Raw genomic sequence first — 121,896 nt, 5'->3', positions numbered from 1 at the left:
AAATAAAGTACATTAATTATAGAAGCTTTGTGGCATAGATATTATTCCTATAACATTCTTATCTGATAGGAAAAAAAAGCTTTAATAAACAACCAAACTGAACTTTATGCAAACATAGAATTGCTCATGGTGTGTGCCTATACAGGTGGCACCTTACTGTATATTTAACATTTTCATATTAGGGCATGTCTTCACTAGCAACAGCAGCAGTGCTTTAACAGGACTGTGTAGTCGCAGCACCAGCACCGGGAGAGAGCTCTCCCAGCACTATAAAAAAACCCACCCCTACAAGGAGCTTAGCTATCAGCGCTGGGAGCACGGCTCCCAGTGTCGGTGCCATGTCTACACTGGTGCTTTACAGCGCTGAAACTTGCAGCGCTCAGGGAGGTGTTTTTTCATGCCTCTGAGTGAGAAAGTTGCAGTGCTGTAAAATGCCAGCATAGACATGCCTTAGTAACCACATAGGGCCTGGTTCTGGTCTCACTTAGGCTTAGGGTGACCAGATGTCCCAATTTTATAGGGACAGTCCCGATTTTAGGCTCTTTTTCTTATATAGGCTCCTATTACCCCCCACCCCCGTCCTGATTTTTCACATTTGCTGTCTGGTCACCCTACTTAGGCTATGTCTACACTACAGACCTTACAGCTGTACCTCTGCAGCTGTAGGATCTCCCACGTAGCCACTCTGCCAACAGGAGAGAGCTCTCTCATCGGCATAATTAAATCACCCCCAACGAGCGGCGGCAGCTATAGCACTGTCCACACTGGTGCTTCTGTCAGTGAAACTTTTGTCATTCAGCCCTATATGTCTACACCAGGGGTCTCCAAAGTGGCGTGTGTGCACCCCAGGAGGTGCGCAAGAGGATCCTTCGGGGTGTGTGGCAGGAGGAGCACCACCGGAACAGCGCCACTTCAGAAGTTTGGGCAGTTTTTTTTTTTGCTTCGGCAGTTCCAGTGGGAGTCCGAGCGGCTTTATTTATGTATGTATGTATTTATTTATTTATTTATTTATTGCTTGCTTGAGGCAGCAAAAATGGTAGAGCTGGCCCTGCAGCACGGCACAGGGTGCATGCTCAAAAAATTTTTATTGATAAGGGTGCACGATCAAAAAAGTTTGGAGACCACTGGTCTACACTACTGCGGTAAGTCGACCTACGCTACGCAACTCCAGGTATGTGAACAATGTAGCTGGAGTCGACGTACCTTAGGTTGAGTTACCGCAGGGTCTACATTGTGGGGGGGGTCAATGGGAGAAACTCTCCCGTCAACTGACCTTACTCGTTGGGGTAGAGTACAGGGGTCGACTAGCATGCGATCTGCTGTCGATTTGGCAGGTCTTCACTAGACCTGCTAAATTGACCGCCGGTGGATTGATCTCAGAGTGTCAATCCTGGCTGTAGTATAGACAGAGCCTGACAAAAGTTTTACCAACAAAAGTGCTAGTGTAAACATAGCCTTACATTGCACTTAATCAAAAGCATCCTTATGTGAGTCAGATCCGAATCCTGTCAGATCAGAATCTTACCCATTGTGTGCAATGGCTTCTTTGCTTTAAGAGATTAGGAGCCAGATTTAGATCTGAGATCCCAATCTAGCTCTGCAAGTGGGTAACAAAGCACCAGCCAGCATGTGCAGATGAATTTCAAATTGCAATGTGAGTAAGAGCACCGGTTTTTATGGTTAAGCTGCTGTCTGTTGTGCCTATAGCAGTTCACAAGATTCATTTCAGCTGATTTACGCAACAAAATCCATTGTTTAATACAACAAAACCAGTACATCCTTTGTGAAGTGATAAGCAGAAAGTGCTACTTGCATCTGCAGAGGGATTTGGCCACATTTTGAGGGTTACATGTGGAACTGCTCTAACTTCCACATGTGCACTTGAGAATATCAGTGAAGAGCCTGGAATGGCTACAGACTCCACCTCTTCTGGATAAACACCCTAGGTCTTTACTGGCAGTTTGAGCAGTTTAGCCATTCTGACAGCACAAAAACAGGAAATTCTGCACCAGCCCTGACTAAGGCTGAAGAGCCCTCAGCATAAAGCATGCATTATTATTTGCTGTTTTTTAAAAAAGCCACACCAATGAGAAGCCTTGGAGAATAAGTCTCTTATCAAGACTCCTTAGTTTTACTTAATCGTTTCCTATTAAATTTGTTGCCTAGTAAACCATTAAAAAGAATCCAAGCTACATGAAAGGAAGCATTAACCATTTGTGTTTAAATCAGTAAAGAACAAAGTCCAAACTTCTTCCTTATCTCACTGCACTGTGTACAGGTAACGCAGCACTGGAGGTATTTGAGATTATCCACTCTTATCTAAGGATTTTTTTTTTAACATGCAGAATTTCCTGAAAGGAGAGAAAAGCACTTTCTGATTATTGCAGTCTGTTGACTGCATGTGGCTTGAGGATAGCAGGGCAGGAAGCAGAACTCTGATGTAAACAAACCCCAGACCTTTGACAAGTTCAGATCAAGATCTGAACATTGCAGATCCACCCCAATTAAACCACTTAGAGAATTTTAAAATAAATTTTAACCCTAATAAATCCTTCATTACAAATGGGGGCAAGGGGATGAATTTGCCAAATTCTCACCAAAATTAATTTAAATTTTTCTCACAGTAAGTTAATTTGTGTCAATTTTTTCCAACCAGCTATAGGGCCAGATCCTCAGCTGGTGTAAGTTAACATCACTGACTTCACAGAAGCACATTGATTTGTACCAGCTGATGATCTGGCCCCTACTAGTTATAGGTCTCAGTCCAAACTTGGGATGAAGAACAAACAGAAAATCATAATTCAGTGACGTTAACTGTGGATGATCCCTGCTTGTAGTGGAGTGATGCTTTCTGTATCCATGATATAGTATGTCCAGCTTAAACAACTGACAGTTATAAAAAAGAGGAATTATGTCTTGAGAGTGCCAGAAGGAAAGCTCTGCTGGCTACTTCACATGACGGGTTCTGCTTGCAGTGCAAAGTTGCTGTATGACTTGGCCTCTCTTTGGATCTGTGTTATAGGGTGCACAGAGCCCAGGCTGTCACAGCTCCTCAGCTGGGGCTGATTGGTAGCCCTGCAAAAGCTGGAGAGAGAAAAAGGCTGCAGGGCAGAAGGGAGAGATGACTACCAAAGAGGCTGAGGAACCCACTGAGAGCAGAGGTCTTCATCAGTGGACAAGTGAGAAGCTGCGCAGATAGTCGGACCTCCAAAAGAAGAGGATCACAGAATGTGAGTATGGGAAACAGCCTACAAGAGACACACAGTGGGAAGCAATAAGAGATGGGGGAAACTGATTCCAAGTGCTTCACACAGGATCCCTGGACTGGAACCCTGGGTTCCTCGGCCAGCGCTAGTCTCTCCCCTCTCAGGGCAGTAAAGCCTGAAGAACAAAGGGATCTGAACCCCCAAAAGCCAGACACTACTGACCCTTCACTACTGGTCTCCTGACCCACAAGACTATTTACTGCCCTGAGAGGGGGTAGACTATTAAACATCTGGCTGGAATCATAGTGAAGTACTACCAGATGTGGGTCTAAATGGAGATTGGGCAAACAAAGGGGAAACTGAGGCAGACTTGTCCTAACACCCTGAACCAAGTTGGGGGGATGCCATTGGCTGAAGAAACCCCAACAGACAGTCCATAGGACACACTAATAGTATACAGAGGCTTCCTTTCGGAAATGCATGCTGAACAAACAATTAAAATAATGATACCTGTGCTGCCTAGAAATCATAGTTGCCCATAGGCTTATGCTACAACCTTATTTAGACTAAATAGTCTTTTAACTATCAGGCAATATCTCTGGGGCCAAACCTACAAATAGTTGATTAGATCATTGGACACATCAATAATGCTGTGTTGCTTGGCCATCTGCGTCCATTTGACCATACAGAAGTTTACACAGTGAGTAGAAATATAAGATAGCAGTGAGTAATATCTGTGGTATCTTCTCTGAATGTTGACACATCCGGCCAAATTCTGCTTTGTTACACCGCTGTAAATCTAGAGAAACCCCAAAGACTTCACCTGTGTTACTTCAGATTTACACCACAGTAATGAGATCAGCATCTGTCCTGCTGTGTTCAGACATGGAATTCATAGGAACCTCTCTCTCTGCAGTTTTGGCTAGTTAACTTTATTTGGGCTAATAAGGAAGAAGAGAGGAACTGCGAATAGGAAAATTTGCATGTAAAATGAAACCTGTCTCAGAAGCAAATTTTTAAACACATCTATTTGCATTGTTGGAAAAAATGTGTGGTTACCATATCACCTGCCTCCACCCGCTGTAGTTACATAACTCTGTGTGGAAGATAGCTAGAAACACACACGTCTGCTCACTGAAGGTGAAATTCTCCCACCCCACCTTGGCTCTGGAAGGCCCAGTTCAAACCAGACCTGCCCTGGTTCTACTGCATCTCATGCAGTAGGGGTGTCCACAAGGGTAGGACATTGCAGGAGCTCTCTCCAAGAGCATGAGGAGTGGTATTATTGAGAGCAGTCTGGAGGAGTGGTGGGGATTTTGCCAGCAGGTCGGTGGCCTGCATGACTGCTGGCCTCAATCTACACCTGGATATGTGGGTGGCATGTAGCAGACCATAATCATTACTACAGTGCAGCAGCCATATTAGCAGCTGCAGCCTATTGGTGCAGATGTCCTGCAACCTGTCTCTATCCATACATTACTGCTCTCCTTCCCAAAGCCCTTTCACTCAGGCTTTCTGCAGGGGACTATAACTTCCCTGTGAGCAAATAGACTTCTGTATATTCTACAATATTTCTTCAGATTATTGGATTATAAGCAGACAGGCACTTGCTTCCACCACCCAGCAACTAATACCAAATCATCTATGAATATACGATGCTTTGCTGATGAGTAATATGCAAATATCCAGGTAAATGAATAGATAGCTTAGATTATATACAGCTAGTCAAACAAAATGATTTCCTCAGGATACACCAGCTAACAAGAAGACCCTAGCTATACTTAAGCTACTTTTAACTACACACATACAAACAACAGAACAAAGACCTTGCCTCACTAGGTAGTTGCATCGGTTTAACTAAACTAGGTTTAAAATTGATCTAGGCAAACCAGTGCAAATCCCTAGAGTAGACACCTAAGTTAAATCTATCTGAGAAAGATTTAAAATGATTTAATTGAGTAATTTAGGCCTTAGAAGAAATGTACTCACTCTTTTTATATATTTATTTAACCTAAATATGCTAGAGGTTGAATAGACACAGAAAATACAAGGTCCCTGACTTAAAAGGGTTTTCAATTTAAATTGGCATTGTGTAGGCATAGAAAGAACATAAGACATTGAACATCAAAGGTATGCAAGGTTCTTCAGACATCCTAGCATACAATTTAAGGCTGAGGGATAGGATGCAACAAAACGCAGATAACCAAGTGCTCATGTGTTAGCACTTAACAGAAATAACAGAACCCGGTGACTATTTTGAAAGTCCCTTCTTTCTTTTACATTTAATTGTACCTGGAATCTCCAAGTCCTGCTTTAAAATTATCACACAATCTCCTGCTGTGAAATATCAGTACAATGGCAGCTTTCACTGATGGTTCACTGGTATGGAGATAGAGAAACAGGCATAGTTCTACAGACTGATTTGAAATTGAGCTCAATATCAATAGCTCAAAGTTGGGTGCCTAAAATTAGGCCTTATCTAAACTAGAAAGTTATAGCACTTTAACTGCATCATTATTGTCGGCTAATGTGGATGCAGTTACATCCGTATTGAAGTGCTTCATATTAGTAAACTATTCTTGTAGGGGAATAAGAAATAACTATAGCAGTATAAGGCACTTTCATGCTGGTATAATGACATACACACAGAAGCTTCTAAACTAAAAACCACATCCCTCACTGAAACAGTTATACCAGTAAAACTTTCAAGTCTACACCAGGCCTTAGCCTCTCCTAAATCTGCATTTAGGCACTAAAAAGCAGGGAGGGGGGCTGATTTTTCAGAAGAGCTGAGCACCTGCAGTTCCCCTTAGAGCCAAAAGAAGTGGCAGGCTCTCATTGCCTCTGAAAAGCAGGCCACTTTTATTTAGGGGTCTAAATATGGATTTAGAAGCCTAATTTTAGGCTCTTATGTTGGAATAACTTACCTCGGTCAACATTTATTTAAAAGTGAACAACAATGCTAAAATGTAACTTGACTCAGGAATACACGAGAGCATACAGCACATATCGCTCCTCCTTGTAAATTCCTGTGTTTGATGCTCAAAAGACATTCCAGAACTGCTCTGCGGCATCACACTGACGGCATTAACACACAGGGTTGCATTGGACATATTGACATCTTTGAAGTTAGAGCGATAAATTCTGGAGTGTCTTTGTCAGAAAGTAGCAGAGGATTTACAAAGGGGTAACGTTTTTTTAAAGAGGAAGTTCAGCTTTCGATGGTGAATGTTCTCTTCAATCTATTTTTTTTTTAAAAGTGGTGCCTTTTAGCACAGATTTCCACCCTTGCCTCATTGTTTATATTAGCACTGCACTTCTCCTTTAACAACAAACACATTAGATGCTGCACACTTCCTTTTAAATGTCTGGCATTCCTAATGTGAATGGCTTTAAAGGGAGTGACAAAAGGGGCCGGAGAAAGAGATGTCTGTTTGAAGCATGTCATTCGGAGTGGTGTGGAAGGGGTTAAGGAAAGTCTCAATGGATTCAGAAGTCTTCATTCTTTCACTGACATGTGACAATCATTATGGCTGACTCAAAGTGAGGGGATATAAAATGGACACCGAAGCACTTAAAGCATATGCTTTTGTCAAGGTGCCATATGGTAAGAGAGAGTTTATTTTACTTTAGCCCTGAATTAAGTGTTCATCCTCATGTCTCCTGCAATGGGCGGTGTGTTAGCTTAGAGAGACTATGAATCTGTTTCAGCTACCAATGGAAGAAGTGAATACACTTTCCTCCATTTCCATCAAGTTTCTGCTTTGTTTTTCCATCTTTAGAAAAAAAAAATCTTAACCACTGTCAGCAGGACAAGCACTGGCATTTACCATTCCTAGTCAATCACACAGGGTAGTTGCTTTTTACTGCTTGGAAATGAGCACCACTACAATTACAACTGACCACTGCCAGAACTACTTGTAAATATCTCTGTTCTAGGATAGAAATAGTTCTTAAAGTTTTGCATACAATATTCCTTAAGCTTTTTTTGTTCACAGATGTCTCTTTACATGCACACAATCTACCAAGATTTTCCGAGCGGACTCTGATTTTGGATGCATAGATTTTGGAGTGCCTAATTTGAGGAACCTTAAAAGGGAGCCAGCTTTCAGAAAATCTTGAGCACCACTCTTTGAAAACCAGGCACCTTTAAAGTTCCTTAAATTGAGCATCCAAATATCCAAAATCAGTAGTCACTTGCAACTATCTTACTCACTGTGGACCCAATCCCAGCTCAGCACTCATTTTGCCAGATTAGCAGAATGCAGGATAGGGTCTTATATGCTTTGGAAAAATACACTATGGACCCAATTTTAATTACACTGCAGTAATTCCAGTGATGTTTTAACCTAGTATAGCTTTGATGGAGTTATTCCAGATGTATACAGGTGTAACTAAGATCAAAGTCTAGCCTTATATTATCAAAGCTGGTGTATTGATGCTTCCTTCCATCCCACAATTTGAGTTGTTTTGCTCCTCCCATTACACTTGTCATGCTCACTTGTTTGGGAGGAGACATACAAGCACATAAACTAATATTAATGAGTGGGATTTTTCAGGAGTGCCTAAGGAAGTTAAGCATCCAACTCTCATTAAAAGTCTGTGGGAACAGGGCACATAAATCTCTTAGACAATTCTGAAAGTCTCACTGAACAGCCTTAAATTAATTCTTGTAACCAATGGCATTAATTCATTATTAACATACACACCAGACCACTCCAGATCTTCTAAATCAGTTCTTTAGATATTACTGTGTAACCAGCAAGAAAATCCTCTACTGGGCTACAATGAAAGATCGGATTTGGCAAGGTAGGGTAATATCTGCTTCCAAAAATGATTTCCCCATTTAGATAATATGATGCTATTCCATTCAGTGCAAATAACTGAAGCAAGTGATAGAAGTAGTACAGTTTCTTTGAACTGAAGTCAAAACGTTGTGATTTGGGAGTTGGTTGGTTTAAAAAAAAAACACCTCTGGAACCCACTGGAAGAGGGGAATTTGTGGTCCAGCCAGATTGTAGCATGTTTATATTCATGGGGTGAGATTTCATAATGCACTTATAGAATCATAGATTATTAGGGTTGGAAGGGACCACAGGAGATCATCTAGTCCAACCCCCTGCTCAAAGCAGGACCAATCCCCAAATCTCTAAATGGCCCCCTCAAGGATTGAACTCATAACCCTGGGTTCTTAGTGCAAAAACCCCAGCCAAGCTGGAGGGGGCAACTAGTGCAACTTTAAGATATCCTTGTGCCCTGCTAACCTGGGCTGCCTGGGAGGCCCCTGGCATAATTTCGACAGTCGTGGGATTCTATCTAAATTACAACAGCTTCCCAGGCCTGCCCTATGGGCTGCAGCCATGGCCTTGATAAACGCTACACCCAGGCTTGTAATGGTGTCCTCCACAGTACCTGCACCAGGAAATCCTTCCTCACTCCGGTGTTAGGTTTTTAGGGACTTCTTGTGTTACTCCACTGGCTTTTACCTGTTACAAAGGGGCCAGAGCAGATATAAGGACCTTGTCCATAATTTGCACCCTAATCCTATGATCTCTCAACTCCATTTACTTTAGTGAAACACTGTTCAATGTCAAATCAAGTCCTTGGTGCTGTTCAGAATGACCTGCCAGGAACATATAAAATGATTTCTATACATGTTTCATCTGTCTATGTATAAGCAGACACTCTCGGCATATATCGTAATCCAGCCCTATTTCCAAAGGACAGTTCCGATAACAATATCCCAGGAACAATATTTCAGGCACATCCAAGTTATGATTCAAATGAAGTGGGTGTTCTGGTTACATGCATCCAGTTAGCCACAGCTTAGTCAAAATAGCTTTTTTCCACCTCAATTTTTCCCCTATTGCATTTTCTAGAAATTCAGCTTTTCAATATTAAAACTAATCTTGGGATGTTTATGGTTTAATATCCGGCATGTGAGAGGCTTATGTATGAGCCAAATAATGAACATGATTTGAAGTCTAGGATTGTTGTGTTCTGTATAAATGATTTCAGCACTAAGTGAGCTCTCATAGCTCAGGCAAGGCTGGGAGTTAAAGGGAGGTGCTGATGGAGAGAGATGGACTGCAAACAAACAACTGCAGAGCCATATGGGCTGACTACTCCCAGCAGTAAATTATTAAAGATGGAGCTGATAAAAGCATCACTGATATTGAAAATAATGTTATTGTGTGTGTTTATATTAAAACCACAATCCTTTTTATGAATGGACAGTGGGAAAAGCTAGATAGAAACATGCGTTTTATTCAGAAAGAGCCAGTCTCTTTAGGGTCAAAAAGCAGATCAAAATTTTAAGCTCTTTAGGGCAAGAATGGTCTCTTAACTCCATATTTGTATAGGTGCCTAGCATAATGGGGCCAGGTTCCTTGATCTAGGCCTTAGAGTGCTGCTGCAATATAAATGACTAAATAAATGTAATAAGTACTAGTCAAAACACAATTCAAGAATCTTTAACTCTGCACAAGGTTTTGATGCTACTCTTTGAAACACGTTACAATTATTTAGAAGGTATGGATTGGTTCTCATCTCAGTTAAATTGACATTAATGGCATTACAGCTGCATAAAATAGGTGTAAGTGAGATTGGAATCAGGCCTCACATACAGCTCCTACAATATCACAACACGGTAATTATCCAGAACCTGTGTCAGAAATGCAGTTCAGTGCCTGAGTCACTACAAGTGGTAAAGCAGAAAGATGAAACGACAACTGCAGAGATGTATAGTCTGTCTGCTTATTTTCCAGTGAGTAATTGCAATACCATCCAGCTTCATAAAGGTTGTACCAGATCATAGTATCTCCCCCCACCACCCCGCAAAGGCAAGACTACAACTTTCCCGAGTAGCTTCCTCATGCTGCAGTTGAACTCCATTCTTAGTCATTAGATGATGATTTGAAGTTGCAGCCCAGTTCTCCCACTTTACTGCTAACTTCCCCAAGGTCTTTGCCTCCCTATAAATGCTTTATGCCTTAGACATGGTCTCTAAACTAAAGCAGAAATAAAAACACCATTTGTGTTTTCTATTATAGAACATGAGAAAGTTTTCCCAGATTTAAAAAAAAAAAAATTATTTTCAGCACTGATACATCTCGTTTTTTCTACTTTTTGCCCCAGTAGATTATTGGAGTTGTTCTGCAGTATTAGTTCAGTTTGTTTCTAACTTTTACTGAGGTGGTGAAGACCCTGAAGGGTATTGCACTCTATACATTCTGTGCGTTCTTATACCTTTATATTACAGAGTATTATAGATGATCTCCCAAGTTTTGTAAACCATGTTACGAACTTACCATCAGCACAGTGACACTACTTTGAGCAATAAAACCTCACAAAGGTGTCTGCTGATCTAACAGGGCTAGGGCAAACTGTACTATCCAGAGAGGCCTGTCTTTTTTTAAACAGATTTTCCATGAACTGCTTTTGTCAGTGCATGTGTGTATGCATACTCTCATCCACACAAACCCCCAGTTTCTAGGGTCTCATGGATTAAGTTCTCTAAAGTACACATGATCTCATTGTTTCCAGGCCTGCCTTCCTGTGGTACTGTTGTGCACAACTGCTTTTCTTAGCTGTAAATACAGACATTAAATACGGAATAATCCCAATTCTTTCTCTCTTCCAAAATGGAACAATTAAAACAAAGCCACAAAGCTCCTGTGTTAAATGTCATCTGAGACAGGAAAAATAATGACTTAAAACAGGTTTCAATTCTATTTTTCCCGAGACAGAAGTTGTTTCTACGTCCTGGCTTGTTATTGTGTTCATACCGGCAATACAGTACTCAGCATGTACTGTACATTATTAATGATTGGCAGGCTTTGTTGTTCGTCCTGCTATCTGAGCAGTTTTCGGGCCCTGCCCATTTTATTAACACAGTTTCCTTCTACTGTTGCTTAATTTCACTTCCCTCTTGTTCTTACTGCCTTTCCCCACCCACGCTATCATTCCAAATGTCTTCCCCCGGTGGCCAGTAGAGGGCAGTTGGATTTAGTTTCTTAGGAGCTGGAGTCACTAAAACTATTCAGACAATTGCACTGTAGTCTTTTTACCTGGTGGTTCTTTCTTGTAGAAACTGAGGCTCAGAAAATAGGTGAACCAAGAAGAATAAATAAAAGATTTTATATCTAGAGCAGCAGAAGAGAGAGAAGGTGGCTTCAGGTCCCTCAGCATCAGATGTGTCTATGATATCACTGCATGCGAAGATAATGGAAGACACCATTTTGGTAAACTCTGTGCTTTCTAGTTTCTCTCGAAGAATCTTCTGCTCACAGAGAAAGGCAGATGAGGGGCTGCTGCACAAATGCATTCAGACCCTCACACATTTTCATAATGAGCAAGACTAGTCCCTATATTATTTCACACAGGTTCTGTACAAGAACAACACTTCCACAGCCACAACAAAATGGTGGCACATCCTAAGATCTGTAACATATTTCCACTCCTATTGAAAGCAGTAGCATATTTCCACTCCTATTTATCCTTCTCTTTGTCATTTGCTTTCCTTTGGTAGAAGGTACAGTTCAACCTCTCTCTTGACCCTGGTAATCACTGCACCATGTACTTGTTGATGGTTGTGCCCACTTCCCTTGTGTGAAGGGAGATAGTATTTATATTAGATAAATATGTATATTTTCTTCTCAGAGTGATCCCTATTCAGCAAAGCACTTGAGTATGTGCATATTCAGGCGAGCCCTTAAGCACATGCTTAATTCTGAAGTCCCATTGACTTAAAGTTAAGCAAGTGCTCCCCTGACTAGGAACGCTTTTCTGAACCAGGGCCTACCAAGTTGGAGAGGGGTGGACAGATAAACGGTGACATTGACAACGAGGGGCAGGGGAAGACACTACAGAAGGGGACAAAAGAGTACGGCAGCTGTCCCCTCCCATTCTCTAAACATCACTTCCACAATCTGTACAGTTGTGAAATCGTTCAAAAATTACCACAATATTCATGTCAAAGTTTGTGTATGCCTAAAAGGGACTTCAGCTAAAGTGAGCAGTATAGAAATGACTGGAATTGTATGAAACAAGGAAAATGTATTTTTCCCCCCCCTTCAAAAAAGCCACTTAAGCTTTTTCAACCCCCTGGCTCCTCCTGTTGCATTACCCCCCCCCCACCACCACCACCAAAAAAAAAAAAAAGTAGGTCTAAAGAACTAGTGATACGATATTAAGCTGCATGGAAACAGGTTTGTGATTAACTTTTTTCTCCCCCTCTTCTTGACTTGCTGGCCCATTTGTGTATATGTAACATTTAAATAAACAAAATTTTAATAATAAAAAATAGGAAAAGGTTTCACTCAAAACAAGAGATGGGGTGAGAGATCGACTGCTGTTTGCAGTGAGCAGGAAACTCAGCTGCAGTGAGCTCATTTACTTACCTGTGTGCTTCACCACATTGCTTTGAAAAATTGCGACATATACTTATCATATCCTTCCTGGAAAACAACTCACATTCTTCTGTATAAGACCTGAGAAATATCTGTTACTGAAAAAACTTTTCTACCTACCAATGGCTTCTAAAGAAGAAAGCAATTCTATTAGCTATAACTAATTGACACTATTAATGCATGCTTGGTGCAAAATGAATAGGGTCGGCGACTCTAAAGATTGTAAGCAGTTAAGCAAAGACCTACACAGTGTGATTTTTCAGAACTACACGTCGGAGGTACACACAATTGCACGACCAGTTGTGTTTGCAGTTATTTGTGATTGCATGTGTAAATCAGGTAAGCGTGTAGATGGCTAGTGAGATGTATAACTAGCTATTTGCATGCGTGGCTAACCAATTTCCAGGTGCAATTGTAGCGATTGCATGTGTAAATTAGGAACACAATTGTACATGTTTGCCTGCATGGTACAACAATCAGACCTTAGCCAGTACTTCAATTACTAGTGAAAAGAAGGCCTTGTCTACACCAGGAAAGCGAACGATCCATAATTTACCATCCATGTAGTTCCCTGGGTTGTAGCAACAGTGAAAGCAGTAGTCTTGACAGAAAACAGGTGTTTTAACCGCTCTGACATCCATACTTTCCCAGAGCATACTCAGCCCCTGCTCGAGCAAGAAGTGACAAATGTGCCTCAATATGCCAATGTTTTCTGTATTATTCTGCAAATGTGTTTGGGTTTTAAAAACACAACTGGGACAACCAGTGTAGAAAATGGTTTTTACCAGTGGAATCCCTTTGTCATAAAGAAATATTTATCTTCATACTTCAGTTGTAAGCTGTTTGGGGTGAGGACTGTCTTTTTATTCTGTGTTTGGACAGCATCTAGCACAATGGGGTACAGATCTATGACAGACTCCTAGGCACTATGGCAGTGTTTCCCAAACTGGGGTCGCCGCTTGTGTAGGGAAAGCCCCTGGCAGGCCGGGCCGGTTTGTTTACCTGCCGCATCCGCAGGTCCAGCTGATCGCAGCTCCCACTGGCTGTGGTTCGCTGCTCCAGGCCAATGGGAGCTGCTGGAAGCGGCACAGGCAGAGGGACATACTGACCGCTGCTTCCAGCAGCTTCCATTGGCCTGCAGCGGTGAACCGCGGCCAGTGGGAGCTGCGATCAGCTGGACCTGCGGATGCGGCAGGTACACAAACCGGCCCGGCCCGCCAGGGGCTTTCCCTGCACTAGCGGCGTCCCAAGTTTGGGAAATACTGCACTATGGTAATGCAAATACTTAACTGAGAAGGGGAGGGAGCTTATTTATGTATAATAAACCCAAACGTTTCTCAGTCAACCCTTACTCATGAAAGGCAAATGCCCAAGCACTTGCATGACTATTATACTTCTAATTAAAGATGAGTCTGAGAGCTATCTGTAAGAGTCTGGACCCCTAGTCATGTCACCCTCCAAAATTCCAGATGTGCAGATTCAGTCTTCTGGTTAGGTCACTACAGAGAGAGACAGAGTCCTGGATCCAGTTCCAAAGCCTGGGTGGGATTGGAAACCATACTTTAGCTTCAGAGACAGATGTATCTGCTGCAGAAGCCCGTGTTCTATTATGCAGAAGCAATTATCACTAAATAAAGGATTCTCTCTTCTGAGTGTTTTGGGCTCAGAATGGTCACTGAACGCCGCAGGTGGGCTCCACTGTTCAAGTTCAATGTTTTGTTGGTTTGGTGAGTATTTCAGGATGCTGGCACTGACCTGGTAGGATACAGTATGCTGGGGGCTCTAGAGTGATACTGACAGATGTATCAATACAGGCCTGTTTTCTGGAGAAATGAGAGCAGTCCTGCGATCTTTACTCACATGGCTAGCAGGGGTGGGTGGAGTAATCAGGGTGTGAACAGGTACTTATGTGAAATGGAAAAAGAAAGCAAACCTGGTGCTGGGTCTTTGTGCTTATTTCATTTTTAAGCCTTGAAGTTTGGTTGGACTCCAAAGCTGTATCTGTAGCTAACTGTCTAATGGAATCACATATCAGAATAGATAACAAAGTGTAAACAGCTCGGGCAATCCTGTCACATTTCCACTCGAGCAGCACTTCTGCCAGTGCAGTTCGTGTACATAGGGTCATGGTCGCAGCAAGGAGGAGGTGGCAGAGAATGGGGAGTGTTGAACAAAGTCTAAGACCACAGCTCTCTAACGTAGCTGCTCTAAGCGGAGGGGAGAGAGGTCTCCCATCGGCTTAACTACTCCAGCCCCTGCAAGCGGCAGTAGCTACATCAGCAGGAGTGTCGCTCAGTGGGTGATTTATTCATCCGCCTGAGGGACATAAATTATGCTGACATAAGCTGTAGGGTAGACATAGCCTCTGCTAGCAGGAATTAAACGCCCCCATCAAACAATGCAAAGAAGGAGAGCCCTCGCCTTGATCGATTAGAGAGTGTAGAGGACAGTCAGAGACTAACTCAAGCATCCACTTTCCAAACAGACTATCGAGGCAGGCGCTGGCCCTCTGGATTGCGCTTACACACATGCCCGCTGACAAAGTGACGAGAGGTTTCAGTGACTCACAGAGTATGTCTATACTTTAGTCATAGCAGGGTAAGGCCACTTTTTAATCAGACAGAGCCAAATTCATCCCTGCCATAACAGAATGCACTATGCTAGCGATTAATTTGGCTGACCAGCTCTAGTCTGTTTTACATCCCCCTAAAAATCCCATGTATCTACTGCTGTAAGACAGAAGAAGCAACAACCTGTTGCCACTACAATCAGTCGGAGGTACAGAAGGGAGTAGAAATGTTGAACATATTTTAAAGACTCGCTCCTCCCTGCTTTAATGAATGAAAACTTGAAGCAGAGTGTAAATAATTTATATTGTGTTCAGATACACAATGTATATGGACAAACGTCTCTGCTTGCCTACCCCAACTACTGAGACTGGAAACACACATACACACCACTGCAGATCTGCCTCTGCCTAACAGAATGCACTGGGCTACTCTGCTTCTAATAAAGATTTCCCAGCTGTTAACGTAGTATCAAAGCCTAAAGATCAAATAAGCATGTAACTTATCTCTCAGGGTCTGAGTGCTGGTTTTATTATTGCACACAATGGCTGCAACATTGTGAGAAGAATGCAAAATGCTACTTCCCACATGTCCCATGCTTCTGAACCTGTTAGTACAGATTTTTTTTAAGCGATACCTGTGTTCTTGAAAAAAGACGGTCTTGGCTCTGAGAACTCTACACTCATTTTAGGTTTGTCAACACAATTCTGCAAGAGGGAAAACATGTTACTCTAGAGTACAACTAAGGATGCAGTCTGCATAGTGCTGAATGATTACTTGCAGGAAATACTCTCAACTCTAAATGAAGTAAATCCAAGTTGAGAAGGGTTAGTACTTTGCAGGGTCAGGCCCTGTTAACAAGAAGCACCAAGCTTTCTTTTTGAAAAGCTTGATAAATAGAGATGGAACCAAATTAAATCTCCCAGTTCTGGAAGCCGCCAAAGCTAGGGAAGTTTGGATCCGGATCCAGTTTCTGTGGGATTAGGCCCTTCTCTACAGATAAAACAGCTAGAAGCCATTAACCATTTTTATGTAACAGCATATATGGTTACACAAAGGGAAGTTGATGTTTTCACTTCTAGGAAATAAAGACTTGGATATTAGCATGTAAGGTTTTATAATCTTTTGGAGGAAGGTGGGTAGCAGTGATAATGTAAGTGAAAATTAACTTTAGGAAAACTAGTTTGCATAAAATGAGAACTAACCTGAATCTGAACTAAAGTTTGAAAAGTTCAGAGCCTTTTCCCCCCTTCTCATCCAAATAATTATTCATTGTTGCTCACTTCACATCTGGGGTGTGCCTGGGACTGCCATTTGTATAAATGGGAAAATTTGGGATAGGTGGATCTGTTGGATAAATAAAAACTTGATAGAATAAGATAATGAGCCACTTTTAGATTTCACTGATTCACAGTAAATGATTTATCCAATTTAGCCTTTTCTTCTGTTCCTAAAGGCTGTTTTTGTTTGTTGTTTTGTTACTCAAAACTATTCAGCAAATGGTTTATGCAAACAAATTTTAGCCTATAGTTTGTTCAGGAACTGGCCCAAAAGAGAATTCATTGTAATTCATTTTTCTTGTCATGTGTTTGGTCACATATTATTTCTGTTTCCTGATTGGATGACTCAAATGAGATATTGCGGGGAGGGTTCCATCTGCAAATTAGCTATTAGGCAAATAATGAAAATGGATTTTCAGAATGGCCACAAGAACACTTCTGGTAGTGAATGCTCTACCAAAATATTTATTTACACTAGGATTCATGCAACTTTTATGTTCACTGAACATAGTTGTGTATAAAAACAGGCTCAGTTGCCAGCAAGCAAATAAATGGGTCAATATCAAGATAGTTAATATCAGTATGTTCTCTCTACAAGTATAGTTAAAAACACCATTTTATTGTGTTGGCCAGCACTAATCTATGAATCTTTGCCCATTTGAGAACCTAAACCAAAACTTTAAATTCTGGAAACATTGGGGCATTTTTGGAGGTGTTAACCTTTCTTCATTTCTCTCTGAGACTCTGCTCCTAGGATTGCTTGCACAGATTGGGTAACTACATGCCAAATGTCTATTAAGACATATCTGTGTGCGTACACAAATTAGAGGTACAATTATGTATGTAGGTGCCACATACAGTTGCATACCTAAGCTATGAAAATCAGACCTTTCAGCTGAAATGAGAATATTGGTAGGAATCAGCACACATCTCAAGCTGTAGTGGCATAGTAGTGAAACAAACCAACAAAAACTTTTAATCCTGTCAGATTAATTTCTTTTAGAATTATTAACTTTCTATAATCCTAGCTTCATGGTTCAATATTAGTTGTGTCAATAATGTACAGTAAGGAAAAAGACATACCGCAAGATCAGATGAGTGAAAAAAGCAAACATTTATCCTATGCGAAGCTACATGTCTCCTAATAAGAGACATTTTGGAGATCTCAACATTTTCAGATTTGGAACAAAGCCAAATTTTAAATCTCAAAATTCTTTGCAAAATAGAACTGTTATCCTCTACACAGCTGTAATAGAAATATTTTCCGATTTTAAATTTCTAATAAAACTCAATTTCAATAAATACCACAAAAGAACATCTATTGAAAAGCACAATGGATTAAACAGATATTCCTAAAGCAGTGTAAATTAACTTCATTGTGTACAAAAATTGCTTTTATACACACGTGTACAAAAATTGCTTTTATACATTTTTAAAAGGGTCAAATTAATCCCTCATGTAACTCCATTGACTTCCATGGAGAAATTTAAAATCTGAATTTGACTTAAGACAATGAGAATGATCACTGTATATTCTTATTACATATTTCCAAGTGGTCGTTCATTCTGGGAGCCTATCCTTTCTACCCCAGTGAAATTACCAATTGGTATGTTCCAGATGTAGCTATTTTAGGCAAAAAACGGGGGACTTCCATTGTTGCAAAGTCAGTTTTAGAAAATTATTTTGTAGCTGGATCCCTGTAATCATGAATGCTTTGTCCCCAGCTCTCACATACTTCATCCTGGGCTTAGCCATCTGCATTTCCCCAGAGCAGCGGTTCATAGCTTGAAATTCAGCCTTCATATAGCTCGGTCTTGCTCCTTATAGTATATTCTCCAGTTCCTCATCCAGTCTGGTTTTAAAATGACTCAAGCCCTCTCCCCGCCACCTTCTCCCCCCTGTTAACAAAATATTCCAGTCTAGAAGATTTCATTGCTATTCAGCCTAATTTTCCCTTTGGTCAATTTCATTCTTAGCCTACACTATTCATTGCACTCCTTGCTGCTTACAACCTTAAATTGTTTGTAGACAATTATCATTCCTCCCTTAGTCACCACTTGACCATGTTTAGTTCTTTTACCCTAAAGCTAGTTACTTTTGTTGCCGCTCTCCAAGTTCTCTTGACATTGTTAATAGACCCCATAAGGATAAGCGAGAGTGAGCGGCTGCTAAAGCATTCTTTGTGAGGGCCCCTTTCGTTTGGAATGCTCCTTGAGCCTGGTCCAAAAACCCCAAACCCAAGTAGCCTTCCACAGGTCTGCTGCAGAATCCACGTGTTTCATTGTTACAGGGCTGTGGTAGTTGGGAGGGGATTTCTGTCTATGGCAGAAAGTGAGTGGGCTAGAGATTTTAGTTAATATGGGCATCTATCAAATGCTGACTACTATTAGAGGTGATTGGGGAGTGGGAATGAAGGAGACATGCTGCTGCATTCACTCAGGCCCTGAATGAACAAAGATACTTAGATATGTGCTTATCTTTATAAGAGACAGGGCTCAATCCTGCCAAGAGGCAAGCATGCTGCTTTGAATCCAACAAAGCACTTGTTTTGACTTTAAGCTTGTGAAGTCTTGTTGACTTCAACTGAGCTACACAAGTTTACTCCAGCTATGAAGAACAGTCAGAATGAAATGCAGGAAAGAATATTCTGTGTGTAACATCCTCGTTGTTTGTACACTGTGAGAGGTAACGTTTGAGTTAGTTTCACTCAAGGTTTCGTAAGTTTGGGTGTGTTCCTCCGACTCAGTATGGTAAAGGCAAAACAAGTCAGGCTCTGTGTATGCAGGCGGGTTTATGAGGATTTGTCCAACCATCTGTTATGAAAGCATGAAACTCAGTCAAAAACAAAACAAAAACTTTCTAGCTACAGTAAAGAAGACTCACCTGGAGTGACAGGTTTGTAAAACCTATTAAAGTTTGGCAAGATATGTATCAGCTTTTGCTTCTCTTCTCGCCCCTTTACCTAACTCCTCTAGGTTTCAGTGTGAAAGATTTTCCATAGCCCTAATCATAACTTCTGAAAGGCTTCACATTTCTTTAGTTATTACCGTCTGCCCTCACTAAACAGAATATCCTTCTGCTCATCAGATATGTATCTTCCATTTGACAACCTATAGTGCCAGAGTATGCATTTGAAGTCAAAAACCTATACGGTACCAGCTCTGAATCTCACTATGATATGCAATATGGGCAAAGGATACTGAATATTAACAGGCCAAATGACCTATCGGGGTCTTCCAAATATATGCCCAGTGCTTCCCAGAGTGATGGACAATTTGGAATACGACAGTGCTTTCTATTGCTGTTCTGTAACCTCCTTCATCTGACCCAAGACAGAGAAAATCCTAAGCCTTCTCAGGGCTGGAAAATATAAACTCATAACACATGCCCAGAGATCTCCCACTGGGATTCATAACAGTACATAAATTGTTTATAACAAAGGAGTTGCCCTGGAATTAGAGCTAGAAAATTGGTGCAGTTTTGAATGGAGTTGAGCCCATTTACACCAGGTTTGGATTTGGCCCTAAATTCCTATTCTGGAGAGCTGTTACAACACAGAGATTGTTTGGCTTCAGTCACAACATTGAATGAAGCTCAGTAACAACGTTTTTGAAAACCCAAACTGGAAAGGTTCCCTATTCCTTGTTCCTCATTATGGGGCATGTCTTGGGTTTGCGACAATGACTCTTAGAGCACAGCTGCCTGCTTGCAAGCAGCATTTGACACCAGCCCAAGCTGCCTTATTTACATACAAAGCAATTGTTATAGTAGCTAGGTGTGAGAGAGAACACCAGCTGTTCTCTCTCTCTTCCTCCTTATTCACTGTGCCAGTTACAAACAAACAGAGTTTGCAACGCCAAGTTGCAAGAGGTTGTGGGGAATCAGTCTTGCTCTTTTCTATTTCCTTGACAGAAAGGTTTTGGGTTAAAACAGGAAACAAGAATGTGCAGCCCATTCCTATCTGAATTTAGCTCCTAGTGGTCTTTTCTTTTCCTTTCAAAACATGAATAAGATCAAAAATAAAGAAGTGTCAGCATGCTAGTGTTTCAGTTTCTAATCAGTTCACAAATGGCAGGAAATTAGCTTGCTTTCCCGAACATCTGTTCCACTTCTGGCTCAGAAGGTTGGAGGCAAATGCTATCTGTCAAATGTAAATGGTGAGCATCAGTAATAAATATACTTTTCAGTTTTCAAACAGATTCCCATAACTGTTGCTCATTCATCATATTACACTACAGCAGAATGCATTGCATTCTCCTCCCGCCATAAGGAATGATATCCTCTGTTAACAAGATGATGAACTGCCTCAGACTGAGGCTCAGGAGACAATATCACAGGCCTGTATACTTGCTGGATACTTGGAAGCTAGTACAGAATAATGCTTAACATTTTTCAGGTAACATTTCCAAAAGCTCCTAAATGGCTTAGTTTCTAAGCCCCATTTCTGAAAGCATCTGAGGTCTGGTCTACACTACAGGGGGGGGGTGTCGAACTAAGGTACACGACTTCAGCTACGCGAATAGCGTAGCTGAAGTCGAACTACCTTAGTTTGATTGACTTACCCGTCCAGACACAGCGGGGTCGAACTCCGCGGCTCCAAGGTCGACTCCGCCACCACCGTTCGCGGTGGTGGAGTTCCGGAGTCGACCGGAGCGCGCGGGGAGTTCGAACTATCGCGTCTTGATTAGACGCGATAGTTCGAACTCGGAGAAGTTGAACTCACCGCGTCAACCCGCGTGGTGAGTATGGACCTGCCCTTAGGCACTTAGGAGTCTAAGGCTTTGTCTACACTACAGAGTTAGGCTGAAGTAAGACAGCTTATGTCGACCTAGCTCTGTAAGTGTCTACACTCCAATGTTGCTCCTGACAATGGAAGTTGCCTAATAACTCCACTTCTGCGAGACACATGGTTCTTAGATCGATATAGTTAGGGCGACACAGTGTCTGTGTAGACACTGCGTTTCTTACATCCCCTGTTGGCTGTCAGCCCTGCCTGGGGCTCACAGCTAGAGCCCCACACCCTGGGGCCAACAGTCCAAGCTGTCAGCCCCCCTCAGGGCTCACAGCGCCCCACAATGCCTACACAGTGAAGTCGTTGGAAGCGCTCCTGGTGAGAATGCGCACCACTGACATAGGGGGTGGAGCATGGACATGAGCCACCGCAGTATTTACCACTGTGGCTTTACATTAACCTAACTTAGGTCAACTTAATTTTGTAGTGTAGACAAAGCCTTAGTCTCATTGAAAGTCAATGGGATCAAGGGCCAGATTTTCAAAAGTGTCTAGGGGGGTTTACAAAAGCACCTAAAGTCTCATTGACTTTCAATGGTCATTAGATGGCAAACCTGCTTAGATACTTTTGAAAATCCCAGGAGGCATGTATCTGCATGCCTAAAGATCTTTGCAAATCTGATCCTGAGTCACTTTTGAAAATGGGACTTAGGAGCCTAAGTCACTTGAGAGCTTTAGAAAATGTTATCCTTCACCCATAAAGCTGCAAAGCTCTTTAAAAAGGTGAATAAGAATCATTATCCTCATTTGGGGAAACTGAGGCAGAGAGGTGACAGCAATTGCCCATGAGCCCACTGACCTCAGTATCGGAACTAGAACTCAGGTCTCCAGATTTAGATGATGGTGTCCTACCCACTTGCCTTCACTGCTGCTTGTAGGACCATTTGAGCCAACACACACCAACGTTGCACATTTAATAAAAAGCAGCACTACCACTGTGTGTAATTATTCTGTGTTTCTAAGAGGTGCATAAAGCTGATCTAATGACAGCGGAAGCAACATTGCCTGCTATTGCCAGCACTGCATGAGCAACTCCTATCAATAAACCTTAACAAAAAGGTAGATGGGCAACCCCCTCACAAAAAAAACCTGCCTCACTGCTACTAAATATTAGAACATTAAAGAAGCCAACATATGCATCATTAACAACAGCTTCATAATTCTTTGTCTCCTAATAAAAGGCACTTCTCTAATGGTTTCATTTCAAATGCAGTACTCTGGTGCCAGATTGAGAACTCTTTATCTGCTCAGTAGGATTAGTCATTGCTCTATCTTTAATCACCTAGAGTTGTACTTTACTTACTTGAGTAGTGGAGCAATAGGAATACTTGTGGAGTAAAGCAACAGTGGGTGAAATGCACTCAGGGGCCAGCACAGGGCACACAGGGCCAGAAGGGAGACTCAATATTGTGTAAGGTTTTCCTATCTCTTCACAGGGTGAATTTCAGTCAGTGGGAGGAAGGGTGGCAGATTCACTATCTTGAGTATCCTGTACAATTAAAACATATGACAGGACTAGATTATGCAAGAATGCCTGATCCTGGGGTAGCTCCATTGAGCTCAATGTCAAAGTGATCAAATGCACGCTAATGTAAATTAAAGATTGCACAATCTAGCCCAGAATTGCAAACGTTGAACTTGCACATATTTGGATTTGCCATTACTTATCGAGATGGAATTTCTCACTCTCTGAAGGTTGGTATATTACGTCATGGGCTCTTTTCACCCACTCTGCCTCTGTTTTCTGAGTCACAGAGGCCTACTCTTCCAATATGCAAGGTAATGACACAGTAATCACATCAGACTAGTAAGCTTCTGTAGATGGGGAAAACCCGACTTATGAAAGTTTGATTTGTTTTTGCTTTGGTCACAGTACAGTATGAAGTAGCTGTGAGTTCTGCCACTAATAGTTCTACCACTGTGAGAAAATACTATAACAAAACTGTAAGATCTTCAAGGCAGGGACCATAGAGCCATTTACATTTGCAACGGTACTTACATAGCTAAAGATACAGACAGATGCCTAGAAGGATTTTTCAGAAGCACTATAGCAGGGTAGGTGCCTAACTTTCATTGCGTGTTAGACAACTAACCTGATTATGCACTTTTAAAAATTCCACTAGGCATAAATCTGCATCTATAGGCATCTAAGTACCTTTGTAAAAACATGGACATATGTTTGCGTAGGTGTTTGTTCAGGGCTCTGCACAATGGAAATCTAGGCCTGGATGGGTCCGTTAAGTGCTACCACAATAAAAATAAATTTTGAAAGAAGCAAACTAACAGCTAGATTTTGATACCTTGAGTCATTTTGCAATCAACTGGAATCAATATGGAGGAAGATGGTACTTTACCTGCAGAGAGGTGGCAATAACTGTCCCTAAATGATCCAGATTATGATTCAATATTATCGAGCAAGGTTCTGCCACCCTTATTCAGGCTGAGTTGTACCTTGCAGGATAAGTAGAGTAGCCCTGTTGAAATCAATGGCACAACTCAATTGAGTGAGAGTGGCCGAATCTGGCTCTTACGAAGCACTTTGTGCTTTTGTTAAACAATCTTACCAACAAAAAGAACAGGAGTACTTGTGGCACCTTAAAGACTAACAAATTTATTTTAGCATGAGCTTTCGTGAGCTACAGCTCACTTCTTCGGATGCATAGAATGGAACACACAGACAGGAGATATTTATACATACAGAGAACATGAAAAGGTGTAAGTATGCATACCAACAGGAAAAGTCTAATCAATTGAGATGAGCTATCATCTTACCAACCAAATTCAAGAAGCACAATTAGAGAACTATAAATGTCACCTATTTATAGCCTTTGAAAAATTCTTATTCGAAGTTATGTTAAGTCAGAGTTTGAAAAAAAAAATACACATTTGTCTGTCTCTGTGTGTGTGTGTGTTTTTAATGAGAGTCTAGATATTTTGCCTGTGTGTGTTTAATGGGGGTATATACAGTGTATACCATTCTACTGTAGATCTGTTTCCCCATCTCACACACATTTATTTTGCATAATATTAACACTAACCTTTGAGTCACCCACATCCTGGTATGCATCACCACATTTTTCTTATGAAACAGAAGAGAATCTTCGCATATTCTCTGACACACACAGTGATAAATTGCATTTTTTTTCTCCTCTGTTTCTTTGTGAAAAGAGGACTGTGTGGGAAAATTCTGACACCAACTCCTACTTACTCTTCGGAGGTATTGTCTATAGAACAGAAATTGATATGCCCTTCAAACGCCATTTTTCTCTTTATGGTATGCAATTTACAATGCCTGCTAAAAAAAAAAAAAGACTGAACATTGTCCCAGTTTTGTCTGTTTCTCACTCACTGTAAATTATATAGAAATCATCTTCAGAACTCTGTGGCCTTGTCTACACCTGGAAAATGACCAGATGTAGACAGTGCTATGTTACTTTTCCCCTTCTGCACCAGGATTGTAAATAGTTTGCAGTGTTGACAACTCACATGATTGTATCGTGAGTATTTCCATATTTGAAACTAGTATTTATTTGGTGTATTTCTTAAAGACTTAGCTGCTGGAGTCAAGAGATTACAAGAGAATGTCCGCTTCCATTAGTGCAACATTCCCTGTGATACAATAACAACATCAACACACTAGGCCTGAGAGGAAGGAAGGTCCAGTGGTAGGGCCTTAGTCAGGGACTTCAAAAACCTGGGTTCAATTGCCTGCTCCACCACAGACTTCCTGTGTGACCTTGGCCATGTCACTTAGTGCCAGAATTTTAAAGTGCATAAAGATGCAGATAGGATTTTCAAAAGTACCTAGATGCCTTTATTGACTCAACAGGAGTTAGGCACCGAGGTGGTTTGAAAAATCTTGTCTTTATGCATACCTTTAAAAATCTGGCCCTTAGACTGTCAGTGGGACGTAGGTGCCTAAATACCTTTGAGGAGCCAGGCCTCAGTTTCCCAGATATAAAATGGGGGATAACAGCATTTACCTTACATAAACTCCTCCTTCTTCCTTTAGCCTAGCTATCACCTTGAGTAGGTTGATTACTTGTATCAACAGAAAAACCCTTTCCATCAATGTCGGAAATGTCTATATTATAGTGCGACAGCTGCCACTGTTCCCAAAGTATTGTAGGTATACCCTCAGATGGGGGGCATAAAAGTACCTGGACAGACAGACAGAGCAAATTTCCCTAATCTAGATAAACTCTCTGAGACTGAATTGGTTAATCTTGAAATTCCTACTCAGGAAAAACTCTCGTGAAATTTGTTTTCAGGCACTGTATTCCAGACAAACATCTCTAATGACATATGTGAAAAAGCATGAAGGAAATTTCCTTTATCTTCATGTTCCAAGTATTCCTTACCTTTTCTAGTAAACAAATAGGATTAAAACCCAGTCCCCCCCACCCCACAAGTATACATGGCCTATGTATAATAACTTTAATCGTGAAAAAGCCTGTATTGTAGCCCATTGATGTTTTGATAAAAGGAAGCTACAGCCATTTTATTTATTTATTTTTTTATTTACTAAATCCTATGTGTCTGGCTCCAAAATGGATACTGTAATGATCTGAATCAGCAACAAACATCCCTTAAAAAACGCAATGAAGATAGTCAAATGAAGCCACAGTGCAAGGATTCGGAAGAAGAAATCAATTGGCTGTTAAAAAAAAACTTTTTCAAGCACCCTGAAGCTTATTGCCAGTAATTCAGTACATACCTGACCAAAAAAAGTTGTCTAACTGGTTTTGTTGTTTCAGCTGTACTGAAGTAGGAGAAGCAAACAAAGACTTAGCATTTCAATTAAGTCTAACTCTGACATTATTTTCAAGTAAATATTTATAATCATTGATGATGTCCCATCATCTCAGAGAGAGGCTGGGATACCAGAGTTTTCTGTCTAACAAGTTAATCATTGCAGTTTCTGACAAGGGGTGGGGAAGTATAACATTTACTACCCTTCAGTAGGTATAAAATATTTTGATAGTAAAGAAAAAGCTGATGACTTTTTCTCTGTGATGGAGCTGGTAAATGGACAGAGTTTCTCTTTTATCCTTAATATTCCACCAGGTCAATTATTCATGTTATCAAAGTGTCATAATCTCAATGCAATCTGCACTATTTTTTTTTAATTCAGATAATGGACTGCCAAGCAGTAAGATTCTTTCAGCTCTGCTGTTATAAACAAATGCTTAAGGAAATGAGGCCAAACTTTATTTCAGTTTCTTTTACATGTGAAACTTCCATTGAGAAGAAGAATACAGTATTAATTTATCTGCTCTGCAGTTCTCAAGATGAAGTTAGCAGAAACAGCTAACAAGTTTTTGAGGACATGTCAAAAATCTTCTCCCCCAACTGGCTGTTAATAACCCCCAGTGCAGCATTAGCAAGAAACTGCAGGTTTTATTGTGACATGGCAACTTCAAAGTAATTGTGTGGTTGTGATTATCCAATTGCAATTCTCTGTAGCAGCTGTTAAAACTTAATTTGCAGAACCATTACATCAGACATCATAATGTAGAGCTAGGTAAAATAATATGTCAACTTATAATAGAAAACTTCAAACTTGTATTCATCCATTCATTCTTACTCAGGTAAAACTAAAAGAAATTAACTGAAGGTGGAGAAGGGCCTATGAAAGTACTAATCACCAGACAGAACGGAGACAGCTTATCTCTCTGATCAACAGATACTGGTTTTAAATCACAGGTAAACAGTTCTAAAATGCATGAGACCACTTAAACTTTAATCACCTACATAAAGTATTTTTTTTTTACTCATTGTAATTGAAAAGCGAAGGGGGGTGGGGAGACATGTACCTTTTAACAAAGTTACTAGGTCACCCTGCAAGATTATAGAGTATTTGCCACACCCAGCTAACCTTTTGCTAAATGCAGTATTGAATAACTGAAAGAATAGAGTGAATGCATGTACATTTTTATAGGTGTGTCTGCAAAATATGAGTGGTTTGACAACTATTTATTTAGCCCAGTTAGTCAGTTGCTCATGCTAACACACACATGCAAACACTCATGTTGGTCCCTATTTAGAAAAGCTGAATATTGGAAGAAGCAACTATACCAGGGATAGGCAACCTATGGCATGAGCTGATTTTCAATAATAAATGAAGACGTGGCACACCACTTCCGAAAGGTTGCTGACTCCTGAATTATACTCTGTATGAGTGTCTGGCTTTTCTAGAAATAGAGATGAATTTGCAAAACTTCATATTTGTCAGGGCATGTTTGCTTTGTTGAAAAAAGGGTCCCTCCCTCCTGCATCATTTTTTTCAAAGTGTGATTATTGCTAGTAATATGCTAAGAACAAACTCTAAGAACAATGGATTAAAGCAATGAAAACCCGGATGAAAGCTTTTCTTATAGTCATTAAACTAGCCTTTTATTTACAAACCTACTGCACCCTTGAAACCTCCCATCTTCTTATTGATTGTTTATAAAGAATATTTTCCCTTTGCATTTGTCATTGGGGATTATATATATTGTTAATCTAAGAATAAGGAGACTCTTTATTTGCTATTTAAAAAACCTGCTTGCAGTGAACTCTTATTTAATTTCCTTCTATAGTTCTTTCCATGCTGTATGAGTAGAACCTGCTACTCTTCTATGGTCCTATCTAGACTGGGGTCTTGTCTACACTGGAAATTTGACCTACAGACCTAGAACAGAGCTACATCAGTCAATTTTCCCCATGTAGGCAAGTCCCTATGAGATGTATATATTTCAGCTGAGTTAATTTCAGTTCTGTAAATTTAACTTGATGTAATACCCATCTTAACACCAATATAAACATAATTTAACACCTTCAGCTTTTTATTACATAAGAACGACCATACTGGGTCAGACCGAAAGTCCAGCTAGCCCAGTATTCTGTCTTCCAACAGTGGCCAATGCCAGCTGCTCCAGAAGGAATGAACAGAACATGTAATCATCAAGTGATCCATCCCCTCTCGCCCATTCCCAGCTTCTGGCAAACAGAGGCTAGGGACACCATCCCTGCCCATCCTGGCTTATAGCCATTGAGGGACCTATCCTCCATGAATTTATCTAGTTCTTTTTTTAATCCTGTTATTGTCTTGGCTTTCACAACATCCTCTGGCAAGGAGTTCCACAGGTTGACTGTGTGTTGTGTGAAGAAATACTTCCTTTTGTTTGTTTTAAATCTGCTGCCTATTAATTTCATTTGGTGGCCTCTAGTTCTCGTGTTATGAGAAAGAGTAACAACACTTCCTTATTTACTTTCTCCACACCAGTCATGATTCTATAGACCTCTATCATATCCCCCCTTAGTTAACTCTTTTTTTTCAAGCTGAAAAATTCCGGTCTTATTAATCTCTCCTCATATGGAAGCCTTTCCATACCCCTAATAATTTTTGTTGCCCTTTTCTGAACCTTTTCCAGTTCCAATTTTTTTTTTGAGATGGGGTGACCATATCTGCACACAATATTGAAGATGTGGGTGAACTATGGATTTATATAGAGGCAACATGATATTTTCTATCCTATTATCTATCCCTTTCCTAATGATTCCCAATGGTCTGTTTGCTTTTTTGATCATCGCCACACATTGAGTGGATTTTTTGAGAGAACTGTCCACAATCACTCCAAGATCTCTTTCTTGAGTGGTAACAGCTAATTTAGACCCCATCATTTTATATGTATAGTTGGGGTTATGTTTTCCAATGTGCATAACTTTGCATTTATCAACACTGAATTTCATCTGCCATTTTGTTGCCCAGTAAGTCAGTTTTGAGAGATCCTTTTGCAGCTCTTCGCAGTCTGCCTGGGACTTAACTATCTTGAGTAGTTTTGTATCATCTGCAAACTTTGCCACCTCACTGAAACAGGTTGACTCTCTTCCCAGCAAATTATGTTCATCTATGTGTCTGACAATTTTGTTTTTGATTTAAATACAATACAAGATAGTAGTCCTAGTCCACATTTTCACATGAGTTCCTTTCTTGAACTCTTGGGTGAATAGCATAGTCCTGGTGACTTATTTAGTTTTTTTTTATCATTTTCTTCCCTCCTCCAGTGACACTCAATCTGGGCCAGTTCCTCAGAGATTTCACCTAAAAAAAAGAATAGCTCAGATTGAATCTCTCACTACATCCTCAGCCTTGAAGACCAATGCAAATAATTCATTTAATTTTTTAACAGATCTCTCTCCTCTCATCCATCTCCATCCTGCCATCCATCTCCACAGAACAGGCACCAGGGACACCCCATCTACCCTAGCCATTAGCCAGCCTTAGCCACTTAGCCCCACCATAGATTATCAGTCCTTTTAAACACTTGTTAGTCCCTGCCTCCCCTTCTCTCCTCTCCTCAGGAGGAGTTCCAGTTGACTGTGAGCTGCGTGAAGAAGAAGAACTTTTTTTTTTTTTTTTTCTGCTGCCTCATTTTATTTCATTTGGTGACCTTTGTATTGTATAAATAAATAAATATACTTTTCTTTATCACTTTCTCAACATCACTCATGATTTATATACTATACCTCATCATCCCCCCTTAGTCTCCTCTTTTCAAGCTGAAGAGTCCTAGCCTCATTAATCTCTATGGTTATCCACATTATTTCATTTTTTTTTTTGTTGCCCAGTCACTTAGTTTTGTGAGATTTTTTTGATCTTCAATCTGCTTTGGTCTTAACTATCTTGAGTAGTTTTGTATCATCTGCAAACTTTGCCACCTCACTGTTTACCCCTTTCTCCAGTTCATTTATGAATAAATTGAATAGGATTGGTCCTAGGACTGACCCTTGGGAAACACCACTAGTTACCCCTCTCCATTCTGAGAATTTACCATTAATTCCTACCCTTTGTTCCCTGTCCTTTAACCAGTTCTCAATCCATGAAAGGACCTTCCCTTTTATCCCATGACAGCTTAATTTACGTAAGAGCCTTTGGTGAGGGACCTTGTCAAAGGCTTTCTGGAAATCTAAGTACACTATGTCCACCGGATCCCCCTTGTCCACATGTTTGTTGACCTCTTCAAAGAACTCTAATAGATTAGTAAGACACGATTTCCCTTTACAGAAACCATGTTGACTATTGCTCAACAGTTTGTTTTTCTATGTGTCTGACAATTTTATTCTTAACTATTGTTTTGACTAATTTTCCTGGTACCGACGTTAGACTTACCGGTCTGTAATTGCCGGGATCACCTCTAGAGCCCTTTTTAAATATTGGCGTTACATTAGCTAACTTCCAGTCATTGGGTACCGATGCCGATTTAAAGGACAGATTACAAACCTTAGTTAATAGTTCCGCAACTTCACATTTGAGTTCTTTCAGAACTCTTGGGTGAATGCCATTTGGTCCCGGTGACTTGTTAATGTTGAGTTTATCAATTAATTCCAAAACCTCCTCTAGTGACACTTCAATCTGTGACAGATCCTCAGATTTGTCACCTACAAAAGCCAGCTCAGGTTTGGGAATCTCCCTAACATCCTCAGCCGTGAAGACTGAAGCAAAGAATCCATTTAGTTTCTCCGCAATGACTTTATCGTCTTTAAGCGCTCCTTTTGTATTTCGATCGTCAAGGGGCCCCACTGGTTGTTTAGCAGGCTTCCTGCTTCTGATGTACTTAAAAAACATTTTGTTATTACCTTTTGGAGTTTTTGGCTAGCCGTTCTTCAAACTCCTCTTTGGCTTTTCTTATTACACTCTTGCACTTAAGTTGGCAGTGTTTGTGCTCCTTTCTATTTGCCTCACTAGGATTTGACTTCCACTTTTTAAAGGAAGTCTTTATCAGCGCTTACCTGTATTTTATCATCTTCCATCCTCTCCTCCTTGCTAGGACATAGAGAATCTCCATTGATAGTGACATCCTTACGGGATGATCTATTTGAACCACGTGCTTCTCCGCACCTGTCAGCTTTCCCCCAGCCCTTATTTTAAAAACTGCTCTATGACCTTTTTTAATTTTAAGTGCAGCAATCTGTTTCCATTTTGGTTTTAGATTTATTGAGGTCTTATCTACAAGTACTTATACTAGTATAACACATTCCCATATGGAAAGGAGTATAAACCTTACAATTATAAACACCTTGTATCAGTACAAGTATGTCCACACTAGGGTTTGTACTGGGATAATGATTTTGGTAACACCCTATCCTCCAACAAAATAGTTGTGCTGGTACAAAAATTGTGTATAGGATTATACACATGTATATACAATTGTATGTAGGATTATTGTGTAAAAGGATTATACAGTATTCATTTTAGTGAGCTCAATTGACTAACTCAACTGAAATATACACCTTTTTACTAGTCCAGATGAGGCCTGTATGTGATTACAGTAGTTGATGCCATACAACATGGTAGTACTCACATACAGTTAACTTTCGTAACAATCCTATGAATCTAGAGTACCAAAACTGGGAAGGTGTGTTATGATTGTCAGAGTGGCTGATGGGAGTCAGAACTCTTGTTCTATTCTCAGCCCCAGTAAGGAGATGCTTATGTGCCTGAGTTTACTTATAAAATGGATATGTTGATAACTGTGATGGGGTGAAGCCGTTGTGTAGCCAGGAGGGAGGAAATGAGATTGGGTGGTTGATAACCCAGCCAGAGAGATGGGAGGGACTTCCCTTCCCCTCCCCAGTGGGTTCTAGGTGGGAAGCCCTTTTCAAAATTTCCTGACTTTTAGCTGGAAGTCAAAGTTGCAGGAGGAAGGGTCACCTGGAGGAATGTGGGCCTGTAGGAATTTCGTTATAGATGGTATTCCTTGTTGGTTGTTTAGGGTTTGGGTTTTTTTAAATACTTAAAATAATCTTGGCAGGTTTTTCTAAGCCCCTCTGAACTGGGTCTCTTTGCTTTATTGAATTGTCTTGCTGCAATACTCTTCCACAATAACTCCTGAGGATATTTAATATAATTAATAACTACATAACTCACTGGAATTATCCACATTAGTGAAAATTGCACTAGTGTGTTGGTCCTGAACTGCTTTACAAACACTCTCGGACACATGAAAGATAATAAGATTCTTACTGACAACATTACTAGACATTTGTACTATCAATGTAAAATAAATCATCTTGTGAGACTCTCCAGAAAGTAAACAAAAAAAATCCACTTTAAATAGCATATTGTTTGTTAATGCAAGGATTTGTTTGTTCTGCAAAGATTTACCACAATCTTAATTTATATGCAGCAAATTAGATAATTATTGTTTGTGTGGTTGGTTTGGGTTCTTTTCAGTGGGAGTATTCATAGAGCATAAAAGTTAAGCATGTGCATAAATCTTTTGTGGGGGGAATCAGGGCTCCAACTGTGTTGCAATAAGCTATAAAAAAAATAATAAAGTGACTGTTCCTTTGAATAATGAAATTCTATTGTTCACGCATCTAGACTTAGGTCTGATCTACACCTAACACTTAGGTCAACCTAGATACATCTCTCAAGGCTGTGAAAAATTTCACATCCTGTGTGATGTAGTTAAGTCTACCTAACCCCTAACAGACACACAGGTAGGTGGATGAATGAATTTTTCTGTTGATCTAGTTACCATCTCTTGAGGGGGTGGAAAAACCTCTCTTTCACTCTCCTAAGCATTTGTGCTACAGCAGTGTAGCTGCAGCTGTGCCACTGTAGAGCTTAGATATACCAGTCTGTCAGTAATGTAAAATAGAATTTACATAAACTTCTGAGACTTTATTTTGTAAGTGCCTTTTAGTTCCTTAACAATAGTGGCTGGTAATGTCTATATGGAAGAAAGGAAAACATAACTGGCTGAGCAAAGTAAGGGCCTACACTCCACTTGATGACACTTTTGCCTATATGTGACACAATAACTTTTGAACACCATTTCATATAAAAAAGTTTGTAGTTTTTATAAACAGGGAGTACCCGAGCCTTTTACGTTAGGAAGAGGAGGGAATGGGAAACACACAGATCCATAACAGGATGGGAAGGGATAGAGAGTTGGAGGGAGTGTCTGAAATAAAGGTGGGATGGCACATAAGTAGCTCATGGATGGGTAATGAGAGATGCAAGGAGTCCATGGTGTATGTGATAAGCTCCAGACTGTATTTAAAAAACACTAAGCAAGGCTTTGCCCTGCTCATGGGAGATGTAGTCCTGCCTGAAAGCCTGGTCCATACAGGAGAAGTGGACATGAAGGAACTGAATTACAGCTTTCGTGAGGCAGTGTGGATTCTAGGGGAAATATTTCAGTTCTTGGATGTTTGATTTGTAGATTGAAAAACAGTCTAAGTTTTCCACAGAAAGCCGACATCTTGTGCAAAGAATTGTTTTGTCAAATACCCACTTTTCACTCACAAAACAGTTTTGATGGAAATCTTTTGACCATATCCCTAATCATAACTAAAGCCCCAGTCCTACAATTGGCTGGGCTTAAAATAATTATTTGTCTCAATGAATTTCACCTTCCTCCATTTATTGCACTTTCTCTCGATGCTTTTCCCTATCACACCCGCCTCCCCTTTGCCACAGATTCAGCAGAGGGCTACTGGATATTTGCCCCTGTTTACGTTGCTAAGCACTAAGCAGATTTGTGAAATGTAACATTCTCTGCATTGCTTTAGTCTAAATTTGTCTTCACCATTACATTTGGTTTTGGTTTCCCTTTCTCTGTCTCTTCAGCCATGCGCAGATAAAAGCTCAATTTCTTGAAACAGCTTACTCAATATAAAAAAAACAGCTTAAGATTTGTCTCCTCATTCAATAACTCAGGCTTTCTCCAGAGGTTAGATAATACAGAGCACAGTCACAAGGTATCTACAGTGATGGGTTTTCTTTTCATTGTCTTAAAGCTTCCCAAACAATATACTTATATGCAACATCCCTCTTCCTTTGTATCAGCAGTAAATTCATTTTTCTTTACCAAATTCATTTTTCATTTACCTTTACCATTATTCTTTATCATCTGCCAGCCTTTTAAAGCCAGTAATTATTCACTAGAATGTGGTGGAAAACAGCTGAGACCATAAGCTCAGTGCTCTGCTAGCTAAGGGGTTTAATATTTGGTAGGTTAATCTCTCATTATATTTGCTAAATTGCTCAAAGTTAAATAACTTCATTCGTTTCTTTTATTCTTTTATCTGGCTTTTGCGGGCTATACCCTTCTTTAGAAATGAAGGGGCAAAAAACAGAACAATGGATCAGCCAAGCTGTACTGTAGTTAAGAAGCTGACCTGCCAGTTAAGGAAGATACTCTGAGGAAAAGTTCTTGCATCTGTAACAATCTGAAATAAATTAGCTGTGAAAAATAATAAAAAGCTTTTGAAATTGGATCAAATAGGACAGAGAGCCTAATCCTGCTCCCAATGAAGTCAACTTCAAAACTTCCTCTTTAGTTCAATGGGAGCAGAATGTGGCCAAAAGTTTGTTTTTTTTGAGGGGATTTTTTTAAACTTCCCACCCCCTGCCAGAATGTTTGCAAAAGTTTTGAAATTATCTTCAAGTGAGCATGAGGGCATTTTATTACTTTCTCAAATGATGATGGGTAAGAGGAGGAGGAACCATTCTTTCACTCCAAGATAAGGTCCTTTAGGATCTATTTTGAGTACTGTGATTAAATATATCTATATTTTATAGATAGAAATATATCTATGCACGTACTGGAAATATAGTTGGAGTGAAAATAAGAGATTTCTGAGGGTTAACAAGAACAAAACCAAACAACCCAACCCTCTACCTAAAAACATACTAGAGCAAAATTCTTCCATCAGAACTGCATAGAATAGCTGACTTCCAGTTTTCAGCTCCTGCTGGCTGAACAATAAATCCATCTGATACAGAGTAGCAGAGCAGAATATAGAAAGAAAACAAATCTATGCGCAAGAGAAATGAGAAATTTACCCTAAATATACAAATGCATCTTGGGATAAAAATAGACACAGAAAGTGTCATCACACTTTGACCCATATTTTTTCCATACAGGGTTGTGGTCTACACCTGTGACTTATCTGTAGTGCACCATCTTACAGTCAGACTCTTACTTCCAGCTTCACTAGGGGAAGTTTCTCTTTCTTTGTATTGCCTACTTGTGTAGATGGGGAACCAGCTTCCAGTGCTGTCTTAACCACTGTATTAATGCTAACGTTGTGTCTGAGCATGCAGCCTTTATTTGTGAGCAGTCCTCATGTGACTAGTCCCATTGACTTCAGTGGAACAGCCCCCATAGGTTTTGCTGAATGAAGCTCTTTTGTGTCTTTGTCCCATGCCTCTAACTTTTTATTTGTATTGCACTATACTGGCTCCTGAGTATCTGACCAATAATCATAAATACAAAAAGTCTCTTTGTTCCTTTTTCTTACATGTGAGTTACATAAATGCAGAAGTAAAACATCCAGCTTGGTACATAGTGATGCACTTCTGCAAATATTGCATATTTCACTTTTTTTCATACTTCATTTACAGTGAAATCGGTGGTTTTCAGATTCAGTGTAAATGCTGAGGGGAAGCTGAAGGATCTGATGTGAAGGGAGTTGAGAAACAATAGGGAAATTTTTGAACTTTCATGTGGGTGGTGGTCAGTGGAATGGTGATTGTGTATTATTACTGCTGAGACTCAGCAAATGGCTTGGATGCGGTAACGATGCTGCCTTTGGTGGGACACTTCAGAGAGTATCAGTTCAGGGCATATTGCTTAGAGCAGGGCAGTCACAGCCCAAGGCTGGGGTTTCTCCACCTTTAAGGCACACCAAACCAACCAAACAGAGAAAGACATTGGTTTTACCCCACTGGCTAACCATAAGTCTTACAAGCAATTCCCTTAGACACTCCAGTTTCCCAGTATCACCACCAGTGCCACTTGTTATGGGGACAAATGGTTATGAAAACCAATACCCCAATAAAAGAAAAAAGGTTCTTCTGATCCCAAAGGACAAAGCCCCAGCCCCAGGTCAATACACAAGTCAGATCTTACCCACAAATCATGCTGATGCCAATCCTTTAGAATCTAAAGGTTTATTCATAAAAGGAAAAAGATATAGATGAGAGTTAAAATTGGTTAAATGGACTCAATTACATACAGTAATGTCCAAGTTTTTGGTTCAGGCTTGTAACCATGATAGAATAAACTGCAGGTTTAAATCAAGTCTCTGCAGTACATCCACAGCTGGGATGGGTCATTCCATCCTTTGTTCAGAGCTTCAGTTTGTAGCAAGGTTCCACAAGAAGCAGGATTGAAGACAAAATGGAGATGAGGCAGATGCCTTTTATAGTCTCTTCCAGGTGGAAGGACACCTCTTTGTTCTTACTGTGGAAAAGTACAGCAGCAAGATGGAGCTTGGAGTCACATGGGCAAGTCACATGTCCATCTATGACTCAGTTTGCAGGCCAAAGCCATTGTTTACATGTTAGTTTGAACGTTCCCAGGAAAGCTCAGATGTGGATTGGTGTCTCCCAAAGTCCATTGTCAGTTAAGTGTTTCTTGGTTGGGAACTTACTGAGAATAGTCCCTTCTCAAGAAGCTGACCAAATGCTTCACTGAGGCTACTTAGAATTAGAACACATTGATATACAAGTACATAGCCAATATTCATAACTTCAGCTACAAAAATGATACACACACACAGATAGCATCATCATAACCAGCAAATCATAACCTTTCCATAGACACCTTACGCAACAACCTTTGTACAATGTTTGTGGCAAATATATAACAGTGGTTGCAACAATGATCTATACGGTCACAGGTTATGTCAGTAACGTCACAGATGTGTGTGTGGTACAGTCTGGCTGCAAGTGCCCAAGAGAGACTTCCCCAAATTAACAACGTGCCAGTTCCAGGTCTGCACTGATGCCTCCTCTATACACAGACACAGTCACACATTCACTTTGGAGACTTTGAACCAGAGAACTAATTAACTAACTTAAAAAAAAAAAAGAAAGAAAGAAAAAGCTTGGCATCTATGCACACAGTCCTATCCACACAAAAATCAGTGGAAGTTTCGCCATTGCCTTCAGTGGGAGCAAAACTGGGCCCAGGTAGGCCAGGCATGAGCAATGCTAAGAGCCTCATAGGAGAGGTATAAGGCTCCATATGCGCTCCATATGCACTCCATATGCTCCAGCCCATACTGCTTCACCTTCCTGATCAATGATGTAGTTAGGTGCTATTAATGTGGTTAGGTGCTAGGCACCTATCTGCATCTTTAGATGCTTAAAAAATACCTTTAAAAACTGGCCCTAACTGCTGAATAAGGGCTTCATCTTATGAGGTGCTGAACATCCTCTACTACAGAAGCAAGCGGACTCAGCATCTGCCAGGAACCAGCCCCCAACTATCTAGCAGGTGAGAAAACGAGTAAACCTTTTAGATAACAATAACAAAGATCTGAACAGCTTTCCCCTGAAACTATTCAAAGCAGAATCTTTGAATCATCTCAGAGACAATAATATCATTGTCTTATGAGAGAGAGGGGGACTCTTGCCGTCAAGTCTAAGCCTGTGTCTAAATCAGGATTTTCTGGCAATAAATTTCTTGCTAATACCAATGCAGCTTCTCCAGTGGAAACAATGCTGGGTCCTCTAGTATGGGCCAGATCCCCACACTGCTGGCATTTCTTAGCACCATGTCACTGAGAGCTGCTCTGATGCCTAATATCTATGTTAGGTACATATATGGCCTGCATTATCATACTATGTGAGTGCCTCACAATCGTTAATATATTTTTCCTCAGTACACTCCTGTGATGTAGGGCAGGTGTCCTTATCCTACAGATGGGGAACGTAAGTAGAGAGACTAAATAGTTTGCGTAAGATCGCACAGGAGGTCTGTGGCAGAGTAGGGGACTCAAATCCATGTCTCTGAAGTCTCTGGACTACCCTTCCTCTCCTTGTTACATATGCCCTTTGTTGAAGGTGTTGGACTTTTAGGGTGTGTTGTGGTTTTCCAAAAATGCTCAGTATTGGCCTAGAGCTGTGTCTACATGGGGAAACAGCCCACAAGAGCCATACCACACGAGCTCCCTGTGCGGACTCTCTTATTCTGCACTAAACAAAGGCATAGGGCAGAGAAACAAACGTGGGTAGGCAGTCTCCATAGCACGGCAACCAGACATTCTCACTTCTTTTGCTAATACTTAGCTTCACTTTTCTACTTGTACCTCATCCCTCTTTTGTACTTATAAAAAGCAGGAGAAAGGAATCCATGAGTCCTTCTAACAGTCTGTGTGCAATCCACAGCTTTTACTGTTGGAAGTTACTCACCTTGGAAGTAAAGAATTATGAAGCGAAGGTTACAGAAGGAGATATTTAGACTGACGGGAGGAATCCCACCGTACTAGATTTCTTATATGAATAATTGTTTTGTTTCTCACTTTGGGTCTGAGTCATACATAGGGTGACCAGACAGCAAGTGTGAAAAATTGGGACAGGGGGTTGGGGGTATTAGGAGCCTATATAAGAAAAAGACCCCAAAATCGGGACTGTCCCTACAAAATCGGGACATCTGTTCATACATTTTGTCTTTATTGGGGCCTTGGTAGGTTGAGTGTTACACTACTACCAGATTTGTGGGAAGGGTAAGGGGAAAGTAAATAAGGTAATTTGAGTAGTTAAGGTGTATGCTGAAGGAGGGTGCTGCCTGTAGCAATTTGTATGACGGCAATTCTTTGGCATTCTGTCCTGCTTTCTTATCATGCTCAGGACTACACAATGGGGAAACCAGAATTGTTAAAACTTAGGGAACTCGATGTTCTATATGTAAATGCATTCGTAAATATTTCATTGCAAAGAATCTGTACATGCTGAAACTGTGGGCTAGTGCTTAAAACAGTATATGCAGCTCTATTTCTAGCTTTGTGTTAAATAACTCTCTGGGCCTCAGTTTATCCATCTATGAAATGGATACAATGATTGTCTATCAATGGCATTGTGAGACTGTTAATTGTTTATTCTGCATTTAAATGACCAGCAGGTGAAATTATCCTTACAGAGCAATGTATTAAGCACTGACCCTGCAAAAATTTACACACTTAGATAAAATCCATGGCAAGATTGGAGTCTTTCCTGTTACTTTGAATTATGTTGTTGCTGATGTTTCAAGAACATGAGTAAAGGAATTTTCTCCAGAGAACAAAAGGTCAAATGAGAAAGAGAAAGATTGTCAGATGTACAGAGCTGAATCTTATATTAATAAGAAAATTGCAGGTAATACTGAAAAAAATACTGAAAAGTATAAACAAGCTTGTTTAATCTATGCTCACACCTGTTTAGGGATCATGGTCTATAAATATTCAACAGAATATTAAGAAAACATTGGCTGATTCTTAGTTTTTGTGGATTTACTTGCATTTCAAATTTTAGATTTCACTTTCTGCAAATGTTATCCCATCAGGGGAAAGAAGCAGACCACGTGACCTGTGCAACATTCAATACAAGCCAATATAGTTGAATATCTAATTTCAGACAATAGAAGTTATCAATAAAATGCCCACAATGCATTGACCAAGGTTTATTTGTAAAAATTACTCCTTGAATAATTTTGAGAATCAAATAAATCTGAGTCACTCTCTCAGTTTTTTGTGATCAGAAACAGGAGGAATTTACTTAAATAATTTCTCAAGAATTGCTTTTCCAGTTCTGATAACCACACTCTTTATAAGATACAGAACATTAACATCCTTCTGCGTAATAAAACCAATGCTGACTAAAAAAAAAAATAGTCAAGGAACCATATTTTTAATGTAAAGAAGAAATACCTTGGGGCTTGTTTGAAGCTGTGTATTTATTAATGATATAAATATTTACTATATCACTTGAATGAACAGCAGCAGCCTGAGAGACAACATAAAAAGACACGGGGAAAAGCATTTCCCCCCCCAATCTTGCAATAAAATCTTTATTCTTTCTGATATTTCTAAAGCAAATATCTTTGAAAACCATATACTTTGAACATGTCCAATAGTTTCTCTACCTGAAAAGCGATTGATTGATTGACTGAGAGGTGCTCAGGTGCTCCCAGGCAGACATACACCAAAGTTTGCAAAATGCTGGTTGTCCTAAACAGATTTCTTTATCAGCTGTATTTAATTTGCTTTTTCTTACAGTGCTCTGTGGGAAGGCCATTGTGTAGCTGGACCATGAGGGAAGGTACAGAGCTCTTTCTCTCTGCTAATTTGAATTTGGTTCCCCCCCTAAAAGCTAAGCAAAATATTACATTTGCATTGTTCAATTGTTTGCTGGCTCTCCCCCAGCTAAATTTACATTTTTCTAATGTAATGATAGAGATTTTGACTGGATTTAATTAGAGAATTAGCTTGTTTTCCTTGGTGACTAATGCTCATCTGAGCAGTTGTTACACAATTTCCCTCTCCCAGCTATCTCATAGTAGAGTCCCTCTTCTCCTTCCCCATCTGGTAATACTGAAAGTGAAAAATCATCTATGGTGTAAATGTAAACAACCTACTACCGCCTTGTCCCCATCTGGAAGAAAAAGACAACTTACTCCATCTAAAGCTTGAACAAAGTGTATTTTAAACTTTCCAAATCTCTCACATCATTGCAGAACAAATATTATATAAAGGCTGAGGAAATAGATTATATTCACTACATTGACTGTTATATGGCATTATATAGAAGGCTTGGGGAGGCAGGCTATGTAGCCTACTAGATAAGTTACTGTGCAGGAAATGTAGGAGCTGTGGGTTCAAGTCCTGGCTTTGCTACAGATTTGCTGAGTGACCTTGGCCAAGTCACTTTCCCACCCTGTGCCTCGGTTTATCTATCAGTGAAATGGGGATATCAATACTGATCTCCCTCATAAATCATTTTGAGATCTATGGCTGAAAAGTGCTATGTAAGAGCTAGGTGGTTATTGGATGACTATATATGAAATGGAGAAAGGCAGAAGAGTTCAGGGTTAATATTGCCTGTTCACAGACTAGTGCTCAAACAGTAGATTATGTATCAATTACATTGGTTTTGGGGAATATTATCTCCAGATGATTTTTTTCCCCATGTTCCTCATACCTAATATTCAGGAGCAAATATATGGGGTCAGGACAGCTTCAAAGTCGATATACATGTATTTTCTCCACTGATTCACAAGTAGTGGGAGTTCTGAGAAAACTGCGCTCTCAAGAACATTTGCCATCCACTCAGTATTCCATGATCAAGTCTCTTTCTGATCAAGCTTATTTAAAACCACTAAAAACCCAGTCTGAACTCCATTGCTGTCTGGCCCTTCGCAAACTAAAATGAAGATCTTCCAATCTCAAGCCTTTCAGCATCATGGCTGAGCATCACCCGAAATTCATTCTAGCTACTATAAAGCTGTGAGACTGCCAAGTGCATAGCTTTTGGAAGAGCGAGTTGGACAAGCAGATACAGATAAAATGGGACTAGAAAGACAGTGTGAAGATTTGGAGTTGGTTTCTACTTGGACCTGGGCATCCAGAAGATAAGATGGCAGCTGCAAAGCTTGTGAATGGGGTACTTCCATTCACAGGTGATTGATTTGTTTTGGCTGAGAAAACATTCAAATTATATCAAAATACTGAAACCATTGTGAAGATTAAGGCCAATAGCTCCCCTCATCCCACAATAATACACTGAAAGATTGGTGCACCTATTCAAAAACAAGATAAAGATCTAGACGATCCCAAACTGCACTGCGGCAATCTAAATAGATTTAGCATATCTGGTGATTCCAATTCAGATTTTGAGATGCTCCTAAAAACCAGCTGGGTGTCTCATGAGGCTGCCTAGTATGCAAACTACTAAAATGACATTAATGAGTCATTTGGAATGTAAAACGCTAAAAAAAAAAACAAAAAAAAAACACCACCACCAGGAAATTTGCTACCACACCAATTGCCTTACAAAGACTGTAGGATGGCAGGAATATGTGGACTTATTGCTGCTGAGCAGAAAGTGTTTGTTTTCAGAAGAAAACTCACCAAAGATTAAACCAGTGGTTCTCAGCTAGAGGTTCATGACCTAGGGGTACCAAAAGGTCTTCTAGATATTTGCCTAGTTTTACAACAAGCACTAGTTTAAAAAGCACTAGTGAAATCAGTACAAACTAAAATTTCATACAGCCAATGATTTGTTTATACTGCTCTATATACTATACACTGAAATGTAAGAACAATATTTATATTCCAACTGATTTATTTTCTAATTATATGGTAAAAATGAGAAAGTCAGCAATTTTTCAGTCATAGTGTGCTGTGACACTTGTATTTTTATGACTGATTTTGTAAGCAAGTAGCTTTTAAGTGAGGTGAAACTTGGGGTTACACAAGACAAATCAGACTCCTGAAAGTGGTATCGTAGTCTGGGAAAGTTGAGAGGCACTGGATTAGACCATCAAGGTACCATTTTACTGTGGTCTCATAAACCAGCATCTGTGGCTACTATGTTCATGCAGCTTGTGGAAATGAAGCGTTAGACGATGCAAATAGGGAAAATGGAAAATACATCTCTGGATAAACCTGTCTTCTAAAGAGAGCAATTGCTAAAGGCTGGGTAGGTATTACATAAAGGGGCCTGCTCCTTAGCTATATACATCGGCAATCTCAGTTGATCACAGTGGAACTATGTCAGTTTATGTCATCCAGGGGTGAAAGTGAGCCAGTAGGGGCCGGTACGGTGTACCTGGAAGAAGCCGGTACCGGCCCATATGCAGCCCACATTAAAGGGCCACCAATGGGGGAGGCAAAAGGCAGCACTTTAAGGAGAGTCCTTTGCCGTGGCAGCACTTTGACGTTGCTGCCCCTTCTCTCCCCCACCCCTGTTGTCAGCCCTGCCGGTAGGGACCCAACAATGTTCAAGCACTGCCCCTTCTGCCTGAGGCCCAGCCCCCGTACTGGTAAGAATGTATTACTACTTTCACCCCTGATGCCATCTGAGCATCAGGCCTAGGCAGTGTAATCCAGAATAGCAAATCCTGGCACATATTGCTTAATTGGTCTCATGCCACTATTACTGTATTCATAAATGAGCTAATAATGCCTGACTGCAACTGACACAGGCATGAGTCAAAGAAAAATGAGAGGGCTCGTTTGTGACCAAACCTAGGTAAAACGTTATCATCTAAGGCCCAGATTTCTAGAACTGCATGCACATAATTGTCATGATTTCAGGCAAAACTGCAAACTGCACATGCAGGTGCCACATATCTGGTCATTTATGTGGAACTGCAAGAATTGCACATACATATTATATGTGCAGCTGTGCTCACACTTTCAGAAACATATAGCACCTCAGACCTTAGCTCCTTGATTAAGTGGTTTGCTTTTTGGAAATACCTGTTCCCAAAGCCGACTCAGATGTGAACAGACAAGTAGGGCATTTGAAGTCTCCCATACACAGCGTGACATTGTTACCTGACATCTCTGTGTGCCCTTTTCCTATATGCACCATAAAAAGACAGTTGTATGTCATCCATGTGAAGTATTTTCCTGAGCTAGGTATACGTGTGATGCATGGTCCAGGAAAATTTAGGGAAGTAGTTAAAGCCAGAAGGGAAAAAAATCTGAATTCCAGGAAGAGAGAAGCTCAATGTCAGCAGGAGCTGAGGTCTGGCATTTTTTGAAAGTTGAATTCCCAGTCTATAGGGCCCAACAACAACTATAATTATGTATGGTTTGAGAAACACCATTATAGATAGTTGCAGTTGACGACTTATTTAGTTGGTTTAAATGGGAGCAGGATTGTCGCCCAATTTGATACATTAATTCATAACTATTAAGAGCCAGACTTTCGGTTACACTCCAGCCTTCTTGCAGACTGGATATGAGCCATCACTTGGCAGGCCTGAGAGAGGGGGGAAGTCTTCACTAGCCTAATGCCAGAAGAGCTGGCTCCTGTACCAACTGCTTCACCACCTTCCCCGACCCATCCCAGCACAGAGGTATGTCAAGAGAAGTAGTGGGTTCACGTCATGGGAGGTGAGGGGTGTGCTACACCAATCCCCCACTGTCATAAGGACCCTTAGGGGTCTATGATCAGTGGCATAATATAGAGCAGCCCCTAGCCTGCTCCAAGTTGCTCTGGGCACAATCAATGAGCTGTTATTGGCTCCCTGACATGCCCCTGCATTGAGCAGAGGTCAGAAGCAGGGGAGAATCAAGCCTTTTTAATTTCATAATTAAAGCACTAATTATGGTTTCACTTCATGTCCAGGGATCTACAGATGAATCACACGTCATTTGGCTCTTTCATTTCCTGTAATAAAATGGTAAGTGCTCAAATAAAGAAGAAAGTTCAAAGACCCTTTCTTTTAAAGTAGGGGATGGGGGAGTGGAGAGAAAAAAGCCTTCTCTTTAGTTCTTCAGGCTCTGTAAAAGGTCTGTAGTGCTGTATTGATCATTCATTGTCAACATCCTCAGTTCAGTGGTTTCTGAAGTCTGTATTTTGATTATATTTAGTAACTTGCAGATTTTTTTTTTTTTTTTTTTTTTTGCTGAAGTGGCTGCAAGACCTCAATTCCACTGTATTATAAGCATACAGTATGGGTAGGAACAGTCCAAATACTTTTTTTTTTTTAATGGTTTATAATCCTGCAGTGGGGTTTGGCATCAGGATCATCTGAAGTTTCCTGAATACAAGGTACAACTGTGATCTACATCTCAGAAAAATGCTCAACTCTGTTTCCATTAATGTCAATGGGAGATTTATCATAGACTTTAATGGGAGCAAATTTAGGCCAATATTTACGGCATTTGAAAATCCAGCCCTAGAGGTTTTAGCTTAAATTCAGGCTCCTAAATCCACATTTGGGCACCTCTCAGCTCCCACTGAAATCATAATGTCTCATTTCAAATAGGATAGACAGTGCCACCCTTTTTGCCCTGAGGGGCTTCCCCTCCTGCACAGCTCTCCCCTCCCCCGATGATTAATTCCCCATGTCTCCATTAGGTATAAGAGCATTCCACAATGACTAAAATAATTTGGAAGCCATTGGAGCCCCTGGATTAATCTTCCTCAGGACAAGTTATATGGCTGTTTGTAACTGGGCAGTACATGAATTATTAGCAATCCTTATTTATACAGAATCTTCTCTGTGTCCCACAGGGCTCGGAAGAATATCGGCACACTATCAGGAGAGTGGCAGCATGCACAAAACAGTGAATAAAGAGAATGCTAAAGCTGGGCTGTTTGATGTGCAGTCTCCTCTGATATCAGAAACTTTTTCTCTTAGGAAAAAGAAGCCAGAAGCCTTTACCTACCAAAAAAAGAATCTTTGATCTCCCCTTTTATGTTTTTTTCCTCCAACAAGAGCCATGCCAGCATTACAGAAGTAGCCATCTGCAAAACAATTTGCAAACTAGCTGTGAACACAGCTTGCTTTAGAGAAATAATAAACTTTCACATAATGGCATGCACGTGGCATCAATTTTTGTGATGTTGCTCTCCCCCCACCCCCACCCCGGGAAAAAAAAAAAAAGCTTGTGTAGAAGATAGATGTCAAAGGCATCAGTCCTACACACAACTGTAAATATTTGCCTTGAAAAAGCATGTGGTACATCCTGTAATTCTTGGCTGAGCCTGATAATCTGGTGGCAGCTTAATTGGTTGTTAGTGGACTAAAACAAAGAATCCGTTAAATAAATTAAATAAACATCTTGGGGCCTGATTTCTCAGAGGTGCTGAGCTGCTGCAGTCTTTTTTGGCTTCCCTGCGAGTTTTGGGTGCTCAATATTTCCGTAAATCAGAGCTTTGGCTGGCAATTCAAAGTTAAAGCATAGTTCAAACAAGGTCCCAGTCCCAGAATAAAATCCCCAAACCAAGATTTTCAAAAATGGGTGGCTAAAATTAGGCTCCTAAATCCTTATTTGTATTCCTGTATAATGGCTGGATTTTTCAAAACTTCTGAGCATTCAGTAGCTTCCAATCTGATTAGAGATGACTGTAGGGTGGGTTGGAAAATAATTCTGTTTTGAGGGGAAAAAAGACCCTGAGGCTTTAAAATTGATCTTGTGCCAAATTCAGAATGAGACCTTTTGAATTTGTTTTTCCATGAAAAAAATGTCATAGATTGTAAGGCCAGTAGGGGCCACATCTAATCTGACTTGCTATATAACACAGGCCCTAGAATTCCTGCAAAACAATTCTAGTTTGTACTAGAACATATAACTTTTAGTAAAGGGTCCAATATTGCTTTTATTGCCAGCAATGGCAAATCTTCACAAGTCTTGGTAAATTGTTCCAGTGGTCCATAACCCTCATTGCTAAAATTCACATCCTTTTTTCCTGATTGGTTGCAAGGATTTTTAGAACCCAGAAAGCTCCAAATCAGGAGCACAGACTTGAATGTACAGCTCTCATATCTCAGCTAGGCGCCCTCTCATGTTCTATAGTGGACCTGGAAAAAAAAAAAAAAAAACCATTCCAATGACACTTTCTACAGAACGAACATGCTTGTGCAAAACATTTTCCCCCAACCACCTCTACATCAGAATAGATGCATAAAGGTGGAATTTATATTAAATGTGAAATATATTTAAAACTGAGAAAAGGAATTTTTTTTTAATACAAACACATACTTAACCTGTGGAACTCAGTACCACAACATAATATTGATGGCTAGCTGCCAACAGCAAGGATCAAAAAAAGATTAGGCATGTATCTGAAACATCCACAGTTACAGTAGACAATGCACACACACAAAAAATAGAAGGAATATAAACTCGATGCCTGAAGGCATGAGTCAGCCACTAACAGATGTGGGTTAGAAACTTATGCTATGGACAGGATGTTCCATTATTGGGTTGCTGGCACCTCCCCCAGAACCTTCTGACACTGACCAGTAACAGATAGGACATTGGACTTGATAAACCAGAGGTCTGCTCCAGTATAGTAATTCCTATGTTCCATGTCCTTATGGTGTACTTGATATCTGGAAAAAAGGGTCTCAGTTCAATTTCTTAAGATTAATAGTAAAGTGGGCTACACATTGAACAAAGCCCTTTGCTTTGGGTTACCCACTGTATTTTATTTATTTTTTTTATTTTGAATTGGAGGCCAGAGCAGGCTTTCCTGAGATTGCAATGCACAGTTAATTTTGTTTATTATGCAGGGGAAAAAAAGAAAGTGCAGTGCCCAACACAAGTGGGCTGGATCTTGACTGGAGACTCTGATTTTACTGTAATAAATAGCAATTCCGTTTTGAACATATGGGATTTGCCTCCTTAGTCTTCAGAAAAAAAGGGGCCATCACATTAAGTACAAATTTAAGGGATTCAGCAGCAGCCTCTGCCTGTGCTGTTAACAAACTGTAGATGCAAATATTGTTCCCACTTCTTGGCTCCTGAGGAGAGACTTCCATTGATATGTTAATATAGTCTTTTCTCTTGTTTCCATGACCTAAGAGCTTAGAAGCTCCAGTATTAGCTACAGTACTTGTATGAAATAAAAGTAACTTATCATTCCTATATAAAAATTCGATGTTTTCTATAAATGCTTTAATGGGAGAACAGGAGTAAGAAATATTTTAAAATATGGGAGGTTACAAAGTTTCTCATAATCCTGTCTTTAGTTATTCCAGAAACATGCTCTTTATCGTGATGTTCATATCAATGTTATTAGTACGCTGATACTGATATTAAATATAAGCAGCATGCCTTTAAAATGTGGTCAGAAAAAATAGATATAATCTAAGCCAAGGAATGACTCATTATTTTCTGTATTGATACTTCAAACTGATTATTATTATGGTAAAAATAATCCACACAGAACAAGGAGGTTCTGTTATTTGTGTTTAAAGATATTGTTGCATAGGATTTGCATATTGCATAGCAACAACAAACAAGTTGGACAATAAGAGTCCATACACACACACACTGGAGTATCTGCACTTTCAGGTAGATGAATTCAGAAGTACTGAATCTGATTTTTTCAAAATTTCAAAACTTACAACAGCATAAAAGTGAACATTCCAGCAGCAACGTGGTCCAGTATACAGGGCAGAGGCCCGGAGTCAGGAGGCCTGTATTCAATTCACAGGTCTGCGGCTCACTCACCTTGTGACCTTGGGCAAGTCAGGTAATCTGTGCCTCTGTTTCCCCATGTGTAAGATAGCTATCATTTTGTAGAACTGCTCTAATAACTCTAACTGCCAATTTGTGCCTTTGAGGAACTGTCCCTCAGGCTATGGCTACACTTGCACTTCAAAGCGCTGCTGCAGCAGCGCTTTGAAGTGCTAAGTGTAGTCAAAGCGCCAGCGCTGAGAGAGAGCTCTCCCAGCGCTGTCCGTACTCCACCTCCCTGTGGGGAATAACGTACAGCGCTGGGAGCCGCGCTCCCAGCGCTGGGGCTTTGACCACACTGGCGCTTTGCAGCGCCGCAATTTGCAGCGCTGGAGAGGGTGTGTTTTCACACCCTGCTGCAGCGCTGCAAATTTGCAAGTGTAGCCATGGCCTGAATGCAGTAAGCAACTGACAGTGGTGAAAAATGATGGAAGACACCAGGGCCGCCTTTAGACTAGGATGCCCACTTGTGCAGCTAAAAAAGTTGCAGACACCTGCAATGGTGCTAGAACTAGAGGTGCTGGGGGTGCTGCTGCACCCCCTGGTTTGAAAGAGTAATAATAAACAACAAAATACATGGATTTCCATCATCAGCACCCCAACATAAAATTGGTTCCAGCACCCTTGGGCACCATTGGGAATTGTTACTCAAATTCCCTAGTGCAGACAGGCTCAATATGTCAGACAACTCCTTTTGGAATCGTCCACTGAAAATGCTCCAGTAAGTGCTGGGTTATGGGAAGTTTCTCAGCATATGTTGTACAGGTCAATAGTATTAGCCCAACAAATTGCTATGCCGCCTATGTCACAATTGATCAGTGACTTTATATCCCGAGAACGCCCTATGTAGGTCTTTGCACAATAGTATGTGTAAAGACCCCAAATGAGACATCAGAATGCAATGAGTCAGTAACTCACTAAGCAGGAGATTTCTGAAGAGGACTTCACACAATATATACTATAACAAGTCTATCATGTCTAGAATCTACATATTAACTCCTTAATTATGCATTAAACTGATCCCGTGAATGCTATGCACGTTAAAACCTCCATTGGAGCCAGGACAAACTAATGAGGAAAGCTCTATGACAGAATTTTTAAAATTTGTAGATCCAGTGCTTTTCTTTCTTTCTCTTTTAATATTACTTCTTCTAGAGGTAAGAATGGGAAATATGTTTAAGTAACATCGGCCTTGTCTACAATACAGTGGGAAGTTTCTTGTTGGTTTAACTACAGTGGTATAGTTAAACTGGAAAAACTCTAAGGGCTTGGCTACACTTACAAATTTGCAGCGCTGCAGCAGGGTGTGAAAACACACCCTCTGCAGCGCTGCAAATTGCGGCGCTACAAAGCGCCAGTATAGTCAAAGCCCCAGCGCTGGGAGCCGCGCTCCCAGCGCTGTCCGTTATTCCCCACAGGGAGGTGGAGTACGGACAGCGCTGGGAGAGTTTTCTCCCAGCGCTGGCGCTTTGACTACACTTAGCGCTTCAAAGCGCTGCCACGGCAGCGCTTTGAAATGCAAGTGTAGCCAAAGCTTAAGTGTGGGAGCAGTTTTGCTTGTATAAAAATGCTCATACTGGCATAAATTACATTAATGTAAACATTTTTATACCAGCATAACCATGTTCACACTAGGCCTATACTGCTATTACTAAGTTTGTGTTTAAAAAAAAACCAAAACATCCCTAGGTGACTTGTAGCTATACTGGTAAAACTGCTAGGACCAATGCACAGTCCTTGATGCTGCAGCATGCTTGTGTATCCTCTCCCAAACCGGCCATGTTCAGAGCTTGCATAAACAGATGCAACTCCATTGAGTTCACTGGCATTACACTGGCTTATGGCAGGTCTGAATATGGCCCATAGATTTAAAGGTGGGTTTGGCCTAACTGAATTTATTTGCGAGTGCAACTTTAGAGGCCAGATTGAGGCTGGCTGAAAATCTGGCCTTTCCATGGGTCGAGGTCATTATGCTATAAATGTCTTTGACTTCAGTTGAGTTATATCACAGATGAATTTGACCCAATCCCTACTTTGTCTCAAAATACATTTATCCTCCTAACAGGGACTAGTGGTATCAAGGGGTGGCTTAAAGATACAATGGAACATATTATAGCATAAGGATTGTTCTGGAGAATATGAATAAAAATTTCTGAAGGGCCTGCTGTTCATGACACATAGATTTGTATGAACCCATAACTTCTGTACATGCATGAACCTGACTTATCTGTGGACACAGCAAATGTTTTGCTTCCATGACTCAGGCGTGCATGAAAATGCACAAACAGTTTGCTTGAGCGCTTTAAATAATGTGGGCCTGTGTGGTAAAAATGTTACGTAGCACAATAGACCAAGTATCTTACAGTTCCTGAGCTGGACCCTGTCATACTGTTATTACATGCAGTTAAGTTCTAAAATGAAGCAGTAAGTTTTGGGGTTTTTTGTTTTGTTTTTTTGTGTGGTGTGCATGTCAGCAACTTTCATTTCACGGTTCTCACTTGTCATTTTGTAAAATTAACAGAAAACTGCATCCATTTTTCTCACACCTGAAGTCTGCAGTTTCCATCAACAGAGAAAAACATTTTCACAAAGGCACTTCTTGCTCTATTTTAAAATGTCAAAGCGCTGATCTGAGAGGAGGGCACAGTGACTCTGAAACATCGGTGAGCAGCACTATGTTCCTGTAACAAGCTGCCAAAATAGTTTATAGACCTAGAATCCTCCAGGTATTTTCTCAGATCCACAAACTGTTCTTGAGGGTCAATGTTTGCTTTGGGATACTTACATTAGCAGATGTGTATGAAAAATACATTCTATATGGTCAGCTAGCTCCCCAGTGACCGCACACCTGAAACGTGAGAACATTTTCACATCTTTGGGTCAGGTATAATTTCTGCTTCTGCAGTGGCACAATGTGGCTAAGTGAAGCAGGATACTAAAGCCATGTCTACACTAACATTTACGTCGGCAAAACTTTTGTTGCTCAGGGGTGCGAAAAAACACACCCAACATAAGTTTTGCCGACATAAGCGGTCGTGTGCATGTCAGCAGGAGATCAGCAGCTGGTTTTATTATGTCAATGGAAGAGCTCTCTCCCATCGACATCATGCAGCTACACGAGTGCTCTTACAGCGACACAAGCTTTTAAGTGTAGACATGACCTAAATGTCTCCTCTTGTGGGTCTTATGTCAGACAGCTGGAAATAATATAGATCTGTGACTAAACAGATTGGTGGTTATGGAAGCATCTTGCTGTTTAGCAGCAAAGCATTGACTAAAGATACTGTCTAGGCAACTATAACAAACTGAGTCTTCATAGGCTGAACATGACTGGCCCCTGACGTGGTTACGACAGAGTTAAAATCCTAGCGTAAATGGCACCTAGCTGTGTACCCAGAACCAGATTAAAATCCTACACAGTAAAATTACACCTAAAAGCAGGATGTTGTTAAGGTCCTTTCTTCATACAATCTTTAACTCTGGTGTATCAGAGGACGTGTCTACACTTGCCATTTCAAGCGGAAAATGTCCCTTTTTGCTCAAAAACCGTGGGAGCATCTACACTTGCCAATGACTTTTTGCGGTGAAAGAGGTGTACAGCTTGTACCGGAGATGCTTTTGCAGTGATGTGCGAGTGAAGACATGTTCTTCCTGTTTACACAGCTTTCAGCCTCCGCAGGATATGCCACAGTGCCTAGGTGACCACTCTGGCCAGCTCTCACGCCAGGTAAACAGACATCCACCCCTCCCCCTGTAAAGCCCCAGGAACTTTGAAACTCCCCTTCCTGTTTTCTTGGCAAGTGCTCGCTTATCATCCCGCCAGGTGACAGTGCCTGCTCCAGGGAGCAAACAATCCCCTGCTTGCAGCAATGCTGAGCTACTGGAGCTGGGAGAGGAGACTGTGCAGGGACCCAGGATGCCCCGCGATCACCCCCCCACACACACTTCCCACAAGACCTATCTTCAAAATGAAGAGAGCTGCACTGTGCAATACCTGCCCTCAGTACGCTGCTCTCATCCATGATGGAAGTGCTGCAAATGTAAACACTCTCTGACGCCTGTGGAAGTGAGTGAGTACGCAAACCAGCGCTTTTCTTTCACTGGTTCACTGTCACCAGTGAAACTGACAGCACAAAAACTCTGCAAGTGTAGACATAGCCAGAGTCAAGGGGCAATTCTATTGTAAACTGGCTCTCTGGTTAAAGCTGTAATGTAGATGGGGCCTTAATCCTTTATCAGAAATATGTATTACAAGTATTTAAAGGATCAGAGGGGTTAGTCTGGATCTGTAAAAGCAGCAAAGAATCCTGTGGCACCTTATAGACTGACAGACGTTTTGCAGCATGAGCTTTCGTGGGTGAATACCCACTTCGTCGGCCCACGTCTGTTAGTCTATAAGGTGCCACAGGATTCTTTGCTGTTTTTAAGTATTTAAAGGGAGAATCAGGGTAAAGTATTAGGTCATTTTGAGAGGCCACATCTCCCCCATTCCCCACCATGTCAGTCAAGGTATTCTTGATGTCCATTCCAAGAGCTCCGGCAGGGCATTATCGATTATCTTGTCTGTGGAGCCTGCTCTTTTTGATAGTTCACTACAGCCTGAGTTTGTTGCTCATCAAATAGCTCACCTTAATTAATTATCCTCGTTAGAGTTGGTATGGCAACATCCATCTTTTCATGTTCTCTGTGTATATGTATTTTCCTACTGTATCTTCTACTTCATGCATCCAATGAAGTGGGTTTTAGCCCATGAAAGCTTATGCTTAATTAAATTTGTTAGTCTCTAAGGTGCCACAAGGACTCCTCATTCTTTTTGCTGATACAGACTAACATGGCTACCACTCTGAAACTTGTCTAGATTAGTAAAATTGGCACTGAAATTATATTACATTGTCACAGTTATACTAATGCAAAGCCCTAATGTCGATACAACAAAACAGAGTAAACCCCGTTTTGCACTTGTGAAGTATATCTGCATTTAGGGTCTAGATCGGTGTAATCACATCAGTGTAGTTCAGTGTTTCCTAATCTGAATCTCACATGTTTGTTCTGGTCTTTTAATATATCACCCCGTTGCAGCAGGGCAGGAGTTTGCTGTTTAACTTTGGAGTCTGTGTGTGTGTGTGTATTTAAAATGAACATGTAATGTCCCTGTGCCAAAGGAATGGGTACCCTACAAGTATACTATAATTTTTTTCCTCATTATCTTTTGTTTCTATTTTGTGTTTTAAAAATCCTTACAAATAAAACCCAAGCCAGTGTTTCCTTCTTAATCCAAACCCTTGCAAATCTATGGTTTATTATAGACCAACTGGATTCTTGAGTACATTGTAGAGGATTAGCTTTGTTTTGTTTTTTGTGGGAAGTTTATTGCAAACTCATCCTGAGCTGTGGTCACATAGGATCTGCTAAATACACAGTGCTCAAGCTCATTGTTTCAGCAGAGTGCTAAAGGGTTTGCCTGATGTAATTAACATATTGGTTGGAAAACAAAAAATTAACCATTTTAAGACTTTAATGCTGAAAACTACTCTGCCTGCTCGGGAAGGAGTGTTGTTGGGGTGGAGAACGTAGTTATTGTCTTCATTAAAGTGTGGACAGCAGCATCTTTTTAATTGTTTCTATTATTGTTTGATTAACACCATTATTGCCCTGGAAACACTGTGGTGGAGAATTCTTATTCAAGTCTCCTGATCGGATATATCCCCTTTATCATCTGCTCTTGGTCAGGTCAGACATGATAGGTAGAGCCCTTCTGGACAAAGCAACAAAACAAGACATTTGGAGAATCATTAGCCCACAATTTAGTCTAACTGCTTTGTATTTGGACAGAAAATGGCCAAGATATTTAATATGTTACTTTCCATGTGTGGCAAGTTTTTTCCATAAGGATTTTTTACTACATGTGTTAATTAACATTTTAAAGTCTGAGGAACAAATTTTGCTCTCGGTAACACCAGAATAAATCTGGATTGACTCCACTGTAAACTCTTCAAGCTGGGGATTGTTTTTCCAATCTTGATTTGAGGGTCTGGGCCAAAGTCCCGAAGGTAGTTAGGCACTAAACTTTCATTGATTTTAATAGTACTTTAGTACCTACATTCCCTGAGGATCTGGGCCAGTGTGTTCAACTAATAAATAATAATGGTGGAATTGAATTTGACCATATGTACTTAGATGGAAAAATTGTATAGAAACATTTATTAAATAACTGACTTGATTAACTTGTTTGGTCTCTTATAAAAAAGGAACATCTGAAAGTGACATTTTTTGGCTGAGTTGAAGCATGGCTTCCCTGGTTGTGGGAATACTTTGTGGATTAAAATTTCAGTAACTGAACCTTATTTTATCTGATTTACACCCACATTGTAGTAGCTAATGGGTTGACTACCCAGATTTGTGCGTGCAATTGAATTACAGGTGTAAAATGTGAACAAAATGGAGGTCAGTCACCCTTCTGAAAATGTACTCCTTTATTTCGCCTTTAAATCGCTCAAGGTATGGCAAGAGGGTTGTAGGAAATTCAAGATTTTCTTATGGGGCAGGTTACTAAAGCAGACTTACACACCTAGTATGTGTTGACATGATTAATCATAATAGGCCAGATTCTGATCTCATTTACACTGGTGTCAGCCTAGAGTCACTTCAGGTTTACATTCATGTAACTGAGACAAAGCTGGTCCCAGTGGCTCCAGAAAAGGTGTTTTAAAAGATCCTCTCAAGACTCACTAACTCTGTTCATATAATAACTCAAAGTCATAGTCTACTGAAACAACAATCCATGTCTGGTGCTGAGACAAAATGTAATGTTCAGTGTACTTGAAACAATGCATTCCCTTTCACTCTTTTGGTAAATATTCATATCTATAGAATAGGTGTATTTGAAAAAATCTAAACAATCTGTGCATAAAAGAGTTAGAGTTTTATTTCTCATTCCACATACATAGTTCATTCACTTATCTGAGATTAAAAACCAGGACCCCTAAGAAACTGTCTGAGATACTTTGTCTTTTTAATGCATCCTGGGATATTCATTGTACTGAAACAGCATTAGCAATAGCCACCATTTTGCAGCAATTCTAGTGTTGAAACCAAATGGTGCCTGCTCATCGTTCGCTCCCCAGCTGTCTTTTGCCTTTGCCACTCCTCCTCCAATGAAACCTTTCACTTACAGGCCTTTTAAAAAGGTGAAGAAGGAGAAAGAAAAGCACTGGCTAATGCAAACTTCAATAAGTTAAAATCAAAGAGGCAGGCCTGATTACAATAGGGCCATTTTCCCACAAGAATCTATACATCTATTTAAAGACAATCTAATCTCAAAAAACCCGTGCTATGGATTGTGTTTCTCTAAATCTTGGACATTAAGGAAAGAGGATCTTAGCATTTAATGGTGGGTCTTGCTTTAATATATGAGCAGTTCCTAACTGATTTCAATGCAATTTGACACTAGTGCAGTACAAGAATGAGAGGGGGAGAAAAAGCAGCTATATAGGTTAAAGCTAGTGAAGTATATGCTTATTTATAATAGGAGTAGGTTTTTTTTGTTGTGAGAAGATTAAATAAGCATTTTGCTGGATGAGTGATTGCCCAAAAATTGTCACCACTGCTGGTTTGCAAATGATTACACTTCTGCAGTGTCTTAGACATCATAGTAACATTAACTAGGCAAAAGGTGAAATTAGAGAGACTTTATTGGTGACAACTGTGTAAGTCCTACTAAAAAGGTAATTTTAAAAAATCAAAATAGACATTTTTATAAACACACACAAACTAGTAAAATATTTGTAGGGGCTGCTTTTTTGTGTGTCAGGGAAATAAGATACACACTTTAAATATGTTCCTGTATCTGAACCTTTTGATCTATTTATGGATTAATGTATGTAAGGTGTTTAGAGATAAGCCAAGTTTATAATATAAACTTTTGCCAGTATAGTAATGTCAAAAAAATAAAAAAATAAAAAAAGTCACACTCCTATCCAGCATCATTTTATGCCAGCAAAAGCTCTGAAGGTAGATGTGGTTATCCTGACATTCAAGTGTTTTAGCTGGAATAGCTTATTTCGTTTGGGGTAGTGGTATAAGCTATACTGGCAAAAGAACTCTTGCTGGTATATGCTGAACCTCTGCTAGGAGGTTTGGCCAGTGTAGCTACACTGGCATATCTCTAATGTGTGTGGCAAACCTGTCCTATTATAAGCCTGGCCTTGAGATGTTATCTAGAGGCTCATTTTGTGGCCACCTGTAAGGGCAGCACACAGATGGGCAGACCCGGAACCCAGTTGTGACTCAGAGAATCACAACTGGGTTCCTAGGTCTGCTCCTTGCTCTGGTACGAGGGCCAGGAGTGGCGTAACTAAGCCCTATGCTAAGGCCTGATGCAAAATTTACTCCTCTTCTGTGCTAGTGCAACTATGCTGGTCAGTGCATAGGTAGGAGGGAACTGAGACCCCACCACCCTTGTCTGCCCACTCCTTCCATGTGTGCAAGAGAGGGAGTAGGCCCTGTGAAAAATATTCTTCCCTGATCTGGCACCTGTGATGTACATAACCTACCCTGTGTCCCCCTACTCTCTTGGGCAAGCAGATAAGGCAGCTCACAACTGACCCCCAAAATGCTAAGTAATACCAATTATTATTCAAAAACTTGAAGTATATAAGAGTCCATGGTCATTTCTGAGACCATTAGAAGATTTTTAATGTGATTCGTGCCTGCCTAATGCTATAAGGATAATACAAACACATCACGGTGCTTTTCAGCAGTAGATCCCAAATGGTTAGATTCTCAAAGATGGTCAGGCGCCTAAATCCCATTGATTTCAAATACCTTTTGAAGATCTGGGCCAAAGCACTTTTACCAAGAAGGTCAATATTATTATTCCCATTTTAGACACGGGGAAGACTCAGAGAGACAAAGGGACTTGCTCAAGATCACCCAGAAGGCCCGTGGCAGAGCCAGGAATAGGACCCAGGTCTCCTGAGTCTTAGGGCACTGGGCTATCAGTTAGGCAGCACTGCCTCCCTCTCATACACTGCTAGACTTGTGTGTAAAGTACAGAAGCATGTTGGAGCCCTATTCCAACTGGGGATGGGATCTTGAGCATGATTCTAGCCAGCGTTGTTCCCTGCTCCTTTGAAACGCTCTGTACTGTGGATGCATGAGCCTGGTTGTGAAAGTGATTTGTCTAAACCATGTTACCACAATAGTTCTCAAAACCAATGTCATCTTCTATTAATACTGGCAGTTTCATGCTTCTCTTCCCGCCCCCCCATTAATTTTCTAGCATTAAGCAAAATTGGAGCTGGAGCCAGAGCACAGTAACTTTTACACAGTGATCGACTTAAAACTTTAACCGCAGTAACAACAAGGTGTTACAATTTCTTAGATCTCATGAAAAATGTTCTTTCTTTGAGCATAACCAGACTTGTCACTGCTTAATAAAAATGAAATGCCATCAGAATGGAGCAGCTTTGCTTCCAGGATACCTAATAGGCTCTGTCTATTCTTTTAATCATTTAAGTATGATTTGCATCAATGTTTACAGCTGCTGAACATTTACACTTACACAGCTATTATGTCTTCTATCAGCTGAATGAAGGGGTGTTTACCACTGTACAGGCTAACAGAGAGCCTGATAGATGTTACACAACAGCCCTTCCAACAGAGATCAGTTCCTTCAAGGACAGATATACATTTAGCCAGGTTGTGCAACCTCATTCGCATGATTTTTTAAATTAATTGTTGTTATTAGAGGGTGAAATGCTCTCTAGTGAAGAGGGCCGAGCGCTATGCAGACATATTTCACACCACCTCAATATCCCAGAGCGGGATTCCAGCATGCCAGCTCCAAATAGGCTTATGAAAGAAAAGTCATTATGGTAGCCATTGTCTGGAAACGGACAGTGAGGGATAAGGAAGGGCTGTCTTTGGGCAGAGACCCTTCTTTTGTTCTGTGTTTGTACAGGGGCCTGGTCCATTACTGAGACTCCAAGACATGACAGTAATAGTGCCATAGTTGATATTCTGCGGGATGGAATGGCAACAGAGGAGGGTGTCCCATTCAGCACCACGCTTTGCCAGTGCATGTCCTACAGTCCTTACTCTGTCCTCAGTCTGGGACGTCTCGTACTGATGCCAGGTGAGTTTTTTTCTGAATAAGGAATGCAGTACTAGGCCTTTAGACAATCTATGTTCTTCCGTAGGCACCTTGGAATTTCTTTTGCCGTCACAATTTTTCCTGCTATGGATTTGTCTTCACTGCAGAGTTAGCCTAAGCTCTTACTTAGGTGTTGCTTCTATCTATTTCCTACCCACCCATCCTCCCACACATTCTCTCTCTCACTTCAGTTTAGTGGTGCTTTCAGCCCAGGCTAGGTGGCCTGGTTGCAGGTGTGGGTTTGAACCTGAGTTTCACTTTCATTCCCACGACCTCATCTGCACTGGAGAATTAAACTGGGTATAATTAAAAACATTAATCTGCCTGTTGTGCAGGCTAAATCACTCACGTGCTGATACTCCTCCAGTGCCTTCCTACAATTGCCCCTGTGTGCCCAGAAGGACAGACAAGGTCTCCCATAATCAGGGCTTCCCAGAGGATTCAGGGGGCCTGGGGCAAAGCAATTTAAAGTTGCAATACTATAGAATACTATATTCTCGTGGGAGCCCCTGCAAGGCCCAGGGCAAATTGCCCCACTTGCCCCCCCACCTCTGCCCCCAGGTGGCCCTGCCCATAATTCACTGAGAAAGAACCATAGAGTGGCTCAGCTTACTGCATCTTAAAAGAATCATGGGATAGGCCCAAAAGTCCCAGTGAGAGACAGAGCTGTGCAGAATCAGCAAGGACACAGTAACTTGGGTAGGGCTGCTTATACCCAATCACCTGGGATAAATCTGCAGCGAGGACAGACCCTATGCTGGGTTTTTAAATTGGTGAAGAAATTTAGAAATGTTTAAAACAAGCTAATCAAAACCAGCATACAATTCTTTTTTTTAAAACAGTTCTACTTTGCTTCACTGAAGAGTAGATGACTGTATTGCTATCAGCAATGTTTTGACTTTAAGGAGCAAAAAATCTATGGGTTTCCATTTGTCAGATACAAGGTTAAATTCATCCCTAATGCAAGTCTATTAAAGCCAACGGATACACCAGTTTGGCCCCTAATCTTTTATTGGGTTAAATTTTCCAACTGATTTTAACTTTTCACTGCAATTTCTGGAAGATTAATTCTCCAGTGCAGATGAGGTCATGGAAAATAAACTGGGTATAATTAAAAACATTAGGATCAGCCTATGTGAAACTGGCCTGCTACACAAACTGTTCACTTTCTCAGTCCTATTACACTTGCATTTATTTTCCACATCCACATACAACATGATAATTCAGTGGGTAGATTACCCTCTGGGAACCTATCACATAGTTCCCAGCACAATTACTCTGCATAGCGTCTTCTGGGAGGAGATTATAAGAGAGTGACTGGTGTTGGAAGGACTAGTTGTAATGTGCCAACTAATTATTATTTGACATTTGTATTGCAATACTATCTAGAGGTCAGAGATCAGATCTGATTGTGCTAGACACTGTATACACACACCAAAAAAAAAAAATCATCTGCCCAAAGAGCTTAGTTTGCCAGTACGTCATCATCTACACAGTAGCACTGTTATGTTCTAAGCCAGGAATACAAGTTATTTGGAGCTTGTCTACATGTCAACATCTACCATTTGTTCTGACATGCTTATACAGGTATAGCTATACTGGTATAGCCTCCAGAATGGGTTATACTGAAAAACTTTCCTATGTAGATGAGGCTTTTGGCTTGTTTTCAATGGGACTAACAAAAATGGGATGAGGGCACCTTTAGACTAGGGGTATGTTTACACTACAAAATTAGGTTGATTTTATAAAAATTGATTTTTAGAAATCGATTTTACACAGTTGATTCCATATGTCCACACTAAGCGCATTAAGCTGGCGGAGTTTGTCCTCACTACCATCGGCTTACGGAGCGGTGCACCGTGGGTAGCTATCCCACAGTTCCCGCAGTCTCCGCCACCCATTAGAATTCTGGGTTAAGTTCCCAATGCCTGATGGGGCAAAAACATTGTCGCAGGTGATTTTGGGTACATGTCGTCAGTTGCCCCTCCCTCCATGAAAGCAATGGCAGACAATCATTTCGCACCAGACACCAGGATGATTAGAAGAGCATAGCAAGGCGTGCTGCGCATCAAAAAGGCTTTGAAAACCAGTTTCATGACTGGCCAGGCTTTGGTGTGACAGTTGTGTGTGTTTCTCCTTGATGCAAACCCGTCCCCTTTGTTGATTTTAATTTCCTATAAGCCAACCACCCTCCCGCCTTCGAAATAAAGTAACTATTGTTTTGAAGCCATGCATTCTTTCTTTATTAATAAATAAAAAAAAAAAGATAACAGACAAGGTAGCCCGGGTGCGGTGGGGGAGGAGGGAAGGACAAGGCCACATTGCTTATTGTAGCCACACTAAAAATCAAACTGTTTGAATGACAGCCTTCTGTTGCTTGGACCGTCCTCTGCAGTGGAGTAGCTGGCTCCTCCCACCCACGTTCTTGGGCATCTGGGCGAGGAGGATATGGAACATGGGGAGGAGGGTAGGTGGCTATACAGTGGATGCAGCGGGAAGTCTGTGCTCTTGCTGGCTTTCCTGCAGCTCCAACAGATGCTTCATCATGTCCATTTGCTCCCACATTAGCCTCAGCATTGCGTCCTGCCTCCGCTCTTCACGCTCACTTAATTCTTTCCTGGCCTCTGCCACTGAATGCCTCCATGCATTAAGCTGTGCCCTATCAGTATGGGAGGACTGCATGAGCGCGGAAAACATGTCATCACGAGTGCATTTTTTTCCACCTTCTAATCTGCGATAACCTCAGGGACAGAGATGATAGGGGGAGCATAGAAACATTTTACGCTCTACGATTCTGGGGGGCTGCATGGTCACCTGTGCTGCTGAGTGTGCCACACTGACCAAACAGGAAATGAAATTCAAAAGTTCCTGGGGCTTTTCCTGTGTACCTGGCTAGTGCATTGGAGTTCAAAGTGCTGTCCAGAGCGGTCACAATGGAGCACTCTGGGATAGCTCTGGGAGGCCAATACCATCGATTTGCTTTCGCACTACCCCAAATTCAACCCAGCAAAGTCGATTTTAGCACTACTCCCCTCGCTGGGGAAGGAGTACAGAAGTCGATTTTAAGAGCCCTGTAGGTCAACGGAATGGGGTTGGTTGTGTGGACGCATTCATTTTTAAATCGACCTACCGCGGCTAAATTTGACCTAACCCCGTAGTGTAGACCAGGGCTGTTTGTCACAAGTGTGTGTGTAAATACCCATTGTGGTAGAAGCTAATAATGTTAATTTAACATGCCAGAATTCTGCAGTGTAGACAAAGCTTGTGCATTTGTTCTGGTTTAAAAGTGCTTCACTACATTTTTGCATCAGTTCTGCATTAGTACATGATAATCTCTTCTTTTATCAAGCTTGTTTCTCTAAGAGTTTCACTTAGGCCCTTATTCAGCAAGCCATTCTTCTTCAGCTAAGCACTTAAGCATGTGCTTAACTTTAAGCACATGGTTTCAGAGGTTCAGTGGAGTTTAATGGAATATGTCTAAGGCTTGTCTGGTCTAAAAATTTTATGACAATTTCCCACTCTTTTCTCAGGTCAGCTCCACTGGTGGAAGCAGAGGTAAAAAAATAAACAGGAATAGCCCAGAGTAGTCACAGACTTCATAGGCTGACATATTTGGGAAACACTATAGGGTAAAGCTATATAATTCATCATTGTCTCTAGCACTGTATTCTACAAGAGCTGGTCAGAAAATGGGAAAGTTTTACATGAAAATTGTGCCAAAATTGTTTATTTTACCTAAAAAAAAACAAAACAGGAAATTTTCAACTAGCTGTAGCTTAAACCACTGCCTGTTACAATTTTATACCAACTTATGTCAGTTGAATTCATTTTTTCTGTCTTATGTTGCTAATTTTCTTCCTTTTTATGTCTTTCTATTCATATTATGTATAGTTGTCTCAATATTTTGCAATCTGGTTGACAGTATCTAATTCCCTCTCTCCACTTCCTCCCATGAATTCAATGTTCTCGTTAAGTGTTATGCCCCTCCTTATCTGGATCTTGCTTTTCCTGGGGGCATCAAGCTGTGACTGTGTGAAGGAGATCCTAAGCATTCCTGCGAAACACACAGGAAAATCCTTAATCACACTGCCTAAAGATTAAACCAAAAATGATGGCCCTCTCCCTTCAAATAAGTGAGACTCAGAAGGTTTGTTATTTCTCTTTTCAGTTTCTCTTTACCCAACAGGCCTCTTAAGGCCTGATCCATTCGTACACATGATGTGATTATTATGTTTTACTAACTACATGATTTGTGCTTTAAGGCTTGACCAGAAATACAAGACATCACCTCACCCACCTTGTATCTTGTAATATAACTTTGGCATTTCTAATCCAACCCTGCAATGATTAACTGAAAACCAGGTATTTTCTGTGAAACATCTAATACAAACAGATGCTAATTCCCTACATATAATGGAAATCAGAACAAATGTTTACTTTTAACACTGTGGTTTTTTCTCTTCTGACTATAGTAACAACAAAGTTCACTATAACAGCACAGGAAGGATTCCTCTTGGAAATACATTTTATACATGTAAAAACAGAGACAATTCTAAAAGGAAATGAGAAGTTTTTCCAGTGTTGTTTTGTTTAATATCCTCAGTTTCTTCAGGCAGTTATCTGGAGTTTAAAAAATAATAATGACATTTCTTGCTTTCTTGTAAAACTTTTTTCCATTTGGGTGAACATGTCACTGAATAACCAGCTAGCACTTGCCTTACAATTGGGCACATCAATTAGCCACCTGTCAAGCTTATTGCATTTAGGTCTGAAAATAAAAGGGCTTTTAAATGAATGGGTTTGTCATAAAATTCTGTTGAAGGAAATATTGAAGACACCAATTCTGCATGTGCTGAAGAAAACTAATCAATACAGAACTGTATAGAGTTATTCTATTTCTTCCTGCTATTAGACATCATTATTAGGGTCTTCACTGCAGAGTTAACTCTAGTGATTGGCAGCCATGTCTGAGACCCAGGTTAGTCTAGCCTGGGTGTGAGCAGCCACAGTGTAAAGCCCTACCTGAGTTACTGTGTCCTCTCTGGTGCTGCGCTCCCCCACATGAGTTGCTAGGACTTTGGGGTACGTCCCATGGTTCTTTGTTTTTGCAGTAAAATGAACTACTCTGATTCTTTCCCAGTAAGCTGTGGAAGAACTTGTCTGTTCTTTGGGTATACAGAGGGAGGATTGTGGGAAGGTACTGCAGAACTATCAGCACTTGAGCGATTTAACCTGCATCCTCGCTTCATAGTGGACAGGTTACCAACATGAGTTAACGTAGAACCCAGATTCTAACCCACACCCCCAGTCTGTGTTGAAAGTACCGCTTAATTCAGGTGAGGGGGTTCTGTGTGCGGCAGAAAGTGGGTTAGGAGCACCACTAAAGTAAGAGCCTACCGCACTATAGCTGTGCCCAATTAAAATTATGACACGCACAGTGTCAGATCTCCTTTGAGGAAGAGTTTGTGTATCGAAAATGGCCAAAGAGAACACTCCTGGAAGGTTCCTCTTATTTATTCATGGCTAGCATCACATCACACATTTCTTCACTATTCCAGTAAATTCAGTATTACTGACAAAATTTCCATAGCTAGATTGCACAAACATAATGCAATGTGGCATGAATAATGTATGTGTCAACTGCCATATATAGGTCTGCATTTCCAGTGGAGTTCACTCATTTTAGATAGAACAATTTGGGGTGCTCAACTTGAGATTACCTGATGTCTCCCCTGGATCAACCAAAAATGGATGCAGAGTGCAAGCACAATGTTACTATATGCAAACATATTATACACTCCCGTAGATTCAACTGTCCCAATTCCATGTTTCTTAGAAAGACAATCTGCTAGTAGCACAGCAGACTACAGTAAATATTTAAATTAATAATAATAGCATTATTATAGATTGCAAGTTTTTGTTGTTTGTGTGTGTACAACATTTAATACAATGGGGAGTGACTCCAATGCAGTACCACAATACAAATAGCAAATAACAACAGTAAGATACTAATACTTTTTCTGTAGCATGTTTTTATGTTGTTTTATGCTGTTGCTCCTCGTGGCAAATGGGTGTCTACTTGTTTTCCATCTGTCTTTTAAGTACTTTCTTTTGGTCATTTGTAACAATTTGAAGTAAGTTCATATGTATAACATTTCAAGGCAAAATGGTCAAACACAGTCTGAACATCTGTTTCAAACAGAGTTATGCCAAGCAGTTTAGAGCAGACTTCTGAAATTCCTTCAAAAAGAGTGCAGACACACAAGAAAAAAAACCTAGATACAGCATCCATTCTTCCCCCCACCCAAAAAAAAAAAAGGAAAAAAAAAGAAAGCATTTCAGAGTTAATTCCTTAACCCAGTCTTAGAAATGCATGCTGGCAAGTGATACCCTGTAGCCAATGCCACATTGCTACAGGAGTCCATCTATACACATGCAGGGTGAAAATTTCCCCCATTGTCCGGGCTATTGAAGTCAATGGGAGTTTTGCTGCTGACTTCAATGGGGCCCAATATTTCACCCCTAATGTCATAGCTTTCCAATTCCTGGTGTTTTGCCTTTTGGCACTGATTGTTCTTCTTGCCGTTCTTTGACAGGCACTGAAATTATATTGGATGGCATATAAACCTTAAATAGGATTTCAGTTGCAAGTATATTTGTAGATGTTTTACTTTCACTGAATCAACCTCCCTTGTCTTGTCTAAGGTAATTCCAGAAGCTGAGGATTTAGCCCTTAAAGTTCCGCTCTGTTTGATATTCTGAGTCTGTGTAAAAAATTATATAGAACTTCCTTTTCCTGAGCCTTCTGCCTTTCTGTACCCTGTTAAACGGCTTCTTCTGCCTATAAAACTGCACAACATATGAAAACCTCAGAGTAAAAAAAAAAGTCATGAATATAATTTTCCATGCTCTGTCATTATGATTTAATGAGTGATTTTAATCATAAAATATCTTCATTGCACGCATTTGTGCATGCAAACATAGTTTTCTAAAGTTATCTGATTCTTCATTTATGTCCCTAAAGGCATGGGTACTAAGTATAAGCATATGCGAGCTGTATACCTCTAATATGGAAGCTCACTATCTAATTTTGAGCATTAAGGCATGGTATAAAAGGAGGAGATGGAGAATTACTCAGTATGAAGAATTCATTTTTAATAAGCTGAAATGAGATATTACATAGACATCAGCATTGCTGAGCATTTATGAACAATAATTTAGTTTTCCACAGGACTGTCATTCCAGTACAGAGAGGAAGGATGGAAAAACAGCAGGGAGTGTCTTGAGAGATTGTATTGTTCCTTTAATGGGTTAACTACAGCACATTAAGACATAAAGCTCTTCTTTAAAGTGGTTAATTCAATCAATTATTATTCAACAGATAAAAGAGCTTCAAGACAGGTGCTGAGCTATTGACCCCTTTGCAAAAATATTGTGTGTTTCAAAAGATAAGCTGCTTGCAAATGTATTCTTCCAAAGGGTGAGAAATGGTGGAAAAGACTAGGTAGCCAATGCATTCTCACCAAGGTGACAAAGTGTACTTAATACAAATTTACATTTATAGTGTGAAATTTAATTAACTTGTTTATTAACTGTCTTTCCCCCGCTCCCCAAGTGGTGGTGGGTTTGGGGTTTTTTTGCTGGGTTGGTTCCAGAATAGAAGCAAAGATCAAATTTCTTTATTCTAGGACAGCAACTCGGAGAAACGAAATCTCTCTATGCGGGGATGTAAATGCAATTTTGTGAGAAGCTGTATAACAAGCTGGACTTGCTTCAAGCCAAAAGAGTTTAACTTGATTGACTTTACTGCTTTGCTGTTTAGTTGCACTTGAGTGACTTCATTAAAAAGGAAGGCAGTTACTTAATCATACAATCCAAACTACTAGTGTCATTTGCAGTTTCCTGTTCCATTTTTATTCAGTGAGTTGAATATGAGTTTTATAAAGTTCTGTTGGATTTTTTTTTTAATTAGCATTTTCTTAAGACTGTATCTTGGAGGGTAAATAATGCTTTAGTATGTCTCCTGTTGAAAACCTCTCCAATTAAATTAAATAATACTTTGAAATATTATAACCTCTTGCATTCAGGAACTTCAGCACATTTTACAAGTGATGGATTAAGTCTCAAAACATACCTGTGAGGTTGCTTATTATTGTTTAGTAGTAGTACTACAGTAACACCAAGAGGCTGCATTCAGGGATCAGTGTCTCATAGTTCTCTGCCCTCCTCCCCCGCAAAAAAAACCAACAACCGAAGAATCGCTACTCCAAAGAGTTTATAATACAAGTATAAGAGAAGAGACAATAGGTGAATACAATAGATAGGGCAGCACATGTTAACAGTGAGGTTATCATCATTAGTGTAAAACAGTCCGAGCATATCTGCTGCCTAGCCGTTGTAGACATTACAGCGGAGATGAGTTTTAAGGAAGGTTTGAAGGACAATAATGTCATGGCTTTGAATACTTATTTGGGGAGCTCCTTCCAGCATAAATACTTGTCAAATGGTCAAATACTATTTTTGCCATGTTACAAATAGCCAAACTGGGGCACAGAGGTCAATGGGCATGTTTCCAGCCCCCAACTTTCACATGTACAATTGGGTGCACACTTTTCATGTGCAAACACCTGTGCGTGAACTTAAAAATAATTAAAAAAAAAAGGTTAATGTCAGTGTAGCGTAAACAAGTGTTAGTGCATTTGCAAAGCCCTGTGGGACAAATGTATTCGAGTTTTCTCCTTTATAATACATCACTACGTGCAGCTATAGAACTTTTTTAAGTAGGTGTGCGGGATTTGCATCTGCAAATTGCAAGTTCCTGTGATTGGAGACTAGAGTTACCTTAAAAATTTGCCTGTTACAATTTGCCAGCATCACTGAGGAAATCTGGCAGAACCACAAAACAAGACCAGATCTCCTGACTCAACGTCCTTTAGCCCTAAGGTTATCCTAACTAAATGGTGCCAACGTTATTTAGAATAATCTTTGATTCCTCCATGTACTACATATTGTACAGGTGTTGTCTTTCAAATACCAATAGCTCAGCAAGTGATCAGTTATTTTGTACATCTAGGTGTTCATTTTTCAAATGTACTGTTCTGCATCCATTGTGTTTTGTTTGCTCTGGAACAGCTGTTTCAGGAATTTAAAATGATAAATTTATAATTTAATTGAGATTGTTTGCTCGCTTTGGGGGGTGGTTTGGTGCCAACATGTGCAAATTGAGTCTCCAATCCTGCAAAGACATGTGCTTAATTTACCCCTGCTGAGTAGTGAATGTGATTGCTCACAGCGAATAAACTTAAGCATGTGTGTAAGTCTTTGGGCCTGAAACTACAGCAGGACATTTAATAATAATAATAAATAAAAGCCACCAGTTTTCCTGTAAGTTTGATTAATCTAAAAATACTTTTCTCAAGCAATTATATTTTTAAGTGATTTGTTTTGTGGGTATTTAGTAAAATCCTGAGAGAGCTCATTTGGATTATTTGAAATTTAGTTTAAACGGTACCAAGAATATACATTACTAAAAGTGGGGGTTGGGGAAGGGTAAAGAGAGAATCTATTTGTAAAGATGAGAAAAGGAATCACTGCCTATTGTTTGACCTGAACAGCTCACTGATTGACTAGTAGAAGGAACATCTCCATGGGAACAGATGAATGTCTGGTTTTCATGTGGTGAAATCCCCAATCGAGCCCACAGTGGCTTCACTAACACAGCACTTTATGTTGGCTGTTTTCATTCTCTTTTTATGTTTAGCCAAATTAAATGAGTGGGGAAGCATTTAAAAAAAAAACAAAAAAAAAAAACACCACACACACACACCAAACCACATTCCCCATTAAGAGAGCCCAACAACAGAAAACCTACCCAAAGGCAGTAGGTTTTTTCAGTTCTGTTTGTTAATTTTGTTCTTTGAACAAAGCTGCTGAAACATAGGACTGATAATTAGCATGCAACAAAATCATTTGGCATGTTCCTTCTTCCAGTTTGTTTATTATTAATAAAGTTCTAACGTGTCTCTTTAACATCATTCAGCTGAAGTTTGGGGGAGCTATTTGGAAATCCATTTGGAACCTGTTGTCTACTTTCAGCCAGCTTCAATACTTCTGAAAGAGAGCACTGGTAACAAAGGAAGTTCAGTTAATGTAACAATAAAAATCACAATCCAGGTTGAATGAAGGAGTGATTCCTAAATATTAAAATCCCAGTGGTCTTATCTGGACCAGCTGCTTATAATGTCTGTGAGGAATGTGGCACATCAAGTGTATGAACACTGCAGCTATTGTATCCTAACAGGCTGATTGAACCCTGGATAATTGGCATGTAACCTTCTCTATTAATAGTGCAGACAGATATGTGAATTAGCTGAATGCCTCAGACATATGCCATGCATTAACCAAAGGGGCTTACAATTCTCATAACAACTTGGCTAACTATTACACCAGTAATGATTCTTTAGAACTTGATAACATTAGAGAAGAAAAAAACTCAAACGTGTAGTTTCAGTACAGCTTATGAATAATCAGTTGCACTATAAGATAGTTGGCAAAAGTTGGATTGTGCAACATTCAGGACTAATGTTATGAGACACTTATGTTTTAAAGGATGTGTGTGTGTGTGTGTGTGTGTCTTTGTTTAGATCTTCTACTTGCAGGAAGCGATAGGCATATTCACAAAATTCTTAAAATACTTCCAAGATCATTCTTCCCTGCAGTCCTACAAGAAGGGTATAGTCAGTGTCTAATTTGGGATAACATATGGATTGTTTTTTTCCCCCTTTCTGAAATGGCATGTGGATTTTTGTTGTTATTGTTGTTCATCTCTCTTGCCATCTCCCAACATCTCATTCTTTCATTTCAATCGTTCCTCTTGGATGAAAAGACTTAAACCATCGTTTACTTTTTAACTGGGCTATTTTCTGAAAGTTCTGCTTATGTGACAGTGTATGACTCAACTATGAGTGGTCTTAAAAGAATGCAGCATTACAAAACTTAAATAGTGGAAAAATATCAGCTTAAAAGAAAAACACCACAGGCAAAGACTGTCTAAAGATGGGAGCCACCAAAGCTGTAACCTGTCTGGGAGTGTGTGTTTAGTAGAACAGTCTGTGGCAAACAAAACAATTCTAACAGATTCAATTTGATTATTTTTTTTTAATCAAAAGGTTTTTTTCCTTTGGAAAGCCCAGTTAATAGCAAATACAAATGAATGTCTACACTAAGAACAAAATCTAAGTTTAAGTTAGCATTGAAACTTAAGAAAATGAGATCATATATTAAATAAAAAATGCAAAACAGTTTGACTACATTGTATGCCTCCCCCCAATGCTTTAATCTGCTCGTATTATTCTTAGCAATTGACATGTCAGATGGAGTCAACTGAGCAAGGATTTAAGGGTTATGATAAACAGACAAAATACCAGACAAACCTATAAGAGCCCATTTTGACATCAGAGGGGTTCAGGGTTGGATTTGACCCAGAGCAGTTGGAAGGTGTTACAGTATATTAGTACCAGAGCTGTGAGAAGCAAGTGCCCAGTCCTGCATTATTGTACAGGCCCTGAGGTTAGAACAAGGGAATCCTGATGCAAGATCAGGGCCTAAGATATTTTTCACTGTCCTTTTCTTTTTCACAGCAGCCTCAGAACTTCTAAGCATTTACTTACAAAGACCATGCCGCTTTCATTTCCCAACAATCAGGATTAGCAGGCACTTCTTCAGTTCCTACCAATATAGCCCTTTTCTAGGAGTTTTCCAGCCACAACAGACTAACCGGGCATGTTCTTCTCATCTTCCTGATCCTTTTAAACAAAACAAAAACACACACAACACATACACTTTTTACTTCTAGGCCCTATCTACTAAGCTGTGCTAGTAACACCATTTGCGGTTCAGGAGCACTTCTTAAATTCCTGCTAATGCAGCTCAGGGTATCTCTACACTGCAGCTGAGATTGTCTACCCATGCTGGGAAGCACAGACATACACTAGCTCCACTTGAGCTAGCACACTCAAAATAGGGTAGCCCCAGCAGCTTGGGCTCGCAGCTAGAGTACATACCCGCGGGTTGTGTGGGCTTCTTCTGGGGTGGCTAACCTGAGCGGCCGCCACTTTTAGCGAGGTATGTCTATCCATGCAGAGAAGCATGCTCCCTGCTGCAGTGCAGACATATATGAAACAACTAAGTTTAAATGTAACACAAGGACGAGAAGGTGCAAATGCCCAGACTTTCTGATAAATGGTCTAGTACATGGTTTAAGCTGGTCTCTGGTCCTCACTAACTAAGCAGATTGTGTTTGGAAACAGAGTTAAGTACAAAACCTTTGAGAACCAAAGTTGGCAATGGTGCCACTAAAACAGGACTAGTAGCCAATGGAGAAGGTGCTATGATCTGCTCCCTTATATACTTTTATGCTGTTGCTTACCATTCCCCACTTCCTGTCTTCCCAGTTGAAGGAACAGACAATATGAGAGAGTGAGGAGGATTGTCTAATCACTGGAGTTGCATCTGAATCAAAACTCCAGACCTTAACTCCAAACTAGGGGAAGAATCAGATTTTAATCCAGACCCAGATTTGACCTTTGGAGCTCAGGCCCAAGAATGACAATGGTGTCACCTATCTACTGGGCAGGAGACTTGGCTTGGAGGCTGAGTTGTAGTTGTGCCATTTCCAATCAGTAAGGAGCTGATTTCCTATCTGCAATGTGACCTAAACAAACCAACGTGGTGGAGGTTCTCTTTCCTCTGGAGAATTTGTGACACATGGGAACAAAGCAAAAGAAATAACCCAAATTATTGCACATGCTGCACATGAGAACAGGGATTACACCCATCTTCTGAAAGCTACTTTACAGGGTTTGAAGTTCTTCTGAACCCGCAAGTTGTAGCTCTAATTCAGAATTCCAATTAATGGATTACCCTCTAGTCCTGATTTGTTGGGGAACCAAAACAAACTGATATGGTCATTCAGTAGCTCTTGTGACAAGGGCAATCATGTATATATATAAAAATGCCAGCAAATGTCTTTGGAGAGATACTTAAAATATTCCTATTTGTACGATTCAGAAACATTATTCTTCAATTGGAATTTTCCCTTTGGTCTGATAATTATCTGTATGTTCATTTGTCTAAATTATCTATTTGACCAAAAAAGTAGTAGTATAATCTGCATAGTACAAATGAAGTTTTGTAATGCATATTAAATAGTATGTATATTCATTTTTGTATCTAGTATTTGATTATATATTAAATGTTCTGCAGCTGTCTATACATAGATACACAGTATGCAGCTATATACACTTGGACAGGGACAGAAATAAGCTGTATTTTGGAAGTGCTTTGGACATATCTGTCAGTTCTCATATTCTGCTCAGTGGCAGACCTGCCACTATAGGCAGTACACAAAAGACTAGCGAAAACTGGCAGATAGCTGACCTTAACTGGGATCAATACAAAAAGCTCCAGGAGCTTATGAAATAAAATGCTTTGAAGTAAAATTGGATTTCACAAACCATCATTATCATCTGTCAAGTTAAAAAACAAACAAAATTCATGTATGTAAACTCCATTTCCTATAGGGACACAAATGAGTAAGTACATAAGATAAGCAAAGTAACTGAAGTCTTCGAACACCCTCCATCCAAAGTATCTATGTGATGAATAGATTGAATGTTGTAAATAACTGATAATATCCGCGGTCAAAGTCTTCATTGAACTGAACACTGGTAAACTTTATGCCCTAATCCTTCAAAGACTTACCGGTCGTCTACACTAAAAAGTTACGTCAAATCAGCTGCACCACTCAGGGTTGTGAATAACTATGTCTTGCCGGATGTGGATTTAACTGACCTAACTCCCTGGTGTGGACGGCGCTAGGCCAATAGAAGAATTCTTCCATTGACCTAACCATTAGGTATGGACTGAGTACTGTACAAAACACACTGTAAGTAAGTATGTTTACCTTTAAGATGTGAGTGGTTCCCCTCCCCTTCCACTCAAGAGCCAGGAGATCTGATTTTTTGGGGTGGAGGTTTAATTGACAATGATTACAACTTTGGGTTCCAGTATGGCTTGTAGGTTAGGAAGAGTCCAATTGAAGGATGCTTGGATGTTGGTTCTGGGCAGTCACATGCCATGGTGAGGAGAAGGCTTTGTTTGGCACAGCCTGTGGCTGTCCTCATGTCTCCGACACTGACAATGGGAAACAACTCTGGCTGCCAGTCATGGTCTATTGGCATGCCTAATAGGTGTAGATGGGGCATAGCCTTCATACTCTCCCTCAAGTTTATGGTGTATCAGGGGCCACTGGTGACAGCTGAGATCCACACCCGAACTCCCTTGCTGCATAGTAAGGATGACTTAACCTCAGTTGGAATTAGTTGTCAAATTTGTGGTCTCCACATCTAACTATATTATGGAGTAAGTGTGTCATTATTTCCACATCCACATCCACAATACTCGATCAAATTCTCAGCTGGTGTTTACAACAGTTTAGGATCTGGCCTAATTTGGTTAGACAGACACGAAGAACTATTGATGTCAAAATAACGTTTGCAACTTCCTTTGTGAATTTCAAATAACTTTAGAAACATGCACTGCTGAAGGCTCATTAACCTCCCAAGTCCCCATTTTGAAGATATACTGAACCTCTCCAAGCCTCCGTTTGCCTCTTGTGCTAGCAAGTCACTGGCACAGCCAGAAAGAAAATCCAGGAACTCCGGTTCCCAGACTCCTGTCTAAACTTTTAGTTCCCTTTATGTATGCATTTTAATAAAAAAAAAAATCCTGGTTCATATCATCTTATGATTCCTTGTCCATTATTATTATATTTTATTTTTAATTCCTGGGATTGGCAAGAATGAATTCAAGTAAACCATCCACCAAGGACCCAAAATGGGAAAACAAAAACTACAGTTCAGGAATTTCTGATTTATAATAAACTACTCGGGTGAATAAAGATAAGTGGAGAATTATGTTCTGTAGTTCTACTGATGCAGGTTTGTAAATCCTCTGATTAACACTGTAAAAGAAAAAGGTCAGGAGCACTCCAAATTAATTCATGTAGTCAGACTGAAAAGAAAGGTAGATATACTGACACAGGACACATGGAATCATAAAATAATAACCTAAATATATTTGGAATAGATGCAACAGTGATGGCTCTCCAAGAAATAATCTTAAACATTTTTCTTTGTTTGAAACTTCTGTCTCCATGTATGCACACCCACACACTACTTGCCTTCCTTTGCAGACATCATGAATCATAGTACAAAGTGCGGATACCTCTATGTAGATTATGACTGCACTGATGGCAAATTTTGGGGGATGACGAAAAGTGAATCATTGGACAGTTTATTTTCATCAAGGAAAAAGATTCTGGACTTCTAGACTTTGGATTACTTGGTCTGCTGACTTTTGGAAATTGAATGCTTTGATGTAGCTTGTGTTAATGGTGTCACCACTGTTCTTGTGATTCTCCAAAAACAAACTGTTCTCTCTGGGGATGGTCCCTCTTAGTTGTGATTAAAGCACATAGATCTGATAGTGTGAGAAACTTGTACTTGTTCCCAGTCCTGTAAATCTAACACCTTTCACCCTCACTGAAATTCACTTTCACAATTTAAAATACAAAATAGAATTAGGCTGCTCAATAGTACTCATATTGAAACTTCCATTTATGGCTTTCAGGGAGCTGCCAGTTTAGGCAAAGTTCAGAGAGAAGGTAGTGTCTGTCACCCACACCACTGCACACGAGTATCCTCACTTGTATTAGTCCTGATAAGCAGTGTACTCTTACACAGACTTAATAATACAGAGTGGTGGAACATTGGTACTGGTGTTAAGATTAAAACCACTGAGTGTATTAAGTAGATTTGTGAATAAGCCTAGCCCCTGCCACATATCTGATTCCAGGTACTGTGCTTTAGGAAGTCTTTCAACATTTCAAAGACCATACATTAAACTCTGGTGCTTTCGTTAGAGCTATGCTCCCTTGTGTGTAGCGTTCATTCCCTTTTCAATATCCTTGACCCCTCCCAAGAGCTCGTTCCAAAGCTCCTTGAGACCAAGGAGAGCCTTTCCCTGGATTGCATAGGCCTGATCCAAAATCCGCTTGATCTCTGAAGAGTTGCGTCACAGATCCTACAAAAAAGTCATATTGTGTATCTAAATACTTGGCCAGCTGTTTGAATTGGCTAAAGATTTGCTGCCTCATCCCTGGGGTACCCTGAACTCAGCGAGTGCTGACACAGGACTTTGGGAGTGTAGTGAGAGCTGTGTAAATCCCCATGCAATGTAGAAATAAAGCTCATGGTTACATACGACACCAGTAGTGCCTGAGAAACATGAGGCATAACAGATGTACACTCACTGCATGTGCTTCTGATATGTTTACTTAATGATCTTGTTACACACACTACAAGGGAAAAAAAATCACTCATGATCATTAATTGGTGAAGTAAGATTGCTATAATTGAAGGAGAGGGGAGGAATAATATTTATCTAACATTTCTATTTGTTAGGAATGATCATGCTATTTTTCAATGGAAACTTGGACTGGTGCAATTTTTTTCATGAAAAGAGTCTGCGTTTGATGGGACTTTTTGACTTGGATTGACTTTTTGTGTTTACTTATCTAGGACAAGAAGCAAAAGTTTTCCTGGGGTGAGGGAGAGAGGGAGACATTTTGTGACCATTCTTATTACCTCACCTTGTCTCTCGATATCTTTTATTGGACCAACTTCTACTGGTAAAAGAAAGACAAGTTTTCAAGCTTACGCAGAGCTGAAGTGTAAGCTCAAAAACTTCTCTCTTTCACCACCAGAAGTTGGTCCAATAAAAAAATATTACCTCACACACCTCGTCTCTCTAATATCCTGGGACCGACATGCTTCAAAAATACTGCAAACATTCTTCTCCAGTCTGTTTAAATCTGCATTTGACAGCACTTTGTGTGCAATAAGTTTCACTGTTTTATCAGAGGTTACTTGCATTTCCTGGATCTGATTTGCAACTTTGTTACTCGTTTTCATATTGATTTACACATACAGGGTGACTCAGGAAAGTCGTGACAAATTAACTAGAGCTATGAAGTTAAAGCACAAAGAAGATTAAGCCACAGCAAACTAAGGCCACTTTTACTTCCAAATGAGAACATCCACACAGGAGTTTAATGCACTTTAACTACACTTTTAGTTAATTTGTTTTAACTTTTCTGAGTTTAGACAAGCTCCAAGGGGCATTCACTGCAGAGTTTGAGTGATGGTGACCCACACTAGCCTAGCCTAGCCATTGAGAAGTTATACTTCAAAGCCCTACTGAAGTTATTATGCCCTCACTGACTTCCCCAGACCATGAAAGTGTTTCCCAATAAACACAGCATCAGTAAAACCGAAGAAGATGAGGTAGCAGATAAGCACGTTCACAGAGAAAGGGGATGGACCTGAGTACATTTAGTATTGCTCTCAAGGCCAGCCAAAAGAAAACAGCAGAAGAGCAAAAGAAAAAAAAAACAATCTCTTCTCAAAAACATTGAAAAGGAATTTAAAAAAAAATAATTCAGCATTTGGGCTGAATCCTCAGCTGATGTAATTCAGTATAGTTCTGTTGGCTTCAATGGAGCTTCAGCATATTGGTTTACACCAGCTGAAGATCTCACACATAGTAGTGAAAGGATGGTTTATCCAAAAGTCTTTTTTTTTAAATCAGTCCATTAAAAAAAAAAGAAAAGAAAAGAAAGCTGACATCCTTGAGCATCTTCAAGGTTCTCTGACTGGTAAGTAGAATGGTAACTAGATTTCACTGAATTTAGGAGCCTGGTCTGGAATTTCATAGGTGGAGAAAGAAGGTTGCTTTGCTTTGAAGTTTTCTGCTTTATATGCGAAACGCTGCTGTTGACTGATTTACTACAATTTCACATCCAAGGGGTGGGAAAATAGGAAAGTTGGGGCTTTACTTATTGAAACATAAGGATACAAGTTCCACTTGCTTGCAAATTTGCTTTCAAACACAACAAGTTAACACAAGCACTGTCTTGTAACAGCATGATGCAAGATTTAGTAAAGATCTGCAACATCTAGAGAACTAAAAACACTACCTAGAGCTCAGGCTGTGCTACTAAGGAAATGCATTGCTTGCATTCAGTATAAACATGTTTTTTTATTTCACTGGAAATGCCTAGCACAGCACACTTTCACTGTTATTAGTAGCTCTTTTACTGTATCTTCAAACTGAATGTTTAAGATTCCTGAAATACTTTTGTTTCCACTAAAGAAGCTTCTACCAAGCCTGATTAAGCGTCAAGGATGCATCCTCAGGAATAAATTGATATGAATGTGGTGAAGTGAGCTGTTACATATGTAAAATTCCGACTATCAATATTCAAAACCAAAGAATTTCTTAATGAGCTGTGGCCTAATAAGTTTCACTCTGAACAACTGAGTTTGCAAAATTATGGAACCACAATTTTAGATGTAAATTGCATACCCGGTATATGCTCAGTGCAAATAAACTAAAGAGCACTGTTCAATCTCATTTCTGTGGGTTGGGATTTAAGCACATACCTAGTAAAAGCAATGAGATGAAACTAGGGCTGGAAACTCAGAGGTTTTGTTAATATCACCGAAGGGAAACTGTCTTCTCTAAGGGAACGCTTTTCCCCTCAATAATATGTTGTTTTTTCTTTAAATATTACTGACAGGATGTCTGTATGGCTAGAGACATACAGACAAAAGTTTGATATAAGATTACATATAGCATAAATATCTGAACACACGACTACGTGTTTTGTTTGTATATTTGGGGGGGGGGGTTGTAGGGAGGAAATGTTTTCTAAGTGGTTAGAGAGGAGTGGCAATCAAGACTTCTTAACCATATTTTCACTTTAACACTAGTGTGTAGTCTTGGTGAAGTTTTTAAATATCCCTGTGCCTCAGTTTCCTCTCTAAATATATTTACCAGCTTCCTGGGCATATTATAAGGCCTTGCATATGTTTGTGAAGCATGCTTGATATCTTTTTCAAAAGAAAGTATGAAAGTATTACTTCTTGTATAAAGCAAGTTTATAGTGATAAAAATTACAATTCTGAATTACTGTTTTTTGTCTCTACCTCACAACTCCCTGTGTAACTCAAAATGTAACTTTTCAATTCTGTCAAGTGTATTCAACTGATTAGTGTCTAATCCACCTACCCATCAGCCCACACACTGCAGAAAATACAAAAATCCTGCCCAATGTCACATTCATATTTGTAACCATGAAAATCTTAGCATTCATCACAACTGTGATAAAAGTCCAGCCTGAATGATGCTGCAGGTTCGGTGTTATGATTTGGTGGGATCAAATTTTAGGAACAACCTATGATTTTACACAAATTGCTTTTTATCCGTTGGTCTGTACTGCACCGAGCTACAGTCCGTGACCTCACATTGTCTCATATTTGCAAATCCTGTATCTTATTAAACTGCATTAATGTTTATTGTACTGACAGACATGATGAGTCACCCTTCTGACAGCTAGCCGGCAAACTGTCCTCCCTCTCCTTTTTTGCTCTTGTTCCATCTGTTGCAACATATCTGGATCAGGTCCTAGCTTTCAAAAAATGAAAGCAGGTATCACCTCCATATTAAAGGCCAATTTCTCAAAGCGTGGCTTCTGTTGTGCATGCATTCAGGTGTGCGTTATGATAGACCTTAAGGGCTTTACGGCTTTTTTCAAAAAGCACTTTTACCAGTGCTGGGACCAGAGTGGTATTTAGGAGAGGGAGCTGTTAGGGATATGTGCAAGATGTACCTTTCCCTGTTGTTAAGAGTCCTGTAATCTGAGCCAAGAGCAACATCATCAGATCTCCTCAGGTCGATCCCTCCTTCCCTTCCCTTCTCCAGATGGCTGACACCTACTCTTCTTTCCTTACTCTCCTCCTGATAGGTTTCAGAGTAGAAGCCGTGTTAGTCTGTATCCGCAAAAAGAACAGGAGTGCATCCTCCTGATGCACTTCTAGGATAGTGTTCCCCGCCACTGTACCCAGCTGGCACTGCAAATTGAGTTTGGGCCCAAAAGCCCACTCTGTGCCCCTCCCATCTCCTTTGTGGTACACAGAGGGTGGATTTTTGAACTTCTCCTGTGTGCAGGAATAGCAATTGTGGCCTTTGTACAGAGCACACAAAAAAAAAGCTTCCTTGTGTTTGTGGAGCCAGATCCAAAGCTCACTGAAGCCCTGGCAGTGAAGGGAAAGGCTGCATTTGTTCCCAGTGAAGGCTACACTGAAGTCCCTTGGAAAATCCAGCTGTAAATGCTTTTCCTTCCAGCTTCCACTGTGCTTTGCTATGTCCCTTTGTTATTTTATGGGAGACTATGTTTTATCTTGAACTAATTTCACTGGCTGGTGTAAATCAGTGTAGCTCCTTAGAACTCAGTGGAGCTGATTTACACCAGCTGAGGATCCGTCCCATTATCTGTAATATATACTATATGAATGTTACACCTGACACCATATGGCAAGTGTGATGAGTTCCTTTTGCAGATACCAGGTGGGCTGAATATCTTCCCAACCAGTGTGGTATTATATTAACTGATAAATCGTACTGTATAAATTCATTAAGTATGCAAAAGAGGTTTATGGTGTGCAATGCTCACTGTGGTGATATGCATTAGCTGGAAATAACATAAGCGTGTTCCCACAAGTTACTACTTATTCCTATTACAAACAGTGGCTTCCAACTCCATGAGCAGGGCATGCCTGATCCCAGACCCTGACCATTCTGCTAAGTCCATTCATATTTATGATTGCTGATTCTATCCTACATCTCCGTGTCATGCTACATTGTGGCTCATCTCAGACTCTGAGGTTAACACCACATAATGAGATGTGAATTACATCATGGAGAGCAATGCTTCATCTGCCATGTATGTAAAATGACACAACCACAGGATATGAGGAATCAAGTTCCATTATTTTTAGGGCAGATGCCCATTATCAATCCTTAGTCTGCCTGCTAAATGTTAGCCATCAGTGTAACAGCCATCAGGAGAATTGTGGATAGCAGTTCACCTCAGTGAGATCCCAGGAAGGGGGACATCTGACTACACAAGCCAATCAAGTCTAAGATAAGGAAACCAGAAGTTCAGACTTTCCTGAAGCTTTTACCATCTTCCAAAAAGCAATGATTCAAATAGTCCCCTCAGCATCTACTGTGGATCCTCCCACCCTGGGCAGAATGGAATGAGGGAGTGAATCTTTTGTAAAATCATTTCCCTGGACCTCACAGCATAGCCTGTCCTGAGGTACGGGAGCCTGTGCTGTGGGAAGAGGCAAGACAGAGATATATAGGAACTTTGTATTTCCCCCCCTCCCTCCACCAAATCCATAGGAAACCAATTTACCGAGGGAGTCAGTAGGCTTATGTTTCTTCCACACCCATTGTATAAACTGAGGGGTTCCAGGTGGAGAGGTGTGCAGGAAATCTTTGACACCAGGGCTCCACTGGAGCCACTCTGCTATGTGACATGGCATATCAGGTGGTCGTACAGGGCCCTTCATTCTACCGCATCCCCCAAGAACTGCAGGTTGTGGGGGGGTCTAACCACTCTGACTGGTGTGACATGGGGGAAACGGGGAAACCCTGACCCCACAGGAAATGTCATGAGGGTACTTCTCAGGGAAATTCCTATAGGCATTGTACAATGCTGCAACAGCATGCCTCTCTGAGTCCCTGCAGCATAAGCATGGCTTGACTCACAATCAAGGCTGCATCTTCAAGGCACCCCCAGAGCCCTTACTTTGAGAATGATCAATAAATCAATGCCTGTTACAGTATACATACATCACCCCCAAATACCAGTTCCACATACTCCTTCCACACAGACAAGTGCCACTGGGGGCCGGCTGTTAAACAATTTGCTCTCAGCTCTGTGGGGTTGAGTGGACACAGTTTCCTGTGTACACAGGGAGGGCCCAATCCTATACTCCTTACTTATGCAAAAATTTATTTTGCAGGTGCAGTTTTTGGATGGCCCTGCTGTTTGGCCATCTTACCCAGAGAAATGAAATCTATTTAATCCAAACTAGGTTACAAACTCCGTTTTCATTTGTATTGGTGGGGGAGGTCAGGGGGCCTTTTCAAACGATCAACTCCTTGCTCTCGGTAATAGCATTAGGTTGCCACTTGAATCAAGGTTACCACTTGAATCTTTTAAATACTGCACACGTGGATCAATTAAGAGATGATTAATCACATCTGACTACCTAGGATTTTAGGTTCAACTCCATTAAGCCCAATTACAATATTTCATATATAGTAATGGACCCCCTATGAGGGTTCAATCCTGCATAGTGCTGAGTGCTGCCTGCAAGGCATAGTGTCCCCCATCAAATTAGGGTGACCAGACATCCCGATATTTGGGGCTTTGTCATATATGCAACTCTATACCCCACACCTAAACAAAGCAAAAAAAAAAAAAGTGTCCCCAATTTTTCATATTTGTATCTAGTCACCCTACATCACATCCCAATAAATTAAAGGTACTCTACATCTCATAGAATCAGTCTCTTAATGAGTTAATTGTGGAGGATTAACAGTTTATACATAAAATAACAGCTGTAGCCAAACAATGAAGTTTGCAAGCAACAATATGACCAATCAATAAAAAGCTCTGTCTAGCAGATTAGGCATCAGATAAAACTTAAATACGCACAAAAAAGCTACAAGAAGTGTCAAATCTTGAAACTAGCACGGAATTGACAAGAGTCATTTTCTTCTGGTTATTAAAATTAATTAGTTTTAAAGAACAACTTCATCATGTTTTGTTTATGATTCAAACCAGAACAAAATGGAGCATATACAACATCTACATCATTCCCTGAAATATTTATCTTGTTAGAAAACAGCACCTAAAATATCAGAGTTTTAAATCTATATATTGTTGGAGATTTATATAGTAGGTTTTGATTGCATTATGCCTTATTTACACTGAACAAATTTAAGATGAAAAGGATGGAAAACAATAAATGCCGCAGGAAGCAGATGTGGTAGCAGGGCCTGGCTACGGTTGAAATGTGTCCTAACTGTTGATATTAACACTAGACAAAGACAAGAACTGCAAAAGGGGTGGGGGGGGGGAATAAAAAATAGTTGTGCTAATATTCGCTGAAATTTTTGAATGAATTCCCTTTGGTCAATCTGGTGTCCCTTTTCTCAGAACACATGTGACTGGGTTAGTGGCACAAATGTTTCAGGAAAATGAATTCTGAAGTTCCATGAACAAGGATTTCACCTATTTTAAACTGTCTCGAATGTTTTTCTCATAAGTACTTAAGCACTCAAACCCTCATTCAGAAAAGCACTTAAACACATCAGCTGGAATCCTGTCCACACTGAAGTCAATGGGACCTTTGATATGTACTTCAATGGAGACCCATGGATTTAAGTGCTTGTTAAGTGCCTCAAGCCTGAATGAAGTCCCCATTGAAGTCAATGGAAAGGTTCCCATTGATTTCAATGGGCTTTGGATCAGGCCCTCAATCGGGAAACAGAAAATGTACTGTGTAACTCATCTCTAGTACTACAAACCCCAAGCATTCAAAAATAATGAGCCAGACTCCATTCATGGGGGTGTCTTTACAAATAGTGAAATAAAAAATAAATAAATAAATGTGGGATCTTTTTAATTTACTTTTGATTTTAGGAGCCTTTGTGGTTCACATTTTCCAATCTTTACCCCCACCTCTCCAAGCAGTAGGGCTAGAAACTTACTTTATTTTTTATTTAAAAATAAAGTAGTCACATGTCTCCAGGACCTGAGGCTTTAAGAGAAAATACCAAATAGTATGTGACTTGTGATAAAATTGTAAGAGTTGGCAACAATGCCATGGAGCTAACCTGTCACCACTAAGAGTTGAAATATCAAATACCTCCTGCTGGTATCGTGTTTTAGTATAAAAATTTTAAAAAAAAATCCTAGTAAAATACAAATTAATAAATTCTAGGAAATCATGATCTCCAGATGGATATGCTTCAATGAGACAGAGGTTAAATGAATGCAGGCATTGTTTGCGGTAAACTATTCACTCAGTTCTAAGTACTTTGAGCCAGGTGCTACCAGCCTTACTCACCCAGCCAGTGAAATTCCCTCCTCCCCTGAAGTAAAGTCACACCTCTCCACATTTCAAGTGGCTAAAGCAGGATGCAGCCCATCTCAGGTCTGGCCCTCCTACCCTCCATAGATGGAGATGGAGGGGCAGAAGGGCTAAACCTGAGCGGTTCTGTGATCTCCCATGTGATAGGTTGCATTTCCATTTGAGTTGGGGATGCTCTCAAATGGGGGCCCAAGGCAAACTGTTCCTCCCATCCAAAGTGGCCTTAAATGTGGGGAATGAGTAAATTTCATTCATGCCAGTAGCCCTGTTGTCTTTAGCAGAACTCTTTTGGTGAGTGAAGAATGAAGGATCAGGTCCTAAGTTATTTACCTGCAAGTTAAAAACACTAATAAACTGTTTTTAACAGTGGCAAGGAAGTAGAAGTTTTGATGAATTTCAGGAGCTATCATGGCCTTTGATTTATGAGTTTTAACATGCCCTGGAACAATGTCAGAAGAAACAATCACAGAAGCCTGCAGTTATAAACATGAGAGTACTAAAGCTGTGCCAAAGAGTGAAGTTTTGTTGTTTTTTCAGGGGACTTAGCACAATATTTTTGCCAGTTTGTTTCATGTCATCTTGTAGCACCAACACCGTGTGTCATTTGTAATGTTAGCAAGTGCAAATCTTTAGAAAGGGGGAGAATTTGCTCAAATTTGGGATATAAAAGCCTCTTTCACGCAAAAAAATAGGCCCATTTTCTCTTGTAAACTTCCAAATATTGGCCTGTTTTCACTAGAACAGCTTGTACAGAAACTGGGCACATCGTCAAGTACAAAATGCTGTGCAAAAATATTGAATGAGAGTTGTTTTGCATTTTGCAACCTCGCATCCATGCAACAAGTTGTCAATTCTCTGGTTCAGTGCCCATTAAATCTGTGTAGCTCTCTATTATTAAAGTGACAAAGGAATGCAAAAGTTTCCTCTTTTCCCTGCTCTCCCTTATTATTCCATTCTTGCACCATGTGTTTCATCCACCCATGCAGGAGATAAACCATATAGATCCCTTGTTACCCACCGAAAGCCAGTTCACCTCTTTCCCCAGAAAAACCCACAGAAAGGGGCTGTGGATGAGGAAAGCATCATTGGCTCCTTATGAGCTCATCCCAAACAGTCCCATCGTGGGGTGGAGTTCGCTCCCAGATGAAACAGGCTGCAAATCGATCCTGGGATTTCTGCAGGAGCCAAGGGCAATTACAATCTCTGTGCCTCCTGGGACCCTAACGCTACTCAGGCTTTTCGGCCAGGGCCATCCTTACCCATACACAAAGTACGCAGCTGCGTAGGCCACCAGGAAGTTGGGTCACCACATTTCCTGGTGCCCTACGCAGCTGCGTGCTGCTCCAGCCCCCACTCTGCCTCTTCCCCAGGGGCCCTGTGCTCTGCCCCAGCTCTGCCTCTTCCCACCCATGCTTGGACCCAGCCCTGCCCCCACTCCACCCCTTCCACAAAGCTTCTGCCCCTGCTCACCCCCCTGCCCCACCTCGTCCTGCCCCTGCTCTGCCCCAGCCATGCCCCCACTCCACCCCTTCCCCTGAGGGCTACCGCGGGGGTCGGGCCTGCACTCACCAGGCAGCCGTAAATGCAGCGACCCGGCCCCAGCCCCATTTGTGCCGCCAGCTCCCAGCCGCACTGCCGGTGAGTGCTGGGGGGCGGTTCCTCCCTGCCCCCCCGCCCAAGCCCCAAGGCTGGGAGCCAGGGGAGCAGAGTGGAGCAGGCTGGGGCTGGGTCACTCCACTTCCCGCCACCCGGTGAGTGCGGGATTGGGCCTACCCTGCACTCACCAGGTGCAGAGCCAGCTCCAGGCACTAGCTTGCTGCGCTGGTGCTTGAGGTGGCCCATGGCAGGGTGCGGCACATCCGGGTCTCCGGCAGCGGGTCCCTCTCGGAGGGAAGGACCTGCCGCCGAATTGCCACTGAAGAATGAAGCGGTGCGGTGGAGCAGCCGCTGAAGTGCCATCGATTGCAGGTTTTGTGTTTTGTTCTTTTTCCGCCGCCTGGGGTGGCAGAAACACTGGAGCCGGCCCTGACCAGCAGGCAGGAAGTGGAGCGACCTGGCCCCAACCCGCTCTGCTCCACCAGCTCGTGCTGGGGGGCGGTTTCCCCCATCCCCCCAAGCCTGCTCCTGCCCCCCGGTGGAGGCCTGAGGCCAGCCCCTCACCTCCGCAGAGGCGTAGGGCCATCCCACCCACCCCTATGAGTGGGCTGCATAGGGCACCAAAGTGGCTAGGGACAGCCCTGTCTTTGGCTGCACAGTAATCCAATGGATGCTCAAGCCCTATGCATTTACTCTATCCTTATTCAGGAAACAATACCTAGTTTCCCAACGCCTTATGGGACTGTAGTAGGTGCCCTCTTGAGCAACCTCCAGGACAACCAGATAGCAAAGAGCCGATTTTTAGAGACGCTGAGCACACGCTGCTCTCATTAAAGTCAACCCCCTCCAGAAACTTTGTGCTCCAATGCTCCCTAGCCCGTGCAAAGATCCCTGAGGGACTGGTATTACAAATATTACAGCATCGTAAGGGATACTCCAAGTTACTTGTGCCAGAGGCTGCAGTCAGCCCCTGACCGGCATCAGCATCAGGACAGTGGAAAAGAGGCTTAGAGACAACAGTCGCCCTCCCATCTATCTGGCCCTATGTACTGAATCCTGAGATCCCGACTACATTTTTAATAAAAGTACCCATTGACTTTGATGGAATCGGGCCTGCTCTGCACAATCTTTGTATCAGTACAGATGCACCTATCCTGACAAAAACTGTTCTTCAAATGAAAGCAATAGTAAATATCCCATTCAGCTGAATAGGCCACAGGTAGCATGCTTCCCTATGGAACTACAGCACACCCAACCTAGAAAAAGGGCAAATGATGGAACACTAAAAAAAAAAAAATAATTTAAGGAAGAGGCCAGCCAGCTCCAGCTGTGCCAAAAGAATTATTTAAAAACCACATTCCGCAGAAAACAACATTGTCTGCTTAAAAATAAAAAGAAACATATCAACTTCAAGTTAGTCCTGCTAACAAATGTCTGACTCTATAAAGCACATCTTAGGGGGGAATTAATTTAGCTAAAGAAATAAAAGGAAGAGGGAAGATTCCTGGATTCCTCTGAAATGCAAAGCCAAACACTTATCTCTTATTAACAAGTTCATCTTTTATTCCCCAAGGTGCTTTTATTTTTATGCTCTTGGCCAATTGTTTGGAACAAAGAGAAGGCACAAGGCAACTTTCCCTCCTGTTGTTTTGCAGACTTTGTAAGCATTTATTTTCATGGAGACAAAGCCCTGCTTCCTCGGTGTTGTTGTTGTGTTGTGAGAAATGTCCCAACATTCCTCCCCTAAAGGCTCCTAAAGACAGACTGTTCTGTTTCAAACTTGTTATGACAAAAATAACCCCAAAAGCCAGCTCGTCAAATTAGGAATTACATGAGATCAGCAAATTTGGGCACAACCACAACTGGAAAAAAAAAAAGACTTAATTATTACTTTTGGGGGTGGGGGAGAGAGGGGCGGACCTTTTGGAACTAAATCCAGAGCCTCTTTGATCTTTGAGGAAAGATGGGCACGTGGCATAATACACTGATTTCAGTGAGAGTAGCACTGGGCTTTAATATGGCAAAAATAGCATTAATGTGGGTCCACATTCTGACCCACATGCTACCCACCATGCGATTACTCCTGCCAGATGCCAAAATTATTTGCATGTGAGAGTAGGGGTGTCCTACCATCCTAGGCCCTGCCCTATCTCAGTCCATTATAGATTTTTATATAGTACCTATGACTGTGGTATCAGAGGACTAATCCCCTCAAAGTGCTGGCTTTGAGAAACCCGTGGAGAGGGAGCTCAGCATATTCTGAGGAAGCTCAGCATGGGATAACAATTTCCCTGCTTGGCCCTCTGTCTAGACTTTGGATGCCACAAGACTCAGGGTACTGCTTCAGCTCAGCATAGGAATAAAGACTATCCGCAAAATTCACATCCAGCTCCAGTTTCAGTCTCTATTAGGGGTTTTGGTTTGTGCCACTGTCTAATATTATTTCTATACGTAATTATAGAGAGACAGTAACAGACAGTCTAGTGTAGTCTAGGAGACGGAGGATCAGATTGTGAGCCAGAAACTCGTGCATTCCAGTCTTAACTCTGTCACTCAGTTTTCTCATCTTGTAAAGTGAGGATGATAATGTTGATCTACAGTAGCACACAGGTGTAGTGAGGCTTAAGGTCCAACCCTGACAGGTGTCTTTTGCAGGTGAGAATCGTAGCACCTTGCAATCTTGTGAAATTTGCTGGGTGGGGTGGGGAGGGGAGGTTGTTGTCCCCTTCCCCACAGCCCCAGCTGCAGGAAACTTGTGATTCAGTGACAAGTATAATAGGGTGACCAGACAGCAAGTGTGAAAAATCAGGACAGGGGGTGGATGGGTGGGTAATAGGAGGCTATATAAGAAAAAGACCCCAAAATCAGAACTGTCCCTATAAAATCGGGACATCTGGTCACCATACAGGGGATAGCAGTGTTAGTCTGTATCCACAAAAACAACAAGGAGTCTGTTAGTCTTTAAGGTGCCACCAGACCCCTTGTTGTTTTTGTGATTCAGTGAGAATCTCAACTTTCATCTTCAAAAATATTTGAAGTTTCTTATGGTTACAGAGAAAAGCTTGAAAACATGACCTGAGTGCAGCCCAGAAGCCCAATCACCAAAAGACAAATAAAAAGGACACAGAGCATATTGGGTTATTTTGTTGGGGCTGGCAATACCAACAGAGTTAGTTAATATTGGTGGAACATTTTGAAAATATAAATCACTATGGTATGAAGTGCTAAATATTATGATATACAAAAACAAAAAAACCTCCCCCGGGCCCACCTCCTCCAGGGACACAGTGGCTGCTTACTCCTGACCCCACAGTCTGAATAAGCTACACTGGGGTCTTAGGCCTGGTCTACAGTGGCGGGTGGGGGTTTGAGGGGGGGGAAAAAATCGATCCAAGTTACACAACTTCAACTATGTGAATAACGTAGCTGAAGTCGACGTACTTAGATCGACTTACTGTGGTGTCTTCACTGCTGCCGCTCCCCCGTCAACTCCGCCTGCGCCTCTCGTGGTCGTGGAGTACAGGAGTCGATGGGAGAGCGCTCAGGGATTAATTCATCACGTCTAGACTAGATGCGATAAATTGACCCCCGCTGCCCACCGATCTGGTGGGTAGTGTAGACATACCCTTAGAGTGGTTCTTACTCCCTCGCCAGAATCCTGTGCTCATGCATAGTCCAAATCACAATCTAGACCTCAACCAAGTGTTTCTTCAAACAAGTTTCAGCCTATTGGTTGTTCATTAGCTTTTTGTTTCGACTATTCATTGTGGTGTGTGATTTGTCCTCCGTGTCATGTGGCATTTGCTCTGCTCCCTGATGGGATGATTGGAACTTGAAAGTGGAAAATCATGCATAGTACATAATGAATACAGAATACACTTGGCAGCATGCAGGAATAGATATTCATACAAAAACACCCATCCCCCAAATATCTGTGGGAATAAAAAAAAACTCATTCATGTGAATTATTTGCAAATAAATAAAAAGGAGGCACAAACATAGATGTAAAGCATAGTTTTTTGAAATTCAAACAAATGTTTGCAAATCCTGTTTTATAGAGTACATTTATTTGCATATAGTGTGCCCAGATATTATGATGCTTAATGCCTGTAATAAGTAAATAAAATCAACAATAATAAAAAGTAGGATGCTTCAAAGAATACGTTTCATATACACATATTCTAGGTCATTAAGAAAAGATATTCCAGCCTTAAAGCCTATGTGGTGTCTGATCAGTGAGTTAAAAGTCCAGTTGCATCACTTGTTAATTTTTAACCGTGGCATGTGAATAGTATGTTCTGATTTTTTAAAATGGAAGTTATATGAATTAACAATCATTTTATTTTTTTCTATATTTGAATGTGAGAGATGCAATTAAGCATCAGCTGAACAGTACTAAACTAGATAACCTATCAGTATCTAATCCAGCCTGAACAAAGAAAACAATTCAAGTTGGAACTGAAAGCTGATTTACTGTATGAACTAGTAAGCATTCCATGTAACTTTAACATAATCATGTAAGTTTAACAGTTGTGTGCGTGGCGGGGGGGGGGGGGATTTGAAAGAGAGAGTTTTGAACAGCTGCACTGCAAGCAGAAAGGAAATATTTTAAAATAGCAGCCGATATAATTTAGAAAAAGATATTATGACAGATTTTGTCAGTGTGCCTAACCTGGGAAGGAGGAAGTTCTACTTCTGATGCAGTTGGAAATTTAGAGGAAATTGTTTTATGCAACAGAGCTGTTACTTTATTTGAAAACCTTTCAAAATACTGTCCAAATTTTTTGTACAAGGTAAGAATGTGCTACTGCATTATCTGAAAAGCAATCTAACTAATAATGTCAGGATGCAGAAGAGAAAGACAATTCAGAATTAAGAAAGTCAGTTGAAACAACTTAACTGCACCCCTGCTTTCAGAAACCTTTGAAGTCAACCAAGAAGAACTAGCTACTCTGTTTAAAGGTCATGTGTATCTCTCGTCCATTTCCTGTTGGTGCAATATGTCTTTAATAATCCCAGGAGTGCACACAGTTTTTTTTAAACATTTCCATTCAAGTTTAATTTTTTGGAAGACCCAGCAACAGCCAAACTTTATATGCAATGTTTGCTATTTGCTTAATATTGTTAATTATACTTTTATTCAATCTCTCAAAAGCAAAGCCTCTCAGTGGAAGTTCAATGGAGATTTATTTTCAAATGCAAAGCTTGCTTATTAAGGAATAAGATGAGGAAAACATCAGAACACATTGGCTATAAACTCTTTTTCCTGCAAATATAAATGAATTGATCTTTCTAAAATTAAATGCAGAGCATAAGACCAGTGTACAGGCCAGACCAAATAGTAACTATGCATTCTGTATTAATCATAGAAGTAAAATTAAAATTAAAATGCAGCAGCATTTCAGTATTAGTTGTGCTTGCTTCGGCAGCACATATTAGTTACTAATATCCAGCACAGAATAAAATATGAAATAGAATACATAACTCTTTATAGAATATGTACCCATGTTATAACAAATGTAGCCAAATCCTAGTCAATTTATTCACCTTATATGAAAATGCGGGGACCAAGTTCCTCTCTCCTCTAACTCCACTACAGTCAATGGAATTACATCAGGAATTCACTTAGCCCAATATGTTCCTAACCTTCTGATTTTTTTCCATAGTGGAATTCCTGTACTGAGGAGCTTCATTTTGCACTCAGGTGAATAGGTCAAATCTTGACACCTATTACACTTGGTTTATTCTACCCTGTCAGCATAAAGCAGGAGAAAAGCTGACTTACCTGGCTAGGTGTAGAGTGTAGGAGAATCTTCAGAGTTGGTTTTATGCCACTGTCCATCCCAACCCCATCTGAGGGGATATGTCAAGGATTGGGCCAGGGAAAGAAGATATAGCCAGAGCACTGCTGTGCTCCAATGATCCCTAGCTGATGGAATAGCCCCTTAGCAGCCATTACAGTGATGCAACATGGAGCAGCACTGAGGTTGCACAAAGCTGTGCCCAATAACCAAAACAGTGCACAGTGAACTGAGGATTAGGAAGCTGCAAAAGTGTTTTACTGCCACCTTTGTGGGCCACCATTTTCCCCTTTTCATCCTCTGAGATTTTCTAGAAAAACAGGAGTACTTGTGGCACCTTAAAGACTAACAAATTTATTTAAGCATGAGCTTCAACCTCTCTAACCACTCAGTGACAGACTTGAAGGTGGCAATTTTGCAACAAAAAAACTTCAAAAACAGACTCCAAAGAGAAACTGCTGAACTTGAATTAATATGCAAACTAGATATTATTAACTGTGGGTTAAACAAAGACTGGGAATGGTTGGGTCATTACACCAATTGAATCTATTTCCCTATGTTAAGTTCTCCTCACACCTTCTATGGGCCATCTTAATTATCACTTCAAAAAGGTTTTTTCCTCCTGCTAACGATAGCTCATCTCAATTGATTAGACTCTGCCTGTTGGTATGCATACTTCCACCTTTTCATGTTCTCTGTATGTATAAATATCCCCTGTCTGTGTGTTCCATTCTATGCATCCGAAGAAGTGAGCTGTAGCTCATGAAAGCTCATGCTTAAATAAATTTGTTAGTCTTTAAGGTGCCACAAGTACTCCTGTTTTTTTTTGCGGATACAGACTAACACAGCTGCTACTCTGAAACCTGAGATTTTCTAGGTGCAGCAATATAGATCCCCCATGACCTGGCTGAATGGGAGTTTTTAAATGAGTAAGAACAGGCCCAAGATTACCATCATGAGCACACACGTCTGAAAGGGACTCACTGAAGTCAACAGATAGAACTACTTGTGGGACTCAGTGCTCTCCTCGATGAGTAAGAGATCTACAAGTAGGACATTGGGGGTTTAAAGAAAACCCACTCTGTTGGGGTTTTGTTTGTTTGTTTTGGTCTCTTTTTTTGGGTGGATTTAACACTGGGGAAAGGTGTAACAAGGCTTGTTCTGGAGACTGAAATTAGCTGTTTAGTTACAGAACTGGTAGATCTGGAACAGCTGTCCAGCAAGCTTCCCCTTGCCTGCACTGCTAATGGGTCTTGATGCTGACTTGAACCAGTGAGAGTGTAGTCAATGGCCCAGCTCCTCAAAGGTATTTAGGTGAAATCAATGGGAATTAGATACCTAAATAACTTTTGAGGATCTGGGCCAATGCCTATTCAGTCCTTTGCCTTGGGTGACACTGCCTATTAGTGCCAGCTGTAGGGTATTTGTCATGTATACACAGGACTGAGAATGCCAATTCATTTAATTGAATAAACCTCAGGTGATACCAGTTTAGTAACTACCACATTAATTCACATTTCTGCAGTGCTTCAGTGCAGTCAGGTATTATTGCCTATGAAGTTTATTAACAGCAGCAGCAGTAGTCTGTATTCAAACCTGCCAGCTGAAAGTTCTAAAGTCTCTAGATCCCATTTCTCTAATTATAACCCCTTGGTTTTCTAACAGGTTGATGTCAATGGGAATTAACCTAAGTAAGGACTAAGTAAATAGTGCAGGATGGAGTTTATCCAAGGCTATTGCTCTACTCCTCCATGCAATGGCCAGTGGAGCTAGCAGTAAGCTGAATCCCCAAATGGAGTATAGCAGTGGGCATACATCTGGAAACCGAGTGCTCGGGACGCCTGATGCTTGTTTATTACAGTTGTGCCTACAAGGTATAATCAAGCCATGAGTAAGGATTTCAGGATCTGGCCTATTCAAAGTACCTATAATTCACTCTATAGACCTGAGGAGTCCCTGAGGTCTACTGTAATCTAATAGTTGTGCATGTTTTAAAGACAACAGCTTTTGGTAACACTTTATGCTCAGCATTGTATCTGCTTAACATATGACTGTAAATCTGAGTAAATTGCTCAAGACATGAAACTCCAGAAGGCAGGAAGAATGATACAAACAGAAGGTCCTGTTCTGACTCAGTCACTTACCAACTTGTGTTACTTTTTTATTGCAGGTCAAAAGTCGACCGAGTGTGCAAATAAAAAATGGTTCTTGTTTTGGAAAAAATACACTGAAGTTTTAGTATTTATAATTACACACTAAGGGGCTTTTATGCTCAGCCTCATTTATCTTGGATTTTTGCATAACTTGAACTAAAAGTGGCAATACATGCATGGCTCATTTATTCAAATTATACAGAGCTAGTATTCTACCCTCTTGAATGTTGGTGTGTACACAAAGGGAGCAGAAGGAAAGGATAAAAAGAGGAGAGGAGAACAAGACCAAAGAGATACTTAGAAAAGAGAATCATGTTTTCCTGCCTCTCATGATAAATTGGGTGCATAAATTAGATCTGCTTCCCCTTGTAAGAGAAGTATATTCTAGGCAAAACTCTATAAATCTCACTGACATTTGCAGTATTACACAAATGCCATTATGCTACACAAATGAATTGTGCTCACCTGTGTCATTAATAGAAACAGGCTTTTCTGAAACCTCAAGCATTTAGGTCTTCCCTTTTCACCTGTCATTGTTTAAAATGACATATGTCACATTTATTAGCTTATACGGTGACCTGCCTTGGTTGTGTGTCCCATATTCTAGATCAGGGGTCTCAAACTCAAATGACCATGAGGGCCACATGAGGACTAGTACATTGGCCCAAGGGCTGCATTACTGACACCTTCTCCCCCCACTCCCCCCCTTCCATGAGGCCCCGCCCCTGCCCTGCCTCTTCCCACCCTTTCCCTGCACCCATTCCAACCCCTTCCCTGAAATTCTGCCCATCACTGTAGGCTACTTTTTAGACTTCTCCCAATAGTGAACCTTGGACAAACATATATGTTGAACAAACTGAAAGGAAAATCCCACCTTTTTATTATTTAAATTCCTGTGTGGGTCAGTGGTGAGAGATGGAGGAACTGAGAATTGGGTGTTTGAGATCTACTTCAGATGATGCCACTGTCTTGCTGTTTAACTTGGGCAAGACATTTTCAAAATCTCATAGGTCCTTAATGGCGGTCACATAAAATATGTTTTCATACTGAGTTAGATCTTGAGCTGATATAAACCAGCATAGGTCTATCGGGTGCAATATCAAGTTATATCAGCTAAGGGTCTACTTTGACACACAAAAAGTGGATAGTTTATGTAGCAAAAATGAAAGAGCACCTGTGCTTGCAAAAACAAACAAAAACACACACCATTTGCCTGCTTAATCACCTAGCTTTGAGTGTGCAAACACAGGTTTTATCAACATTCATTTTTGTGGGCCTAAGTTTTGAAAATGTGACCCGGCAAACATAAAGTGTAATTACTATTAGAACATTTCTTTTATGATACAAAGTATCTATGCAACTTGCTTCCCCATCTCCAGTACAGCAAGGCAATTAGCAGTGTTTGTTCTTTTCTAATAATAAATTTATTACAGAATGAAACTGAAGTTGATCATCCATACCTTGATAGGTAAAGATGCATCATGCAAGGTACCTTGTGCAGGTGGAAGGCCTGCAAAGAATATACATATGGCAGCATGGAGAAGATGGGCAGGCATCCACCTTTTTTCAAGACCTCAAACATGGCACCATTGGGAACATCAGCATGGGTAGACTGCATAGAAACTGTTCTCCAAGCCTTGCTATCATCAGTTCCTGTCCACTACAGGCCAATTCCTGATCCCACTGAAGTCCCAATACACTAATGAGGTTGCTTTATTGTTGCTGAATGGTAGGTAAAATACACAGCCAGCGTCATGTTTTGCACCATTCCTTTTCACTTCACCATGTAAAATATGAATTCATGTCTATACTCTCCTCAAATGCTAACACACAGCTGTGGAGGGTGACCGCTCCAAGGCTGACTCATCCTGCAGCATAGCAGATTCACCTGGAGGACGTAGAAAAGGGGTAGAACAAAATAACCTTTTCAAGAATTGAAAGAACCTTTAAGAAGCAAAGTATTAATGTTCCATTGAAATCATGTTTTTCTTCCTAAAACACAAACTTCTCAAATAACTCAAGAGTGGTTTAAATAATCTCTACTGATTTTTCACATAAAACCTATGTTTCAAGACCTACATGGCAAAGTTTTTGATCTGTTGTGACAAACAAATCTAGTCAAACATTAAGATCCATAGTGGGAAGGAGGGAGTGCAGCTTCTTAAAGCCACATCAACTATGTCAGAGACAAAACACTAAATTAAAATGGTAGAAACGAACACAAAACAGCTTCAATTGTAGTAAGCTCAGTTTTCTAAGTGGAAACACGTGTTTGCCTGACAGTTGTTTTCAAGCCAATTAGAAGAAACTGGCATTCAGCAGGAACTGGCATTCAGCAGACATTCTCCTTCCCATAGAAGCTTTGGATATTATATTAATTCAGAAACAGTGTAAGAACAGGTGCCTATTTGGGAAAACCCAGGTAATGCAAGTGGCTTAGTAACACATTAGCCAGATGAGGCAAAATCTGGCATAAGAATTAAGAGGGGCAATAGCCAGTAGTCAAAAGAAAGAGATGAGGTGAAGACTCTTAACATGTTTTCAAATTCAGATTGTTTTGAATTTGTTGTTTTTTTACGTGGATTAATTTGACGCTTCCTGATCACTTGGACTCTATGTTGAATTCATATATAGAGACTTTTTGCTCATTTGCAAGAATCCTAGGGCAGCCAGGGGTAAGGAAAAGTGAACTTCCTGCCTTCAGGTGGGTAGCACCAATTTTAGTGTCAGCACAAAGTAACAGAAAAGCTTAACCTGTCAATGGGTAATGATAAGACAAGAGCTTATTTCTACATTTTATTTCTTTCTGAACCGAGAAGGGAGTGAAATACTTAGGGTGAAATCTTGAATCCGCTTAAGTACACGGGAGTTATACCATTGTTCAGTGGGCCCAGGATTTCAACCATAGTGAAAAAATATAAGAGGTTTTGTGATATACCATCAAATACACGTCCAGTGTTCTCAGCTGAATGCAGTGGGGTTACGGTAGGGAAGAGTTTAGCCCTTTCTTCTATCAGCCTTTCCATCAGTCCATCTGGGTATGTATAGTAGCAAAGAATACAGTTGTGGCAATAACAGATTTTTCATTTCACCAACAATGCTGAAAAATAATTTTAAAAAAATCGAAAAGTTTGAAAAAAAATTAGTTTAGGGCCAAACAAAAGATTGTCTTTAATTTGGGGGTGTTAATTTTTAAATAAATAAAATAATGGAAATTTAAAAATGAAAAGCCATTTACAATTGAAAAATATTAAAATATTTCTCTTCAAAAATGTCAAAACATTTTGTTTTAATTTTTTCAGGTTCATTTTAGGGGATTTTCAGTTGAAGTAATTGTGCAAAATTGACACATATTTGCAAAATGTTTTCACATCACCAAATCTGTATTTTCTTTGGGATTTTTTTTTTTTTGGTTTAAAAAATTTGCCCAGCTCGAGTTAGTGAGAAAATATGGACTGTAGTGTGCTTAGTTAGTATGTAGATTGCATTCAGGATTCTAGTTTCATTTCTCTTGATCATGAAAGACTGAGTAATTTGCCTAAGGTCTAACAGAGATTGGCAAAAGGATGAAAGCTATCTGATTGCATCTCATATCAGAAGGGTAGCCGTGTTAGTCTGGTTCTGTAGAAGCAGCAAAGAATCCTGTGGCACCTTATAGACTAACAGACGTTTTGCAGCATGAGCTTTCGTGGGTGAATACCCACTTCTTCGGATGCAAGTCATCTCAACACAGATAAGAGTAAGAGGATTCATATAGAGTTTAAGGCCAGAAGGGACCACTAGTCATCTAGTCTGATCTCCTGTATAACACAACACTACCCAGCACCCACACATAAAACACAACAACCTAAGCCCCTTATGAATCGGGGGAAGGTATCAGAAGAACTGACAGAGATTTTATGGCACCACTAACAGGGATTTTCAAAAGCACCTACATGAATTAGGAGCACAGATCTCATTTACTATTAATGCGCCTGACTCAGTTAGGGATTTTTTGAAAATTCCCCCTTCTGTGTGCAAATTGATGACTGTTATTGTCATTTTGATTATCCTTCTAAAATGGGTTTACCGGGCTTCAGAAATCAGGGCTTCAGTAGTCTTAGAATCCTAGCTAATGAGTTAGGAAACCCATAAATACCACACCCTGAACTGGATTCACTGCCATCATACTGTGGATTTGCATGGGATGGAAGCCCACAGATGTGCCATATTAAAAACCCACAGTTGTTCCTGCTAGTGTGACGCACATGTACATTTTGACACTACCGATGGAATTCACTGTCCTATGTGGAGGACCAACACAAAGCCTATGAACCGCTGAAGTATTCAAAATATGATTAAGTGGGACTTCACTGGTTCATGGGCCTTGAGCTGGTCCTCCACACAGGATAAATCTCACTTAGGAGCATACGTTTTCTGAAAAACGTTTGCAAAACTGTATTCAGTTTGCACGTCCAATTGCTGTAAACGAGTCCTCATCACTTGGAATCTTTATATCAAGACTGGCTGTCTTTTTAAAAGATAGGCTCTAAATCAGTGGTTCTCAACCAGGGGTCTGAGGCCCGCTGCAGGGCCGCGGGCTGGTTCAGGGTATCTACCAAGCAGGGCCAGCATTAGACTTGCTGGGGCCCAGGGCAAAAAGACAAAGCTCCACCGCACGGGGCTGAAGCTTGGGGCCCCACCACATGGGGCTGATGCTGAAGTCTGAGCAACTTAGCTTTGCATATCCTCCTGTGGCATGAGCCCCCAGGCAATTGCCCTGCTGACTACTCCCCAATGCTGGCCCTGGCTTTTATATGCAGAAAAACAGTTGTTCTGGCACAGCTGGGCCATGGAGTTTTTATAGCATGGTGTGGGGGGGGGGGAACTCAGAAAGAAAAAGTTTGAGAACCTCTGCTCTAAATCAAGCACAAGTTGATAGGCCCAATGGAGAAATTACTGGGTGAATTTCTCTGAACTGTGTTATCCAGAGGGCCAGATTCCTTTTGATCTTAAAAAAAATAAATCTATAAATCTATGAAAAACCTAACTGACTCAGTACAGAATGATCTAAGCATGTTCTTTCAGTCCAGATGACTTTTATTTTGGATTAAGGAAAACAACAAAGAAAGAACAATTTATTAAAATCTCCAGGAGAGAGAAAGCAGAGAGTAATGCAAATTTCCCTAATATAAACAGGCCCTAAAACTTAAAAGAAAAAACAACACAAACAATAGTCCCCTCCCTCATCCCCAAACACTGAAACAGCCGTTGTACATCAGAAAGAAGCAGTGAAGGGCAAAAGCAACATTTCACTTTTAAGAGATCTGACCTTACATGGGTCATAATGCTAAATTAAGGGCTGGCATATGCACAGATTTTGTACTAATCAGTTAGAAGGGTGATTTTTTTTTTAAACTAAGACAGTTAGACAGGTACAACCCCAAATGTGGACACAATCATATTGGTATAAAGGTGCCTTATACAGGTATAGCTTATTCCCCCTTCCCATACGGGAATAAGCTATACTGATATAAGCAAATTTATACCAGCACAAGGATGATTGTACATTTTTTTCTATGGCCAGGTGTACGCTACAAAATTCTGCTGTTGGTCAGAGGAGTGAAGAGGTATGGTCCCTGACTGACATGGCTGTGCCAGCCCCTCGTGTAGATGCAGTTTTATTGGCAATTATACTTCACTTTTACCAATATAGCTTATTTTGATCCTGGGCCCTGGAATGAGCTATAATCTCAAGAGCACAGTTTTGGTATTGGTATAGCTATACTGGCAAAGCATTCCCAGTGTGGACTTGGCTTAGCAACAAGTTAAAGTTGTACAACTGTTGTGTAAACAAGGCCTCTAACAATTATTTTCTCTCTCTCACTGAACTGATTAATTCTCACATTTCTGTTTCTGTTTTTTCTTGCTTTATACTTGCTTCTCTTTATTAGAAAATCAGCTTATAGTGGAACTATTTTAAAATCAAAGACAGCATTACTCTTTTGTTAATAAATAAATACATAAAATAAAAAGCACTCTCTTGCTGGTATGAGCCAGGCAGGTTTGCCAATATAGCTCTCCTAGTATAGCTATACTGGCAAACCATTTCTAGTGTACACTACACATGAAATGCTGCAGCTGCACTGCTATTGTGCTTCAGTGTAGACTCTACCTATGTTGACAGAAGGGGTTCTCCCATCAGTGTAGTTAATCCACTTCCTTGAGAGGCAGTAGATAGGTTAACAGAAGAATTGTACCATCAGCCTCACACTGTCTGCACCAGGGTTAGATCAGCTTAACAACAGCCTTCAGGAGTGTGGATTTTTCTGAGCAATGTAGCTTTTTAGTGTAGAGCAGGTCTAGGTTACCAAGTGTGACAGGAAGTATAAGTCATTCAGTGGGTGGATCCCCTTTACTTCCAACAGTACTGAGCCAACGTACAACATGCTGTTAGGGAATGTGTTGTTCAGATGAGACATAAAGTTGAGCCTGGCCACGCTGATTATTAAAGCCCTTGCAACACTTTTTGCAAGAGTAGGGTGTTAACTTGTTATCCTAGCCAAATTCCTGTACTTTGATTACCTATAGCTACAACTGGAAGAGATCTTGTGCAACTCTACTGACAGCAGCCCCAGTTTAAAGAGGTAGAGACTGTGGCCCTTTATTTCAATTTGCGAAGTTTGTAAAGCAATTTGGGCTCTGTCAGTGTGAACATTAGTATATAATATAAGTGCAGTGTATTCTTACTAGCTACTATTATTATATTGTTGTATCCTGCCTTAATCTTATGATCTATTTATGAAAAATTAGTTATCCCTCATAACATCAGTGTAAAGTAGGCAAGTAACACTGGGATAAGATTATGTCAAAGTCTGAGAGAAGCTTGACTTTAGTGCAATAGCTTTTGATATAATATAGTAGAATTACACTCGGACCCCAAAAGAATAGACTGATGTTTGTTCCTCACCATACTATATTTTTTTGTATATGTGATTTTGATTTAATCTTATTTATCCCTGAAGTCTATTAAACCAATTATCTTAAACTCACTTGCCGTGCAATGTGTTTGCACTGTGTAATAACAGTATTAATAAAAATCCCTCTATAAACACACACCAGCTGGAGCAAGCACTTCAGGGAGAGGGTGAAGTGACACTCATGTACAGTGTAACCCTTATTCTCTTTATTGCAGATAAATATTTCATCTGGTCCTTCTCAAGAATGCCTTGTACTGGATACCCTGACTCCTCTTCATTCCCTGCAGTGAACCAGCAGCTGCAGCAAATCAGGGAACCTAACCTTACTACTCTCCTCCCCATGGGGGAGTGGAAATTTCTCTTTCCCTCCCCTTCCTCCTCTGCTCAACCAGAGGTGATAATCCCCTAGGAATGCAGCATTTAACACTTGTCAGGTATATGGTAATTACTGCATTCCCAGATGATTACTGTGGAATCTAATTACAACGGAGTGAAACCTCACTATAAGGAAGTAAAGCTCTACTCTAAAAGGTCTGAAAGTCCATATTGAAGTAACAGCGTTTAAATTGAACAACTGAAACATCATTAAAGCCTGTGAGCTGCTCTGTCCATGAGGCTGAGTTGCTTCCAACCTAACTCCCCACATTCCATTTCCCTGGTGTGCCATCAATAACAGCCCTTCCAGGGAACATTGGCCTTCTGACTGCAGTTCCACGGATCATGATACATCTTCCCTATTAAAAAGCAAATAATTGATGGCCAAACCTCCACTCCGTTTCCCTTCGGCCAGAGGTTGCTAGCACATAGCTGAGTTGGAATCTCATTCTCACCACAGACTCAGCTGATTAAATAGCCTTTGAGATAGGTCACTGCCAAACCTGTGGAGGAGTTCAGACTACCTCTGTCTCCCTGTCACCTGTCTCCAAATCTAGCAAACTCTCTCTGTGGAGTCCCCTCCCTTCCTGTGAGGTTGGCCTCAGGTGATTCTCTGTCTCTTGGTTCTGTGATGATCTGCGTAGACTCTCTCTGGGTGTTGTGTCTCCTGGCTCACAAGTGTCTCCTGTTCCTTCAGATCGTTTGCACCATCACCTTTGAAAACATCCCCATATGCTTTTAAAGTTGTTCCCATTGTCCACTGGACTTCTTATTTTTCTTCTTGCACTGCAGCTCTAAAATTCTGATGCTTTACTCTGATCAGATCCATGGCTTGTATGGCTGATCTCCCAAAAGGAGTCAGTGGTGCTTATCATCCATGACCAAAAATTTCAGCTAGTAGCATCTGTTAAATTTTCAGGTTGGTTACCATGCAGTTGCATTTTCCCATGGGCTGCATTATGCTCTGATTGTACATATTTAGATTGCGCCTGCGCTTTGTAATGGGTGTGCTGAAGTACAAGGAATCACACTGGAAGAGCCCCACCCCAACCTGCTGAAATAGCACAGGGCATTTCCCTATTAACATTGTTGCATACATAAAGATTGGTATTGTCCCTTATTGCTTAGCTGTCCCAACATCCTGAACCTCATATGTCCTCAGACTCAAGGAGAGAGTGAAAATGTCACCACGGCTGTCTTATGTGGCCTGCTGCTCTTCTACGAGTATAACTGAATCTTTCCGGGATGTGACTCTAATCTTGCACACACTGCTAAAATGGTTCAACTTGCCACATTCCTTGCAATGCTGTCCTAGTGCAGGGCATGATTCTTTGCCTGCTCAGCCTGTCTGCCATAGTAAATGCATCTCACTATGGGCATGGAACCCTGATCACCTGCTCTCCTTGGCGGATATCTCACTGCATGTACTTCTAGGTGGCGTTGTGCCTCCTTGGGCTTCTATCGGTTCTGTTGAGGCTTCTGCTGCATGCCCCATGTCTAAGCACCTTTCTAATGTGAGATTGGCTGCTCCGGGAAGGCACTCCTGCAGGTGGTGTTCCTACATGTAGTTGACTATCCTGTCCTGAAACAGGTAGTCTGGTCAAGCCCCCAAAATTGCACGTAGCAGCCACTGCAGCCATAACATCGGAGTCTATCTTCTCTGTGACACTCTGAACCTTGCAGCCCCATGTTCATCCTTATAATATGATTGTGTGGTATCCAATGCAAAGTTTGTCATGTCAGGTGTCTTCGGAAGGCTCATGATGCACTGAGCATTGTTGTTATAGGATGTAATTTCATGTATATAGTTATGAGGCTAAAAATGTGTCCTCATGGCTTAAAACAAGCCCAGGCAAAACTCTCCAAGAGCAGAGGGGCAGTTCACACCTCATCAGGGCATGTATGGGACAAACCCAGCCCAGCCTCACAGGAACAAAGGACACTAGCCTAGGCAGCAACAAAGGATCTGTTCGACTCTCGAGTGAGTTGCCCCCTTCCTTTGGTCAGTTCGGGACTACGATGAGGTAATGCTCACCTGACTCTGAAGGGGGAGGGGGCAGAACCAAGAGGGAAGAAAGGACATGATAAAAGGGAGGGACATTTTCCATGGTCTCTCTCTCTTCCACCTCCATCTACAGACACCACCACCACCAAGCGATTGAAGCGCTGATCAAAGGGCAGAGCCTGGCTGAAGGGCAACCAGCCAGCCTGTGGTGAGAAACATCTAACTCTGTAAGGGCTCTGAAAGTGTTAAGATCAGCTTAGAATGTGTTTTGCTTTTATTTCATTTGACTAAATCTGACTTCTTGTGATTTGATTTATAATCACTTAAAAGCTATCTTTTGTAGTTAATAAATTTGTTTGTTTATTCTACCTGAAGCAGTGCGTTTGGACTGACGCATGTCAAAGACTCCCCTTGAGATAACAATCCTGGTATATATCAATGTATTTCTTAAATTGACAAACTCATATAAGCTTGCAGCGTCCAGCGGGCATAATTGGATACTGCAAGATGGAGGTTCCTGGGGTTGTGTCTGGGTCCAGAGATATTAACTAGTGTCATTCAGCTGCAGAATCCAAGCAGCGGCTGGCCAAAAGTGCTCACTCACATTGCTGGGAGCAGCTTACATACTAGAAGCTGTGACTTAACAGAGCAGGGTAAGGCTGACTCCCAGAGTTGAGGATTGGAGTGACCTAGCAGATCACCAGTCCAGATAACACCAGAGGAACGTCACACTCTCCCCTTCAGATTGGTCTCTAGTGTGTTGCTCCACAGTTTTGTTCTGCTTTGGGTAGCAATAGTTCCCCACAGCTCCTAGGACTGTTGTGAGGCTTGAGGTAGAGGTGAGCTTCAGAGCAGTGCAGATCTGTCTGTCTTGTTCTCCAATAAAGTAAAATAATAGGTTTACTTTCCTGCTGTTGTCATCCTCCTGCATGACCAGGTCTGTGTACGGCTTGAATTCTTCCTTCCACCAGGTCTATCACTGGGCTGGTGTGTGTCTGCAGAATTCAGGGCTTCAGATTGAGTTCCACGGCTCACGCTGCCAACTGCTGCACTGCAGAGAACTGACACCTCTGGCACTGCCACCATGTTTCATTCACACAGTATGAAGCCACATGCAGTTTAAGTGAAACCCTGTGCACTGAAGTCCATGTGGCTGAGTTGCTTCCAGCCTAAACACCCCATATTCCCTGTTGCACTGGTGTCCCATCAATAACAGTCCCACAGGGAACACTGGCCCTCTGACTTTGGTTCCACTGATCATGATGCTGAGCATGTGGAGTTGTGTATGGGAAGACTCTTTCTTTTCATTTCACTCTGATGTAGAGCAGCTATGGAGGGTCCTTGACTGCAGTAATGCTGTTCTAGTGTATCAAGGAATGGCTGAGTTTGGGGAGGGGAGAATGCAGGGGTTGCAAACCCCATGAAGAATGCAGATCCAGCTCAATGGGCAGGACATGGACAGGGCAGTTGTGTGTCCGGAATACCCTTCACTGTGCAGGTCCTCTAGTGCTCTCTCCTGCGAGATTTGCATAAGTGCCTAGATTGCTTAAGTCATTTGGTACAGCGGTACGGCTGCTTTGAGTGTTTGCATGAGGAAAGGATTCCTTCTCCTCTACATCATGCATACCCTCCTATTAGGCTGGGAAACGGCTCTCTAGATTTGGCCATGTAAGTGAGGTTTTGCTCTATGTGAGCTCACTGCATAACTTGGATTTGATCCAAACCCCATTGAAGTCAACTGGAATCAGGGCCGGCCCCAGGTTTTTTGCTGCCCCAAGCAAAAAAAAAAAGAAGAAGCTGGAATGCCACCCCTTGAAAAGTGCCGCCCCTAAAGGGCCAAAATGCTGCCCCTTGAAAAGTGCCACCCCAAGCACATACTTGGAACGCTGGTGCCTAGAGCCGACCCTGACTGGAATCTTTCCACTGACTTTCAAAGTCTCTGAAACAGGCCCTATATCTCTACATCAAGCTTCCAGTTAAATAACAATAAATAATAATAATTAATTACATATATATGCAATATCATTCATTCTACTCTAGGAAATCTAAAATCGTTGTGATTATGGCAACTGCAAAGATTTTAGTTTCTTTCCACTAGCTTTGAGGTCACTACAGCATATTACAGAGGAGAAAAAGAAAATCAAAAGCACAACTCATACGAATATGTTGATCTATAGATGATACAAATATAAACCTCAGGATACAGAAAGAGAGAATATTGTTGTTTACAAGAATAAACTGTATATACTGTATATACAAAGATGAAGTGTTTTGTGTCAACACACTAAGCAATATTCTTGCTTAGTTTTACTTAAAAAGAAGAATTTGCATTGCATCTTTTTTTTTTAATCTATTTTGTTGCATTCAGTTTTTCAGTGGATAATTATATGCTGCATACAAAAAGAGATTGTATAACACCTCAATACTCCAAGCAGAAGCAGCCTGCAGTCCCGTGGCTGCTTAGAATGAGGAAAGGACTCTGGCTATTGTTTAGCTCAACCCAATATTTATTCTGGGGGTGGGTGCAGGGGGGAGAGTTTCAAATACATGTCCACCTTTCCAGCTAGAATGGAAGAACAGAATCAACACCTGTTGATTCTATAACTGACACAATATAAGTGGAAAGATTAAAAAAAAAAGTACATACTTTTGTATGTGTACAATAAAATGAAGACAATATGGCCAACCTCAAATGCTCAAAATTCATGAAAATGGTTTAAAAAACATGAGACTGTGGGTCATTTTTATTTGCCTTGTGATTCCTGAGCCTCGAGGGTATACTCAGTTCATATTTTCAAGCTTTTCTCTGCAACCTTGAGGGCAAAACTTAATTATTTTTAAATGAAAGCAGCCAGAGCACATGCCTCCGGGAGCTGGTGCTTAAAAAAAACACCAAATATTGTCACACAATAATATTGCGAGAGTTGGCAACACTCTGAGGAACATTTTTCCTGTTGTGCTATCTTGTGATCCTTTGCTTTTTAAAAAATAAATAAATAAAAACACACCATTCTGAAATTTAAGAGTTCAGGGAGTTCAGTGTAGAAGACATGTATCAGATTGTATAGAATAATTGTGGATTTGTTGTATAATGAGTGCATTATATATTAAACTTGCTCAGCTGGAGAGATGATAACCTAGCCCTTAAACAACTGAGCCTGAATCCTTGGAGCTAAGGTTATGGTAGAGGTAAAGTGGTTTAGGTTTGTTTTCTGCTAAAACATTGAAAAAATACAGAAAAGCATGACTAACAATCGGGCACTCTAGACTCTAATCCCTGTTCAGACACTAACTTACTGTGTAGCTTGATAAATCAGTTCACCTCTCCGTATCTTAGTTCCTTCATCTGTAAAACTGGGATATTAATATTTATTTACCAGGAGTATTGTGAGGTTTAATTAATGGACCCTTGAAAAGTGCATTGAGCTCCTTGGGTGGGAGGTGATATTACTAGCACAGTAAATCTTGTGATGAAGATATCCATTTTCAAAAGCTTGCCCTCCCTTTTATACTAGTGAATTTTAGCAAAATACACAGATACATTATGGGTGCAATTAGCTGGAATGCATATAGCCTATTACAGACATCTGACTGGGAGTCAGAAGACTGGATTTTATTTTCAGCTTTGCCACTGATTCCTTATCTGATCTTGGGCAAGTCACTTACATCAGATGTGCCTCAGTTTCCTCATAGGGAAAGTAGTAATAATAATCCTTACCCACCTTCATAAAAATCTTTGGCCCTGATTAAGGCAACCTCTAAAACCATGTGCTTAAGTTTGTTCTTGTTCAACAAAGCACCTGAGTACATGGTTAATGTTAAGTACATGCTTGAGTCCTGTTAATTTCTTAATAGTACTTCAGTTATATAAGTATTATTTTTATATGTTATTAGGAATTGTCTATTTAATCAAAGGTTAGAAATAAAGGAAGAAGAGGATGCTGACAATTCCTTAAACTAGAAGCAGAAATGGATCAACATCCCTTTGGTCCATCCTATTTGTTTTGAAATTATTCCCTTTTCATTACCCCTTTGCACCTCTGCAGATACTTACTGATGTGCAATATTGTACTTCTGTGGTTTCCTGTGGCATGTTCTCTTGTGCTTTCCTGTGGTCATCCTGTATGTTCATTTGAACCATAAAATAAACATATTTTGGACAGGAGGACTCTCAAAAGTGAAAACCACTAACACAGACAAACAGAAAACAGAAAGAATATTTCAACTGACCAATTACATTCCACTTCCCTAAAATTCCCCCTGCAGTTTTGTTCTACATTGTTTTGTAGCAATGCTGATTATGTACTCTATGTAACATACGAAGTTTAAAAACAAACGTTGTATTTGTGGATAATCTAAGCACTATCCCCAAATGTACAGACATGCTTTTCTCAATCTATGTATTATATAATTTTTTAAACATTAGCTTTAATAATTTATTTAATCTGTTTCTATCTACTGTTAAACAGCTGCTGAATTCCATTCCAGAAGTATCTGTATTTCAGTGGTAAATAAAATCATCTGTGTATGTGTAATGCACCTGCAGTCTTTTTTACCTTTCTACTTAATCCTGACTCAGAGATTTGACTGAGTAAAAAGTGACCAGGATTTGGACCAAACTTAGTCACTAAAGAATTATGAGTTGCTTTGGAATGAAAAGTGTTATTTATATCTATATCTATCTATCTATAGTCATATGGCGCCAACTGGAGCTGTAAGTGTTAAGTGTGGCTGTAACTAAAATAAAGGAGTTGGGGGCAGGGGGAAGAAGTGTGCTATGATGGGTTGGATAAGGAGTTTGAAGGTGTCTCTTCTTGGTGGAACACTGTAGTTGTAGAAGGTTTAAATCTGGGAATGACAGCAACTTTGCTACTTGATGCTGGGCCCTCCATATATATTTAATTAATTACAAGCACACACTGAAACCAGTGCTAACAAAGTTGTGACATTCCCAGTTAAGGTTAACACACTTTTTAACTCAGATCAGTATGTCTTGTGTTTCACCCTGGGTTGAGTTAGTTAGTAAAAACTACAGCTGGTTGAAATTTTCAGAATTTTGATTTTTTCAGTGAAATTTTTTGTCAAAATTTTGATAAACAAAAGGGATGAATTTTTAGCAAAAAGGATTATTTTTTCATGAACATATCTTTCAGCAGCTATAAAGCTGGTTATAATAAATACAAATAACAAAAAAGTCATCAACATTTAGCAGTTTTGGAGAATATCACTACAGATGGCAGAGATATAGGATTAAAAAAAAGATGATTTTGTAATACAGATAAATATGATCCCAGATTTGATCACAGATGCACCCACAGATCTCAGTTAACTGGAGCTCTGTGTGCATATGGTAGATGATGACTCAGTTAGACCCCATATTTTTAGTGAAATACAAATAAAATATGCTAAGCAAAAATGTACATCAAATCATTTATGCCCAAGGAAGAGTTCCTAGTGAGATCTGTGAATGTGCTAGAGACTTTCTCATGTTTATTTGTAGGAATATCAAACTGGTGTCATTAAGTGACCTTTATGACTGTTTATATTACTGTTTATATTACTTTTCTGCATATATCTCACCAATTGCTTCTCATCAGCTCAGTTGATTAGAATCATTTGGAAAACAAGAATAAAGGTAAAAATAAATTCTATGCTAAGGCAAAATTTTGAGATTAAGGGATTCTTTGTAATAAATTATACTGATATATTTCTCCCAAGAACTGGCATTGGTAAATCTTTTCTAAAATAAACTGGGGGGAGGGGAAGAACCCTGGCTGGGTGTAGTTAATGATCAAATATTTGTTTTAAACACATGCAAACATTTGGTTGGAAAACACTTTAAATTTATAACTTTTGGCAAATTTGTTGACATTTGGCCTCCATTTAGAATATCTGTGACAATTAGCGTCTTCCATATGGTAAATGAGGACAAAAAACTTGCAAGACTCTTTAAAATCTCCATTTTTAGTTCATTCACCTGCAGCCATATAACTATAATCAGGGTAAAGCAAAAGGTTATTAATAAAATTGTCATATGGCTACAGTGAAACTTTGTTTTCTTAAAAAAATATGCATAGACTTTCTTCCTATCACTTGTAATCAGTATATATAAAAGCTTTGCTATGAATATATTAATTTGTTTTTAATGCTTGATAGTTTAATAATAATAATAATAAACATATACAGTGCTTTAGTTATTGGGCTCAGTACAAGGGTAACTAGGTGAAATGTAAGGCCTGTGCTCTACAGGAGGTCAGACTAGATGATCTAATGGAAGTCAATGGAAGACCCTAAGGCCAAAAGCAGTCCTACTCAGAACAGGACTTAAGTACATGCTTAACTTAAAGCATATGCTCAAGTTCCATTGAAGTCATTGTGCCCTGAATCATGTCCTTAATTAATTAAGAATTATCGTTCAACATCTTTCATCACTATCAAATGAATCTACATTTTAAACTATACCTCATATTTCCTGGTGCAGCATATATTTCCATCAATAATAATGAGTCAAAGTAGTAGAAAATTCACAGTTAGAATAACAACATGTGAGGTGTCTCGTGCATTGTAAAAGTCTTTGTGCAGGTAAAGTTGCTAATTAGTCCCCTTGCCTGCTGTTTGAAATCAGCTGTTAGAACAGTTTCAGTTACAATATAGTGGTGAATCATTTCCTTCTGATGCTTGTGGTGATGGATCATATGGCTATATTTTCACACCAGCTTCAAGACAAAAGATTCTTCTCTCCAGCAACAAAGCTTTGGACATATTCACTAGGAGATACAAAATATTATCCATCTGTATTTACACAACTAGTATGAGCAATGGTTTGTAATGTTTTACTTTCCTTTATTCTTATTAGTTGTCAATGTACAAGAAAATACTCATGTTTATTCTCTTTTTGTATTTGTATAGTAATCTAAAACAATCTTCATGGGAAGAAGACCTTTACAGAAATGCTATGATAAAACTAAGAATACACATCTGAGATTTTTTAAATGTCCATCCTTCTTTATGGGGATGAAGGTATCTCACTAATAGAATGTTCAGAAAAAGAGACCATTGTTCCAGAGACAGCTACCAAATTTAGTACTTAAAAAGAGAAGAAATACATGCCTGTGTTTCCATGACTGCGTATATGCAGTTCTACACACAAAAACATACGTGTAGAATACATACCAACAATTACTGTGATTATTCAGGACAGCTCTTATGCGTTAAGTGTGGTTAGCTGTAAACTCATGCACTGGATTGGGGCTCAGCAAACAAGAGTTCTATTCCTGGCTCTGCCACTAGTCTGCTAGATGACCTTAAACAAGTTACTTTCTCTCTCTCTCTCTGCCTCAGTTTCCCCATCTGGAAAATGGAGATAATGCTACTGACCTCTTTTGTAAAGCATTTTGAGATCTGCTGATCAAAAGTAATATTATACTAAAACAGAACATGTGCTTAGGACCTGCCTTAACAGGGATGGGCTTAAACATGTGCTTAATTGCTTTCCTAAACTGCTTGTGTACAGAGGTTATTGCATATGCAAATATATGTAATTAGCTATTTGCATGTATGCCGTGCAATGCAATTATGAACATTTGGCTCCTTACTCTTAGTCATTTGTTAGTTTACAAAGAAAGGACCCTGATCCTACTCAGTATTGACTGCTTCCTGTTCAGTGCCCTTGGCTCCCAATGGTTTCAAGGTCTGGAACTAATCAATATTTAGATAAAAATGCACATTAGAACACAGGAAACATCAAGAGTATAACAATATTCAATGCTCATTTCAGTCTCTTAGATCCCCATCATTACAGCCACAGTGTCTAGTGTTACTTTCAAGACTGATTTTGTTAGGTGAAATTTAGGTGAATCAGCACCCCAGATTTTATTGTTTTCATCATGGCATTGAGGGTTGGTATTTTAAATTTCACAAAGTAATTTTTAATTTCCACCAATTATTTTCTCCTTCCTCCCCTAAGGTCTTTGCCCTGAGGTCTGGGAACATCATTACCTCGGGAAGATCATTTCCTTTCCGCTGCTGCTCATAATTATAAAACAGTTAACTGAATAAAGAAGAAGGGACCCAAACCTGCTACCCTAATTCATGGGAGTAACTGTCCAGTGAGTTATCCCAATGCACCAAATCCTGAGGTCCAGTTTGCCTCTGTGAAAGTTAAGATCTCGATCCTGCAAAGACATCCACATGTGCATAAGCATGGGAAGTCAAAAGGGACTACACATGTACTTATAGTTAAGCATGTACATAGGTCTTTGCAGAATTGGGATATAAACACATCAAGAGTCAATCCCATTGCCTTCAATAATATTACTCAGACAAGCATGGGTATGAGGACCAGATTATCCAGTTGTACAAAGAAAGATTCATAGATGTGGGAGGAAAATATTATTCAAAATATAATGAGAAATGCAACAAGAGTGACTAATTATCACTGTTCCTGAAAGAAGCAACCTATATGTCAAGTAAAAAAGGAAGCTCTCTTCTTTCTTCTCTCTTTAATCTATAACAATGAATTTCCTTCCTGATGGCAAGAGACGGCTGTGTGTAAGGGCTGAGAGATGGGTGCATTTGCATATTCTGTGAAAGATGCAGGATGTCACACAGGGGCAGAGAGAGTAAAGAATAGTGATTATGTGGAGACACTGACACTTGAATGTTATTGTCCCTGCTACAGGATTTTTGATAGCTAGATCAATGTAACATTGGCTGTCCCTGCAAACAGAAACGGTCAATAAATAAATTTGCCGGTATTTTTCTAAACTTACTACTGTACAATGGAGAAATAATACAGGTTACTAAACAACTGTCACCTTTGATTTGCAAATCTAATTAAATGTGCATGTGTTTGTTTCTCTGAGATCATTAAGCAAATTAAAAGCTAAAGGAAAGCGAAACTCTACAAGTGAACTAGATCTGAATTTTTTCAGTTTGTGGAGACATTTGACCTTGGGTTGTGGTAGTTGCTAGTTTTTGTTTGTTTGTTTGTTTTTTGTAAATGCTTCTGTGGTGTTTACAGTTTGTCTATTGGGAAAATGTGTTATTTAAAATAAACCTGCACTGAGGCAATTCTAAATAGTCACTTGATTTTCTAGGATTTCAATCAAACTAAAACTATCTTCACATAGTCTTGGGTGAAGCAGGTCAACAGATATGTTGTTTCAGTGACTTTCTGGTTTTGCAGCACCATTATGCTTCTGATTTTTATTACTCTGTATCATATTAAATGAGCAATGGCCAAATCCATCCACTTTACTGGGACTAATTTCCTAAGCCATGTGAACAGGATTTGGCTCTGTTGTTGAGCTATTATGAATATATCTATTCAGGTCAATCCACTGTCCTTTTAGCAGTTCAGATTTATTTAGAAATAATATTGTACAGATTTAGTCTTTAAGGTGCCACTAGATTCCTTGTTATTTTTGTGGATACAGATCAACACAGCTACCCCCTGATAGTGTACAGATTGTTTGTTTGTCTTTTAAATTGCTGGTCTCTGCAAACTAAATGAAGAATCTAAGGGCGTTTTTTTAAATGTGGAGAGGTGACATTTTTTAATGGATTTTCCTTCCAAAAAGAGAGAAATTCCCCCGTGGGTTAAATCCTCCTCAATTTTCCATCTAAAATATTATCTTCTTTTGTACCCTATTTTTTAAATTCAATTATTTTGCTATTGCCAGAGCAGCGGGCCAAATTCTTGATTACACCCTGTACCTTCACTCAGGTAAGAAATGGCTTACTCTGCATTTCCTGGGTACCCTGGGAACATTTTGCAGGATTAAACAGAGTAATGAGCTGAATCATCTCCTGCTCTGTGCTAGCCTAGAGCAGTCAAGAAGAGGCAGTGAAGCTCAGGGTTAGTGACATTCCTGGGAAGGAAATCTCTACTTGGTTCCTCCTGCAGCCTGATTGTTGCTTGGGGATTACGGGGTTTGCCCCAAGGCCAGGGGACCCTCCCCTAAAGCCAACAGATTCCATGGATCTGTGTGGGTCATATGGGCTCAGCAGAAGACCAGTGAGATTCTGTGCCTCTAACATTTCTGTTCCCTGGTAATGCCACTCCCTGAAAGTTCAATTTAATTGGAGCCATTACCTTGCCCCTTAAAAAGGAGATACCTGCACACAGAAGTGCAGAAAAGATACACTATATTGTCTAGGTAAACTGCACTACATAAAGGGGAAATGATGCATATCTCCCTGACCACAAACTACTTAGTACTTGCTTCCTTATGTAGGGATGATCCCACTGTGCTGCTGCTCCAAACGCTATTCTTCCTGTGACTTAACTGACATGAGGCTTGGGTTCCTTAGAAGGTTATAAATGTGCAGAGATTATGCAGTGCGCTTCAATGGGTTTCTATGCTCGGTTTACTGGCTCTGCCACTGATTTGATGAGGGACCTTGGTCAAGCCACACATCTCTCCAGGCCTTAGATTGCCCATCTGTAAAACAGGGATAGAGATACTTGCCTTCCTTTCGTAAAGCCCTTTGAACTCTAGGCACAAGTACTTCTATTGTTGTTACAGTCGTCCACAAATTTTAATTAAATGGTGTGGTATCTTAGGCCTTGGCTACACTTGCAAATTTGCAGCGCTGCAAAGCGCAAGTGTGGTCAAAGCCCCAGCGCTGGGCTCCCAGCGCTGTACGTTATTCCCCACAGGGAGGTGGAGTACGGACAACGCTGGGAGAGCTCTCTCCCAGCGCTGGCGCTTTGACTACACTTAGCGCTTCAAAGCGCTGCCGCAGCAGCGCTTTGAAGTGCAAGTGTAGCCAAAGCCTTAGTTAAGGTTTATCCCACACTAATTGAATTGTGGCTCTATAAATAGGCCACTCCTGCATAAAGCTAAAAGGCCCCACAAAACTCGCTTACCTTTCGGCCTGTTCTTAAATCCAACACTCTTTTTGTCTCTGGGTGTACAATGCCCACCACAATGGGGTCCAGGGTTATGACTGTGGCGTTGCAGTCTATATTATTTTATTAAAATATGGTAATGAGTGAATATAATGTAACTGAAATATGCTTCATGCAAAAGGTCTCTTGTAAGGTATCATTATAAAGCTTATAATCTACTGAGTGTGATCATCCTATTTGTATAAATGTACCACTCTTGTATCTTAAACTACAAATATGAAATATATCTCCGAGGGCTTATTGTAATTATGCAAAGTGTGGGCCAATAACGGTGGTTTGGAATCTTGATGACTCCCATTAACCAGGACAATTGACTGTAGATGGCTTGTTTTACCTGTAAGTTTTCCTATATACCTGTGTGCTGGCAAGTAGGTAATGAAGTCTTGCAGTGACATGTGATCATGTCACCTGAACTGTCCATCTTTAATCTGGTGTCTTTCCATTGAGAAGGAGAGGGTGGGAACCCAGAGAGGGACAAAGGATTCCCGCCTTATGCAAAAGATTATATAAATGGGTGGAACAGAACAAAGCAGGAGGAGCCATCATGAAGAATCCACTAGCTACCACCTGAGCTGGAACAAGAGCTGTACCAGGGGAAAGAATTGTGCCCAGGCCTGGAAGGTGTCCAGTCTGAGGAAAAAACTTACTGAAGCATCTCTGAGAGTGAGATTATCTGTATTCACTTTGATTAGACATAGATTTGTGTGTTTTATTTTATTTTGCTTGGTGACCTACTTTGTTCTGTCTGTTACTACTTGGAACCACTTAAATCCTACTTTCTGTATTTAATAAAATCACTTTTTACTTATTAATTGACCCAGAGTCTGTATTAATACCTTGGGGAGCAAACAGCCATGCATCTCTCTCTGTCAGTGTTATAGAGGGCGAACAATTTATGAGTTTACCCTGCATAAGCTTTATACAGGGTAAAATGGATTTATTTGGGTTTAGACCCCATTGAGAGTTGGGCATCTGAGTGTTAAAGACAAGACCACTTCTGTTGGCTGCTTTCAGGTAAACCTGCAGTTTTGGGGCAAGTAATTCAGACCCTGGGTCTTTGTTGGAGCAGACGGGAATGTCTGGCTCAGCAAGACAGGGTGCTAGGGCCCCGAGCTGGCAGGGAAGGCAGGGGTAGAAGTAGTCTTGGCACATCAGGTGTCAGCTCCCAAGGGGGGTTTTGTGATCTAACCCATCACAATGACTAGGGCTCCTTGGAGATAATAATAATAATAATAATAATTAACAACACATAAGTCTAGAATATTAATCAAGTGTACTTGTCACTATTGTCCTACTGTTCAAATCTTGTTTAGCTATGCGCGCACACACAAAACTCTGTTTAGTCCCTTGAAAGATTTCCAAATCAACAAAGGCTAGGTCAGTTCAGAGAAATTTTCCTTGCTCATAAGGAAATTTATTCAAGGAAAATATTTATGAAACTAAGTGATAGGGTAGGTGTATCTTGAGGTGTAGCTATCTGGGATAGGGGTAGGTGTCTCTTGAGACTTGTACATTAATATGGATTTTACATAGTAATTTATTTATTATTAATTATTATTATTATATTCAATAAAAACATATTTGCTAAAGCAATTCCTTCACTATTAGCATGTGGCTTAACCTCATTTTCTCAGAGCAATCCAGCCAGTGCCACTCTCTGTGAACCTTTGCATTTTTGCTGTGTTGAAAAGAGCACATGTCTGCAGGACAGTTGGGATTTGTGACTTTCCTTTCTAAGATTCTCTCTCTCTGTTTTTAATTTTAACAAATTGTAGTTTTCTTTCTAAAGCAAACAAAACAAAACATACACACGCAAGAACCCCCCCAAAGGAAGGCTGTACTCTGGAGGAGAAATAAGGAGCTTAGCGGTGACAGCTGGAGAACTGCACATGGCAGTTCTTTATTGCCAGTATTTTGTTGGGGCTATGGGAATTAAGACTACCATAAAATGGTTATTGACAATCATTAAATGCTCATGTATCCCATATTCTGTACACACACACACACACACACTCCTACATACAAATAATATGTATTCACTGTAGCTTGTGATAAAAAATTACCCTCAATACACAACTAGAGAGAAACAGCTTGCTTCCTCTCTTCCCCTTGCATAGGTGCAAATAGGCCCAAATAGTAGCAAACTGGAGGCACTGAGAGTGTGGAAAAGAAGTCTATAAAAACTCCAAAAGCAACAGAGCTGGGAGTAAGGGTAGAAGTGGACAGAAGAGGACTGCAGAGAAGCTGTGCTCCCTCAGGGCAGCATGAAAAGAGAATGGGGCCATGGAAAACTGGCATAGCAAAGGGGGTCTAAAAATTATATGATCTCCTTACTTCAAAGTTCCGTATAGGGGTTAACAGCAGGATATAGAACCTTAGATCTTTTTGGAGATGATGCAGGCACAAAATGAAGGCGAGAAAGGACCACATTTTCATAGTTAGTTGTTTGGCTGTACACTGATTTGCGTGCAAGATTACCATAAGTACAGAACAGGTAATGGTGCATGCAAATACAGTATACCCAATTAGCTATTTCCATGCACAATTATCTGGTTTCCATGCACAACTGTGAGAGGTACATGGACAAAGGAGTTGTCCATGTATACGTACATCTGGAATACTCAGTTTGCATTCCCAGCTTTGCTTGAAAGTCTGGCCTTGCATGTCCAATGCGTGAGTTTTGATATCTCCCACTTTTGAACATATTACTTTGTTTCTCACACTTAATAAAATAGTCACATTTACTGTTAATTCTCAGTATTTGCCAGTGCTGTTATGTAAATGTACATACATAACACTATTCAATGTCCCTGTGTATTATCAACTCACCAGCTTTTCTAGGCGTCTGTGGTGCAGCTTCAAAGGGTTTACATTTACCATACAGTATGAAAATGATATAATGCCTGTGACAAACTTTGCTGTGCTGCTCCTGCAGAAGAAGCAGGAAGTCTGAAGCAGGAAGCATTTTTTCACTCTCATGGCTTATAATGTCACCAGAAGCCCTTGATAAAGATATAGCTGCATCTGTTAGTCAAGGACATCGTCACTAAAGTCTGATATTAGCAGAACGATGGGCCAGATCTGCTTTCCAACAATACCAATAGCTGTTGCATTACACAGTGGACACACTAGGCTTTTTATTTTTTTCCCCTGTAAGTATGCATGGACAAGTTCTTTCCAGGTATTACATATAATCCAACTTCGGTGCCTTTGAATTGGACATTTTTGTAAATGACTTGCCTTCCTAGATACAGACACAGCCACCAGAACTGGGTGAATATAATACTGACTGACTTTTTCACATTATAACTATTTCTGTCCTGAAAGTCAATGCAGTTTTCTCCACCATTTATATAATATTTTCAGTTAAGCAACTGCAAGAGAAGTGTAGAGAAAAATGAATGCCACTGTACATAGCCTGCATCGATCTGACAAAGGCCTTCAACATGGTCAACAGAGAGGGCCTTTTTTTTGTTCTGAATAAATTGGGTTGTTCCCCCGCAAACTGCTGAACATCATTTGTTCCTTACATCAAGGTATGAGGGCAACTGTAGTGTATGAAAATATAGAACTAAATGCCTTTGACATTAACAATGGGGCAAAACAGGGCTGTGTCTTAGCCCCCGGGCTCTTTGACATCTACCTTTCATTCCTGCTTCTTCATGCATTTAAGGACAGCAATGATGGCATTTATCTTCGAACCCGACTAGATGGAGGCTTGTTCAACATCGCAAGGCTTAGAGAGAAAGCCAAGGGGAAAGAGCTGGTTATGAGAGATTTCCTGTTTGCAGATGGCATGGCCTTGATTGCCCATCGTGAATCTTCCCTGCAAAATCTCTTGGGTAGATTTTCTACATCATTCAAGAGAGAAAAGATTCAGGTTGACAATTAGTTTCAAGAAGACTAGGATCATGTACCAAGGAGAGGAAAAACCGGGCACCGACATCACTCTGGAGGGTAAATCTCTTGGCGTTGTTAACAGCTTTTGCTGCTTGGGTTACACGATCCGCAGGAATCTTAACCTTCAGACTGAACTGATTAATAGAATCGGAAAAGCAGCTAAGAATGTCAGGCTATTACAGAACCGGGCATGGAGTAACAGCAAACTATAGACAAAGATGAAGATGTGAATCAACGAGACGTGTTCTGTCATCCCTGCTTTATGATTCAGAAACAATGACTACATATCATTGCCACATCAGCAGATTGAACAGCTTCTACATGAAATAGCTGCGCAAGATTCTGAAAATAAAGTGAAAAGACAAAAATACCAAACGCAGAGCGCTGGAGCACACAAGACTGACACACTTAGAAACCACTATCAAGAAGAGGAGGTTGCGATGGCTTGCTCATGTCAGGAGAATGGGAGGAGACTTCTATCCCCAAGAATATTTTGTACAGAAAGATTCAGGATGGCTCTGCAAAGCAGGGTTGACCTTTATGGCAGTACTACGATGTGTAAAAATGATATGAAATCGTTCAACATCAATATAGAAAGCTGTGAAGAGCACACAGAATCTCATCCAATTTGGAGGGAATAGGTGGCACTGGGTGCAACTCAACATGCAGTGGCTTTGTTCCAGAGGATGGAAGCAAAGTGAGAAAGAAGAAAGCAGTGTTCTGTAATCTTGGACTCTAACTCAGACAACACATGGAGCTGTGAAATTTGTAACACGCTGTGTCACTCTTGAATTGTCAACCATAAGCAGATTCATCAGGCACCTGATTAGACTTCTTATGCATATACCATGATCCAGTTTGGATTGATGGTTGCCAATGACTATGATAGTGGAGGGATACATTTGATGTCAAAACCTCAAAGGAACATTTGTAGGCTAAAAAAAAATCCCATTTAGAAACATTTAAAATCCCTATGTAAGCTATGACTAACAATATTTTAGATGAATAAACTGAAATAGGTGTGCATTTTAAATGTATTTTTCTCCATATATATTGTGTGTAGTGTTGTTCCTAGGATATTAAAGAGACAAGGTGGGTGTGGTGATTTCTTTTATTGCACCAACTTCTGTTGGTGAGAGAGACAAGCTTTCAAGCTTACACAGAGCTCTTCAGACAAGAAGGTTCAGACAAGATCTTCATAAATTGGTTCAATAAAATATATTACCTCACTCACCGTACATGCTGTTTGTTTATTTATTTTTATTTATCGGCAGTTAGGAAAATTTGTCACCTTCATCTTTGTATATAGTCAAAAATATATAATCCCTAGCATAAGTTTCAATTTTCTGGTTCTCATGTATTAGCGTAACGCGTCAAGGTCTTATTTGAAAACATTTCTTACTTTCTCCTTTTTTTTTTTTTTTTAAATCATGGAAATATTTTTTCCAGTGTTGATAGGTTTTGGAGAAAACCTATCTTAAGAAAAACCTGAATCTGGGATAATATTTGACATGGGTGTCCATTTAAAATAGGCTCATTAACAGAAAAGGCTAAATGAAGGCAAATTCTGCCTATGGATTGTTCTGAGTAACAGCCTAACATGAGTAGCCTGAGGGCAGAATGTAGGCCTATACAATATCTGCTAGTTACCATTTTAAAGGTTTGTATGTTGTGCTTGCTTCGGCAGCACATATACTTACCATATTTGCAGCAAAACCCTATGGGCCCAATCCTGAAGTATTATTTATGTGAGTGGAGATCACCCTTGTTGAATCATGCTAAGCCTCAGTCCCGGAACTCCCAGTAGGAGGATCTCTCCAGTTGCGCGTAGCCCCACTGTCTTCAGTAGGGCTCAATGCAATGGGAGTCTGCCCAACATTGCAGGATTGGGGCTCCCAACAACAGACAGAGGTTTATGTTCACAAGAAAAAAAAATCTCTCTAAACATGCTAGAACCCTGAGTTAGATTCACAGCTGCTATAAATTAGTGTAGCTCCACTGAAGTCAATGGCACTATGCTGATTTGCAACAGCTGAAAATCTGGTCCATGCATATATCTAAACAGCTTCTTGCTTGCACCACTGCAACCATGTTTACACTAACATTTCCCTGCAAATTTCCCAGCCCTGTTCTCATGCTGATGCCACTGCTGATAGCAATATGGAGAACAGATAAGTGTAGACAAATTTCTGGTGGCCTCTAGAGTTTTAATGCCAGCAGCCAATCTACACTATTGTTCCTACTGTTTGTCTATACTAGAGCTCCTACTGTTAACACTACTGGTTGTCTTCTACCAGTGGTAGTGTATGGTGAGAAGTTTGAAGACAAATACTAGCAAAGACATAGCTATTGTGTAAACAGGACCTAGTATTATGCTACACTTACTGTAATTTGGCAAGATTTTCCTGTGCTATCTTTCTCTCAAAGTATCTGCATATGATCTGGGGTAATAGAAATCAGCTGGGACCATTGACAACATCTGTGCAGATTTTGCCTCAAAATCTGTACAATTGTGTGGGAGAGTTGGGCCCATATCAGTGAGATTTGGTCAGGGATTATGGCTAAAATCTGCAATTTTGGCCAAGAGACTGCACATAGAACCTAATCTTTCAAGTTGCTGAGAGCTTCCCGGAGCAGCTAAGTTTGCTCAGAGCCCAGATAAAGTAATTTGACCTAAATGGCATTGCTGATGCTCAGCTCTACTCAAGGTCAGGCTCTTTATTGGAGATCTCAGGCTGTACAGGATTGCACATGCATGCCAGAGCATTATTACTGCACCTACAGGGAAGGGAGGCTGGGGAAATCAAGTAAACATAACAAAAGTACAGGAAAAGGTTCAGGTCACTTGTCAATCACCAAAGAAAACAACCAAAAATGTTCTGAAGCAAAAACTATATGAACATATATACAATGTTTTCAAAATGTGAAATACATCCAATGTCTATGTGAAGAATATTTGAGGCAACTATCTGTGACTCTGATCAAGGAATACTTGTTCTCATTAACGAGCATTAGAAACCAGTGGGATCCAACAATATACCATGCCTTTGTCAACTGTCATGCTAATGCCCCATTTTAAACAGTCACTCATCTCTTTATATCCTTTCAAATGCACATTTTTGTCATACCAACTGCAAGGCATTCAAAATGTTCAGAAGCACCAGGAATTTTGCTGCATTGGAAATCTGAGACAGAAGCGCTGATGAAGGGACAGCAGCGACTGTAAGAAGAAAAAAATAATAATTAAAGATAGAGCCCAGGGAATTCTTTCCGCTATGAGACTACGGGGAGAAAGAATGTTGAAGGCTTATGAGAATTGTAATGCCTCTTCAGGATTGAGCAATACCATCTTACATTTATATAATATCTTTCATTCTGTAGGATCTCAGAGCAGTTTACAAATTAACACATTAGCTTCTAGTTTATGAAAGACAGCTGATTAATTTTTTTATATTGTGAAAGTTATTATTATTTTGGGGTTTTTTTTGGGTAAAAGTGCCTCTTGCATCCCATCCTCTTTGACCTAGAATCCTATCAATAAATACTGCAGTGGCACTTCAATTGAGCAAGAGGGCAGCTTCTAAGGTAAATATTTTTCTAGAGCAAGACTAAAAACCTCACCACATTGTGTCTAATTCTAGGGATTGCATCTCATATAGCCTTGTGTAATCTTACACCTAAAGAACCATTACAAAATGAATACTTTCTTAACTCTAAATTAATATGCACACATAATCTTAAGTCTCTCCCTTACTGCTAATTTAAAGTCGATATATATTTGTGCTTGTTTGAATTGGTGTCCTTGGTCCAGTTCCTAAAGATCTCAGCCCATATCACAAAAATACAGTCAGAATTAGTAGTAATTGGTTTTTTTGTTTGGTTTTTTTTTGGCATTTTCAGCCTTTGAAATGTAGAGTGAATGTATCATGAAATATAACTACAGCACTTTTTCATTTTCAGAGGTGGTTCCTCCAGAACTGGGGAGTTTTGTGAAATTTTGTGTGAATATTTCCATCATTTCTTCTTTATGTTGTACATATTCTTGTAGATGTAGATGAAATTTTGACCAAAAAAAGAGAGTCTCTTTTTAACATCAAAGAATGCAAACAAAGCAAATTTCCACATTTGCAGTGTAAGCCATCAGTGCCCCAAAGGGAATCCAGTTTAACAAAAGTTTAACTCTCAACAGTTCTTTTTGGTGGAATCAAATCCATTTTCCAGTACATAATGAGAGAGAAAAAAAGAACTGATTTTAAGTAGTTTTATATTTCACTTAGAGAATGATATGAGCTGCAAAATTCAGATGTGGATCCAGATGAAAACCTCCCTATTATTCAGGGTTGTTCAGATATGAAATTTTGATATGGACTTCTTCACTTCTACTTTTGTTATGAATGTTACACATATATTGGCGGGATGTCACGAAGAAATCTGCACTGTGCTTTCTCTGTTCTGCAGACAAATAAAGAACTTCAATGTAAAGGCCCATGAAACCAGTAACGTGTTAGGCCCTGATCCTATAACTAGTTACACATGTGCTTACCTTTACACATGTGAGTAGTCCCATAGTTACGCATGTGTTTTCAGAAATCGGGCCTTAATATTAAAAGAGAGAATTTTTTAAAGAAATGGAGGTTTGTAATCGTAAACATGTTTATGTTCTTGCTTTTCTATCGACAAAAGAAAGGATTTTATAAACTAAGAGGATTGTAAACCCCAAACTAATCAGACAAAAAAGAAGAGCCGGGATTAATAGTCTGTTCCCAGATCTGACTCTTGATATACAGAGTAAAGGCCATGTGATACTAGGAAAGAAAAGTTGGAATCTGACCAATAACAAAAGTTATCAGTATCTCAGGTACTGATATTTGAATGCATTCTGGGCAATAGCTGTGGCTTTATAATCTCCATTTTGCATATTTCCTCAGGCATCCTTTTTTGCATAATTTACATTTTACCAATTTATTTGTATTAATTGCACAGGTACTCTGTGGTGAATAACTAACAGACTCCTGACCTCAAATTCTTACAGTTTAAAAACACAACTCAGCAGAAAACAGAACATATGCAGACACAGTGGAGTGCTGCCATTGCAGAAAGAAAGCTTTGGGGGATAGGTGGGTGGTCAAAAGCTTGAGTTTGCTAGAATAGCAAATATTTTAAGAAATATGATAGCTTGTAACCATCTCAAAGTAAACATGTTTATCAAAGCTCTGCTTGTACATGACGTATGATATAGCAAATGCATTGTGATAAGTAAACAAGGAAGTTAGAGCACACTTAATATTTCAAATCTGTTAAATAAAGTTCATGCTTAACCAGAATAAAAAAAAAATCAAAGATAAATCTAAAGCTTCAACTATACAGTAAAGGTATTATAAACATACCTGCCTATACTTGAAATTATGCATTTTCATTCACAGCATGTGTATTTCACTGAAAGAAACAAACTAACGTTTATTTTCCATGATAAAAATAAGATGTTTCATGTTAAATTCACTACACAATGTAATTGAACCTACACATTCTGGACAAGTATTAAAATACCTACAAAGTGCATTTTTAACGACTGCAGTTCTTTTAGTCTACTAGAACGCCCAAAAAAAAAAAAAAGCTGCTGCTGATTATAGAGGGAGACTGGTAACTGAATATGCATTGAAGAGATAGTTACTAATGCAGCAGGGAGG

At 40.3% G+C, this 121,896-nt stretch overlaps 3 long non-coding RNA genes across 6 annotated transcripts in view; 1 reads left to right on the top strand and 2 right to left on the bottom strand.

Moving 5' to 3' along the window:
• The first annotated feature begins 3,050 nt into the window (after positions 1 to 3,050).
• On the top strand, positions 3,051 to 46,140 carry LOC120380991. The gene is made up of 6 exons (XR_005587908.1): positions 3,051 to 3,230; positions 26,846 to 26,960; positions 40,293 to 40,335; positions 43,977 to 44,101; positions 44,374 to 44,428; positions 45,265 to 46,140. It is a non-coding gene; the product is annotated as an uncharacterized LOC120380991 (long non-coding RNA).
• Positions 46,141 to 46,345: 205 nt separating this feature from the next.
• Positions 46,346 to 90,003, bottom strand: LOC120380992. The gene is made up of 3 exons (XR_005587909.1): positions 89,887 to 90,003; positions 51,004 to 51,066; positions 46,346 to 46,555 (listed from the first exon to the last, which is right to left on the bottom strand). It is a non-coding gene; the product is annotated as an uncharacterized LOC120380992 (long non-coding RNA).
• A 28,276-nt stretch (positions 90,004 to 118,279) lies between these two features.
• The window catches only part of LOC120381310, a 7,819-nt gene continuing 4,202 nt past the window's right edge, over positions 118,280 to 121,896 (bottom strand). For all 4 annotated transcript variants that reach the window (XR_005588018.1, XR_005588020.1, XR_005588017.1 and 1 more), the window contains exons 3-5: positions 121,597 to 121,645; positions 120,753 to 120,805; positions 118,280 to 119,429 (exon numbers count right to left, since the gene is read on the bottom strand). This is a non-coding gene — a long non-coding RNA (uncharacterized LOC120381310). The remainder of the gene's footprint in view (positions 119,430 to 120,752; positions 120,806 to 121,596; positions 121,646 to 121,896) is intronic.

The sequence above is a fragment of the Mauremys reevesii genome, linkage group 13, assembly GCF_016161935.1.
Source record: "Mauremys reevesii isolate NIE-2019 linkage group 13, ASM1616193v1, whole genome shotgun sequence".
NCBI lineage: Eukaryota > Metazoa > Chordata > Testudines > Geoemydidae > Mauremys > Mauremys reevesii.
The sequence above is the reverse complement of the archived record's forward strand: the minus strand, read 5'-3'. Positions and strand labels throughout refer to the sequence as shown.